Raw genomic sequence first — 144,179 nt, 5'->3', positions numbered from 1 at the left:
ATATTCCACATATGAGTGAAATCATATGGTAATTTTCTTCTATGACTGACTTGTTTCACTTAAGCATTATAACATCTAGATCCATCCATGTTGTTGCAAATGACAAGGTTTTATTCTTCTTTGTGGCTGAGTAATATTCCATCGCTCTGGCAAGCTCCCCTGAGTAAACAAAGGTATCTTTATTTTAGAGAATTTCTGCTGACAGTGAGGACTACATGATCTTTAGTGGAGTTTCCTTGTACATTTGAATATCTTTTGTGGTATTTTCATGGTAGAAGTCATTATGTTTTTGGCCAGGAGGCACATTAAAAATTAATGCTTGGCTTTCACACAAGAGATACTGTTCTTGAAATGCACATGGTACCCCTGGAAAGAAATAGTGTTTACAATTTCATCCTTCCCAATGACTTACATCAGTTTGAGGTCATAGGTTGACAGCATCGTCAGCATGGCACAGCATCATCCTAGGTGCCATTCATCTGCCTTATAAAATTGCTGGATAATGGCAATAGGATTGAGTATGGGGAAGCCATCCAGAGGTGTTGAGAGATGTTTTTCTTATTGGTTTGGAGATTACTTGGCTCTACATTCGCAGGCAAATTGCCTCTCCTAAGGGGATGGAAGTTTGTTGTCCATTGTTATGACAATAGCTCATCCTTTGTCTATTTAAAGGAGAGGAAGGAATAACCACTGAACTATCAGAGCAGCTTGTGTCAATTCTCCAGTTATCAGCCTTTGAATGTTCACTAACAGCTAGAACAATGAGGACCCTTGTCACCCCCATCACCAATAACACCAAATAACACCAAAGTGTATGCTTTGGGTGAAAGCATACACTACTGGATCTCTGGGAATCTTTTCATGTCACTGAATCTAGCATACAGGGACCTTATCCTTTCACTTCCATAACGTTGTATCTCTCAAAGAATCCCATTCTGATTGGCAAAACTGCCAATAAGCATGAATAGTCTGAGATTTTGCTCTAAGGGAGAACTTAGAAATTAACTTGCCACAATTTCATGACTGCTGATAGAGCACATAATTTCTAAGTCTAACAGAAAGGTCTTAATTTTTTTTTTCCACAGTACAGTAAATAGCATAAGCATCAGCTTATTTGTGTCTGTTCAACTTGTCCCAAGACCAATTGGTCTTGGTCCCAAGACCAATGGAGTAGTGCAAAGGTGCTTAAGTAGATACTTATACATGTGACTGGTTACATTACAAAAGAATCCTAAGCTTAGGAAACTAGGATCCATTATAATGGGAGTAAGCATGTCTATATTTTGCTCCACATTGGAACATTGGTTTATTATACTGGGCAATAAGAATTACTGCTCTTAGTTCCAATTGAAAACACTATCTTCATCTTTTGGGGTTATTTCCTATACAGATATGCTTGAAATTAGAGTACAAAATAAAGGAAGTTAGTGTCTCACTTTGTAAGACATGCAGAAATGAGAGAGATCGATGGAGAATTTTCTCAACAACAGTCAGGAATAAGACAATCATGCCTGTTATCATCATAAATATTTTAACAATCGTGGTAAATTTAATTAAAAAATTTCCTATGCAGTGTTTAGATGAGAAGAGAGAATTATCATTATTTGCAAATGAAATTATTGCTTAATTAGAGAATCCAATATAATCAATCAAAGCTATAGTATGAGAGTTCAGCTACAATACCGGATCTAAAGTCAACTTATGTTTTCCTCAATTCTGTGCATCTGAGATTAAAAGAAGAATACAACCAAACAAAAACAAAGTGCTAAGTGAAGCAGTCCAGCAGGGACCCTGAAAATTCCTGTACATTTCTTTCTTTTTTTAAAATGTTTATTTATTTATTTTGAGAGAGAGAAAGAGAGAGAGAGAATCCCAAGCATGCTACATGCTGTTAGTGCAGGGCCTGATGAGGGGCTCAATTTCACAAACCATGGGATCATGACCTGAGCCAAAATCAAGAGTTGGATGCTTAAATGACTGAATCCCCCAGTCACCCCCATTCCTCCACCTTTCTGATGTATGTGCCAGACTGCAAGTTTTGTCTATACCCTGATACTGACCAGTTCCTGTAACTGTTTATATAGTTAAATAACTAAGTCAAGGTGAATACAGCATGGATATCGTGTGACAGCTTGTTTCTAGTAAAGGTTGATTGGCTTGTTTGGTGGCTTGCGATAAAAAATGCTAAGATTTTGGGATTGTTTTCTTTCTTTCTTTTTCATATAGTTATTGTTAGTGTCTAAAATTGCAACCAATTTTTATATGTTGATTTTGTACCCTGCAACTTCACCAAATTTATTAGGTCTAACAGTTTTTTGTCAGTCTTTAAGGTTTTCTTTATACATCATGTCATATGCAGATGGAAACAATTTTACTTCTTCCTTTCTGATTTGTATGCTTTCTTTTTCTTGCCTAATTTCTCTGGCTAAAACTTCCAGTACTACACTGAATAGGAGTGGCATGAGTAGTTACCCTTGTCTTGTTCCAGATCTTAGAAAAAAAACATTCAATCTTTCACTGTTGATTATGATGTTAGCTGTGGGCTCTCATTTATAACTTTTATTATGTCAAGGTACATAATGTCTATACGTAATTTGTTGATGTTTTTATCATGAAAGGATTGGATTTTGTCATATGCCTTTTTCTGCATCTATTCAGATCATCACATGATTTTTATTCTTCATTCTATTAAGGTAGTGTATCACATTTATTGACTTATTTGCAAATGTTGAATCATCCTTGCATCCCAAGATAAACCCCTCATGATCATAGTGTAGGATCTTTTCAATGTGTTGTTGAGGGTTTTTTGCTAGAATTTTGAGAATTTTTACATCATATTCATCAGGGATATAAGCCTGTAATTTTCTTTTCTTGTAGGGTCCTTATCTGGTTTTGGTATAGGCATTATAAAATACGTATGGAAGTGTTCTCTTTAATTTTTTGGATGAATTCAAGAAGGATTGGCATGAGTTCTTTTTTTAAATGTTTGGTAGAATTCACTGGTGAAACCATCTGGTCCTGGGTTTCTCCGTGTTGGGAGATTTTTGATTAGTCATGTAATCTTGCAGGCTACTGGTGTGGTCACATGTCTATTTCTTCATGACTCAGTCTAAGTAGGTTGTATACTTTAAGGAGCCCATCCATTTCTTCTAAGTTGTAGGGTGTTGCAATTATACAGGGCTTTAGGCCCTGCTGTGATCAAGAGGGCCACTAGGCTGTGCCCCAAAAGTGGGGCATGGCTATAGGCTATGTTTTGTTATTGGCAGCCTGCTAGTGGTACTCTCCTACTGAGCAAGGCTGCTGACCTTGCACCCTGCTTGGGTGGGGCCACCAGCTGTACCCCACATTTGGGCAGGGTCAGAAGCTGTGCTCCAAGGTCATGTGGCCTCACAAGATTTCTGCCTGGCAAAGCTGTAGGCTGTGCTCAGCAGTTGGGTAGGGCTATAGGCTGGGCTTCACTACCAGTTTGGGCTGAAGGCTGGGCTTTGTTGCCCTGTGGTACCACAGATTGGGATCCAAGTTTGCCCAGAGTCATTATCTAGGCTTCCAGGTTAGGTGGGGCCAGATGGTATGCTTAGCAATTGGATGGGACAGCTGCCTTGGCTCTCTGTCCAGAAAAGGACAAAAAATCAGTTGATAAGTTAGGATGGCCCAGTGGCTGGGCAGAACTGCCAACAGAGCTCCCAGGCCAGATGGGGCCCCAGTTTTGTTCTGTAGATGGGTAGAACAGGTTGGGATCTTTGCCCAGGTTTCAACACCGAAAGGAATGCAGTCTGCAAAGATCCACATCCTCTTTGCTGTGAGCCCTCTATCCTTCTCAGTCTCAGCTGATTCCCCAGGTGAATTCCATGAGGCAATACCTAACTGGGCCTCTCACAAAGCATCCCAGAATCATGGGATATTTGAATTTCTACTTTGGGTTTTCATGTTCCCACTGGAGAAACTGTAGGCCCAGGAACCCTGTCTGTCTAGTGCTTCACCAGCGTGGGGGAGGGATAATGACTGATAAAGTGAAACAACTCTTCTTACCCTTTTAATATGGGTTTCCTCAGTTTTTGTGGTCCAACGGTGTTCATCAGCTTCACCCCTAGGTTCTAAGATATTCACAAAGTGCTCTTGTCTCTGGATAGTTGCAAGTTGCTTTTTCTGTGATTGGAACTAAAGTCATGAGCCATCTAATTTGCCATCTTGCTGATGTCCCTCCAACATTCTCTTACTCTTATTCATTGTTTCCCTTCATCTAATCTTAGCTATTCAGGTTTGTGTTCCTTCCTTACACAATAAGAAAGGAGGATAGAGAATGAGAGAGATTGAGAGAGAGATTAAGAGTAAGAAGAAACGGAAAAAAAAAAACAAACCAGAAAAATTGTAGCAACTAAATAGTTCTTATGCATAAAATACAACTCTGTGTGATGAAGCACACATTATAATGGAGATTAAAAAGCTTTCATTTTGACATTCAAAGACAGGTATGTTTTAATATTGCTTTACTAATTGGCAAAACAAAAATAAAGAATGGAGATCTAGCATATTGGAAGAACCTCAGACAACAGAGAAACCTTCTGAGTTACATGTTGTGTTTTATAATATTGAGGAGAATCTCAAGCTGACATGGAAGGCGACAATTCCTCTTTTTGGGTTTTACTGAAATATTTCCTTATTTGACCTTGCATTGAAAAGCATAAATACTTCCCCTGATAATAAAAATGGAGCAGACATGTAAACGAGTCCCACAGAGGACAAGGTTGGAAGTTGGACATAAATGAGCCCTCTAAAATATAAAACCTTACAGAAATACAATCTGCTGTCAAATTTTTGAAGGAAACATTCTTAGCAAAGGACATCAAATATAATTGGCTAAAAGCTTTATTGATCATAGTAGGTATTCATGGGAAAAACACTTGACTTGGTGGCAATGGTGTCAGATTTTGGAAGGTTCCATAGTTGGGGCTTATCAAAACTCTCCTACTCTTCAAAGACATCACTTGAACACCAGGATAAGTATGGCATTTCATGGTTACAAGGACTGTTTTTGCAGGTATGTAATGATGATAAACAATATGTAGCATGCAGAGTTAGTGTTCTAAGAGATATGCTAAAATATTCCACCCTAGTGATTTGAAGGGCTGGTATCAATAATTCAAATAACCCTGAAGCTAGACAACAACACTAAAAATATTAGATATGATATGAGGAGTTTTCAAGAATTCATTATGCTTTTCTGTAACTCAATTAACATAGGAAATTGAAAATAATTACATTTTTCTTCATCAAGGATTTTAGGAGTTTAGTTTCATTATCTAATAAGAAGAGAATAGAATATCTTTGTCTTCTCTTATTATAAAATCCAAGTATATGTGTGACTCAAATGGCTCAATGTTATTATTATGAACTTTTTTATTGTCTGACAGTACAAGTATACCTTTAGAGGTACCTGAGATATATAAAACAATTTTACCAATTTTTAGCTAGCATTTGCTGAGTTCTTATCATGCAATCTTTCCTAGCTAGGCACATTCTATTTATTACTATAGTGAATACTCATGAGAATATTCCCATTCTCCTTTCGTAGATTAGGGACTAAAGCGGAGAGATATTAAAAAATGTTGCTATTGCACTGACAATATGTGGTGGATCTGACCCATTGTTGATTCCAAAACCATTGCATCTTAACTAATGTACACGCAGTTCTCATGCTAAATGGGCTGTGTTGTCCTTTTAGAGTAATTTACCTATTTTTATAATTTTCCACTTGTTCTAACCTGTTATACTACAGGTGAATACATATATATATATATATATATATATATATATATATATATATATGTATATACATGCATATATTTATGTATAAATATATATACAGAAAATCACATACATATGCATGCCTGAAAGTTTGTGTCTGAGTATATATATGAGTGTATACATATATGCATTCCCCTGGGACACATATATATATATGTGAGTTCCTATAACCGAGTCCCTTTGGCATGAAACTGTGTGTACACTAATATGAATATATATGTACAATAGTTAATAAAGCGAATATATATGTACAATAGTTAATATATATGTATATATACACACACGTGCACACCACACATACATACACACATATACACAGTTGTATATAAATTCATTTATTCTGTTTAGTGTTGGAAATATAAATAACAAGCCTTCTTGATGAGACTCTTGGACTAAAGCATTTTATTTTTAGGTTCTAAAATATATAATTATAGGATGCATCTGAGCAAGCAGAACAAGGGGCAACTGAGGAGTCTTTTTCACTTAAACCTTCACAACTATGACTCCAGTGTGTTTAGGTTTTAGAAATATACCCTTCAAATAAGTATGATGTTATTAACCAAAGAATCTATGGGTAATTTTCTAAAATGAACTTTAGAAAAATGTCTTGTCATTGTAAAAGGAAAGGATGTTCACCCTCAATAGTTATTATAGGTTAGATTATAGTAGGATAAATGGGATTACAGACATTGTCATTAGTAATTTACTAAATATAGGTATTAGTCATTGCTTAAATATAGAGTTTTTAAAATTATGATGAGGTTTCTTTGGATATATTTCAAAATGGTATATAAATAAATGAGTGAATTTGAAAACATAGATCGATTGGCAATGCTGAAAGAGCATCTCCTACTTTATAGAAGTTTCTTTAAAGAGACAAATTTCACTTTCTCAACTAGTTAGAAAGGGCATTCATCACTACTTGACACGCAGATGCTGTGGAATAAATGTACTTCCAAGGAACTCAATATCTAGTTCAATTTCCTCTTGACAGTAGCTTTCAAGTTATTTTCCTGGTAGCTTTTGTGGGTCGACAGATAGTGTTGTAGAAGTGCTAATTGACAGACACATTCCTCCAGTGACAGATGGTAACACAGACCCAATTGTCAGAGTGCAATAATGTTAACTGTTGAAATGAGAAACAAACACATCAGGGATCCCTGTTTTACACACACACACACACACACACAACTACATATTAAAAGTTCATATCATAGAAGCCAAATACCATCCTTAAGACTTAAAGCTAAAGTCAAGACTTAAAGCTAAAGGACTTTGGAATATAAACAATATTCTAGAAAGTTCCCTAAAAGATATGTCAACATCTTATAATAGTATTCAAGATGATTTTATAGTAATAGAAATGGTTCTGATGGATGCCTGGGTGGCTCAGTTAAGTGTCCAATTTGATTTTGGCTCAGGTCAGGTCATGATCTCAAGGTTCATGAGATCCAGCCCCACATCAGCCTGTGCTGTCATCATAGAACCTACTTGTGATTCTCTGTCTCTCTCCTTCTCACTTTGCCCCTCCCCAACACACTCACTCTCTCCCTCTCCCTCTCTCTCTCAAAAATAAATAAATAAGCATTTTTAAAAAAGAAATAGTTCTGACAACAATTTCACAAACTGAAGGATACTGTTAATGTAAACTTAACTTTCCTCAACTATCATAATTCACTAAAGATATCCCAGGATGGAAAATAAAAACTTCTGGGCATTATGCCACTTCTAAATAAACACTTTATGCCTGAATTCAAACTGTATTTGAAGAGAAGAGAATGAGTGTTAGTGGTTAGAAATCAAGGGATTAAGGTTTGATATAAAATCAGGTTACTTTAATTATTCTTAGAATTCAGAGATGGAATCCTAACTGGTATGTTGTATATTATGTTATTTTTTAAGAATTTATTTAAAAATGCAGATACTTTAATAGTCAGCAAAAAGTTGGATCTTGTGAAGGAGACTATAGGAAGTAGAAGACAGAGGAAAAATGGTCTTTCAGATCTTATCCAGTTCTAGAAAACTTTCAAATCTGTCTCCTATAAGTCATTTTATGGGCTGGATTATGGATTAAATGTGGCATGAATTTTATATAATGAATCTGAGAATAATGTCCTTCTTATGCCCAAACTCACATAGCATTCCGCTAAAACTGTCAATCAGATCAATGAATTAATAATAACTCCTGAGAAGATTTGTATTTTTGTCTTTCCTATTTTATGAGGATACCTGGTTTTATTTTATGAGTCTATTTCTTTTTTTTTTTTTAATTTTTTTTTAACGTTTATTTTTTTGAGACAGAGAGAGACAGAGTGAGACAGAGCATGAACAGGGGAGGGTCAGAGAGAGGGAGACACAGAATCTGAAACAGGCTCCAGGCTCTGAGCGGTCAGCACAGAGCCCGACGCGGGGCTCGAACTCACGGACCACGAGATCATGACCTGAGCCGAAGTCGGCCGCTTAACCGACTGAGCCACCCAGGCGCCCCATGAGTCTATTTCTTTAAGTGACAGTAATAAATATAAGTAGCATATCACAGCTTCCATGTCCAAAAATTCACATTCATAGCTCATAAAATGTTGTTTCTGTTGAACTTAGTGGCATTGCAATCCTACGGATGACATCAGTTTAAAGGCAAATTCATGTATGTATCAGGTGGGTAATGTATTTCTAAACATGGTTAAATCAAGAGGATTCAAGGTTGTCTTTTGGTAACTAAGAAGGAATCCTGAGAATTGCAGTGAAAACAACTGCTTTTGATTAAGTAATGGACAGAACAAAAGAAGCTCGGCTTCCTCTTTAAGCCACACTAAAATGACTGTAAAGGGATTTTTAAGGTGTAAATACATAAATACAAAGAGAACAGGAGTATAATGATTGTGGTAAATTTGGGAAGTTGTAAAATAAATGGTAAGTAGTAGTTGATTAAGTAAACCCAAGGAGATCATATTTTAAATAGAATTGCAATATTTAGCAAATGCAAATACAAGGTAATCAGTTAAATTTGAATCTCAGTAAAACAATGAACACTTCTTTTAGAATAAAAGTATGTTCACAATTAACAGAGAGTCCTGTATCTTATCTGGCAACCCTAAGTTTTCATTAATAGAGCTAGAAAGTACTATGACTTAACATAAAAAAAAATCAAAAAACTTAGGAATATTTGGCAATAGGTGCCTCTGGAAATTGGGCTTGGGGGGGATCATAAATATGAAACATAGCTGAATGTTTTTATGAAACAATTACACATTTAACACAGCCAGAAGAAGACTGGAGAATTATTCTCTGGAGAGAATAAAACAAAAAAGTGTGTGATAGTTAGAAAACTCAGACCTAGCTGAGATTAAATATTCTAGTGAAAACTGGAAATACGTGAAAAAGGTTCCAAACTTTACTCTCAGAATATGGGCAGCAAGTTTTATTGCCTTGGAGCTGGAGATTGAAAGAAGCTTCTTTATGAAATCTGAACACTCAAGAGAAACAAACTGTAGATACTGATAGGGAATTCTCAAATGAAATAGCCCATCCATATCATCCTACATTCAAGCCAGCGGTTATGGCCATGCACACATACACAGAGATTCCCATCAGTGTCTAGCTGCCTTCATTTCTGAGTATACAGCCAAGAATAACCAGGTATCTGAAGAAAGTGTCTAAGAAGAAATACTAAATAAAAAAATAGATAAAAAGAACCTGGAGCAATCAGAAACTGTGCAAAGTGAAGACAATTCCAAAATCTCAGTTCAAAGAGAATATATTGCATCTATAAAAAAAGTAGAGTGTTTTAGGAGAAGCACAATAGATAAAAAAAAAAGAAACTGGGGTGTTAAAAATAAAATTATGGAATGGGGAATCGTATTCCAGATTTGAAGCTATATTTTAGAGTGAAGAAAACCTCAGTTATATATGGTAGACTCTTCATGGTGGGGGATAAAGTTGTTTTTTTTTAATATGTAAATAAAATAATGGTCAGGAAAAAGGCAAGGAAAATATTCTGAAGTTAAGGGATATTTAGTATGACTTTCTTGAACAAAACTGAACAGCATTTTTTAAAATTTTGGTATTTTATTTTTTAATATAACTTGTGATACATATATTTGGTAGTTTGTGAAATGACATCTCCTAACATTCTCCATATGAAATGCTAAATACCAAAAAGAAAATAAATAAATAAACTTATTGAATAATTGAACAGGCATTTATTAGGTATATTTAAGGAAATGTCAAAAATTAAAGGAAAAATAAAATAGACAAAAATTTAGAGAGAAGCAAAAGATAGCTGTGTCTTCAAAGACAGGATTACTTCAAGAGGAACAGTTTCTAAATAGGAAGAGTTCTGAAAGTAAAAATATGGGAGATAAAAACATTAATATATAATGTCAACTCTACAATTTAAATTATTTGAGTTTCCATGAAAAGAGACTATCCATTATGGTGACTGTAAATAGTTGGACATCATGGTCATAACAAATCATAAAATACAAGGACAAAGAGAACACCCTGAATGCCCCATACATAAAAAACAATTTCCTTACAAATGATCACCTACAGAATGAGATGGGACTTTTTAAGAGCAACACTGTTAATTAAAAGCAATTAATTGTTAACTAAAAACAATGAAACAGTACCTTAAAAGTCTGCAGAAAATAGAGGATTTTCCATGTAGAATTCTAAATCAAACCTAATTATTTTGTAAATATGAAAGATTAGGATTTTGCAGACAAGTCAAGATTTCGATGGATTTAGTCCTTCACCCCCTGTCCCCTTTTCAAGGAAACTACTAGAGTTGATGCTTCCATAAGATGAGGGAATAAAATAAGAAAGAAGACTTGGGATCCAAGAAGCAGGCAATCTAACCAATAAAAGGAGTGAAGGAAATCCTTAGGGTGAAGGTTAAATACAGTATCTGAATGAGGACTGTGCAGCAGACCTCTAGAGCAATATGTCCGTATTGAAGCAGGTCAAAGGTATGGTAGACATAATTTCAAGAGGATAAAATCACTACACACATGCACTCACTGGTTTAAAAAATACCAGAAAGGAGATCATCCTTTGCACATTATGTCTTTCCATGCCATGAAAAGTATTTTCAAAGACCATTTTTTTTCTTTTTCTTTTTTTCCCAGCTTTAGTGAGGTATAATTGGTATAGAAGAAACTGAATATAATTAGTATATACAACTTGGTGAATTTTGACATGTATATATATATGTCAGAGACTATATATATATATATATATATATATATATATATATATATGACTATCACTACAATCAAGGTAATAAACATACCCATTACAGCTAAAAAATTTATAGAATACATGTAACATTTTACTATGTTGAGAAGAAATATATAATTAGGGCATGGTTTAAGATGAATTAGCTACAAGAATGGAGAAAACAAACTAACAACAAAACAGCAATAAAGACTTTATTAATCTCAGGGTAAATAAAAGATCCAAAAGGAACAAAGAGTAATCATAGTATAATGTACTGATTAAGTATGGATTACATTTATCTAGGTATAACAATGAAATTACTTAATATCTATCTATCTATCTATCTATCTATACATGATATAATGTATAAATAAGGCATATGGGGAATAGGAAACTTATGTGGAGGATGATGGATGACCACAGAAAGTGACAGTTAGCTAAATACTCATTTCTCAAGATAGTCAAAAGCTAGTAGCAAAGGCTAAAACTTTAAGAAATGCAATATAGGCATAATTTTTTAAATATATGAACATAAATACTGAAATAAGCCACTTAAAGAATTTAATTTGACTGGGTTTCTAGGAATAAAGAAATGGTACCTGATGTTGAAGAAGAAGATGCAGCTGCAGAATACACTGAACTGTAGAATACAGTTCATTCTGACATTCTGAGTAATTTTCCAACTAAGATGCTTCTTTCACCTAGAACATTCCAAACTAAGTTAAGGTAGAGCTTTTAGAAATGTGCTTCCTATAAATACATCCAAAAATGGTCAATTGATCTTTGCCAGGATGCCAAAAAACACAATAAGGAAAGGATAATCTCTTCCCAATGCAAATGATATTGGGAGAACTGGATATCCACATAGAAACGAGTGAAATTTGAACCCATCTTACACAATATACAAAAATCAACCCAATATTTATTAAAGACTTCAAACATAAAACTGAAACTGTAAAATCTCTAGAATAAAGGAGGAGAAAAACTTCATGACATTGGCATTGGCAATTAATTCATGGAAATGACACCAAAAGCACAGACAACAAAAGCAAAAATAAACAAGTGGGGCTTTATCAAACTAAAAAGTTTCTTCACAGCAAAGAAAGCAATCAACAGAGTGAAGGGTAATGTATGGAATGAGAGAAAATGTTTACAAACCTTATATTTGAAAAAGGGTTAATTTCCAAAATATGTAAGGAACTCCTACGACTCAGTAGCAAATGAAAACTAATAATCCAATTTAAAAAATGGGCTAAAGACTTGAATAGACATTTCTCCAAAGAAGATACACAAATGGCTTAACATCATTGGCATCAGGGAAATACAAATCAAAACCACAATGAGATACCACTTAACACCTTTTAGGATGGTTATTATCAAAAGAGACAAACAAATGTCAGGAACAGTTGGTAAAAATGTAAAGAAACTGGAATCCTTGTGCACTATTGGTGGGAATCCAAAATCGTGAAGACACTATAGAAAGCAGTACAGAGGTTCCTCAAAAAATTAAAAATAGAACTACCACAGGATCCAGCAATTCCACTTCTGGGTATTTATCCAAAAGAAGTGAAGTCAGAATTTCAGAGATACTAGAAGTCTAAATTCATTGAAGTGTTATTCACAATAGGCAAGATAGAGAAACAGCTTAAATGTCCATCAACATGAATGGATAAAGAAAATGGGATTTAGGGGCACCTGGGTGGCCTAGTCAGTTAAGCATCTGAGTCTTGATTTCAGCTCAGGTCACAATCTTATGGTCATGATCTCAAGGTCATGAGATAGAGCTCTGCATCAAGCTCCACTCTGACAGCACAAAGCCTGTTGAGATTCTCTCTCTCTGTCTCTCCCCTGCTTGTGTGAATGCTCTCTCTCTCTCTCAAAATAAATAAACTTCAAAAAAAATAAAATGGGATCTACATATACAATGGAATATTATTTAAGCATAAAAATGAAGGAATTCCTATAATTTGTAACAGCATGAATGAACTTTGACATTATGCTAAGCAAAATAAGCTGGTCACAAAGGAACAGATATTGCATGATTCTATTTATATGAGGTATATAAAATAATGAAACTCATAGAAACCTAAAATACATTGGTGGTTTCTAGGAGCTGAGGTGGGGGGAAAACAGAATTACTAATTAACATGTATAAAGTTTCATTTATACAAGATAAATAAGTTCTATAGATTTGACATACAATGTTGTGCCTGATATCAGCACTGTATTTTACACTTAACAACCTGTTAAAAGGTTCTATATTGTGCTCTATTCTTACTACAATTTTTAACAAATGGTGTGATTCTGGAATCATTTTCTCAGCACCTGACTCATAAACGCTTATTATACCCATGAGAAACCTGAGCTATTCCTCTTCTGTGGAACATTATTTTCTGAGGAATCACCCTATTTTTTAACACACGGTGTCACAGGGTACACATTCCTAGAAATACTTGGACAGAAGGTGGGAACAAGGTTGGATTGGGGTTATAATTGCATCCTGAAGTTAAAAACCTCTTGAGTAGCAGAAGATGATGACAGAATCAAGACATCTTTATTCTGTGTCAGAGGACCAGGAATTTGGACCAGGAATAATGTTACCTCAAGACAGAAGAATTGCATTTATCACTGGGAATTGGATAGAATCTTCCATATATACCTGATTGTAGGATGTAACTGTAGCTCTGAGAGGAGGATAGATTAATAACCAAGTAAAGACAGGGGTACCTGGGTGGCTCAGTTGGTTAAGCATCCGACTACGGCTCAGGTCATGATCTCACGGTTCGGGGATTCAAACCCACTGAAGCAGGGTTCACAGCCTGCTTCAGATTCTGTGTCTCCCTCTCTCTCTGCCCTTCCCCTGCTCGTGCTCTGTCTCTCTTTCTCTCAAAAATAAAAAAACGTTAACAACAACAAAAAATAACCAAGTAAAGACAGAATGACAACAAATTCCATTTCCTCTTAGACTATTACAAAACATCGGTTCAAGCTATTTTCTTAGTTGAAAGGTAATCTGAGAAATTCATTTTAAAAAATTCAACATATTCAAGATAAAATCAATGAAACAAGATGCCAAATGTAATATGTAATTGTCTTTTAACATTATAAATTAAGGTTGCATGCATCCAATTGGGGGAAAATATTACCCATTATGCAATGACATTCAGACTTGCCTTGGATTTCTGTTTTCTCTTCAGCAATAAATGCCAGAAGTCAATCTGGTGTCAAGTAATGGAGTTAGCAATGGTAACGATTTATTGTGGGTTCACTACATGTCTGACACAGTTTATCCACAGCAAAGTCCCTATCGGTAAGATCTAGTGTTATCTCTCTTTAAAAAGTGAAGGAATTGAGGCACCGGGGAATTAAAATTATTATCTAGGGCGAGATCATAGGCAGTGATTGACAAAGGAATTATGGCTGGGACCTCAGGCTTTATAGCACAACTTCTGTGCTGTGTTCTTTCTTCTAAAATGAAGGATGAAATAAGTTTAATATTTACATAAGGAAAAGCAAAAAACAAGATGTTTTTAAATTTTTTTTAACGTTTATTTATTTTTGAGAGAGAGAGAGACAGAGCATGAACATGGGAGGGTCAGAGAGAGAGGGAGACACAGAATCTGAAACAGGCTCCAGGCTCTGAGCAGTCAGCACAGAGCCCGTCGTGGGGCTCGAACCCACAAACCGCGAGATCATGACCTGAGCCGAAGTTGGACACAACCGACTGAGCCACCCAGGTGCCCCCCAAAACAAGATGTTTTAAAGCATGCATAGATTCAGAAAAAAATATCATCTACTTACCTAGATAAAAAAACAAACAAAGATTAGAATATAAGAATGAGAAAGATGGAATATAAAACAATTGATTGGGATCATTTAAAGTAATGATGCAAAAAGGACATATTATATAAAATATATGAATTGAACATAATATTCTGCATCTAAAACTCTAGCTTATTTTAACACAAATCAGAAAGTGTGAGAGGTGTGGTTCCACATTAAATACAGTAGGCTGAAATCTTTGTCTTACAAAGAGGAACTTTTATAAAATTATATTAAACTTGAAATTTGATAGAGAATTACATTCAAGTAAAGAGATGTATTTCCACAGAAAGAAGAATTTTACATGGGGCGCCTGGGTGGCTGGCTCAGTTGGTTGGTCTGAGTCTTGATTTCAGCTCAGGTCATGATCTCGTGGTTCTTGAGATTGAGCCCCGTGTACGGCTCTGTGCTAACAGTGCTGAGCCTGCTTGGGATTCTCTCTCTCCCTTTCTCTCTCTCTTCCACTCATGTGCACTAACTCAAAATAAACAAGTAAACTTAAAAAAAAAGTACCGAAAATCTCACAACTTATTTAAATATAACAGATTTTAAGATATAAATGTGCTATTAATTAGAACAATATATTAATAAATGGCATTAATTTTAGCATCTATTGATATCTCAAGTAATCTATTACAGATAGGAATTTTATATCAATGGTCAAAAGATGTAAATTTCAATCTGATTTGTCGCATTACTATTAGAATGTTTGCCAGTAATGGTTTGAGGTATATTTATTGCATAGAAAGGAACCAGAAACATAGAAATGATAAATCACATTACCAGGAACAGAAAACAACAAATGAAAATAATGTATAAAAACCTGCATACTCTGATATGTGTCATTAGTGGCTAGAGAATATGATCATATTTTTGTTAGTAAGTATCAACATTTTCTTTATTAGAATGTTGTGTGTTATGTGATAATAACCATTGTCTAAGGTAAAGTCTGAATCGTTTGGTCAGTTGTGATTAAAGCTGAAAAATGAATAAATCATTGATTTCATTATTAAATGAGAATCAGACAGACTTTGTAAGTAGTTTGTCAGTGTATTTTGCCTGAGAACAAAGAAAGAGAAGAGATTTAGATTGTATTTCTACACATTTCTGTTGTTCTGCTTTGGAGTTAACGAAGGCGATTTTATTATTACTATTCCAAGGGTGTTTCTTGCTGTCACTTACATATGCGATCCAGGAAACAGCATAACATTTATTACTTTTTTCATGACAGACATGGAAGATATTCATTAGCTCTGGTTAAACAGTCCAATCCTTTCTGTCAAAGTGCCAAGACAAGGTCTCTTAGATTCATGGTGACAAATCCTATAACAAAGGAAATCTGAAAGGTAATTAAGAAGGCCTAAGGAGCAATTGGATCTTATCTAAGAGCCTCAAAAAGTGACATGGCACATAATACTAAGGAAAAGCAGAACCAATCAATTTGTCAGTCTTTCCCTTCTGTCTTGTGCCGCCTTCCGTGTTATAAGTGAAAGAACAGCTGTGGGGAGTGCACGGTGCACCCATCATGTGCCACTTTACATTACAATCCCTCGAGACTGATTTACTTCTGCCTGGGATATTAATTTTCTGTCTCGGACACCCCTACTTATGTAAGCAGCTAAGTATGTACAACATATCTATTTAAACTTTTAGTAATATGAGTGTTTACCTTGGTCCTTTGAAATCTGCCCTCTGCAGAATGTAGCTTCTGTTCCCACTTTAAGAAGCTGGAGTCTACATTTCAACTTTGTTGCATGAATGTTGAATATTATTTTCAGTTACAGAAAGATAATTTAAACAATCAAATGCTTTGCCAAAAACATGTCATTTGTTTTTAATAGTCTCTTATTTGCATACCATTAAAACCATTTCATATTATAAAGCACCAGCTTAATGTCCTGAAACCCCACATGGTAAAATAAAAGGCCTTAAAGAAAAGAATAAAATATTGAGCAGTTTATAATTTGTTTCTTGATTTACTTTTGTGAATACACCTGCCAAGAGACAGGTGTGAAATGATCCTAGAACAGTAATATAGAGCAATAAAAACTAGTAAATGACTTTAATATATGGCAAAAGTATAAGCTTAAATATGATTTCCATTTGACTCATAAGGTGTTACTATGAACTATGACTTCTATAAAAATGTAATTATTCTGGAAAATTATGTATGTTCCAATGTGGAAGATTTTTCCATTACTAAGGCGTTAAGTATTTCTATTCTTCTTTAAGCTCCCTTTCCTCAACTGTTGAGTTAATGAAACAAAATTTTATCCAGAGCCTGTCTTACAAAATATACTCAGGAGGCAAGTGGTAGGAGAGACAATACTAGGTAGGAGCCTCACTTTCTACATTCAAAAGGGTTCAAAGTAGGATCTGCCCTTAGTCTTGGCAGTCAGTGACTTCAAATAAAGAATGAAATGTGTTATATCTCTATGTTCTGAAGTCAGCAGTCTTTAACAGATTAAACTACCACACATCCTGTCTTCTTTTCCCACCATAGGTCGTCCTGGAGCAGAGCCCTGCTTATTCACCCTCCTTCTTGTTCCTTTTTCTCTACTTAAGTAAACTCTCCAGGACATTGCTAGTTTTTCTGAATCCAAATGAGTGACTTAGAATAAATGATAAAGGCTTAAATAAGTTTGCTCGCAAGATCTAATTATTTTTCTATAGTAATTTTACTAAAATACAGTTTTTACTGAATGCTTTCTGTGTATGAGGATCTAATTCAGGTGCTCGTAGCTCAATGAAGCATAAGACATGTTGTCAGTGAGTTGATGCCACCTCTGGGTTACCTCAGAGAGAAAGTAATCTTCAAGAAAACAGTGTGTCTAGAATTCAACAGAATGGAGTCATGTAATAGAGTCACATTTTGTCTTAATAAAATCATGTGCACTTCCTTATTTCCAAATAAATTATGGTTTATAAACTTTATAGTATGCATAATTAAAAGTCAAATTTATTTTTCATACCTGATATTTATTTGCTGACTTGGCTATGGTAACATATCATGATGTTTTATTTTTATTCATTCCTGACAGAACTCATGGGGTTCTTTTTAAAAGTTCACTTTGGGAATGATTCAAATGCAAAACTTGATGAAGCAGCATATTCTTTGCTGTGTTTGTATTCTTAATTATGGAGGGAACTGTTCCATATAAAAATTCTGAATAGTTAGTATTAATGTGAGTACGGGTTTCCAAAGCAGTGTCTCCTGACAGGTTATCACTCATGTGGCTTGATTTGCATTATCAACAACTCAGAGGCATTGGAAGGCAAGCAAAGTATGGCCAATATATCATAAGCTTGATTTATAAAATTTCCACAGGCAAGTCTGTTTGCTGGACATCAAATTAGGAACAGGGGTAAGATGTAATTTACAACTGCTTTCAGGCAGTGTAGAGATAAAATGCTTAATTATTTATTAATGAAGCCCTAATTAATCTTCTGAAATGTTTTTGTGTGGGTGAGAAAAAAGGCTTTTTTTTTAAAAGGCAAACTATGAAGTAATTAGCAATATAAAAATTGTACTGTCTTGAAAATCCACACGTGCTTTTTATGTCCTCAATCTCTGTGTAATGATGCTGACACCTAATGCATGAATTATAATCTCCTTCCGCGACAGAATTGATTTAGAATTTAGTAATAAGGATATAGGTTATATAACCTAATTATTTAAAAATAATTGCTAGGCCTCCATATATTTGCTTATATATATATATATATATATATATATATATATATATATATATATATATAAATTTTCTTTATATATATATATATATATATATAAATTTTCTTTATATATATATATATATATATAGAGTTATATCTGTATCTATATAAACATGTATATAAATTATATATAAATTTTAATTAAGGTTGGTCACATGTTTTAATTAGACATCATAACAATGGATAAATTTCTGCTATCATTTCTATCTTAAATAATGGTATTCATTATGGAAAAATATCAGCATAAATAGATTGATATGTGATTATGAAGAAAAATATCATAAATAAGATATCATATAACTTCCTTGATTTTTTTCAACTTCCTTGAATAAATAGAATGCCAAATACTAAATTAGCAAACACTTTTTCAGGATGCATCTTTCCAGCTGCATTTCTATACACAAATAATGAAGTGGTAGAAAGAGAAATTAAGGAAACAGTCTCATTTACAATTGTACCAAAAAGAATAAAATATCTAGGCATAAACTTAACCAACAAGTTGGAAGATCTATATTCTGAAAATTATAAAGCACTGTGAAAGAAACTGAACATGACACAAACAAATGAAAAGATATTCCATGCTTACAGATTGGAAGAACTAATGTTGTTAAAAATGGTCATACTATCCAAAGCAATCTACAGATCTATTGCAATCTCTATCAAAATACCAGCAACATTTTTCACAGAACTGGAACAAACAATCCTAAAATTTGTATTGAACCACCAAAGATCCTAAATAGCCATAGCAATCTTGAAAAAGAAAAACCAAACTGGAGGTAGTATAATCCCAGACTTCAAGTTATACTACAAAGCTGTAGTAATCAAAACAGGATGACAATGGCAGAGAAAACAGGCACATAGATCAATGCGACAGAATATAGAGTCAAGAAATAAACCCATATGACTATGGTCAATTAATCCAAAACAAAGGAGGCAAGAATATACAGTGGGAAAAAGACAGTCTCTTCAACAAATGGTGGTGGAAAATCTAAACAGAAGCATGCAGAAGAATGAAACTGGACCATTTTCTTACACCAAACACAAAAATAAACTCAAAATGGATTAAAGACCTAAATGTGAGACCTGACACCATACAACTCCTAGAAGAAAATACGGTCAGTAATTTCTTTGACATAGAAACATCTTTCTAGATATGTCTCTCTCACAATGGAAAAAAAAAAAATTAAACTGTTGGGACTACACCAAAATAAAAAGCTTTTGCACAGTGAAGGAAACCATCCACAAAACAAAAAGGCAACCTACTGAATGGAGAAAGATGTTTGCAAATGATATATCTGATGAGGGATTAATATCTAAAATATATAAAGAACTTATACAAACCAACACTAAAACAACCAAATAATCCAATTAAAAATGGGCAGAGGGGCACCTGGGTGGCTCAGTCGGTTAAGCGGCCGACTTCGGCTCAGGTCATGATCTCACAGTCCGTGGGTTTGAGCCCCGCGTCGGGCTCTGTGCTGACAGCTCAGAGCCTGGAGCCTGTTTTGGATTCTGTGTCTCCCTCTCTCTGACCCTTCCTGGTTCATGCTCTGTCTCAAAAATAAATAAATGTTTAAAAAAATTTAAAAAAATAAAATAAAATAAAATAAAAATGGGCAGAGAACTTGAACAGACATTATTCCAAAGAAGACACACAGATGGCCAACAGCCACATGAAAAGATACTAAACAGCACTAATCATCATGGAAAATGCAAAACAAAACCACGGTGAGATACTACTTTATGCCAGTCATAACAGCTAAAACAAAAACATGAGAAATAATAGGTACTGGAGAGGACATGGAGAAAAAGAACCCTCATATACTATTGATGGGAATGCAAATTAGTGCAACCACTATGGAAAATAGTATGGGGATTACTCAAAAAATTAAAAATAAAATTACCACATGATCCAGTAATTTCACAATTTGGTATTCACCTAAAGAAAATGAAAACATTAATTCAAAAAGGCATATGGACCCTCTGTTTACTGCAGCATTATTTACAATAGCCAAGATATGAAGCAACACAAGTGTCCATTGATAGGTGAATGGATAAGTTTGTGATATAATGGAATATCACTTGCCATAAAAAAGAATGAAATCTTGTCATTTGCAACAACACAGACAGACCTCGAGGGCATTATGCTAAGTGAAATAAGTCATTCAGAGAAAGACAAATACCATATGATTTCATTCATATTTAGAATTTAAGAAACCAAGCAAATGAACAAAGGAAAAAAAAAGACAAACAAACAAACAAACAAAAACAAAACAGATCAAATAGAACAAACTGGTGGATTGCCAGAGGGGAGGTGGGTGGGGGATGGGTGAGTGAGACTAAAGTACACTTCATGATGAGCACTGAGAAATGTATAGAATTGTTGAATCATTGTATTGTGAACCTGAAACTAATATAATACTGTATGTTCATTTTATTTGGGAAGAAAGCATCTTTCCAAAATATTCCTTTTATGAGATCAAAGTTTATCAGACAAAAACATGACAAAATTTTACAGAAGGGGAAGCAACTTGAATAAAATTGCCCAAGATGATAAGCTAAAAATGTGGCAGATTAAGATTTGCAACCATAAGGTCAAGTTCTCTTCATTCAAGCAGTTAATGTTCTGTTTATCTAAGAACCTTGTACAGGTTTTCCAAGACCTTACCTTCTTTGTCTAAAAAGCCAAGAAAGAAGAGCTGTTCATTACAAAGTGGCATAAGTTTGGCTCATGTGCTCAGCAATTACTTTATCTCTTTGTTTACTGTCCTCATTTCTGTCCATGAGTGACAGCCTCTTCTCAAAATAAGGAAGTAAAAATCAAAATCAGTTGTCTGATCAACTGCCTTTTCCCTCTTCAGGCCAATGAAGTAAGAGGTTTGGTGGACGAAAACCAAGAGGACTATTTCAGGGCAGCACCAGTTTTGTAGGGACAGAATATGCATATACATAAGTACATAAAACAAAAATTAGACACTGATCACAATCTACTAAGTGCTTTAAACACATTGTTGCTTTTAATTCTCACAACATTGCATTACTGGTACCCTACATATTCCTACTTTACAATACAGGGAAATAAGTCTTAGGGAAGGTCAGCAATTTTCTTAATATTTCACAGTGAAAAGGATGGAACCAACAATCAAAATTGAACAATCTGTCTCCTAAAACTGCATTTCATTATTGTCTGCTCCTTGAAAGGAATAAAAATGCAAAGCCTGGTTTCTCCCACAATTATTGTTAGTACAGTAAAACTTTGGTTTGTGAGCATAATTTGTTCCAGAAACATGCTTGTAATCCAAAGCACTTGTATATCAAAATGAATTTCAAGAGCCATTGGCTCAGTTGTGATCATGGGACGTTCGGCATCATGAACTACTTGTTTTGAAAGATATCACTGGTTTATAAAGTTAAAATTTATTAGAAATTCGGGTGGTCTGGGTGGCTCAGTTAGTTGAGCGCCTAAGTTTGGCTCAGGTCATGATCTCACAGTTCATGAGTTTGAGCCCCATGTCGGGCTCTGTGCTGACAGCTCAGAGCCTGGAGCCTGCTTCAGATTCTGTCTCCCTCTCTCTCTGCCCCTACCGTCTCGCACTCTGTCTTTCTCTATCTCTCAAAAATAAACTTAAAAACAATTTTTTAAAGAAATGTTTGCTCATCTTGCAGAAAGAATGCTCCAGAACAAGTTACTCGCAATCTAAGGTTTTATTGTATTTTTAAGGAAAAATCACAAATATTAAAATGTATACATATCTTAAGTGTACCACTCCATGAGTTGCAACAAATGTTTCTTTGCATCCTTGCAACCAAAATTCCCACATGGCTGGTATACATCACTTACTATTTGTATCATTGCAGGTTAGTTGTGTCCATTCTTAAACCTCATGCAAATGGAATCACCAATATGTACACTTTCATGGCTGGATTTTTTAGTTGACAAAACGTTTTTAATATTTATCCATGGTGCCACATATAATAGTGGTTCATTGCCTCCCCTTGTTTTTCTTTTTTTTCAGAGTGGTGTGGTATTCCATGTTGGAATTCACCACAATTTGATGCAATTTCTTGATAATGTATATTTGCATTGCTTTAGTTTTGGCTATTCATAATAAAGATGCTATCCTTGTATGAATTTTTCAGTTAATATATATTTTTTACTTCTCTTAGGTAAATTCACAGATACAAGAAGTGACATTGTAGGGTCACAGGGGAGGTGTATGTTGATCAAACAGGTCAGAAGTGTTATCTCCTTGCTTTTTTTTTTTTTTCTTTCATTTCCAAATTGACTAATGATGTTGGTCACCTTTCTGAGCAGAAAATGGTCATTATGTTTCTTCTCATGTAAAATTCAAGTCAAGATTTTTGCTTGTCTTAAAAATTGTTTTGTTTTATGCATTATTATCGATTTAGAGTAGTTCTTTGTATATTGTGGATATGGGTACTCTCAGATTTATTTGTAAATATTTTCTCTCAATCTGTAGCTTGACCTGTTATTTTCTTAAGGTTGTGGAGCAAAGGAAAGAACTTAACTGGTTCAGCCAGTAAAGAAATGAGCTTTTGTTAAGATCAGACAGTATATTCCTTCCATAGAGCACATAATCAAGGAAATCAAAAGCGCCACCTCCCCAGGTCTCTTCTTTCACAGGACAACACCAAAACAAAGAGGCCTGGATGACTGCAGCAAGAGTGGTGGGACAGCCTCCTGCTGAGGAGGCATTTTCTTTGTAATCAAATGTCAAATATACACTTAACTTCCTTCTTTCAAAATATTTTATTTCATTGTTTTGCATTTTCATTCCTGACTAGGACCACCAGAAAAGGTTTATAAATGGAGAAAGCATTTATATAGCTTTGAAGGCTATCACTCTGTTCTTAGTTTGCTAATGGTTTTAATCAAAAATTGGTATTGATTTTTTTTTCAAGTGTTTCCTGCATCATGTCTTTCGTGTGATGTTACATCGTTTATGTAAACCTTCTTGTGATAAACTTCACTTAGTGATGATTTACTATCTTTTTCAAAGTATCTGCAATTTATTTCCCAATGTTTTGTTAAGGATTATTCTATTTAAATTAGTAAATTATATTTGTCTGCATTTTTTTTTTCTGAAATATGTTGGTAAGTTTTAGTTTTTTCTGGAGCTGTTAGTAGAACCCAATAAAGCTGGCAAGTTTTTGCCTCAGGGAAATTGATGTGGTAAACACATTCTAAGAACCATAGTGGGTGTGGTGAAAGTCAGAAGGAGGTAATCCAAAGATATCAAGCTCTAATCACTGGGATTTGTAATGCCACATGATTTAAAATAAAAGTATATTGCCTCATAAATTAACAGATGCAGTTACACTAAGAATCTTAACATGTAATTGGTTGCTGGTACACATACAGAATTTTGAAATATATAACTTAATGGTGATGATTAATATTATTTTTTAAAGTTTATTTATTTATTTTGAGTGAGAGTGCGAGAGCCCATGAGAGTGAGTGGGGGAGGTTCAGAGACAGAGAGAAAGAGAGAGAGAATCCCAAGCAGGCTCTGCACTGTCAGCATAGACCCCCAACATGGCGCTCCATCTCACCAACCGTAAAATCATGACCTGAGCCAGAGATCAAGAGTCAGAGGCTTCACTGACAGACAGAGCCACTCAGGTGCCCCTAATGGCTATGACTATTAACACTGGTAATTTATTATTTTTAATGGCTATGACTATTAACACTGGTAATTTATTATTTTGTGCTTCCTTCAAATAAAAGATATACAACATATGCAATATTTAAATATAAAAAAACAAATATATAAAACAAATTATCAGGTATTTCTTTCCATTGTTAGGAGCTGATCACATTTTCTAATCTCATTGTATTTCAGGTTTCTCACTTGTAAAATGAGCACAGTAGCACTCGTATGTGTGGGGTTTGAGGGTGAATGAAATGATAAAACACATAAGAGGTTAGGATAGAGCCTGTCATATAGCATGAGCTGCACAGATTTTAGCTATGCCAACTATGGTAGCTCTTGATTCTGCAAAACTTAATGCATAGCACTGTTTTCAGTGATGAATTATGTTTCCATGCTCATTGGGATGGATGAAATGTTGAAAATATACTCTTATAACCATGTGTCAGAATTATATTTGAAACTTGAAGAGAGAAGTAAAACAACAAAAACAAAAAAAACAAAACAAAAACAAAAACCAAAAAAACGCCCTGGTGGTATGGTTTGGGGAGGGCAGGGAAGAAGTTCATATAATGAGGGAATACAATGTACTACTAACTGCCTAAAGATTATTGAACTAGGTGATCAGTTGACCAGGCAATCCTAACTGCCCAGGAGTTTTTAACCTCCTTAAATTTTATCAGAATCACAGTTGTGTCCACAAAGGGCTGAATTATGTGATGCAAAACTGTTCTGTAGCAAGGAGATTTAGGACATTTTTTTTTTCTCCATTCTAATGCTGAAATATATGTTTAATTGTGTTTTTGTGAGAAAATTATTAGTTGGATTTGTTGCTTATTTGATTGCTTTTAAAATTCCATATAGATGTTGAAAATCAACTACAGGCTAATTTATACAATAAACAATTACCAATAATATCTTACATATTGATATGATTTCTTTAAATAAATTTCCTATTTTAGGGAAACATTTTCAAAGAAAATCCCATTGTGGTTCAATTTCTATGGTGGATATTTCATTTAGTCTTTGGATCTGGAATTCTGTATTTTGTATGCTTGCATGTATTTGCCTTTTTTTCCCTTCCCTTTGTAAATATAGTAAAAAGCATTGTTTCACACACGTAAACCTCCTGGTTTGATACAAACTAAGGTAAGAGAATTAACTCCTGTCAGGAAAATTCTTAAAATAAGAATCAGAGCTATATTTTTGATTACTTCTATTTCCCCAGATACAATAAAGTTTTTCTGCCCTATTAACTTCTATGCTTAGAGAGGACAGAGATTTAAAAAGCCAGTGCTTCCTCTCAGTGTTTTCCCACGTATCTATTAATGTGAGGTCACATTACTGGAACTGGGAGTGAATTAAAACCGCAGAGTAAATACTGGACACAAATTTTGTTTCTGGTAGGACATTGTTTCTGGTAGGCACACATATGACCACATGTGAAGGGTTGATCCTGTTCCATAGTAGTAGCTTGTCATATTCAGTAAAATGGAATTTATCTATAATTGTGACATTCCCCACAAACTTTTAAAAAACTGTATCCAGGTACAAAGGAAGATTAATTCTTTTTGAAGCTATAAACACAGCAATATTTCAATGAAGAGTAAATGAACCAGTCAAGGTACTTCAAATAATATCTATTTTATTTATGTGGGGAACAGAGCTGTATTTTTACACAATAATTTTAGGCCCTGACAGAGACACTACCTGGGAATATGTTTAATTGTTTTCAAATGTGATGTAGTTAAAAATAGTGACATTTAACATAATGTCTTTTTATCAAGATGGTTATGATTTTTCTAAGCTTGATCAAAGGAGTAAGACACTCCTCTGAATGCCAATTATTATTGGCATCATGCTTCAGTTCTCCTGAGAGACATTTGCTTGTGTTAGCAATTTTTCACTTTAAAGCTTTAAAGCTTATTTAAAGGATTTCTTTTCCTATGATCCCACCCTGGGAAATCTGTGTATTTCCTAGCTTCTGATGGGCTACAACAATGTTGGGATTATTCTGAGGAATTTAATCCTTGACTTCCTAAAGGTGGATCACTTGAGGTCCGGGTATTATATTTTAGTGGATTCATAAGTGCCTATTTCAACAATATACTAATTTTAAAAAGACAATAGCTAAAGTACTTTAAGTTAGTGACTCCTTAGCCATGGGTTTTTTTAGAAAGAATGTTCATTCTAGGCTGCTTACGTATACCTCAAGAAAAGGGGGGTTAAAGATAAAGTAAATAGGGTACAAAGGGGAGTGGGCTTTATTAAGCATTAGAAAACAGAACATTGGAAATGGTGGCAAAAATATTCATATATTTGTAAATAAACATAAACCAAATTTCCCTTGGGTTTTCACCCAGCCCATGTAATAGGTTTTGCTTTGTCGTCTTAGGGTGAACGGAGTAATCCATTTCTCAAAGTCACTGGTTTCTAATCAAAATATTTTTAGACATCATGGGTCTTTCAGTTGTGTGTGTCACTGTGATGTCAGCTTACTCTGGAAGCATTTACTCTAAATCCATCATCTGCAATATCAACAACTGAGTGTCCCTCATACAGTTCTTTCAGGGGGCCAATGTCTGACCCATGGCTCATAGAAGGGGATTTATGTAGATGCTGAGACTGAATATCTCGGATTAATATATGCCAGCATTTAAAAATAAAAATCGACAGGAAAGGAATCCCTTGGGAGCATATTATATAAGTGTATCTGCTTATATTTGAGTTTATAAGTTAGGTAATGACTACAGTGAGGAATAGAATGTGCCAGCCAAAAATAGTTACAGAGATTTTTCTGTAATTTTCAGCAAAAGATACCTCAGATATTCTAGGACATGATCTGATATTTTGAAATGCGAAATCAATTTGACTTCACAAACTGATGTTATTCATAATGCTGCCACGCATTTGTGTTGCATAAATATAGGTAATCTGATAAGTTCTCTTTTTGCATCATACCTAATAAAAATATACATGTATTACATGTACATGGAAATGGTGGAAATTCTGTTTTTGCATCATACCTATTAAAATACACATGTGTTATATGTACATTTGTGAAGATATTTCTTTCAGCAGTGGAGAAATCCTCAAATTTCACATGTGTGATAATTAAAAGAATTTTCCAAATACTGAATTCTGGCTTTGTACCCACATACTTTTTTTTTCCCCAAGCACAATAGAACACACATTATGATACAATCACTGGCCTTGTTATAATTTCATGAGCTGAGATCGATTCGCCATACCTTGCTCTACATATTAGCTATGGTTGTTAGAATTCTTGAAGTAACGTAAAGAAAACAAACCTGTATATTACATATAACAACTCCAGCTGGAAGTCATGGTAGCTAAGTCAATGGTCATCTCATGCCAAAATTGGTCATAAGACCAATCTCAAGATCAGAAAAACAAAAATATATTCTTCCATGAGAATATGCAAGGTAATCTTGTAATTTCATTCTCCTCCAACATTATATAACCAGCATCAATTTATACTGAGCACTCTGCCTTGGCGAAGATACTTGCTTTGGAAAGACCCTTTTAGCTTCTCTCTGTGAGCTCTTGAATTTATATCATGTCATAAATTATTATTCAGTGTTCCAGGCTTTACTAGTTATTTGAAGACCAAATGTAACATTTGGGTCCCTAGCATATGTCTGGAATTATACATAAGCTATGTAATACAATATCTTATGACCCAGAGTGGCTCTGTTTGAATCTACTTGGAATTGAAAAGTCCTAGAGACTTAAGTAGGATGGCTTTGGCCCTTGATCTCTACAATGTAAGCAGAGAGTCTGAGACTATTATACCAATTTTCAGTCACAGCCATTCTAAAAAGAATATACAGGGGCGCCTGGGTGGCGCAGTCGGTTAAGCGTCCGACTTCAGCCAGGTCACTATCTCGCGGTCCGTGAGTTCGAGCCCCGCGTCAGGCTCTGGGCTGATGGCTCGGAGCCTGGAGCCTGTTTCCGATTCTGTGTCTCCCTCTCTCTCTGCCCCTCCCCCGTTCATGCTCTGTCTCTCTCTGTCCCAAAAATAAAAAAAAAAAAAAAAAAAAAAAAGGTTAAAAAAAAAAAAAAAAAAGAATATACATTGCTCACCACACCATGCCTATAGCAAGGTCTGTGTTTAATGAATTGTTGCAATTTTACAGTCAATTACTACTAATATTAACATGTGCCATTTACTTAGTTTTTACTATGTACCAGACACTGTTCAAGCCTTTACAACTACATAATTTCTAATTAACTATACTGTGATGGTTAATTTTATGTATCAACTTGACTGGTCCACGAGGCGTCCTGATATTTAATCAAACATTATTCTGAGTATGACTGTAAAAAGTCTAGACAAAATTAACATTTACATTGATTGACTGATTAAAGAGGATTGCCATCCATAAAGAGTGGGCCTCATGCAATCAGATGAAGGCCTGAATAAAGCAAAAAGGCTGACCATCCCTGGAATTAAGAGGGAATTCCTCCTGCCTGATGCCTTCTAGCTAGGGCATCGTTTTTTGTTTTTGTTTTTTGTTTGTTTTTTGTTTTTTATTGGCTTCAGACTCAAACTGAAATACCAGCTCTTTCTGGGTCTCAAGACTGCCAGGCTTCAGATTGGAACTGCACCATCAGCTTTCTTGGGTCTCCAGAGCGCCAACTAGAGATCTTTACCCTTGACAGCCTCCATAATCACGTACGTCAATTCCTTATAATAAATCTCTTTATATGTGTGTGTCTGTATACATATCTTATTGGTTCTGCTTCTTTGGACAACCCTAAATACACCCACAGATCTGTAAATGCTTTTGGTATCGTTGTCGTTGTTGTTATGCTGATTCTTTCTTAAAACAAAATATTTGTATTGTTTGTTTTCTACAAATATACTGTGAATGTGAAGTTACATTACTTGCCCAAGTGACAAAACACCCTTATAGAGCCAACTTTTTTGAACTCCACAAGCATAGCCTATCCATAGAATTGTATCACAATACACTTGTAATCTCAAGGAGAATATTTGTGGGACATTTCATTTGCATTAAATTCCTTATATATTCACGTTATTAGAGATTTTTAAAAATTACTTGTGGACTGTATTTAAATAAGGCTCAAATTTAGCTAACATTTTTTTCAGAAACCCATCATTAAAAAATGTTGTCATATTTCTTACTGACAATAAAATTTTTTGGATTGCACATATGTCATATAAAACATATTAATGAATAATATAAAATTAAATAAATATGTTTTAATTCAATTTGATATATACATAGGTATATATTATGTAGATTGAGAGTAGCAAAAAGATGGAAATTAAATTCATGAATTCATCGGTATACTCATAGTTTAATTAAAATGCAAAGTCAAGTAGGAAAAGGACTTCTTGTCATGTACAAGAACATTTGTCAGACTAGAGAATAATGCCATGAGGGAATATCAACTTGGTGCCTGAAGGAAAGAAAAATGTTATGCTCGTTTCCTAGTCATATAAATGTTAAGTCAATACTGTGAATTTATTCTTCTCTATACTATTCACATTCAGTATGAAAAAAATTTCTGAAATACAAATGCCGTGTTTAAACATTTCCATGTTTTCACAGACATTGTCAAAGTGACACAGATAAATCCCACAGAGTTGTTATCATTTTGTTCACTTAGTAACCAATGACAGAAAAGTTGCATTTGGGGTTAAGCTAAAAATAATAATAAAACAGGGTTCATTTTCTATGTGGTGAAATATTCATCTTAAATTAAAATTCACCAAATCTCAATATAGCTAATGAATATAATTATTTCATTAATATGTGATTCTATTGTTACCAACATATTTCTGGATAATAAACATATCCATCACCTCCAAGAGTCTCCTTGCTTTTCTTTTCCTTGTGTGTGTGTGTTTGTGTATGTGTGTGGTAAGAAAATTTAGTGTGAGACTTATCGTCTTAAGTTTTTAAGTGCACAAATGACATATATGATAATGGGTTATTATCCAAAATCTATAAAGAACTTATCAAACTCAACACTCAAAAAACAAATAATCCAGAAGACATGAATAGACATTTTCCCAAAGAAGACATTCATATGGCCAACAGACACGTGAAAAGATGCTCAACATCACTCATCATCAGGGAAATACAAATCAAAACCATGATGAGATGCCACCTCACACCTGTCAGAATGGCTAAAATTAACAACACAGGAAACAACAGATGTTGGTGAGAATGCAGAGAAAGGGGAACCCTCTTGCATTGTTGGTGGGAATGCAAATTTGTGCAGCCTCTCTGGAAAACAGAATAGAGCTTCCTCAAAAAGTTAAAACTAGACCTACACTACAACCCAGCAATTGTACTACTAGGTATTTACCCAAATAATAAAAAATACTGGTTTTATGGGACACATGCACCCTAATGTTTATAGCAGCATTATCAACAATAGCCAAATTATGGAAACAGCCCACATCAAACAACTGAGTGAGTACTGGATAAAGAAATGGTATACATACCATTCAAAGAGAATGAAATCTTGCCATTTGCAATGACATAGATGGGGCTAGAATGTATTATGCTAAGTAAAGTAAGTTGGTCAGAGAAAGACAAATATTCTTTCACTCACATGTAGAATGTAAGAAACAAAAGAGATGAACGCAGGAGAAGTAGAGAGAGAGAGAGAGAGAGAGAGAGAGAGAGGAGCAAACCATAAAACAGACACTTAAAGATAGAGAGCAAACTGAGGTTAAAGGGGGGGGGGTGAATGTGAAGCAAACTGAGGTTAAAGGGGGGGGGTGAGTGGGGAGATGGACTACATGGGTGATGGCTATTAAGGAGGACACCTGTTATGATGAGCACTAAGTGTTATATGTAAGTGATGAATCACTAAATTCTACTCTTGAAACCAACATTACACTCTACATTAACTAACTACAATTTAAATAAAGATTTGAAAATAAATAAATAAATAAATAAATAAATAAAACGTTTTTAAGTGCACAATACCATATTGTTAACAATAGGAACTCCTGCAACTCAGTAGAAAAAAAACAACAAAGAACCCAATTAAAACGTGGGCAACAGATGTGAATAGACGTTTGTTTAAAGAAGACGTACATACAGGCAACAGGTACATGGAAAGGTGTTCAACATCTCTAATCAGAGAAATGCAAATCAAAACCATAGTGAGGTAGTTGTATTTATTTTTATACAGTAGGAATTTGGAGCTCAATTAGGTTCATGGCTTTTCAACATTATGCACATAGAAAGCAATGACAGAGATCTAAGACTCAAGAGAACAAAGGGAAACAGTGAGGAAATGGTTTCTGAGCTTATTAAAACTACAGCGGCAGCTGCAATGGGGGTGTGGTGGTTGGTACTCACCTTACACCCAAGTGGAAGGACCAAATAATTTCTAGAATAAAAGTGCAACATGAAATTAATTTAACTCTGTTTCAGCTATATCAAATCTATCAAAGTAAATCAAGCTTGAATATTTATTAATCATCATAAATTGCTTTTGAGACTATTTTATTTAGAATGCCATTCTATGGTAATACTAAATCTGGTTTGAAATTAAATATATATATATATATATATATATATATATATATATATACACATACATATATATATATATGTATGTGTATATATATATGTGTGTGTGTGTGTGTGTGTGTGTATACAAAATAAATCATTGAGACTTGATATCCAGGGCTTCCTTTGAGTAATAACTTTTAATTTCAATTCTACTAAGTAAATTTTTTATAATCTTCAAGTAGTGTTCTTTACCTCATCTGACAAAATGCAAAATTGTTCATCAGTTTGCGGAGAATAACTCACATAAATGATATAGGCTAAAGAAAAAAAGGGAAGTTTCAATTAAAAATGTAACAAAATGTATCTTCATTTCTCATTACTCAGATTAAACTATGATCAGTGACGTATTATTTGTTATTGAAGAATCATAGATTGTTGTTTTCTTATCTGATTTCTAGGTCTTACAAATGCATTTATATGGCAATTTTATTTATAAAAAGTGGAAACAGCAAAGCAATGAAGTCACTGAAAACATGTCAAGATCACACCTATAATAAATAACTAATATTTTTATTTTGGCATATAAGAAAACATTGTAAAATTCATACTTGAAAGACTTTTTTTAATGAATAGTCCTTAAATAGTAAATAAGGAGAGAAAATATGCCTGAATTAATTTTCAGAAAATCTGTAGTAGGGTCCTTTGTCAAGTCAATGAGCTATCATACTAGGGTACAGACATATGAGATTGTCTTTCAACAGAAAGAATTGAGGGCTACTAGCAAAATCTATTGACAGATATTAACAGAAGAGTTTATATAAGTATTATTTATCACTCTCTTAATAATAGTTTTATCAAACTATTAGTAGAAAAAAGTTTGTCTTACTTTCCTCTTCTTTTCTGAAAAGTATACTATTATGTGACATCTGGAATTATTCTACTCCAAGTTTAGCTTTTGTTCTTTCTCTTGATTATATTGTTGGTTAATATTCAATCACCTTAATGAGTGATTAAATAAGGAGAAAAACGTGAATACTTTCTAATATATTCCCAAGACCAAAGCAAATATTACTCTAAAGTTGTTAATTACCCACATAGGGCAAGGATTGTTAAACATAAATGAAAAAACAAATCTTCATCCTATTGAGTATATTGATATACCAAAATGAGACAAACTCCAACAGATATTCTGAGATTGAGAGAAAACATCTAAATAGATTTCTTAATTCAAATATCTGTTTGATATATCTAACAATGCAACTATATATATTGAACTATTATTTGAGATTTACTACTTAAATTACCACTGTTAATACAACATGCAGTTCATGGAACTCCATGGAGTTCATGGACTCTGTCCTGAAATTATAATAGTACAGTAAAAGATGTGTAAGCATAAATGAATAATTAGGAACATAGGGTATGCCTGCAGCATTTCTGCATCCTAGTTACTGCTTATTTTTGTTTAACTAAAATACGAGTTGCTCAATCTAAATCTCAGTATACTTGTTAGTAATATCAGACTAATAGTAACTACCACTCAGAGATTTTTATAACAAATAAATAATTTTATATAAAGCTTTTGTTTTAATTATTATGGATGTAAATAAAATTCCAAAATCTGTTGTCTTAGCACATTGTGGTAAGGGCTTGCATACTCAGTCTTATTTTGAAACATTTTCACCTGTTTCAAAATATTAACTTGCCATGCATATTGAGAAAACTCCTTCGGTCTTTAAATAGGTCAGGAAAAAAAAACAAATACATTATGTAAATGTGTAGATCAGTTATAAATTATAAAATAAAGTCAAGATCTGTGAAATCGTAGGTTTCTATGTTGTCAGGAAGAATGAAGAGACATGGAAACTAATTAATTTCTACTCAATTCTTTTTCTCAGCCTTGTTCTTTGTATATTTTTAGCCTTTGTTTTCTAACTTTTGTTTTACAGTAGCTTTGAAAATAATCACTAAGATTTTATGTGACATTTTCGCCTGCTCTCCTTTTAAAGAGAAAACCAGGAGGTCACAATGAAAATTTTAAAAAACACAAAGTAATTATCTGTTTTCATATGGAGAGAGACTGATTATCATTAACCTCAGGGATTCATCTGCTAGAGGAAAGAAAACTGATAATACTGTATTTTTCACATGGGGAAACAGAAAGTATGGTGGTGAATTCTAGAGTTGGAAAGACGTGCCTTAAAATCTGTGTGTCATGAGAGGATAAATGTCTGAGCTTAGAAGAGTTGGTTAATTTCTCTGTGCCTTAGTGTCTTTTCCCATGAAACAAACAGGTATAAACATTTTACTTATCTCATAGTGCCTTTTTAATGATTAAGTTAAGTGAACATTCACTAAACTTTGAGTACACTTAAGCAATTGTGACATGTTAGCTAGATCCAGTTAATCACTTTGCCTCTTTTTCAGCTCTTAATCATCCCAGATTCTGTTTAGGTTACTTAAACCCAATTATAACTACCAGGAGACTGAATTCTTCAGCTATCTGTAGTACATTCAATTGGTTCAGGCAGCAAATAAAGGATGTACTTTCCATAAATCAAATATTTTCTTTTTTTTTTTCAAATAGGGCAATTTTCAGAGATATCTCTGAGGAAGGTATCACCTGTACTGTGAACAAGCATGGGAAAGTGGTATCTGGAACATACTATCAATACTTATGACATCAAAAGAAAAGGTAATAATGACAAAGGACCTTGGTGATTAGCACCTAGAACAACTTCACTCTTAGTGCAAAGGAAACAGCAAGATCAAGTTGAGATGCCAGTAGTAAGGCAATTAAAACATTAAAGAAATCTGTAAATAGAAAAAGATATTAAACATGAAGGTACAAAATAAGAGTTTAAGTACAGAAACCCTTCTTCACTCACAAGAGTAGGATACGTTATCACATAGTAAAAGTGAAAACAAAATAACTTTTCTTTTTCATGAATATCTTTATGTCTTTCCTCAAAAGAAGAAATATACATATAAGACAAGGAAAAGATATTAACTGCCTCAATATAAAGTGGTTAGGAAAGGAAGATATAAGGGAGAAAATTCTTTTGAGTGTAATGAATGTTATAAGTGATGTACCTCACATATCTGAGGCATTTAATAAAGGATAATAGCTATCAACAATATTATCAAAACCTGTACATAATCTCAGAATTGTCATATTGTCTACTTTTCTCTAATTTTCATTCATTTCATTATAATTGGCTTTGGAGAGGAGGAATCATTATCTTCTGAGTCTCCTTTATACTTAGTACAGCATTACCACAAGAAATATATAGTATAAAGAAATTAACTAATGTTTTTCTTTTTTTTTTTTTTTAATTTTTTTTTTCAACTTTTTTTTTTTTTTTTTTTTTATTTTTGGGACAGAGAGAGACAGAGCATGAACGGGGGAGGGGCAGAGAGAGAGGGAGACACAGAATCGGAAACAGGCTCCAGGCTCCGAGCCATCAGCCCAGAGCCTGACGCGGGGCTCGAACTCACGGACCGCGAGATCGTGACCTGGCTGAAGTCGGACGCTTAACCGACTGCGCCACCCAGGCGCCCCTAACTAATGTTTTTCAATACAGTATCTACTTTCTGAATCTCATCATATTTCTTAGTTCTTTACATTTGCTTTTACTATTTGTGTATCTGTCTCATTTTTGCAATAGATTTTCATTTTTCTCTTCTTTTTCTTATTCTTTCTTCCTCTCTCTTTTTTCACTCTTTCTTTTTTTTCCTTCCTTTCCCCCCGTTTTTCCTCTTTCTTACCTCCTGTCCTCTCTCTTTTTTTCTTTCTTTCTTTCTTTCTTTCTTTCTTTCTTTCTTTCTTTCCTTGTTTATTTGTTTCTTTGTTTCTTTCTTTCTTGGTTATGTCATCTCTTAGTATTGGAAAAGCCTGCATATAATTAACAAGCTAAAATACTTGCTACTTTAAAAACAATTATCAAAGAAAGATAAGTGCACTGCTCAACTCAATCATATTAACAACTATCTTGAATTTTTTTTGTCATTTATTTAATCCCCACCATTGCTACAGTAGTCATCTGATGCAGTTCAGTCTAGTTAAATAATGCCCCTTACTAAGTTTGTTAATAAAAGCCAACATAGTGGTGCCTGAGTGGTTCAGTTGCTTAAACGCCCAACTCTTGACTTTGGCTCAGGTCATGATCTGGGTTCAAGCCCCACATAGGACTCTGCACTGACAGTGCGGAGCCTGCTTGGGATTCTTTCTCTTTCCCTCTTTCTTTCTGTCCCTCCCCCACTCATGCTCGTTCCCTCTCTCTCTCACTCTCTCTCTCGCTCTCAAAATAAATAAATATGCTTTAAAAAAAAAGAAAACCAACACAACTGGGTGAATAGAACTCCTTTCTTGTCAGGGATTTAATTATGATTCTACCATTAACTGCCTTGGCTACTTTTGACAAGTTAGCTTTACCTTTCTGAATCAGTCATCCTTATTAGGGATAATAAATATTTAACAGTTTAGTGAATACTTGAAGACAATGGTGCATATGATGTGTATTATACATACTAGTCATTCAGTAGAAGATCATAGCTATTATCAGTATCATTAAAACCTGAACATAATTTTATAATCTTTGTTTTCTAACATATAGCTGTTCACATGACATGTGCTAAAAGTAATACTTTTATCCTCTTCCCTCATTTAGTGCCTTCTCAGGTCTCAATTACTTCCAATAATTTTTACAATTACATTTGTAATTCAAATTTTGCCAACTGTTGGGGCGCCTGGGTGACTGAGTCGGTCGAGTGTCCGACTTCGGCTTGGGTCATGATCTCACCGTTTGTGGGTTCGAGACCCATGTCAGGCTCTGTGCTGACGGCTCAGAGCTTGGAGCCTGATTCGGATTCTGTGTCTGCCTCTCTCTCTGCCCCTCCTCTGCTCACACTCTGACTCAGTCTATCAAAAATAAATAAATGTATAAAAAAGTTTTTGCCAAATGTTACATAACAAGATAATAAAACAATTCTGATGTTGTTGTTGATGGTGGTGGTAGAGTGTGTGTGTGTGTGTGTGTGTGTGTGTGTGTGTGTGTGTTTATTAGTATATGATAGGTTTCAAAATTTGAGTAGCAGTACACATAATGGCGAAGAGTCAGACGACCCAGGCTCAGATTATATCTGTGTGGCTTTGGTCAAATTAGATGACCACATCTGCAAGAGGGAAATAGAATGATGTCAGATGGTTAAATAAAAGTAAATGAAATAATATTTGTAAATATTGTGTACTTTCTTTAATGAAGTAAAGGCTTAACAACTGTTTGTCATAGCTATTCACCCTTGCAAGTTTCAAGATAGCACTCTTCAAGTTATATAGCACTCTAATTACAATGATTGATTTTTGTTAGTGGTTCTCACAAATTCTTCTGTCAATAACAATTATAATGATAATAGCTAACCTATGTAGCCAACAACAAGCACCACAAATCTAAATTAAAAATTTTTAAGGAATAAGTAATGTAGTTTCTCTAAACCCTAAATTTTTTGAGACATATTATGTATAGAGATGACAGTAACTTTTGTTCTAGCAAGATGCTGAAAAGTTCAAATTTTATATTATTAAGGAAATAGTTGCAAGAAGTTAACATAATTATCCTGGGCCCTGAGGTTGAGATCAATTATATTTCAAGGCAAGTTTCTCACTATCTTTGATCCCACTTTGGTTAGAGCATTTAAGAAATGTGTACAATTTTAGAGGATAAGTTTCTTGTCATCAACATATTTCTGTTAGGGGGTTCTGTAATTCAAGCGGAATCCAAATTGAGAGAATAACAACTTATACTGAAATAATGAATACTTTTACAGTTTCAAAGGCAGAACATGTTATCAGATTATTTGTATGTAGAATTCATGATAAATTACTCAGCTTTCAAATATAAATACTAGCTTTGAAATGCTGGCTGAGTGCTTTTGCCCAAAGAGCAGTGGAACCCAGGAAGTGGACACTCCATAAAGTATGGAGAGCTTGCAGGGCACCTGAGTGGCTCAGTTGGTTAAACATCTGAATCTTGGTTTCGGCTCAGGTCATGATCTCACGGTTCATAAGATGGAGCCCCATGTAGGGCTGTGCACTGACAGCATGGAACTTTCTTAGGTTGTCTCTCTCTCCCCATCTGCCCTGTTCCCACTTGCATTCTCTCTCTCTCTTTCTTCCTCTCAAAATAAATAAATTAATTAAAAAATTAAAAAAAAAAAAGCATGGAGTACTCGCTACATGACATCTCATGTAAATCAGTGACACTATAACTAAATTTTGTAAAAGGCAATCAGGTGTGTCCGTTGTTCAAAATCAATTAAAAGTAAGATCAGAGGCTGAGACCTGATAAGCATATGGCATAAGATTAAATATACCTAAGATGTACTGTTTTACATTCAAAGGAACATGGAAAATCTATATGAGGGTATATTCACAATCATATATTTACACATTATTGGCTGGAAATGAAGATGTAAGCCTATGGTAGCTATTATTCAAACAGAAACTCCACAGTTTTACTTCAAAATGGACACTGAGATTGTAATTAATAGTACCATCCATACTTCAGAGGCACATGACTCCACATCTGATGTTGGTAGAAACTTTATGGAAATGGACTATGACTTGGTCAAATATTGGCTTATATTAATCATGTATATCTAAGAACCTCATAAAAAAAACGATTCACACAACTAGAATCAAATCAAGAAATTCATGAAGTTAGAACTACCTATGAAGCAATATTAATAGGGTTCCAAAGTTACTCTTTGAGGAACTGATAAATTATGAACGAAGCCAATGTTATTCGATTTGGATGCAGTTATTGAAAAATTTCATTTAAGAACACACAATGTTCTTTTGCTAAAAGGAAAAAAGCTCTTGAACATTAAAAAGGTAGGTTCATATCTCAGTATTATATAACAAAAAATGATACAAAACTAAAACCAAGAGACAGTTCTGCAAAAAAAGGTATGGTCTCACCTTTCCTCTCTCATATCCCTAGACCACAATTTTCACAACATATAATTAACAGATTATGTTTAGTCATACCTTAAGTTCCCTTCCTACTCTAGTATTTTGTATTGCTAAAAAAAATATACATGTGAAAACTTATATACATGTTATTATAAATCACAAGTCTAATGATGATAATATAGCTAACAGAATTTAGTAGGATGTATATTGTAAAGTATGGCACACAATTTGACCAAACTTTAGTAAGGCTCCTCTAAGCTATTTTCTCAACTAGGCTTCCACCCTTGAACTTCTAAGGTTAAGAGAAAAAAGCACCTGCAAAATATTCCACACATTGGTTTACTGATATCAATTTAAACACAGTTTTTATTTTTATTTTTTGATAAAATTACCAGGTTAGTTGGATACTTTACTAATGATCTTGGATTCTGATTTTTAAGATTTGTAAATCATACTGTTTTATCCATATACACATAGTCACAATCTTCTTTTTGCTACACAAATTTAACTACCATCATCATGTTTGTTATCTTGTCAGAATAACTTGTCCTACACAAAGAGAGGTGGCTTTAAATGTAATTCAATTTCAAATATTGTTGTTATATCAATGTTAACAGGGCTCAGTATTTTCCCCCTCTGTGCAGAGAGGTTCTATATTGGACCAATACTTCCTACAGCTGTATATTTTGCAGCATTTCTTCAAGAAAGAAGAAGAAAATCTCCAGATTCTAGTATTGTTTTATCTTAAGTTTGTACAAGTGCAAAATGTGTGCCAAGGTCTTATAAAGATTTAGTTTATTTAGAGATGCAAGAGCAGAGGAAAAAGCAAAATTTCAAAGAATTTGAGGGCAAATTCAGATTACTACTCTGGGCAACCAGTATTCACTTCTGCTAGGAACTCCTAATACACATCCAAATACTTGCCCTTATTCTCTACCTAAAGGATGGCAAGTGGAAGCATTTTATCCATATTTTCAGTCTGCCACTGCCCCCAAAACTTGAAGGTTTTCTCTGAAGTATTCAATCCTCACACTTCTGAGTTGTTCTATGTGATGCCTGAATAACTGTGAGCAAGAAATTTACCAACAGAAAGTACCAAGGGAAAAAGCAAGAATAATTGAAGTGATTGTTGTCAACTCGAACTCAGTCAAATTTCATATAGAATGATTCACCATAGCCTCAGCTGAAATCAGAAGTGAGCTCAAGAGATGAATGAGATCAATGGATGTACCAGATTCAAATGAGGAGTGCAGGAGCAGTAAGCATGTGAACATAGTACAGTAGACCTGAAGAAAGGTGTAGATGAAAAAGTTGGAATCTGGACTAAAAGCATAATGTCAAATGTAACCAGACAAAATTTGCAAAAATATTTTTACATTTTTCTACATTTGTCCATTTTATGTAAAATGTCAGGTTGGCTGTGGTAAAGTTGCTTCATATATCTTCATATTACTTTTCATATCTGATGACTCTATAGTGATGTCATTATTTTAATAACTAATATCATCTGCATTAAAATACCTATTGTATTTGTGCCTTTTGGCTTTATATTGGTCAGTCTCTGTAGAACAAATATTGACTTTGCTGATCTACTCAATTACATACTGGCTTTTGTTTCCTTATATCTACTTCTTTGTACATATTGTTATTTTTCTATCTTCTGAAAATGAATGCTTACCTCATTAATTTTCATAATTTCTTTTATAATAAATGTATTCATCGTTATACATTGCCTTTGGAGGTAATCTTAGCTATATCCCCTAAGGTTTGTGATGTACTAGTTACTACCTTTAAGTTAGGTAAGTCTTAATGTCCATTGTGATTTCTTCTTTACACTAAGAAGAATTTATTTATATAAATAAATTAATTTTAATTTAACATTTGTTAATTATCTTTGTGTTGTTAATGCACATCTTAATTTTGGTAAGCCATATGGTAGTCAGCTGACAAATTTTATGATTACAACCTTTTATTTTATTTTATTTTATTTTATTTTTTTAATAAAATAATTAAACTTTATTTTTCTTACATCTTTCTTTTCCATATACTTCACTTAGACATGTCTTGTTGGGCCAAACTACGAGTCTCAGACCACAGAATAAATACAAGAGACTCGAGATCCATAGCACATCTAACATTGTCAATAACAATAAACTGCCATATGGAGTGCTGTGACATTGTTTGACATGCCAAAGGGGTCCTCCTACTGAAATGAAGGAACTTCCATTGTCTAAATGGAGGGTTTCTAAAGATAGTTGATCTCCTCCATTATATACTACATTTTTTTTAGCTTCATTTTATTGTGTGAACTTTTCTTGACCTGTCATCTCATTTTAAGATACTATTTTCAAAGAAGCCACCTGTGCCACTGACCATATTTCGTAGTTTAAATTTTTTTCAGCAAGGTCTCTTTGTGCTCCTCTTATGTGACTTCCTTATTCATATTAATTTACCAATGGGCACTGAATGTATATATTTGTATGACTACATTGTGCAGCTTGAATAGTAAGCTTTTGTTTAATAAATTTTTTCACAGATTTTTTTAATCCCTCTAGTGGGTGACATTCTTTTCCTAGTAAGCTATTATATAAGCACATTCCCTCCCTATGATTCACTCTCTAGGGGCCGTGATTACAACCTTTTAAAAAGGTGCTGAAGTTTGCTTTATGGCCTAGCATGCATTCTGCAGTTTGGGGAACTAAGTCAATTTAGTCAGTTTCTGGTTCTCTTTCAATTTTTCCATTTTTTTTACTTAACACTTTTCAGAATTTTCTATCATTTTCTAAAAGTTTTCATCAAATCTCCCACCACATTTTTTTACTTGCCTATATCTTCTTATAAATATGATTTTTGTGCATTATATGTTATTATATTATGTGCCTTCATATTTGTAAATTTTTCACCATCTTGAGTAACTAAACATTTTATCCTTATAAGATGATTCAATATATTACTAGTATTGGTTTTGGCTTTAAAGATTACCTTGCCTGGTATTAGTATAGCTGTACCAGCTTTTATTTGGTTACAGTTGGCATGACATCTTTGGCCAACTTTCTCTTTCAGACTTGCTGAATAATTTGGTTTATATGAACAACATGGAGGCTTCCACATCCCCTCCATTTATATCTGACCTGACCATATTTTTCTATTACATGCCAGCTTTAGTAAATTTATATTTAAAGAAATTTCTGATATATTTTTGTTTAAACCCATCATCTTATAATAACTTCTATTTTCTCCACTCTGTTCCTTTTCCCTCTTATTCTTACTTTAATTAATTTTTAAAAAATAGTTGGTTTTTTGTCATTGTTTGCTTAGTTTTTAAACATTAGCTTACTGTATTTTTTTTAGTGATTAACACAGAGATTTTGACATATACCCTTGATTTACCACAATCCCAAATTACCTTGTATTTCTGTTTACTTCTTGGACAATATAAGGTCCTTAGGACATGTTACTCTTGACTCATTCTATGACTATCATAGACATTTGACAAATATGTATTACCAAAGTGCCACAAACTGAGTAGTCTAAACATCAGTAATTTATCATTTCAGAGTCTGAGATCAAGGTGTTGGCAAGGTTTGCTCCTTCTGAGAGGCTGTGAGGGAGGATATGTTCTATGCCTTTCTCCTATGCCTCCCTCCTAGCTTCTGGTGATTTTCTGGCCATGTGTCCTATTTCTTGGCTTCTGCTATATCAGTTCAATCTTTGCCTTAATCTTCACCTGGCATTCCATTTATAAGGACACCATTCATACTGGATTAGGGGCCCACCCTAATTCAGGATAACCTCATCTTAACTAATTTGCATCTGTAATAAATCTAATCCTAAATACAGTTACATTTTGAGGCACTAGCGTTTAGAAGTTTAATGCAAGGATTTGGGAGGAACACAATTCAACTAGATGTGTGTCTGTATGTATATGAAAATAATGATTATATCATTATAAATATTACTTTATTGTTCTATAAAATTTTATGTTACACATTTAAATTGATGTCAAGATTTACTTACATATTTAAAAGTGTCCTAGCTTTAAAAATTTTTTTAATGTTTATTTATTTTTGAGAGAGAGAGAGAGAGAGAGAGAGAGAGAGAGACTGAGTGCCAGCAGCAGAGGGGCAGAGAGAGAGTGAAACACAGAATTCAAAGCAGGCTCCAGGCTTTGATCTGTCAGCACTGAGCCCAGTGCAGGGCTCAAACTCATGAACCAGGAGATCATGATCTGAGCCAAAGTTGGACGCTTAACCGACTCAGCCACCCAGGTGCCCCAAATTGTCCTAGCTTTTAAACACTTCCTGTATCTCTGATCCTCCAGTTTATATTATCTTTCTTGTGCATGGCAAATACACACTAGAATTTTTGTTGTTGCTGGTGTGCTGGTAACAATTCTCTCATTTTCTTGTGTCTGAAAATGATTATTTTAATTTCATTCTTAATATGGTTACTTAATATTGATAGTTTTTTAAATTAGTTATTTGAATTCTATTGTTTCAGTTGAGAAGCAAATTTATTGGTCTAATCGATACCCTTTAAATGTAAACTTTCTTTTTCCTATAGTTGTTGTTGAGATGTTCTCTTTGTCTTTTTTCTACGATATTCTATAATGCTGATTACATATTGTTCCATCTTTCAATTTAGAGAGTTTTTAATTTGTCGCTTGATATATTTTATCAGATTTAGAAATTTCTTATTCATCATCATTTCCAATATTACTTGTGCCTCATTTTTTCCTTACTTCTTCCTCTAGGGTTCCAACCAAATTTACGTGAGGATTTCTCCTTCTATCTTCTTTACTTCCTGTTCACACCTCTGTATTTCCTGTCTTGTTATTTTTCTGTGTTTCACATTGGCTATTTTACTCAGGCTTTTACTAATAGTCTCCTTATTTCTGTCTGTTATGTTGTTACATTCCTGAACTTGTTAATATTACGTATTGACTTTTTCAGTTCCATAATTTCTAATTTATTATTTTTATAGTTTTCATTTCTCTACTGAAATTCTAAATCTTAGACTTTTATCTCATTGAATAGAGTAAGCAAAATTATTATTTTTTATCATACTTTTTATTTAATTGTAGATTTACATAAAATTGTAAGAAGTAATACAGACACAGCCCACATACTCCTTACCTAATATTTCAGTGGGAAATATATTGCAGAACTACAGTATAATATCACAGGCAGGACTTTAGCATTGATGCAGTCAAGAAATAAAACAAATCTTTTATAACCAGAATTTTTCATGTTGCCTCTTTATGACTATATCCATTTCCTGCCACATCTGTACTTTTGTCCTTATCCCCTGAGAACCAATAATTTTTTCTCCATCTGTATGATTTTATCATTGTGATTATGTTACATAAAAGGAATTGTAAAGCATGTAACATTTGGGGATTAAGTCTTTTTCACATGATACTCTGGAGTTTGAGCCCCATGTTGGGCTCTGCACTGACAGTATGGAGCCTACCCGGGATTCTTTCTCTCTCTCTCTTTCTCTCTGCTCGCCCCTCGCCCCTCAAAATAAATAAATAAACTTAAAAAAAAAATAAATGCCATTTGGGTTGTTTCCCGGTTTGGGCTATTACAAATAAAGCTGCAATGAACAACATCCATTTCCAGGCTTTAGTATAAACATAAATTTGTATTTCTCTAGGACAAATACCCAGGAGTGCAGTTGCTGGTTCATATGGTAATTGCTTGTTTAGGTTTTTAAGAAATTGCCAATCTGTTTTACAAAGTGATTCTATTATTTTATATTCCCTCCAGCAATGTATGAGTAATCCGGTTTCTCCTTACCAACCTTTGATGTTGTCACTACTTTTGATTATAGAAATTCCAGTACATGTGTATTTATAACTCATTATGATTTAATTTGCATTTCCCTAATGACTTAAGATATTGAGTGGGTTTTTATATGCTTATTTTCTAGCTGTCCTGGTCAGTGAAATGCCTACTCATGTCTCCTATCTGTTTTCTTATAGGATTGAAAGTTCTTTATGTAGTTTAGGTATGTTAACTTTAAACTGAGTAAACAGCAATTGTATTTATGTGAAAAGCTGAGTGTATCCAAGAATAGTAGAGGAATTGCAAGTATGGACAAGCAAGTGATGATGAATCACAGGCAAGTCCAAAGAGACAAACAGAAGGTCAGCTTTTATTAGATTTTGAAGGAAACTGGGTAGGGCTGTTTTGAACGAAAGTTTATTGAAGAACAAGTTTGAGGTAGTTGTGGTTTTTCATTGGCTGCAAATGGTGGTTAGGGCATTGCTGCTGGGCAGAGTGGGACCTTCCTTCCATTTCTTAAAGGCAGAAAATAAAATTCCTATCTGAATAGTATCTTCCCTTGTTGAAATAATTTTTATCCTTTTTCTTCCTGCTGGTTAAGTAACCTACAAGGAGTGGTAGGTGTGTGAGAACCTCCTGCAGGCCTTCCTAATTCCATTTTAAATGAGGTTTCCTTTACTTTCACGGGTACTACTTTGTCAGATATATGGCTTAAAAATGTTTTTTTCCTAGTCCTTTATCTTGTCTTTTTATTCTCGTAAGTGAACATTTCAGAGAGCAAAGATTTTTCATTTTAAGTCTGATGTATATATATATATGATATATATATGATATATATGATATATATATCATATATATGATATATATATCATATATATGATATATATATGATATATATATGATATATATATGATATATATATCATATATCATATATATCATATATATCATATATATATCATATATATATGATATATATATATATATATATATTTTTTTTTTTTTTTTCTTCTTCTATGGATCATGTTTTGGAGTTGAATTTAAGTATGCTTATCTTACCCTGCTTAGGTACTGAACATTTTCCTCCTATTTTTCCCCTAACAGTTTTATAGCAATTTTTTTTATGTATAGTATATAATTTATAGTATTGAGTGTTGGAGGCCTCTGGGTGGTTCAGTCAGTTAAGTGTCTGACTCTTGATTTTGGCTGCGGTCACCATCCCAGGATGGTGGGAGCAAGCCCGGTGACTGTCTCCGCGCTGAGCATGAAGCCTACTTAAGGTTCTCTCTCCCTCTGACCCTCTCCCTTGCTTGTGCTCTCTCAAATAAAAAGTAAAATAAAATAAAATAAAGTAAAAAAATAAAATAAAATAAAATAAAATAAAATAAAATAAAATAAATATAGTATTCTACTTTGTATAGTATTGTGTTATGTGCTAATTTTTGTATAAAGTGTGACATTTAGGTCAAGGTTTTTGAGAGAGGGGCAGGAGCCTATGGGAGTCTTACTACTCTAACACAACTTGTTGCTGTCCATCCTTCCACCATTGAATTGATTTTGCTCCTTTTTAAGTTCATTTGGAGATTTGCGCAGGTTTATTTCTGGATTCTCTTATCTGTTCCATTGATTGAGGTGTTTATTTTGCTAATGGTAACTGATAACTGTGGTTATGTAGTAAAACTTAATTCCAGTTACAATGATCCATCCACTTTCTTCCTCTTTTTATAAATTATTTTAGCTACTGTACATTCTTTGCTTTTCCACATGAATCTTGGATTAATCATGCCCATCTCCATAATGAGTCTATCAAGGATTTTGATAGAAATTTTTTTAGCAATTTAGATAGAATTAAATTTTTACTTTGTTGAGTCTTCCAACCTATGAACACTGCATGTTTCATTTATTTATTTGTTTATTTATTTTTCAGTTTATTTATTTTGAGAGAAAGAGTACGTATGCACACTGGGTCAGGAGAAGGGGAGAGAGAGAGAGAGAGAGAGAGAGAGAGAGAGAGAGAGAGGCAGAAACAGAGAATCCCAAGCAGGCTCCTTACTATCAGACAGCTCAGAGTCCCATGCAGGGCTCAAACCCTCAAACCATGAAACTGACCTAGGCAGAAATCGAGAGTTGATGTTAACTGACTGAACCATCCAGGCACCCCACGTGTTTTATTTAGACAGGGTATGATTTACTTAAAATTTTTATTTCTTTAATTGGGATTTTGCAATTTTAAGCATGCATGTTTTGTTATATTTACATCTTAGCATTTTGTTTTTAGAGCAATTATAAATGATTTTGTAACATTTTAATTTCGATGATCACATGTTCACTACTCATATGTAGAAATACAATAGATTTTTTGTAGGTGTTTATTTTGCATCCTGTGACCATGTTACACGCACTTGGTTCTAGAAGTTGTGATTGTTTTTTGTTCTTTCTTTATTAGATTCCTTGCGATTTTCTCCATATAAATTCATGTTTTCCATAAATGAGAAACTTTTTTTTCCTTTCTAATCTGGTTATCTGTTATTTCTTTAGTTCGTTCATTCATTTTTGCCTTAGTCCATTAGCTAGAACTTGCAATCCTATGCTGAAAAAAAGCATTGAGATAAGAAATTCTTGTTGTGCCTAATCTCAAGGGAGAAAACATTTTTAAGTATCCCTTGATGCTGAGTTTTAGTATGTGCTCTTTATCAAAATCAGATTTCCTCCCCTCCGTTTAGTGGGAGTTTGTATCATAAATGGGTGTTGAATTTTGTCCAATGATTTTTCTGAAGAAAAGTACACGATTAGGTAATTTTTCTTCTTTAGCCTGTTAATATGACAGATTATACTGATTGATTTTTGAATAATTAAATAGCCTACTATCCCTAGAATACACTCCATTTGGTCATGGTATATAATTATTTTTATATATTGCTGACTTTTATTTGCTAGTATTTTGTAAATAATTTTACATCTATATTCATGAGGAATATTGGTCTATAGTTTCCTTTTTGTGTAAACTCTTATTTTGGTATCAGAGTAATGATGGCCTCAAAAAATTGGGTTGAAAAGTTTCCCTCCTTTTCTACATTCTGGAAGACATTGTCTAGATTCAGCATTTATTCTTTGTAAGTTTGACATAATTCTTAAAGAGAATGGGCCTGGAACTTTCTTTTGGGATTTTTTAAATAAATGAATGAATTCAATTTCTTTAATGGTTATATGGCCATTAAAATTGTTATTTCATCTTAGGTGAGTTGTGGCAGAATATGATTTTCAAGGTACTGGTCCATTTTATCAAAAGCTTAACTTTATGTGTATAAAGTTGTTCCTAGGAGACCCCTATTACCTTTTTGATGTCTACAGGGTCTTTAATGATATCCCCTATTTCATTCCTGATACTGGTAATTTGTGTCTTATCTTCTTGTCTTTGTCAGTCTTTGAGGTTTGTCAATTTTATTGATCTTTTCAAGAAAACCAGCTTTTGGTTTCATTGATTCTCTTTGTTGTTTTTTGCTAGTCTGTTTCATTGATTTCTCCACTTTATTATTACCATCTTACTGCTTGCTTTGGGCTTATTTTGCTCTATAATTATCTTAAATATTCCCTTTGTGTATATTTAGTACTATCTTGGTGTTCCAGTACTCATTTCAACTTTAAACAAAAAAGAAGAGAAGAAAATTAGATTGTATTTTCCACATGTTTGCTTGTTTGCTTGCTTGCTTTCTTTTCTTTTCTTTTCTTTTCTTTTCTTTTCTTTTCTTTTCTTTCTCCCTCCCTCTCTTCCTTCCTTCCTTCTTTTCTTTCTTTCTTTCTTTCTTTCTTTCTTTCTTTCTTTCTTTCTTTCTTTCTTTCCTTCCTTCCTTCCTTCAATAATTTATTGTCAAGTCATAGTCCTGGCTTCAGGAGTAGATTCTCATGATTCATCACTTAAATACAACACCCAATGCTCATCCCAACAAGTGCCCTCCTCAATGCCCACCACCCATTTTCCCCACCCCCCTCCTAATTCCCATCAATCCTCAGTTTTTTCTCTGTATTTAAGGGTCTCTTGAAGTTTGCCTCCCTCTCTGTTCATAACTTATTTTTCCTTCCCTTCTCCTATGGTCTTCTGTTAAGTTTCTCAAATTCCTCATATGAGTGAAAACATATGATAATCTTTTTTTGACTTACTTCACTTAGCATAATACCCTCCAGTTCCACCCACATTGTTGCAAATGGCAAAATTTCATTCTTTTTCAATGCTGGGTAGTATTCCATTGTGTGTGTGTGTGTGTGTGTGTGTGTGTGTGTGTGTGTGTGTATTTACATATATATATATATATATATTTATATATTTATATTTATATTTATATTTATATTTATATTTATATTTATATTTATATTTATATTTATATTTACCATATCTTCTTTATCCAATCATCAGTTGATGGACATTTGGGCTCTTTCCATAATTTGGCTATTGATGATAGCATTGCTATAAACATTGGGGTTTTGTGCCCCTATGAATCAGCACTCCTGTGTCCTTTGGATAAATTCCTAATAGTGCTTGTGCTGCATCATGGGGTAATTCTATTTATAATTTTTTGAGGAACCTCCACACTGTTTTCTAGAGTAGCTACATGAGTTTGCATTCTCACCAACAGTGCAAGAGTGTTCCTCTTTCTCCACATCCTTGCCAACATCTTTCATTTCCTGAGTTGTTAATTTTAGCCGTTCTGACCAGTGTGAGGAGGTATCTCATTGTGGTTTTGATTTGTATTTCCCTGATGATGAGCGATGTTGAGCATATTTTATGTGTCTGTTTGCCATCTGGATGTCTTCTTTAGAAAAGTGTCTATTAATGTCTTCTGCCCATTTCTTCTGGATTATTTGCTTTTGGGGTGTTGAGTTTGGTAAGTTCTTTATTGATTTTTGATACTAACCTTTTATCTAATATGTTATTTGCAAATATCTTCTCCACTCTGTCAGTTGCCTTTCAGTATTATTATTTCTTTTGATGTGCAGAAACTTTTTATCTAGGTGAGGTCCCAGTAGTTCATTTTTTGCTTTTATTTCCTTGCCTTCAGAGACATGTCAAGTAAGAAGTTGCTGTGGCCAAAGTCAAAGAATTGTTGCCTGTTTTCTCCTCTAGCGTTTTGATGGTTTCCTGTCTCACATTTAGGTCCTTCATCCATTTTGAATTTATTTTTGTGTATGGTGTAAGAAAGCAGTCCAGTTTCATTCTTCTGCATGTTGCTATCCAGTCCTCCCAGCATCATTTGCTAAAGAGACTGTCTTTTTCTTTTTTTTCCCAAAGGATACTCTTTTCTTGCTTTGTTGAGGATTAGTTGGCCCTATATTTGTGGATCCATTTCTGGGTTCTCTCTTCTATTCCATTGGTCTATATGTCTGTTTTTGTGCCAATACCGTATTGTCTATGATGATTACAGCTAAAGTCTTGGATTGTGATGTCTCCGGCTTTTGTTTTCTTTTTCAACGTTACTTTGGCTATTTGGGGTCTTTTGTGGTTCCATACAAATTTTAGGATTGTTTGTTCTAGATCTGTGAAGAATGCTGGTATTATTTTAATTGGATTTCATTGAATGTGTAGATTTCTTTGGGTAGTATAACATTTTAACAATATTTGTTCTTACAATCCATGAGCATGGCATATTTTTCCATTTCCTTGTGTCTTCTTCAATTTCTTTCATAAGCTTTCTATAGTTTTCAGTGAAAAGATCTTTTACCTCTTTGCTTTGGTTTATTCCTAGGTATTTTATGGTTCTTGGTACAATTGTAAATGGGATCGATTCCTTTATATCTCTTTCTGTTGCTTCATTATTGGTGTATAGAAATGCAGCAGATTTCTGTACATTGATTTTATATCCTTCGGTTTTGTTGAATTCATGTATGAGTTCTAGTAGTTTTTTTGGTGGAGTCTTTCGGGCTTTCCATGTAGAGTATAATGTCATCTGCAGAAAGTAAAAGTTTGACTTCTTCTTTGCCAATTCAGATGCCTTTTATTTCATCTTGTTGTCTGATTGCTGATGCTAGGACTTCTAACACTATGTTAAACAACAGTGGTGAGAGTAGACATCCCTGTCATGTTCCTGATCTCAGGGGAAAGGCTCTCAGCTTATCCTCATTAAGGATGATACTAGCTATGGGCCTTTCACATATGGCTTTTGAATGGTTAGGTATGTTCCTTCTATCCAGCCTTTCTTGAGGATTTTTATTAAGAAAGATGCTGTATTTTGTCAAATGATTTTTCTGAATCTATTGACAGGATCATGTGGTTCTTATCCTTTCTCCTATTAATGTGATGTTTCACGTTGATTGATTTGCGAATATTGAATGAGCCCTACAGCCCAGCCAGGAATGAATCCCGCTTGATCATGGTGAATAATTCTTTTAATATAGTGTTGAATTTGATTTGCTAGTATTTTGTTGACATTTATATCCATGTTCATCAGGGATATTGGTCTGTAACTCTCCTTTTTAGTGGGGCCTCTGTCTGGTTTGGGAATCAAGCTAATGCTGGCATCATAGAATGAGTCCAGAAGCTTTCCTTCCGTTTCTATTTTTTGGAAGAGCTTGAGAAGAATAGGTATTAATTCTGCCTTAAATGTCTGATAGAATTCTCCGGGGAAGCCATCTGGCCCAGGGCTCTTATTTGTTGGCAGATTTTTGATAACTGATTCATTTCTTTGCTGGTTATAGGTTTGTTCAAATTTTCTATTTCTTCCCTTTTGAGTTTTGGTAGCGTGTGAGTATCTAGGAATTTGTCCATTTCTTCCAGATTGTCCAGTTTGTTGGCATATAATTTTTCACAGTATTCTCTAATAATTGTATTTCTGTGAGGTTGGTTGTGATCTCTTCTCTTTCATTGCCTCTAATTGGGCCCTCTCTCTTTTCTTTTTGAGAAGTCTGGCTAGGGGGTTATCAATTTTGTTTATTCTTTCAAAAAAAGGCTCTTAGATTCATTGATATGTTCTACTTTTTTTTTTGATTCTATATTGTTTATTTCTGCTCTAATCTTTATTATTTCTCTTCTTTTGCTGGTTTGGGCTTTCTTTGTTACTGTCTTTCTAGTTCCTTTAGGTGTGATGTTAGGTTCTGTATTTGGGAACTTTTTTTGCTTCTTAAGATAGGCCTGGATTGCAATGTATTGTTCTCTTAGGAATGCCTTTGCTGCATCCCAAAGGGTTTGCACTGCCATGTTTTCATTTTCATTTGATTCCATATATTTTTTAATTTCTTCTTTAGTTTCCTGGTTGACCCATTTATCCTTAGTGGGATGTTCTTTAATCTCCATGTATTTGGGGCTTTCCAAATTTTTTCTTAAAGTTGACTTTAAGTTTCATAGCATTGTGATCTGAAAATATACATAGTATGATCTCAATCCTTTTATATTTTTTCAGGGCCGTTTTGTGACTCAGTATATGATCTATTTTGGAGAATATTCCATGTGTACTCAAAAAGAAAGTGTATTCTGCTACGTTTGAATGAAAAGTTCTGAATATATCTTTTAAGTCCATCTGGTACAATGTGTCATTCAGAGCCATTGATTCCTTACTGATTTTCTGCCTATATGATCTGTCCTTTGTTGTGAGTGGAGTATTAAAGTCCCCTACAATAACAGTATTGTTATCTATACATTTATTTATGTTTGTGATTAATTCTTTTATATATCTGGGTGTCTCCAGGTTGGGGGCATAAACATTTACAATTGTTAGCTCATCTTAGTGGATAGACCCCTTAATTATGATATAATGCCCTTCTTCATCTCTTGTTACAGTCTTTGTTTTAAAATCTAGTTTGTCTGATATAAGTATGGCTATTCCGGCTTTCGTTTAACATCCAGTGACAAGATAGATGGCTCTCTATCCCCTCACTTTCAGGCTGCTGGTGTCCTCAGGTCTAAAATGAGTCTTGTAGGCAGCATATAGATGGATCTTGGTTTTTTTATCCATTCTGATACCCTATGTCTTTTGATTGGGGCATTTTGATTATTATTATTATTATTATTATTATTATATTATATATATTATATATTATATATATTATAATTATTATTTTGATTATTGAATTTTATGGATTTAGTGTCATTGTGTTATATGTAGGTTTCATGTGCATGGTGATGTCTCTGGTCCTTTGTAGTCTTTGCTGCTTTCCACTCACAGAGTCCCCCGTAGGATCTCCTGCAGGGCTGGTTTAGTGATCATAAACTCCTTTAGTTTGTTTTTCTGGGAAAGCTTTTATCTCTCCTTCTATTCTGAATGACAGCTTGCTGGATAAAGGATTCTTGGATGCATATTTTCCTATTCAGCACATTGAAGATTTCCTGCCGCTCCCTTCTGGCCTGCCAAGTTTCAGTGGACAGGTCTGCTACTAGCCTTATGTGTCTACCCTTGTAGGTAATTCTGATTCAAATTCTTTACTACACTATTCAGATCTGTTCTATATGTATACCAACCAATACCCAGACCTGGTGGTCTATCTGTTCAATTCAGTGTTTGGTGTACTGAATGAGATCAGATCCACAAGCATGGAGTTTTAAGAGGAGCCCAGAAATTCATAAACAATTTGTGTATCTTTTTCCTTAGCACTTTCATCTCTATAACCTCTCTTGCACTTCCTGGTTTCTTTGGGCTAATCTCTGGAATTCTACACAGAACACTGGAAATATATGTACCCTGCTTTGGTGTGCATTCCACAAACTGCTCCTGAATCCAGAGCCTAGCAAAACAAAGTTAAGAGAAAGAAAAAATAAATAATGGAATTTTACCCATTCTTTTGGAAACACATTCCATTATAGGAAGATGAAGGTTCCTCTCTCTTGTAATTTTGCCTCTTTCAGGCTTCCATTGCTGTAACCATGATGTGGTTGTTTAAAGACTAGAGTGTAGGAGAAGAGAGGAAAAAAAACAAAAGAGAAACATTATATACCCTCTTGGAGTATCAGGGGTTCCCTTTTATGCTCCTTGAGCCAGAGCTAGAGGTTTTCTCTTGGAGCTCCTTCCTTGATTCAGTGGATTCTTCTGGTACATGGGTTCAAGCCAGGAGGTATCAGAGCAAGTAAAAAAAAAAAAAAAAAAAAAGTTAAATTCACTGCAACTTTAATGATAGCTTGAATCCTGGTCTTCACCTCTATTCTGTCTGCTCTATTTACTTGTGAGAGTTCTCAGTATTCATTAGCACATACTGGTAATATGTACATACATCTTAGCCAGCACTTGAACCCAAATATTTTTAGTGTAGTTTTATTTTGTACTAAAACCAAAAAGGGAAATACATGGGTAAAATAGCATTGGCCAATTTCTCTCCTTCAAAAGTGACATATAGAACCTTAAATAAGATAGTTTCGTGAGTCCATTATTTTGTAACATTTCAAGAAGCAAATCAAAGCAATGATGTGTGTGCTCTGATATTACATATTGAAACATATGTAAGAAATGAATATCAAGAAATGAAGAGTAAAAAGCATGGAAATGATACCAATGTTAGGAATTTGGTTAACTCTGGGTAATGATAAAGAGGAAAAGAATAGTGTATGTACTTTGGTCTACGTAGGACCAAATAGTATTGTAATGTACGTTTAATTATAATTACGGATAGGTATATGTAATATTATTTTCTGCTATTTTCTCTGTTCAAAATGTGTCACAATTAAAATTAAAATATTAAAAATCTTATGGAAAAATAATTATTTTAATTAGTACTACAGTTATGTGCAGAATCATTTTGGAAACAATATTCTTATACTGTTAACTGTAGTAATAATTCTGCAGGAAGATATAGCAATATGGACAAGAGTTTAAAAGTAACTGCTGTTCTGATCATATTTGTAATATTATGTAATGGTAGAATTTGGCATAAAAGACATCATCTGTAACACAAAAGTAACAACAATGTATATCTTCTAATACAACTGATAAAGCATTTGGAGCACATATATTTGAGCTGAACTTAGTGGGCTGGTGCACTAGATAAGAAATAAGACAATGAATTAATACATTTCCAACCTAAGTGTATGTGTGCTTATTAAAGACAAATATACAATTACAATTAGCATTTCAACACATTTGAGTACTTCTTAATGGATGGCTTAGGAATTACTCTTCTTAGAAGACTCAGAAAAAGTCAAGGTGTTTTGTAATTTGCAGGGATGATCTTAATTTTGAAAAGCAGTATTGCCATTCAAAATTTCAATTAAATACATGTAAAAGGAAAAAAGTTACAAAATATATTCCAGTATATTTATTTACCAATTATTTTCATTTTTCCAATTTATCCTACTCTAAACTTACACATCCAAAACTGAAAAAGATATTTAATCATTCCCATTATCATGACATTTTCTTTTTCTTTCTTTTTTTCTTTCTTTCTTTTTTTTTTTTTTTTCATCTTGGGAAAATCGAGTGTGTTTTATTTTATTTATTTATTTATTTATTTATTTAATATGAAAGTTATTGTCAAATTGGTTTCCATACAACACCCAGTGTTCATCCCAACAGGTGTCCTCCTCAATGCCTATCACCCACTTTCCCCTCACTCCCACCCCCCATCAACCTTCAGTTTACTCTCAGTTTTTAAGAGTCTCTTATGGTTTGCCTCCTTCCCTCTCTGTAACTTTTTATTTAATTATTTTTTTATGTTTGCTTATTTTTGAGAAAGACAGAGCATGAACGGCAGGAGGGAGGGGCAGAGAGAGAGGGAGACCCAGAATCTGAAGCAGGCTCTTGGCTCTGAGCTGTCAGCACAGAGCCCAACACGGGGCTCAAACTAACAAACTGTGAGATCATGACCTGAGCCAAAGTCAGATTCTTAACCAACTGAGCCACCCAGGCTCCTCTCAATTATTCCTTTTAAAGAAGGAGAAAAGTAAGAAAGAACAAAAACACAACTATTACCATTTGGTCGTTTATTTATCTAAACTAGGTTATTTATTGTAATTTTGCTATTATTCTCATAATTCATAGCATTTATCTAATGGAGTCATTGGGCAAAATTAATATGCAATAAAAATATGGAATAAATCAATAAGAAATTATAAATACTCAAAAACTGTATTATTATTTTTAAACTAATTTCTATAAATTGGTAATCACATAAATTTTTTTTAATTTTAAAATAATTGAGGCTATTTCAATGCACATTCTATGACATACAGTCCTCTTTTTCCTAAAAGGACACTTGGAAAATGAGTTTATGACCTAGATTTATTTTTTTTCCTTTTTTAGCTCTCAACAATCTAGCTGAGATTAGAGGTTATCTAATATACTGAAAACCATGTAATTGAAGTAATATCTCTTGCCTTTAAGAGAAAAACATAGCTACTAGAATAAAAGTTACAGAGCCTTGACATGGTCTTATAAACCAACCTTTGAAATTCATTATGGACAGGGATTATGTGTTTTATTTCCCTCTAGTGGTTAAGCAAATGACTAAATACAAGGAAACAAGTCAATTGTGTTTTGATGCACTTGCTTAAAAGCCATACATAATATTGAGATATCTCATGTAGAGTACATACAGAATTGTACTATAAAATTTGCAAACAGGAAATGAATATGCACTCATTATTAAATAAGCACACTGAACCCCTAAATGGATCACTAGAAAATCAGCAGTCGGTACCAAATTATTTTTTTATATTCTGAAAGCCAGTGTTCATGAGGCAGAAACTAGGAGATAAAGTGATGCTTTTCCTTTTTTGAGCTAATACAGGCAAGTTACAGAAAAAACATTAAGAAAAGGAAAAATCAAATTGCATTTTATTTCCTTTTGAGAAAATTGGTTTGTTGCAGAAAATTCATATTTACTTTGCTAACAATTATTTTTGATAAGGCAACTCTGAAATTTATATCACCTGAACAGATGATCTGGAGCAGAAAAATCATTTAAAAAATAAAAGCTATATACTTTTTAAAGAACAGAGCATATGCTAAACATTTAGATGAAATATTTAATTTAATGCCCATCATAATAAGTGATATACGTTCACCATTTTATAGATGGTAACTGGAGGAGACTGGTAAAATATTTCTAAGGTGACAGAAATGGTAGGGCAAGGATTTAAACCCAGGTAGTCTGGTTCCAGAACTTACATTCTATTAAGAAGGGATCAAGGCATGGTATCTGGCAGAAGAATCTGGGACAGTTTTAAATATTTACCATGCACAACGGATACTTGAATAATCTGGAGTTATTTTTAGGGTATAGTTCTGACAGTGTTATTGAATTCAGGTTTCATAGCACATTATTTTTTATCAACTGTATAATAAAATGAGATACAAAACCAACACAAGGAAAACAATTAGTGATTTTTATTTTAAGGAAATCATTTAACATATATATTCTTGGCAATTTTGTGATATTACAGACACAATTTATTAAAAATTTCATTTTATATTTTAGGCTACATTGTACACTTACTGTTTGAAACATTATTCTGGAGAAAGATGACACAAAATATTGAAATAAAGGAGAAAACTCAGAGTTATTCTGGTGATAAAATTACTTTAAAATTCTGAATTAAGTACAGAAAATAAAAAACGCATATTGAATGTTTTTAGGATACTTTTATATTGATGGGTAAAATATGAATCAATTTAAACAGTTTATCTCAAGGGTAAGATTTGGCATCATTTAAAGAGATATTTAATTTTTTAGAAACATTGAAACTAATGATAATAGATATAAAAATACAGTAATTTTCTGTGGTCTATTTGTATCTTTAGAGACAGTTTTGGAACAGAGATTTCCAAAAATATTTAAAAAAATTGAAACTTCATTGGATAAGGGTATATCATATGTGAAAAACAACAAATAATGGTCAATTAATTGACTTCATATAATTTGCAATTTCAGGAAAACATTTTAATAGCTTAAACATTTCTATTATTTTATAAATGTCTCTGCACACTGGAAACCATTTATGATCCTAGAGATTCCATAAAACAAAATTCAACAGAAGATAGATTTGTTTGCCAACCACAAATGTTTAGTAGCTGAAATGAAAGTATTAAAAGGCAAAACTACAGCAAACCAAGTAAAAGGGCTTCACCTAATCATGTTTCATCGCATTCATTTAGAAAAATAATTGCATCATTCCTATTGACATGCTCTGTCATCATACATTATCTTATTGCAATTGGAAGATGAGAGAAATGTTGAAGAAAATAATCTAATGCTTTCTTTCTAATTATTGCTTAGATTCACAACTTGCTTCATTACTAATATTGAGGTAAACAGAAATGATAAGCTACAATTAGGAAGATAGGATTTGTGAGGAAAAATAGACTGTATACATAATAGGAATTGCTTTTATTATTAATAGAATTCTTAATAGTTTTATTTATTGATATGACCATACCTTTGAAACCCATCTATATTGAGGACCACAGTAGACTAGAATTCAGTTTCCTCATTTAGTTGGCTCAGCCAAAACTACCTTAAACCAACAGTTTAGCAGTCCATTGATGATAGTGGTCAATTTTTGTACTAAGATCTATAATGTTGGTATATATTGGAAGATTTGTATATGTTTCATTTCACAATATTCATAGTATTAACTGCAATCTTTCTGACTATGGTAGGAATAACTATCAAAATGTATTTATCTGGTAACCAACTAGAAACTGCCAATGATATAATATAAATCAATAAAGAAAAGCATAATTCCATATTTTCCTCACTTGTTTTCAAAGAAAACTCCAAGTAATTCCTAAGAAAGAGATGACATTGTGTCATGCCCAATTGATATTCCGTATCTCTTTAAAATAAAGCAAAAAAACCCCCCAAAAACATAAAAATATTCTAATTTAAATATGGTTTAGGATAGGACAATTTGAAATGAAAAGGTATAGAGGTAAAAAATAAAGTAAAAAGGAAGAGAAGTAAAAAACCAGTGTTAATTATGCCGTAGTGTGATAAAGAATTTTATAATTTTAAAAGTAAAATATTAAGCATAATAAAATATTGACATATTTGCATGAAGCCATGTCCCAGATTATGTAAAGTGCTAAATGTAAACCAGCGATCATAAATATTTGTGAGTAAATTAAACAGTTGAACAAGTGAAACATTGAAACTTACTTATCTTAGCAAAGTTGAACTTAAGTGTGTGAAATGATATAAACTCAAATGATGTAAGCGTGGAAACATGAGTTTTTGATATTTTTCACTGAGGGCTAAAGTGTTTATTTTGTCTAAAATATTGTGTGTAGGCCACAGAAGAATTGAGTATGAAACTTTGGATTTTCCAAAAATGGCCACTACTACACTTCTAGAATTTTACCACTCCAACATCAACAGGGGTTGATTATATCTGCTTAAAACTAGGTGTTTTTTTTCAACAGAGTGGAGCAGAAATATGCCATGTGACTTCCGAAGCAATGTCGAAAACGATACCACTTTCTTGTGATAGTCACTCTTGTAACCAGCCACCCTACTGTGAGGAAAACCAAGTAGCCTGTGGAGAGACCTTAGTTAACAGTGTAAGTGCTGTACTGAGTACTCTGGCTATAGCAGGCAGCACCTGGCAGCCCTGGCCATGTTTATGTGGAAAGTGGTTTCGTAGCACCCACGTGAGGCACTTCAGCTGATATTTGTGAAATGGAGATGAGCAATTTCCACTAGGCCTATGTTAAATTAGTAAATAAGTTTTAAGGACTAACTTACTAAGTCATTCCTTTTAAAAGGAATATATTCAAGTCTTGTTTAGTGAAATCTCCTCAGTGGCCTCGTTAATATTTCTTAAAAAAATATTTTTTAAACATTTATTCATTTTTGAGAGACAGGGTACAATAAGGGGAGGGGCAGAGACAAAGGGAGACACAGAATCTATAGCAGACTCTAGGCTCTGCACTGTCAGCACAGAGCCCGATGCATGGCTCAAACTCAACAACTGTGAGATCATGACCTGAGCTGAAGTTGGATGCTTACTGACTGAGCCACCCAGGGACCCCAATATTTCTTTACTAAATAAGTGGTTGTGTCTTATTTTTCAGTGTAAGAATTTTCCATTTGGGTTTCTTAAGAATTAGGCCATGTGTGATAGATGTTTCCTGTTTTGTTCCACCTCACTTAACCCCACTAAGGTTTTGGTTAGCTCCAATGAGATGGTTGAGCTCCTTTGATTTCTTAATTTATTAAAATTTATCTTACATAAAAATGAAAACTATTGATTTCAGGGAATAGATTAACATACGATTGGGTGGAGGAAAGATCCATTTCTTTTGGGTCCTCCTCATTCTCTCTCTATTCTAATTTTTCCAGATACCCAGAAGCCTTAGCCATTGGCTTGGCTGAAAACCCTGTCATAGTTTCATATTATGTTGCCTCACAGTGTCATATTTGATCTGTTGAAAAGTAGAAATAAATATTGGAAACTAATTTCACTCAAATTCTTTGCCTATTTTTGTTTATCTGTCTCCTTCTCTGTTCAATCAACATCCTTAGCAAACCCAGAGGTAATCTTGTGACTTGTCTAAATAAACAGATAAAGCTAGTTTGAAAAGAACGTGATGTATTAACTTCATCTATTACTACCCATTTAATATGTTAAAGAGAAATAATGTGACAGATATCTTGCAAAGTACTTTATATGATTTTTTTTTACATTTATTTATTTTTGAGAGACAGAGACAGCATGAGCAGGGGAGGGGCAGAGAGAGAGAGAGGGAGACACAGAATCCGAAGCAGACTCCAGGCTCAGAGCTGTCAGCACAGAGCCCAATGCAGGGCTCGAACCCACGAACCGTGAGATCATGACCTGAGCCGAAGTCGGACGCTTAACTGACTGAGCCACCCAGGCGCCCCTCAAGTAATCTTTTTACCCAACTTTCCAAGATACTTCTGTATGGGTTGCTTCTGGGGCTACATATTAGAATATCAAAATGTTATAACAAGAGGACTATGTGGCCCAACTGAACAAACTTAATAAGTACATACAGCATTTTTATCATCATAAAGCATCTGGAAGAAAACCTTGATAATCTGAGTCTAACCAGATTCCACTGAGGATCACTTATCTCTACTCATGCTTTCCTTGATAGGATTTAAAATGGTAACTTGAGCTGCCAACGAACCAGAAATTATACTATGATTCAACAACTAAGAATATGTTGATTCTAGGAAGAGTAAGCTTTAGAAAACGTGGAATTGAATTTAGCACTCAGGTGAAGAATATAAATGATTTTCATGTATTCTCTCATATGGGTCTATTTGGCTCACATTAGATTAGTTCTACCTTAATAGATAAAAATTAAATTAAGTCTGAAATGTATTAATTTATGCAACCAATAGTTTTTAAGCATTTAATATGTTTCAGGTACTTAGAGAATATGAAATTGAAATTAATTTAAAAATGTGTAAATAAGTACATGGAAACAAATGATCTCTGTTTTCACAAAATTACGTTCCAGTGAAGGTAAGAATACTTGTAAAATATAAAGTAAAATCTGTACAGTGTATGTTCGATGGTGGGAAATGTCACTTTTTGTTTCTGTATTCTCCTGTTTCCATTTTTCTGTTCTTTTTTTTTTTTTTTTTTTGCATTATTTGAGTTTTTATTTTTTTTAATTAAAAAAAAAATTTACATTTGTTTATTTTTTGAGAGACATAGAGAGACAGAGCACAAGTTGGGGAGGGACAGAGAAGGAGACACAGAACCGAAACAGGCTCCAGGCTCCGAGCTGTCAGCACAGAGCCTGAAGCAGGGCTCAAACTCACAAACCGTGAGATCATGGCCTGAGCCGAAGTCAGACGCTTAACCAACTGAGCCACCCAGGCGCCTCACATTATTTGAGTTTTTAAAGAATTATTTTGAAATTTATAGGTCCCTTTGCAGTTATTTTTTTGGTGATCACCCTAGTGGTTGTTCAGCACTAGTAATGTATGTAAAAGTTAGATATTTTGCAACACTGTACCTCTTTTTACCCCTCTTAATCTTTTACCTTTTAGTCACCATACTGGGCTCATCACACTTTTACTCTTTAGATGTAAAGAGTTCTAGCTTTTTAAATAGCTTGGAGGTCACTTCAGCAAGAGTGGGAGAGGCAAAAATGTGGTCAGGTACAATAGCAATGGCCACCTGCCTCCTCGTACCACCAAAAGCAAAAGCAACAATCAGTGATCAGAGCACAGATCCCTGATATTTGTTGGACAGCAAATGTCCCACCCTGGTTTCCACAAACTGCATGCAAGATGCTCCCCCCAAAATATGTTCATGACTACTTGCCATGGGACTGGGGGTATGTACTGGGGAGAGGACACTGTGCTAAGAGCTGAAATTGACAAAAGTTCACTGCAATTAATTCTCCAAGTCTTCTGTTAAGTTGCAAGCTTTCAATAGACTCCTAAATTCCAAAAGAGTTACATCAGATTAATTCTGGCAGTGGTGAGACAGGTTCCTGGGGCTTCCTACTCTGCCACCTTTGGAATCCTCTCAATGTTTTATTTTTGCCTGGCAGCATTCAATACTCTTCCTCTACTTTTCCCTTTCAGCAGTTTGGATGTGATATGTTTAAACATATTTTCTTTTGTGTTTATCGCACATATTATTAAAATGTAAATATTGTATTTCACCAAATTTGTAAATTTTTCAGCCATTAATTTTCAGACACACTTTCTGCTTCATCTTTTTTTTCTTCTCTTCTTCCATGAATTAAATTATATGTGTATTAGCCCTTTTAATTTTCTTCCTAACTTCCCAGAGTCTTTGTTTACTTTGTTCAAAAATATTTTCTCTGTCCTCTTCAAAGGGTTATTTGTTTTCTATTATCTTCATTTCCCCAGCCAGTTATTTTTTTAAATTTAAATACTAAAATTTTCACTTTTAAAACTTACATTTAGTTTTCTTTTGTATTTTGTATTTCTCTGCTAAAATATCTTATCTCTTTATCCTTCATGTTTATTTTTTCCTTTACCTCATTAAGTCTAATTATGGTAGCTTCTTTAATGTCCTTATCTGATAATTTCAACATCAAGTTATCTTGCAGCTGGCCTCTGTTGATATTATTTTCCCTTCAGAATCGATTGTATTTTCCTGATTCTTTTTGTATGCCTATTGACTTTAGATTATAACAGACATTGTAAATATTGTCATGAAGATGCTGCATTCTGATATACACCTATCAAGAGTGTTCACATTTTTATTTAAGCAAGGCATTGACATGGTTATGTTCAAACTGCAAAATCTATTTTACCTTGATGGTAATGGTAGAAGGGCAATTCATTAATCTTTTCCACACATTGCTTCAAATTTTCCTTGCACACAACTGGCTTGGAGTCAGCCAGAGAATTGGATAAAACTAATATAGAGTTCAGGACTACTATAATTCAGTTTTGTTTGTTTGGGTTTTTTTTTTCCTCTCTCTCTCAGTACCCACTCTCATTCTTCATAGGCCATAGTTGTCCAAAACTTTGCTCTCACTTTTCTCAGGCCAGAAAGATGATGAACTTGCTCTTTTGAATCTTTACTCACCATAGGTCACACTTTTAGGCCCTCCTGCAACATCAGCCCACCCCATGCCAGCCTTTTCCTACAACACTTAACTGCCCTCCAAAATTTGTCTACTTTGTTTTCTTCTCCAAATCCTTCCTATAGTGTTTGTAAACAAATGTGTTTACATTTGTTATTTATAGAATAAAATCTTACAAAGCTATACTAGAAACAGACACAATACTTAACTTTTAAGAGCCTTTTTTTTCTGTTAAGAGGAAGTAAAATAGGAAAGCCCTGGATTAATCATGGACATTTTCATGTTACCTTAGTGCTACTGAACCACTAACTGTACTTTAAAAACTATTTTGTTCACATGGAGAAAAAACATCTATCAACAAGACATAATTCCACAACTTGTTCTTTTGAATTCTTTAATGAGGAAATTATCTAGTGTTTTTAAGAGAAGGTGGCTTTTGATCTTGCTGACTCTAATTTAGACATACACAAAGAACCATTTTTAGGCCTTTAGTTAATTCTGGAAAGTAAATCAACCTGTGTACACAGTCTTGGTGTCACTATATGAAAAAAATTCAGAACACTGATTTCTCTTTGCCTACTTTGAAAATCATAGCCATTTCAGTGATTACTAATGATACTAACTTTTAAAAGTGCCATATTATAAAATCATTCCTCAATTTCCAAAGAGTGAGGAAACTATATATCCCATTATCTAAGACAAATTATTCCATATGTCAACAAAACCTAGTGAACAATATTACAACAGTGTCTTCAACTTTGAATTCTTAATCTTGCTTCCCTGGTAGTGATTACATCTGTTCACTAAAGAGTCTGTTATAAAATATACCTGCTATGTATTGTGTAAGATGAAAATGTGCAGAGTGAATGAAATTTATTGCCCTGCTTAATGTATTTTTAATACTCTGTTACTAATTCCAGTGCCCTAATTAGAAAAAAAACACACATTTTGTAACGAATTTCCTAGAACCACAGCCTGGGGATGGAGGTGGTGGAGAGAAAAGCTGACTAATGAAAGTCTAATGAAAGAAAATGATCAAATTATACCTCAAACCACTGGAGAGTTTCCAGAATTGAGCTGCCAATATGATTCACAGAAATTCTGCCATATTTATGGCACAAAATTCTGTTTGTTAACACTTAACCATGTATTGAGGCCTCCATTCTCTAGAAGGGATGGTTGTAAGACAAAATATTACAGAGATTTTTCTTTAGTAAAAAAAGGATAGCAGTGAACAATAAGCTTTTGTGAGGCACAAGGTTGAGTGGAATTCTTGAAGGATCACATCAACCTCATCACTAGAATTAATAAATTGTTTTAAATAACTCATAGCATTTACACATAAATGTTGAACACTTTTTATACATGCATGTTAATTTTCATAGTATCATGGTTGTTTCATCATGCATCATAGAGTGGAACATATCAGTAAGGAAATTACCACTCTCTTGCTTTAAATGTGCAAACAGCGCTGATTTTTGATATAACTATCATAATTCTACTACGGTAGAAGCTAATATCTTCATATCAAACCGATATCTTTGTTGAACAGATGTAAATGATTGCAAAATATCCATAACATGAATTGATTACTTAGGTAATGGACTGAAGTCATATGAAACAAAAGACACACAGAGTATTAAGTGGGCAGTATCTTATAATGCATGACTCATCTAAAGCTAAAGAACATTGTAATTTTCATATTTTGACTCAATTGATATTCAATATTTTTCAAAAGATTGGTGTTCAACAAGAAAATACTCCATGCTTAATTGAAAATCATTCGCATTTTCTAAAACATGTAATTTATTATTCATGTACTCATAATTTTCTATCAAAGATCCCATAATTTAAAAAGTAATTTATTTTACCATAACTCCTTCTAAAAATGGATTTCCATTTCTGACAGGGGATCCAAGTCATTTTATAGCTGATCAAATAAACAAACTCAGATCCTGTTAAAAATAATTTCAGGGGCGCCTGGGTGGCTCAGTCGGTTAAGCATCCGACTTCAGCTCAGGTCACGATCTCGCGGTCCATGAGTTTGAGCCCCGCGTCGGGCTCTGGGCTTATGGCTCAGAGCCTGGAGCCTGCTTCCGATTCTGTGCCTCCCTCTCTCTCTGCCCCTCCCCTGTTCATGCTCTGTCTCTCTCTGTCCCAAAAATAAATAAACGTTAAAAAAAAAATTAAAAAAAAAAAATTCAAATTTTTGTTGATTCTGATTCTAAAATACTAATTCCATCAATTCTTTTCTGACTTTTGGGAGGAAATTTCTTATCAAACTCACTGTGTTGGCTGAAAAAAAATCTTCATATTGTCCACATTATTATCTCCAAAAGAGTTTACACAACAGACAATTGTTGGACTCTGTCACAATAGTTTGCTATGATCTTTTCATGAAACATGTGACATACTATTTTCCAGTATTTATTTTACTTCAATGTTCTGGTCTTAACACTGGCTTCTGCATTTCTTCTCAGTTCAACTTCGGTAGTATGCTTTCATTATGAATTTACAAATATGTTTATACTTGTTTAACCACAAAAATAATTTAATTATATTACCGTGGAAATAATAATTATATCAATTTAATTACCATTCATGATTTCATAGGTAAAACTGTAATTCATGTTGTGTGAATAAAATATTCAAATCATGACATGACAATTTTACAGACAATTTATCAGATTATAGGAAATGTCATTCACACTAAATCAATCCATTGACACAAAAGAGATAAGAGGCATGTTTCTGTGTATTATTGGAAACAAGGTATGCATCTAAGAGGCACACTATAATACAGCAGTAATAACTTGTTCAGTGCAATAGTTATGGTGAAATATGGTCCTACCAGAACAATATTGAGTTTCATACAAAAATTGTTTTCTACTGCTTCACTTTTTAAATTTAAACTTACACTTATTAAAATAAAATTTAAAAATCAGTTACTTAGTTGGGGTGCCTGGGTCACTCAGATCATGATCTCACAGTTCATGAGTTCAAGCCCCAAGTCAGGTTCTGTGCTGAAAGCTCCGGGCCTGGAGCCTGCTTCAGCTTCTGTGTCTCATTCTCTCTCTGCCCCTCCCCTGCTCATGCTCTGTCTCTCAAAAATAAATGTTAAAAAAAAAAAAAAAAAAGTGAGTTGCTTAGCTGCACCAGCCACACATTAAGTGTTTAACATTCACATATGGCTACTGGCAGAAGTGTCTTGGACAGTGCAGCTCTAAGGTCTTTAGATAGCCCTAGAAGTATTATGAGTTGTTTCTTATTGAACTTGGGAAAATGTGTTTTCTCTCAAGGCATATGAATTAACTTGTTTTTATGGGGCAAATACATACAGCATTCATCATGAAAAGGTGAATGGTAAAATTTACCATTTTAAGCATTTTAAAATTGACCATTCAGTGGCATTGAGCACATTCTAATTTTTTATGTTAGAATGTAACCAAAATCTTTCATTATAGAGCATTATGAGAATAAAGTATTATACATATGTTCTGTTTCCCTTATTTATTTATTTATTTATTTATTTATTTATTTATGTACTAATTTTCTAATGTATTTATTTTTGAGAGAGAGACAGACAGAGCACAAGCAGGGGAGGGATACAGAGAGAGAGGGAGACATAGAATCTGAAACAGGCTCCAGGCTCCGAGCTGTCACCACTGAGTCCAATTGAGGACTTGAACCCACAAACCACGAGATCATAACCTGAGCTGAAGTCAGAAGCTTAACTGACTGAGCCACCCATGCACCCGTTTCCCTTTTTCAAATGCTGAATATTTAGTAATCATTTGCACACCTAACTTTTAACTTAAAAGCTAATGAAGAATATATCAGCCAAAATTAATCCCACAAATAATCTCTTTAAACATACTCTGGTCTATTAGTAGATTGCTTAGGTCAGGAAAAAAAAAAAAAATATATATATATATATTACTTCAGAGGGTCAAATACAATGTAAATATATATATATATATTTTTATATTTACATTGCTTGATATTTAAGGGTTTGTTGATGTTTTCTTCAATAGGTGTTAATGAATGACATTCTTACAACCTGTTGCTGGTTATGTTCTTTGAATTGGTATCACTGGGAGTTGTCTGTGTGTTTCCTGTGGATGAGAAATGTGTTCATGCTTTACAAAAAAAATCAATTACCTCTGTTTTATTTGTTAGTATTTTCTCATTTATGGTGGCAGCTAGAATTTTATTTAAAAGTCTACAATAAAATAGCTTAGAACTATCTTAATAAACAATCATTAAAAGCTTCTAAAATTATATTTTATAGCTTTGGGAATGTAGTCTTTTTGCTCTGACCTGACACTGGACTCAGAATATTTTAAAGTTCATACAGCACTATTTGTTTTATCTATAACCCATTGTCTTGGCATAATAGACTTTCTACCAATTGGAGTGAAGCCTGAAGATACAGTAAACCATAAAAGATTTTCCAGAATAGAAGTGTCAACCGTACTGATCAACAAGATATATAAGCAAGCCTACAGGGGATGATTAAATTAAACTGTATTGAAATCCACTTGGGAAGAGAGACTGTAGTTATGTACTATCTCCTCAGTTCTTGTCAGCTGTGGGAAAGCCAAATTTTGAGAGCATTTTCCAGAAATTGCATTTTAGAAAAAACAATGTTTTACTTATTGGACAATAAAACATTCCATAGACCAGTGAATGATTGATGGAATATGTAATCAATAAATGCTACTGAGAAGCAAAGGAGACAAATCTATTTCAAAGGGATTGTCTCCGTCTATTTTCTTCTGCAAAAAAGAACGCTGGGATTAATACTTCAGCCATATTGCCTCAAACCAATCAACTTAAAACCATACCTAATCATTCCAATATGTACTCACTATTTATTATTACTCTGTAAATCAGAGGTTTGGGTTCACTGAGGTGGGTTCTGTGCTCAGGGTCTCACAAAGCCAAATTCAAGGCTGCAGTCCAGGCTAACATCCCATCCAGGGAGGAATCTGAATCCAAACTCATTCAATTTATTGAGAGAATCCAGTTCCTTGCAGCTAGGTCTTATTGTCAGCAAAGGGCTGTTCTCTACTCCTGCAGGCCCATCACATTTCTTCCTGTGTTTCCCTTCAACTTCAAATTAGCAAGAGTGTCTTTCTCCCACTTCAAATTTCTGTAGTTTCTTCTTCTGTTACCAGAAAAAGAAGATTTGTTTTTAAAAGTACTCATGTGATTAGCTATAACTTACCCAGATAATGTCCCTCATCTTAAGGCCAGCCATGATATGTAACATAACATAACCATGGAAGTGATATCATATAATTTCTGGCAATTATTGTGAGATATCTCATGGGGGCCATTTTAGGAATTCTGCCTACTACCATAGGCAATTTATAGATATTGTTCAATACAATCTAATTAGCTGGAAGTTTGAAATGCAAGATGGCCTCATATTTTAGTCCACTATAGCAAAGTAAAAGTCAACTAGGGATATTTCCATGAGAGAGGAAGTTAAGCACAGACACACAGGCAATACAAACTTAGCATTCTGTTGAATTTAATGGAGTTACATTCTGTATTTCAGATGTAAATTTGGTTTCATTTGATTCTATATGTGAACAGTACTGGCTATATAATTTGTCAGACCCATTGAAAAATTAAATAAGGTGCTTCATGTTCAAAAAGTAGAACATAGTATAATTAAATGTACCAAAGCATAAAGCTTTTTCCCTTCTCTTGTGTTTCCTTCCTCAACTTTCCATGGTGGTTTTTATTTGTTATTTGATGTTGTTTTAAGTTTAAAAAATTAATTTTAAATTTTAACATGAATTTTACTCTTCCATTTCGCATTGCCAATTTTTGATACATATATAAGAGCATTTATATCATGCACTAAATCAAAAAATAACATTAAAATAAATTCTTATTCTATAGCTCACACAGGCCTATGTATTTTTCTTACCAGAATAACAGAAATCATGTACAAAAAATAAGTGGACTTTATTTTACTTCTTGATACATACATATGCTACTTATACTCTCTGCCTTTGACTTATTGATGAGTAAAGAAGAACTGAAAGGAAAAGGAACTATGGGTTCCCTTATCTTTACCTTTCACTTTATAATTTTTAGCATAAATGGTTGTCTAATAAGGAGAAGTAACATGAGTAAGACAGCATATGATTGAGTTTCTTTGTTATTTGTGTTCTGAGAAGCCCAGTCTTCTTTCTGAGTTTGAAGTAAGCTCTGGTTAAAATAGAAACCATGGTCTGTCAGTAGTGACAGCAGACATCCTTGCCTTGTTCCTGATATTAGGATTAAAGGATTCATACTTTATCATTTAGTACACTGTTAGTTGTGGATGACTTGTTTGTGTTTTAAAAGTTGAAGAAATTATCTTGAAAGCCACATCTGTGAAAACTCACACAAGAATAGATATAAATAGGCCTAAATAGATCTATTAAAGAAATGGAATTGATAATTCATAATCTTCCAAAACTGTTAGCACCAGGCCCATACGAGTTTTGTGAAATACCAATTCTCTATAATATCTTTCAAAGGGTGGACACAGAGGGAATAAATACTTTCTAACTCATTCTATGAAGCCAGCGTTACTCAATATCAAACCAGACAAAGTCACTACAAGAAAACTACAGATCTATATAAATATCTCATGAACATATATGTAAAAATCCTCAATAAAATAGTAGCAAATCCGTTAGTAGGTGGAGGAAGGATAGTAAAGTATCTACCAGACTGAGAAGCAACTTTGAGACCAAAAAAATGAAGGAAACCACTCCATATTATTTACACAGTTTTATTCAGGGTATCTTACTGATAAACAATCCCAGCTCTAGGCAGCTATTTTCCACCCCTACTCTCTGCTAAGTCCAAACATTAATCCCCAGCTTTTATAGAGTGAGGAGCCTGGCAGGGAGGTCAAAGGGTAGTTACCTAAAGTGACATCATCTGTACACCAGAGTATCTCTACTAGTTATCTAAAGAGGGCCTTCTTGTGTTCCACTTTAGGGAAGATCAGAACAAGCCTTCTCACGTTCCTGTCAGGGCACACATTAACCTCTGTGGGGCCTGGAACACACAGCCCTGAGGGAGATCATCATGCAGACATGAACAAGATGGAGAGCCAAAGATGGAGTCAGTGTTGTCAGCACTCCCACACAAATCTAATCCAAAAAAAGCATGAATAGAATTATACACCAGGACCATGTGGGATTTCTCCCAGGTATGCAGGCTGGTTCAACATTCAAAATCAATTTATGTAATCAATCTCATCAACACACCTAAAAAGGAAATCGTGTGATCATATCAATAGATGCAGAAAAAACATCTCACAGAATCCCAACAGCCATTCATGATAAAAATTCTCAGTAAAAGGGAATAGAGGAGATTTCCCTCCACTTGATAAAGATTATCTACCAAACCTTCAGCTAACATCATACTTAATGGTGAGAAATTTGAGGCTTTCCTGCTAAGATCAGGTACAGGCAAGAATGTCACATCTCCCCACTCCTTTTCAACATTGTACTGGAAGTCTTTGCTAATGCAATAAAGCAAGAAAAGGAAATAAAATGTATACAGAATGGAAAAGAAGACATAAAACTGTCTTTTCTTTGCAGATGACAAGATCATATCTATAGAAAGCCTGAAAGAAGAGAGAGGAAAAACAAAAAAAAAACAAAAAACCTCTTGGAACTATTAAGTGATTACAACATGGTTTGCAGAATAAAAGGTTAATACACAAAAGCCAATTGTTCTTCTATCACCACCACCACCAAGTAGAATTTGAAATAAAAAACACAATACCATTTACATTAGCCTCCCCAAATTAAATACTTATGTACAAATCTAACAAAATATGTAAAATATCTACATTAAGAAAACTACAAAACTGATGAACAAAATCAAAGAACTAAATAAATAGGTGTTCCATGTTCATGGATAGAACTCAATACTGTCAAAATGTCAGTACTTCCCAGCTTAACCTATAAATTCAATGAAATCCCAAACAAAATTCCAGCAAGTTATTCTATGGATATTAACAAACTGATCCTAATGTTTATACTGAGGGGCAAAAGATATAAGAGCCAGCACAGTAATGAAAGAGTAGAACAAAGTTAGGACTGATAGTACCCAATATCTAGACTTACTGAGCTATATTAATAAACACAGTGTATTGGCCAAATTCTGGATAAATAGATCAGTGCAATAGAATAGAGCCAGAAATAGACCCCTAGAAATATAGTCAACTAATCTTTGGCAAAGGAGCAAAGGTAATAAAATAGAGCAAAGATAGTCTTTTCAACAAATGGTGCTGGAAAAAAAAAAACTTGACATCCACTGTTTTTCTCCTTCTACATCTTTCTTACTTTCATAGATTTACATTTCAATCCTTTATATTCTTGCTTTGAGTCATTGTTAGATGAATATTGCCTCTTACAAAATCTGTGGTATACACTCTAAATTCTTGCATATTCAGAAATATCTTCCACAGTAACAGTGAAAAGATGTCTTGGATGGGTGTAGGACTGCTGTGTTCCACTCATCGAATTTCTCTTAATGAGTCTAGATAAAATTCTAGCTTCAAGTGTTTCAGAATATCTGCTAGTGATATTCTAATATCTTCTTAATTCTTATTAACTTATTCTTTCAATTTGGGGAACATGATGTTTTTTGGCATTGATTTTTTCCAAAAACTCCATGAAGCTTTCAAACTTTCTTCAGATAAAATTTTTTTTTTCTACTAACTAATCATTTTTCTCATATATTACATTTTCATTTTTTAAACTCATTTTTTGCATGTTAGGTCTCTTGTGTTTTCCAAATAAGCTTCTAAGATTTTCCCTCATATATTTCTTCTCTATTTTTTCTCTTATTTCAGCAAAAATCTCCCATTTGATATTCTAGTCTACTACTTCAGATCATTAACTGCAATATAGTATTTAACGTCAGATCCTTAAAGACAACAATGTATTCATTAAGTTGTTTTCCTGAGAAATCATATCATCATCTGCCACCCTACAACAGCTCTATTTTATGAATTTTATGGTTCTTTTCCTCTGTCTGATATTCCTCAGAGGGCCCAGTGAGAAGGCAGTTTTTTGTTTGTTTAATTTTTCATATATTCATTTTTACATTGAGACTCAGGTCTTTATGCTAGATCATTCTCAGTGTCTTCAGTCCTGCAAATGGAGAAAGGAAAATCACTCTCTCCCCATGGTGAGCCTACTGCATAGCATAAAAAGTCCTCATCTTTCCCTAAGGTCTCTCATAGTAAACTTCATTCTTCTCTAATCACTTTGCTCTCCAATTCTCAGGAACAACAAGAGTGACTCAGCACATCCAATCAGCAATTCTCATCACATATATTTCAAGGCAGGTGATTATTAAAGCAAAAAAAAAACTATTACAATAGAGAAGAGAAATCAGAAGAAAACAGTCTGAACTCAACTCCACTGTAAAAAGGGTGGGAGAGGTTTTTTTTCTTTTTTTATGTGTATTTATTATTTTTGAAGGAGATAGAGAGCAGGAGAGGGGAGGGGCAGAGAGAGAGGGAGACACAGAATCCAAAGCAGGCTCTAGGCTCTGAGCTCTCAGCACAGAGCCCGAGGCAGGGCTCGAACTCACGAACTGTGAGATCACACCCCGAGCCGAAGTAGGACACTTAACCAACTGACCCACCCAGGCACCCCAGGGTGGGAGAGTTTTTAAGAGTTGAGGTGGGGGATAGTAGACCTTGTGTTTGCTAATTGGCTTCACTCAGAGGAAAAGTAAACTTAGTTATATCTTCATGACAAAAAGTAGTTTTAGAACTTGGAGCTAGGTGCCCACCTAAGTTAGGGTTTTATCTTTCCACAGAGACTGGGAGTTATGGACATTATTTCTTTGATGATTACATTTCAAAGAAATCACCCCTAGGTCCTTCAGAAAGAGGGTTTTAATGTTGTTGTTGTTGTTGTTGTTGTTGTTGTTGTTGTTTTTGAGAGAGAGAGAGAGAGAGAGAGAGAGCGAGCATGCCCAAGCATGCACGCGTTTGCTCATGCATACAAGTGGGGGACAGGCAAAGAGAGAGAGGGAGAGAGAGAATCCCAAGCAGGTTTCACTGTCAGCACAGAGACTAATGTGGGGAGCTATCCCACCAACTGTGAGATCATGACCTGAGCCAAAACCAAGAGTTGGCTGCTTAACCCACTGAGCCACCAGGTGCCCCAACAAGAAGCTTTTAAAAAGATTTACATAATAAAATGACAGAGAAAGGATTTACTAGTTTTCTAAAGTAAATACTCTAAGAGAGAGAAAGGGAGGGAACTCTGTGCTTAAGCCCCCTAGATTCTATAAGACCCTGGGTAAGATGGTTAGGAGCTTAGAGGCAGAGAGCAGTCTGTCTAAAATTTGGTCAAGCTGAGGGAAATGTTAAGGCTGCCTGTGTCAGGACTAAATTCCCATCTAATCTCAAATAAGCAATGAGATGAGGCTAATGTTTGGAGTTAGTACTGGAAGAGGTGGAAGACAGACTTGGAGTGCCATATGATAAAAATCCTGAGTATTAATTCTGCCACCAGCTTTATTATTTTGTTTTTATTTTGTTTTTGTTTTTTTAAGAAACCAAAGGAAACCTTTAGATATACTAACTTTGAAATAAGAGAAACATTTATATTTCCAGTGGCCATAGATCTAAGTTTAATAGCAAAATAATCTTACATGGTAATCTGTTATGCTAATCCAGAATAATTGCTTATAAAACATTATTATAGACAATTTAATGTATTTTTAACAATGTATGGTATTCACCTGTATGTTTAGATGATAGAATTCTTATTTCTTATGACTGATTTAATATTTTGATTATAAACAGTGGCTTAGTTAAGGACATACTTCCCTCCTGCTAATTCCCTAATATAACAGATAGATTATATATGCTTGCTAATATTCTGTTCTTATTCTCTTATAAGTGACTATTAAGTACATAATTTCAATACATAGCCCAAGAAATGACATTCTTAGATCTATACTATGCTCTGTAATGATTAAATTATGAAAATGTAACAAGACAGAAATCTTGTTACATGAAAAATGCTGACTCACTAAAAAATGCTAATGTCCAATTGTTAAGAATTTCCTCTGAGAATAACTTTCATGTAAAATTAACTGTTCTAACAAGATCTGACATAATGAAATCTGCAAATGAATGAATAATTTATAGGTACACTATTGAGTGCCAGGAATTCCTGGATAGAATTGCTTATTCTGAATTGACAAGCTATATTCCTAAAGGAAAATTAAACTTCAGTCCCCAACAAAGTGCCTGTTATCTCATCTGTTTAATTGGAATATTTGGTTAAAACAGAAAAACTCATGAATAAGCAGGCTTGCTGAAAGTAAAATGTTTAACAATGTTTAAAAGGGTTAAGTTTTATGATGAAATCTTCAGCAGTTCCATTAAGGAAGAAAATATGTAGCCATCTGACACTTTTCTCTTTTGAAATCTATGTAGAGGGAATAGACAATACATGCCAGTAAATAAAACATTACTGTGTGTGTGTGTGTGTGTGTGTGTGTGTGTGTGTGTGTGTGTGATAAAGGCTTTCCTTTTCTTTCTTTAAAGTAACTTAAAAAAATGTTTATTTATTTTTGAGAGAGTGCAAGCAGGGGAGGGGCAGACAGAGAAGGGGAGACAGAGAATCCCAAGTAGGCTCCAGGTTCTGACCTGTCAGCTTAGAGCCTGACACAGGGCTCAAACCCATGAACCACGAGATTGTGACCTGACCTGAATTGTACACTTAACCCACTGAGCCACCCAGGTACCCCAAGGCTAACATTTTCTTTTCTTTTTTTTTTAAGTTTATTTATTTGAGAGAGAGAGAGAACATGAGCAGGGGTGGGGAAGAGAGAGAAAGAGAGAAGCCCAAGCAGTCTCTGGGCTGTCAACGCAGAGCCTGATGCAGGGCTCCATCTTGTGAACTGTGAGATCATGACCTGAGATGAAATCAAGAGTCAGATGCTTAACTAAGCCACCTAGGTGCCCTAAAACACTCTATTTTTAATTCTTCTTAAGTTAAAAGTTAATTTGTTCATTAAATAACTTTAGAAAATATAGAAAGGAAAAGGTAAATGAAGACAATGTAACATTTTAGCAGTGTACTTGATGAAAATCAAAATAAAGGAGAGAGGATGAAGGTGAATTGTAGGTTTATAGTCATGTGAGGTCTTTTTTTTAATGTTTACTTTTATTTATTTTTTGAGAGATTTAAAGAGCACACATAAGTAGGGGAGGGGCAGAGAGAGGCAGGGGGAGAGAGAATCCCAAGCAAGTTCCACACTCAACTCAGAGCCTGATGTGGGGCTCAATCTCATAACCATGAGATCATGCCCTGAGCTGAAATTAAGAGTTGGACACTTAACCAACTGAACCACGCAGGTGTCCCATGTGAGTTCTTATTTTATGTAGTCTTTTACCTCTAAGATTAAAAATGTGTATTATGTGTTTCTAAATAAGGACCAATGAACTCTCTTTGTGAAAAGATATTTTTTACATTGTTGTAAAGACATGAAGTTGATAGTTGAGTACCATTTGCCATATCACTATTTCTAATGGGAAAACATTGTAGCCATTATTCAGGAACAGAAGTTCTGGCAGCATCTTATGATAAAACATGGTGGTAAAGGAGACAGTCCTATTAAGAGTGATTTGTCAAATTCACTGGCAATTTTTATCCACATTATAACACATAATTTCTAGTATTTTCCTAGTATTTACATTTGAGGAAAGTTCTATCAAACTTTGAATTTTTTTTTCAAAGTATATTCTTGGGAGATAAAATATTTTATGTATAAGATAGTCATTGGAGACAGTAATACTTACTTCAAAATTGCTAGGGACTGCACATTAATTAATAGCATTATATATTTATGAACCAATTACAGTATTTGCACAGGCCAAGCAGATCCCTGTTCATTTAATTATAATTTGGTAACTCTTTTGAATAAACTTAGCAACAGTGGCAAAGCCCAATAGACTATATTAGCATTTTACAAATGAATTACAAGTTATGAGATAGAAAATTAATTTTTGTGACTTTAGGGTCATAATCAAAATTCCATGTACCCGAAGACAGGATTAAGGGGAATGTCTTACGAATTCTCATGAACATGGGTAAAATAGATTATTTTATAAGTTATGCTTTATATTATTATGCTATGACACAATTATGTTGCCATCACATTGTTTATTGGGATGCATTTTTAAATATGTAGTGAATAGAAAAGTATTAATTCATTTGAGACTCGATATATTTGAATATTTATTTATACCATGATTTTCAAATATTTACCTTTTCTGAAAATTTATAAGGAATTAATAATCCAATAAGGTCAAGTAGTTATGGGATAAGCAAATACAGGATATGATCACATGATAGTTTAAATATATAATTTTATATTCTGCAGATTCAAATAAAGTAATTTATTAAGGGGACGAATGGGTGGCTCAGTCAAGTTGACCATCTGACTCTTGATTTCGGCTCAGGTCATGATCCCAGGATGGTGGGATCGAGCCCCATGTTGGGCTCTGTGTTGAGTATGGAGCCTGCTTAAGATTCTCTCTCTCTCTCTCTCTCTCTCTCTCTCTCTCTCTCTCTTGCTCCTCTCCCCTTCTTGTGTTCTCTCTCTCTAAAAAAAATAATAATAATAATTAATTAATTAAAAAATTTAAGGTCTTATAAGAAAGTTCCGATTGGAGAAAAGCTTGGGATATAGTTATTTTATCCTGTTTGATTTTTGTCTAATTTATTCCTGTAATTATTATTATTTTTTTGCTTTACAATTTAGTGCCTTCCTTTTAATATTAGCATGATGCATCTTTCTCTATGCCTCTACCTGTAACCTATTTGTGTCTTTATATTTAAAGTGCAGTTTTCATACACAATAGATCACGAACTTGAAAATGGTTACTTTTCCTCTACTCCCTGCCAGAAACATAGGATTATTTGGGGGCCTTCACTATGACAATCTGTTGGATTTCCTGTGGGTGAACCCGTGAAATGTTATGGGGACTCCTAAGTCTGCATTCCCCCAGGAGATTCTCACTGTCAAGATAGCCCACAGTCAGCATCCATCTATTTGTCATTATCATGTGAGTGTTCCTACCAGATTATGGCTCTAGTAGCTTTTGCTCCGGGTAGATGGATCTCGTCTGTGACTCTCTGTATGGGCCTGTCTCTCCATTTTTCAAAGTGACAGTTTGCTCTATGTTCTCAATTTTTTGATGGGTCCAAGCAAAGTCATTACTTAAAAGTTTGTTCTGGTTTTCTTATTGTAAGGAAGGAAAACGTTACTGATAGGAATGAGTGCTTCAAGCTCTTAACATATCAGAGCCGAAACCAGGACTATTAAGTATATTTAAGAGTAATTAAAAGTACATTTTTAAGAACACTGCTTGATATCAGAAAGGCAAATTATCTATTCAAGACTTGAAATAGATGTGAATTTTGCTTTCTGAACAAAGAAAACATAACATCAATCAATAGAGTAATTAAACCTGTCAAATGTAGTGATTAAATATTTTGACTCAAAATGTGAACAGTGCATTATACATAATAAAGAATAGAAACATACATGTATACCAGAGTATATTTAAAATCAAAGTAACTTTGTTATTTTCCTGTTATAAACATAATGCAGGACCTTGCAAAGAGAATTTCCAGGTAAAACCCAAGAGTATATGTGATACTGTGATTTATAATAGGAATATATTCCTCCCGCTTCAGGCACAAAGCTCCTAAAAGCCTTGAAATTTCCTGTGTTGAGAGCAACAAAGCTGTCTTTTGTTATGTTAATTAGGTGACTTGGAAAGCCCTAAGTCACCTAAGGATGGGGACTAGTCATCAGAGGAACCAACTGTGTGTTTAGTGGGTAGGTACTTTCAATCCTACCCCATGACCTCCTGGGAGGGGAGAGGGGGTGGAGATTTGAGTTCAATCACCAATGGCCAATGATTCAACCAATCAAGACTAAGTAATAAAGCTTCCATAAAAACTCACAAAGAGAAGGTTCAGAGAGCCTCTGGACTAGTGAACCTGCAGGGATGAGGGAAGGGTGGTGTGCGAGGAGAAAGCTAGGAAGCTCTGAGATCCTGAACCACATCCCTTATCCTATGTTTCTTTATATCTAGCTGTTACTTAGTTATACTCTATTATAGTTACTCAGTAATCTAGTAAGTAAAATGTTTCTCTACTTTTGTGAGCTGCTCTGGCAAATTAATTGAACCCAAGGAGACCACTGGAAGCTCCTCCCATCTACAACCAGTCAGTCAGAAGCACAGGATAACCAGGCCTTGCAATTGGCATCTGAAGGGGGAGGAGGTAGTCCCGTAGGACTAAGCCTTTAACCTGTGGGATCTGATGGTATCTCCAGGTAAGTAATGTCAGAATTGAGTTGAATTGTAAGATATCCAGCTGGTAACAGAGAATTGCTTGTTGTGGGAATTCCTCTCCTAATGATATTAGGTGTACAAAGACAATGCACAGAGTGTACACAGACAAATGATAAAATTATCCATAATCTCAGGAACTGGAAATGATGGTTGTTAAGAATTTACATAATTTCAAACTATTGTCTTTTTAAAAATTTTTTTACTTCTTATTTTTTAATGTTTATTTATTTTTGAGAGACAATGAGAGAGACAGAGCATGAGCCAGGGAAGGACAGAGAGAGACAGAGACACAGAATCCAAAACAGGCTCCAGGCTCTGAGTTATCAGCACAGACCCTGATGCAGGGCTTGAACCATGAACCATGAGATCATGACCTGAGCTGAAGTCAAGCACTTTACCGACTAAGCCACCCAGGTGTCCACTACTGACTTTTTTCTAAAATTAAAAAAATACACTTATCTGCACAACTATTTCCTATACATATTTTCTATTAAAAAACATCCTCTATTACAAGTAATGCAACATCCCCTTCCCAAATACATGGCTCATTCTATAATCTTCTGAGAATTCAAATATTAACATTATGGTCTGTATGCTCCCAATCTATTCCTATACGTTTGTATACATATGCATATACATATACATGTTTACAATTATTGCATTGTGTAATTTTTGTATAAATTGTTTGATATTGTACTTAGTGCATCATAATATACTGTTTAAGTTTAACAATGGTTCCTCAGGTTATTGCCACATCAGTTCAAATGAATCCTTTCTTTATGTGTGTCCTTAGAGTAGTATTTCATACAACACATCTTCTTAACTGTTTAACCATGTCTCTATTCATGAATGTTAAGATTATTTTCCTAACATTTTTCCAACAGGGGAATTTTCTATTCTTCTACCTCCTAATTAACCTGCTATTCAACTTATTAAAAAAATCATTTTGTTAATAGTGAGGCTAGTACTAGAAACACCCAGTGCAGGATTTTCAAGTATGTGTTGAAATGAAGCACACAGCTAATGTTAACTTGAAGGGTCTTTATACTACTCACTCCCAGTCTATCAAAACAGTTGGCATCAGAATACCCCAGCATCCTGGAAGGAGGAAGCGCAAGTCCAGGTCTGCCGAGGAGTCACTTGATTCAGTTAGGATTCCAATCATGATGAAAGGGTGTGGTAGGATTCTGTTATATGACCAGTTGGCAGATGAAGGCAGAATTCATTCTGAAAAAAAACTATTTAAGTGGCTTTTTCTGTGAACTTAATAGTTTTCAAAGTATGGGTTATTAATTTCCACAGATCAAGAGTTGTATTTTGGAACACAATGAGACTGAAGAAAGAGACTCAAAATCAGACAGAATCGGGGTTAGCAGTATCAACACTTAATCAAATCTGAATACAAAAAATGACAAATAATCCTTCGGTTTAAACAGGTCAATATGGGCTTTTATTTTTTTCTGGTATTGAGTTATTTACTAAATGTTTATTTTGATAAACTTGACCAAAAGTCTAGCTCAGTTATTCTACAAAATCCTAGCATACAGTGATATCATATTGGAAGTGCAGTTTCAATAAAGAAAAACTTCACATATTCAAAAGTGATTCAATACTAATGTATTCTAAAAATGAAAGCCATAGGGGCACCTGGATGGCTCAGTTGGTTTAGCACTGGACTTCGGCTCAGGTCATGATCTGGTGGTGCATGGGTTCGAGCCCCATGGCAGGCTCTGTGCTGACAGACTCAGATTCTGTGTCTCCCTCTCTCTGCCCCTCCCCCGCTCATGCTCTGTCTCTCTCTCTCTCAAAAATAAAAAAAAAAATGTTTAAAAAAATTAAAAAAATAAAAATAAAAGCCATACATTTGTCATTTAATGACAACAACAAAATGATGATGATGATGATGATAATAATAATAATAATAAGAAGAAGAAGAAGAAGAAGAAGAAGAAGAAGAATTGGGGATGTATTGAGGATATATGAAGGGAAATATAAGTATTATATATAATATAAAAGTACATTATATATAATAATTATATATATTTAATTATATATATAATAACAGCTATTATATATAAATATACATGTTGTTAGTGTCAATTATTATTTTACAGCTAAAGTCTCTAGCAAAAAAAAAAAAGACATGTACAAATGTTTGCAATTTAGAGTTTTATTTCTAAGCACAATAATACCTCTATTTCCTTTTATTATTATGAATTTTTACGTTGATTACAGTGAGTAACACCTAGTTATCCAAAAGTAAATTTAGACTTCTTTCACATAGTAGCAAACATACTATATGGCTAACACATAATCTAGGTGTGTCATCTTAAAGTTTTAAAATAAAGAAACACATTGTAATTCTTCCTATTTCTTACTGAGACATTTACTGCAGCTAAACTTGAAGGTGTTTTCTTAGATGTTTCTAGGTCCTGTAGTATGTTATTTATTTGTTCGTTTAAAGCAAGTGTAGTTGACATACTAGTGTGATTTTCTATTACAAAATATTAGGCAACTCTAGCATAAACTTTTTGACCTAAAACTGGGGAAAACAAAAAAACAAAAAAACCTCTGCGGTTTTTAATTTAATTCACTATATACTGTTTAGGAAGTATTTTAATTGTTAAAAAAATTTTGTAATGATACCTCCAGACCTTTCCTAATAGTATCAACACATAGTATGCTTAGTAGCAAGCCATAATGGTGCAGTAATTAAATCTATCCTGGGATAGGTATAGGATAGCATCATTAATGCACAGTTGTCAAATATATCCTATAGACTTTAAATTCATTGTCATATAAATATTCCTTACAGGATCACTATTCAAGGAGGTTTTTCATACCATGATAGCCCCTTTACTACTTATGGCACTGTTAAGGTTTATCAACCAATCCCCCCTACCAATGTCTTACCTTCTTTTAATTTAATTGTGGCTGTTTATTTATTTTATCTTAATTTTACAGTTAGTGTGTAACTCTTAACAGTTTTCCCTTTCCCTAAAGAAACTAAGAAAATAAATGACCAAGTTTAAAGTATATTTTTCTACTGAATCTTTTTTATTATGAAAAGATCTTAAATTATCCTAATATCCTATTTCAAGCTGATACATCTCTTCTTTCCATACCCTTTGTATTTTCTTCATACAACATTAATATACCTTAAATAAGAGAACTTTATTATAATCAAACATAGCAGAGTAATAATACATTTATATAACTGAAATGTAACTTAAATTAAAAACTGAGGTAGATCACTTATAAATAATAATATTATAATTTTTAAACAATGATTAGTCTTATCACTATACCCTTTGTGACATGTCAAAAGTCCAAAGTATAAAATGCCATTATTCTTTTATAAGAAAATGGAAGCCTCTCAGATGAAATTTGTCTCTCTGTGTTTGTGGGATTAGGAGTTAATAAATGAACTACCTTCATAGGATGATTCCTCCCATAGGCTTTTACATTTTCAAACCTGTATGTATTGATTTCTTATCTGTATTTTGATAGTGTACCTATTTTGTAATTATTCCTCAGAACTAGTAAGTAGAGATAGTAAAAAAACAACATGGGAGACAAAAGTCACCGTTCAGAATTATCCTTATTCTCAATTGAACCAGGAGTGCCCTCCCTCTCTTTCTCCAGTTATATCAGATATAGTCCTTTAAAGTTAATACATAAATTGAGTAGTTTAGAATAAAGGGTTTAGATCTATTAACTATGTAAATTGAATCAATTGCTTAATATCCAGGAATTTAATTTTTTAAAACTCTATTGCAAGGATATGATATTAATTCCCTACCTATTTGACAGAATGTTGTGAGTCTCCAAAGGAAAAAAAAAGTTATAATTCATGTTTGCATGTTTTGCAAACTATGAATTTATACAAATATCTTTAATGCGTCCACCTCTGACATCAGAAGTTATTTACATGCTCTCTCTTTTGCCATTGAAGTTATCCTATTTGATTCCTATTAGAATTATTTCAAGCATATACTTTGGATATTTTTATTTTTGTCCCCTTCTGCTCATCACTGTTCATCTTTGAGGAGACCATGCTTACCTTTCAGCTATCTTTATGCTACCACTATATTTCCAGAACCACCCATACCAACAACCTGAACAGAAAGACCCTTAGATTACTTTCAGCTTCTCTTGTCAAATTTTCATTCTTTTGGATCTCTTCCCTCAGCTAGTTAGCCTGGGGCTCTTCCTCGTATCTTACGATGTCAATATGAGATCTAAATTTAATGTGTTTCTATATCAGAAAATATTTATAGTTTTCAAATATCACTGCTAAAGACAAAAATAAATTAATATAAGGGGCTAATATCTAATGATAGATCTCTGTTAATTAATGTAGGGTCAAATATTTAGATAAGGTAGTCAGCTCAGATACCATTAAAATTATAACACATGAATGAATATCTACTCTGAGTTACTAAGACATGTCATTTTGGTCTCTCCCATGAGGTAAGTTCAAGAGATCCTTGGGGGTCAGTAAGCTTATAGGTGGATGTCCTAAATCGTCTATTATTTTGACAAAATGGGCCCTAGTTTTGAGGGTCTAACTTTATCCATAAATAAATTTATAAGGTGATGTTATATACAATTAATCATTACCTCTCAATGGTACTCACTGTTAGCATCTGAAAAACCCCATTTCTGATAATATCATAAAGTTCAGAAAATAGATCCAAAAGCATACAATGACTCATTAAAATGACACATAGTGGAACCTTTCTTTCAATGTTCCAATTTCATTTCTAAACTTCTCTTTCATATCTCAATGACCATTTTCTTTTGCCTTTCTGCATAATTTGACTCACTTTTTAGCATCATTTATATATCTGGAACCATTAAGGTTGCTGATAATGCAAGGGAAACAAGACAGAGAAGATCCATGCTCTAATGAAGATTGCAATTCACTGGAAAAGAAACATATACTAAAATAATCAAACAACTGATGAAGATAATTTCAGGTAGGAATAAGTTTTAAGAAGAAAATAAAAGATGGTAATTAAATGTCTGAGGGGGCATATTGCTTTGTAGGAAATCTTCTCTGTATGAATTCATCACTGAGGAAAAAATGTTTGAACTGAGACAGACACCACAGAAAGATCTGTGAAGCAGAGTGTACCAAAAGCAAAGTCCTTAGTGAGAAATATAGAATGTTGAAGAAACATAAAGGCTGGTGAGCAAGATTGATAGTCATAAGACCCGAGGATGGACAGTTAGGTAGGTGTTAGGATTTGTAGTGCTTTGAGAGCTAGCAGAGTTTAGACTGTAATACACATTCAACATCAAGCCATGGAGGATTTTAGTAAACACATAAAAAGGTATGATAGTCATTTTTTATTTATTTAAAAAAATTTTAATGTTTGTTTATTTTTGAGACAATGCAAGAGACAGAGTGCAAGCAGCTGAGGGGCAGACAGAGGGAAACACAGAATCTGAAGTAGGCTCCAGGCTCTGAGTTGTCAGCACAGAGCCCGATGCGGGGCTCGAACTCACGAACCTTGAGATCATAACCTGAGCTGAAGTCAGACGCTTAACCGACTGAGCCACTCAGGTGCCCCTGGTAGTAATTTTTTAAAGATCGCTTTGGCTGTTCTGTGTGGAATAAATTTAAGAGGACAAAAATGGAAACATGGGTGCAGTGGTTCACACAGGAGAGAACTTTAGTTGTACTATAATGGTGCTCGTCCTATAATGTTAGTAGAAATGGAAAGAGGATGTGTGTACTCAATACAAGGTTAGGTGTGGGTGCTGAGGGGAATTGAGGAATCAAAAGTCATTCTGTTTTGGGCTTGAACCTGTGGGAGGACAGTGGTATCTTTCCTGAGAGGGAGAAGATATGAGGAAGAATATGAGTTTTGTTTTATCTACTTTTGACCTCTCACTACTCAAATCTTGCCTTCAGTGGATCTACACATTCCATTTTTTTCTAATTCAATTTGATTCAATTCAACTAACTGTACACTTACTGAGACATCTGTATACACCAGGTACTAGCTTGAGAAGGAATTGTCCCTTTCTGGCCTCCAGAATTACCTAGAGGTACGCCTAGAACATGCATACAGAAAGGTTTACAGTTGTCAACAGTTTAACATGTTTATAAAGTACCACATGAAATATTATTTGCTAACTCTTCTAGCATTTACCAGGAATTTCTAACAGTAAAGAAGTGCCAAATGATTCTTCTTTTCGTATCTTCTTCCTCAGCTTCATCCACACATCTATTCTTGCATCTACTACCAATGACACCTCACATGTCTTTTTGATCATAGGTAAACTTTAACTTGAAACTCTATGGACACATAATGTGAGCCACAAATAAAAGCTAGATATGTTATATTATATTTTCTAGTAACCACATTAAAAAAGTAAAATCTATAGATAATATTAATGACAAATTTCATTTAGCTCAACATATATTATCATATCAAGATGTAATCAATGCAATGAGATATTTTTACTTCTTTTATCTGTACTAGATCTTTGAATTCCAACTGGTATATCACACTTGTAGTACATCTCAATTTGATTAATCCCATTTAAAGAACTCAATAGCCCTGTGTGGGAGGGCTATTATTGCATTGGGTGGTACAGCTCTAGAATTTTGTAGCCATGAAAGGTTAATAAAGAATATTAGTAGTTCATATAGAACATACTCTTCAAGCATCACTGTCATTTGACTATCTCAGGATAGTAATTCCCAGGATAGTAGAAATCAAATGAAAATCTCAAGGAAATAGCATGTAGGATGTCAATGACTGTTGAGGTAATACATTAATCAGTTTGAAGGATGAATTATAAGCATAGACTTGTATGTAACAGAGAAAGGAGACACAGCAGTGAGTCTAAGAGTGACTGAACAATAGCCAATAGATAATACTAGAAAGGGGTTGAAATTAAACATTGCAATGTGCTTTCAGGACAGAGAGCCACTATGAGAATGAATAGATAAAGCTTAGTATAAAGGCCAGGGCTACCAAAATGACAAAAAACTGAATGAGATGTTCTAAGCTTTAAGGTCATTGTGACCTTGGTGTGAAAGCAGAACAATGTTGGGGGCTGATAAGGATATTGTAAAAGTAAATAGGCAGCATGGTACTGGAGATAACATAGATTTTTGAATCAAATCACCTGTCATTCCTTATCATCAGTTTTCACATCTGAAAGCAAAAAGAGAGATTACTCCTTCCCTGAAAATTCCTCGTTGGAATTAAGGAATATGATATTAAGTGCTTATCATAGTTCCTAGGACATCCCAGGTGCTGCATAATTACATTCTTCATCCCCCACCCCAACTGGTGGGTGAGCTGTGCACAAAAGGGCAATACCCAGTTGGTATGGTTACAAATCATTGAATGAGCTCCATTTTGTGAGCTGATAATTTTTATACAATAATGTCATCTAAACTGCACAATGAATAGGTTGTGTCATTTTAGGACCCAAGGAAAGAAAACGCATTTTGCTCAGGGGTCAAAAGACTGCTAAGGATGTGAGTTATAAGCAATATTATCAACTCAAAGCAACCCACCCCCCATGTTCTTATACAGCATCTGATGCCATATGTTGATAATGTAAACACACATTTTCACTGACCATTTATTTGTATGTATAGTAGCAGTTGCTACTAAAAATCTGAGTTTCCATTCATTAGCCCTTTTTCCAACAGGAACAAAGTTGTTCATTATGGAAGAGATCTGGGGATTATTGGAGGCTGTTTGCCTTTGGCTTTGATTTTAGAAAAGTGCAGCCATCTGGGAAATAAGCACTTACTATCCAATAGGGAAAGTGGAGAAGTAAACTATATCCATCAATTATACAATATATTCTATGTGAACTATCCTTGTTCTGGAAAATGAAAGAAGTGATTCAGGGGACAGAGCACCTCAGCTCTTTCCCTTACCTCCAAATGCCCCATATTTACCCAACTCTCAGCCTATTTACAGATAAGCAAAGAAAAATCACCCTCCTAATTTTGTTCTTCTTGTAGATGCCACGTTTCCATAGATCCTGACATTATTTTGTTGCCATTTCCTTAGTGAAAATGGCAATTTATTAAACAGTGGCCTAGGTTAATGCACCTTGCCAAAGTGAGTCAGTTGTTTCTGTTTGCTAGAAGAATCAGATGGATTTTTAAAAACTGCACTGAAGTTAACTTTCATTCTTATTCAGTTGAGTTGTTTTCTATATGAAGACCTTGAGTTATTTGTTCAAAATAAAGATCCAATTGTCAGAACATGTTGAGAACATTGAATCCGGGGGAAAAATGAAACATGATATTTTCATCATTTCTCATTGATTTCTTCCCTCTGGTTAGATGATCACTTTAATGTAAGTTTCCACATTATTTTTTAAAAAGCCTTTTGAGATAGCATATTAGGATTCCATACAAAAATAACAAAAGACTAAGTTGTGATTATGCTTAATCTTGCTATTCTATAAGATGCATGACCTCATGACATATAAAAATTGCTGGCCTTAGAACAGTGCAGTTGTAGGAAATAATATACTTAGAGGAAGCAAAGAATGGGTATCAGTCCAACATGCTGTGTAGGAAAACAATATTGTTTCAGTTTTGGAGAAGATCCATTTTGTATGAAGAAAAGTGAAAATAAGAGAAGTTCTCTATGAGGTTTACTTGTAGTATGACATTCAGCATAATTAGTTCAATAAAATCTGCACAAAATAAAAAAAAAAAGACTCTCTGCTTTGTATATATTGAACTTTTCATCAAAGTCTCATTTTTGTGTTATATATGTAGGTGGTCATTTTCAATAGCTTTTCTGTTTATATTTACAGAAAATATAAACTTGTATGTGATCAAAATAAGGTGAGTTTATTTTATCTAGGAAGCCTAAAACACTTTACAGATACTAAAAAATTTTAATTTGTTTCATTTTCACAAGCTATGTAGAGATTATCCTCCACTCTCAGTTATCCACATTTTTGTGCGCTACTTTCTAATATCATTGTCTTAGTTACATCTGATTATACTTAATACAAATTTATAATAATTGGGCACCCCCTGTTTTTGTCTTTTACTGAGATTTCTCTTCCCTTCTATCTTCTAAAACTTTCATGATGTTTTTTAATGAAATACTTATAAACAGAGACATATAGTACTGGATGATTCCCTTGAATAGTTCTCTCATTATTCATTAAAAATATCTTCAAGCTCATCTTGGTAAGAAATAAACCTTGAGTTTAGACTTCATTCATGTAGTCACATAATATAATTCAATTACTGTTTTAATCTAATTTAGAATCAAATACTGGATCAATTACCTCCTTCTATATAACAAATTACTTAAAAGTGAGTAGCTTTAAACCAACCATTTTACTCTTTATAATTCTGTGGGTCAAGAACGAAGCAGGCCTCCTCAGAGTTGGTTTGTCTCTTCCTGTGGTGTTATCTAACGCAGTTTTGCTGGGACTGTAGGCTCCAATGTGCCTTTAGTCACAAGTGTTGTTATTGCTAAGGCATGACTACAAAGTATGGGGACTGGCTAGTCCTCTTTGTAACCTCACATCTTTCAAGGCATGTCCATGTCTTCTCACTATAGTGGGTTGGGGAGTCAAAGTTTTATACATGATGACTCAGGTTCCAAGGGTTCTAAGACATTCTATTACTTCTTTTTTTTTTTTTAAGTTTATTTATTTATTTAGAGAGTGTGCGTGGGGAGGGGCAGAGAGAGAGGGAGAGAGAATGTTAAGCAGGCTCCACAATGTCTGCTCAGAGCCTGCTCAGAGCAGGGCTCAAACTCACTAACCATAAGATCAGGACCTGGTCAAGAGTTGGACAGTTAACTGCCTGAGCCACCCCGGTGCCTCTAAGAGATTCTATTTGAAAGCAATTCGTGGAGAAGGGTAATAGATGCATCTCTCAATTGGAGGTGCAGCATGTGCATATAGAGAAAGAAGGAATTATTGGTGGCTGTCTTTGTAGACAACTGTCACAACCACCATCTCCTATACTCTATTCCACACAAACTGTTCATCCCCTGTCCCTTTGTTTATGCCTCCAAGTTAACCTGATCTGCTAAAATCTAATTTACCTCCCAAGGCCCGTTTCAAATATTCTCTTACACATCAAACCTTACATACGGGTCTGACACATATCTTAGAAGACTTTATCTGCACCTTGAAAAGAGTAAAATTAAATGTCTCTCCTCTTGATGTTTTTGTTTACATTTTACATAATTCTTTTGACAACACTGAAAACAAGACTAAGCACTAAGTCCAGAGGTCACTAAGTCATAATCTCTCTTGAGTTAGGAGCATCATTTGACATAGTATACTACCTGCTGTCTCTTGAAACTTTTCTTCCCTTGGCTTCAGAGTTAACACACTGATTTTCTTGCTATCTCACTGGTCTTCTGCTCTTCATTATCCTCTGCTGGATTTATTTCTTCCTTTGGATTGCAAAGTTTTGTAATGTTCCAGAGCTGGGTGCTATAACCTCCTCTCTTCTTTATAATTACCTTGCTTTTATCTATACTTATGGTTTCAATGCCATCTGTAATCCTGAATCAAAGACCATACTTCTCTAACTATAGAAATATATGTCCACCTGATTAGTTAACATCTCTATTTGAATGTCTAATGAATACTCAACATTTCCAAATTCAATGTCTTTATTTTTAATTAATTAATTTACTTATTTTGAGAGAGAGAGAGAGAGAGAGAGAGAGAGAGAGAGAGAGAGAGAATTCCAAGCTGTGTCCTTGCTGTCAGTGCTGTCAGTGGGTGCCTGATGTGGGGCTCAGTCCCATGCACCCTGAGATTATGACCTGGACTGAAATCAAGAGTCAGATGCTTAACCAACTGAGACACCCAGGTGCCCCTTTTTATTTTTAAACTCCACTTCCATCTGCTGCCCTGCCAGCTTCCCCATTTCAGTAAATGGTCAAAGTTGCTCCACCTTTAAACTTACAATCATCTTTATATCCTTTCTTTTTAACCCATCCCACATCTCAACCATCAAGAAATATCTTTTAGCTTTACATCCAAAATATATCCTGGATAACGTATCACTACATTCATTGTCTGAAACACCATCATATCCCAATTAGACCACTACAGGAACATCTATACTCTCCTTCCCGTTTCCACTTTTTTTTTTCTTTTTTTAAATTTCATTTGAGTATAGTTGAAATAAACTGTTGCAATAGTATTTCTATACATTAAATAATAAAGTAGCAGAAAGACAAATTAAGAAAACAATTCCAGTTACAATTTCACTAAGAAGAATAAAATACCTAGGAATATAACCAAAAAGGTGAAAGACTTATACTCTGAAAAGTATAAAACACTGATGAAAGAGACTGAAAATGACACAAACAAATGGAAAGGTATACTATTCTCATGGATTGGAAGAATTAACATTGTTAAAATGCCCATACTACCTAAAGCAATCTAGAGATTCAATGAAATCCTCATAAAAATACCAACAGCATTTTTCACAGAATAAGAATAAATAATACCCACATTTGTATGGAACCACAAAAGACTCTGGATAGCCAAAGCAATCTTGAGAAAGAAGAAGAAAGTTAGAGTTATCATTCCAGATTTCAAGATATACTACAAGGCTGTGGTCATCAAAACAGTATGGTAATGGCACAAAAACCGACACAGAGATCAATGGAAAAGAATAGAGTCCAGAAATAAATCTTGTTTCCATTATTATTCCCCTATAACCTTTACTTCACAATCACTCGGAATAATCCTTTAAAATTTAAGTCCTTGTGTTTCTTCTCAGCTCAAAATCCTACAAAAACATTTTGTTACACTGAGAATATTATACAAATGTTCTTATCATCATACATTGTTCCCATGTGCTTTCAGTTTTCAGTCTTGTAAAGCTATGCATTTTCTGTGTCCAGAAATGATGACCAGCATGTTCTTGACTCTTGACCTTTGAGCCTGCTACTTATTCTCTCTGGAATGCTCTTTTAGATACTTAATAGAGCTTGCTGCATCACTACCCTCAGGTGTTGCATCATAGGATGGTCTTTCAGGAACATCCTATCTCAAACAGCAAACTATTCCTATTACTCGTTTTCACATAAACTAGTTTTATTTTCTGTGCAACTTTTATGACAAATCAATGTAATATTTTATATGTGCTAAATTTTCAGAGAAACAACCTCAAAATCCAGAAGTCAGGGAAGAGTTCTGGGTTGAGAGATACATTTTAATTAAGTGATTAGTTAATTTCTAATTTTTCAGCATTAAAATTTCATTTTAAAACTAAACCATCCTATTGAAAGTATATATAACAAAAGCCTTATTAATAACCCTAGCTCTTCTCTCCTCTGTATTTTTAATTTAGAGGCTATGAGGCAAAAATCTCTGAAATAAGTGTCTGAATACTAATGAAACATCATTCATTGACAGTGCAACATGGGGCAAAATTTCTAAACTTCTCCAGATGTCAGTTTATTGACATTTAAAATGGGGACAAAAAGGCAACTGTTCTGCATTGTTTTTTGTTTTCTGTTTTAATGGGACTGTTGTGAAGAATGGGTAATGTTTTGAGCACAGTGCAAAAGTTATTATTAGCACCTACTGACTCCAAATCTATTTTAGTCACTACATTTGGATATTGCCTTTACAGTTCCAGGGTACCTTTCTAGGGGTTAAATAATTAATGACAGGTGTTTGTGAGGATACTTGGGGTAAAAGAGTGACGCTCTTTGTTTCTCAGTTTAGTTTACTTTTCAAAAATATTTTTTATTTCTGTCTTCTTTTGGGGGGATAATAAAACTCAATGTCAAAGAAAGCAAATGAAAATCTGTTTAAAATAATATAAATGTCATTTTCACAAATCAGCATTCATTAAATCAATTAATATCTGAACCACTACAACTGCACCACATGAAAATGTTTAAGAACAGATTAACAGATGTGTTGAATATCAGCAAACAAACTGGTAATATAATGAATTTAAACTCCTGCTTTCCAACATCAGTCCCCTCTGGAAGTAGAGGAGACTTTTTTTTTTTCTTTTTAGGTTAAAATACAATCATAGCAGGCCATAATCCTCACTTAGCATCTAACTCATTCATGTAGCTTGTGGTTTAAACCTGAAATACATTTGACATAGCATTGACATAGCAACAATAGAACTATCAATGGATGAAAACCATTTTGAATGTTCAAAAACTCTTCTGAGATTTGGGGCTTTCACTTTCCATAAAAGGGAAATGAGTTGGTTGGCAATGAGCATCATTTTAAAAAACAATTATGCATTTCAAAGACTTCCTTGGAGATTGAACAATGAAATGTTATTGAAAGTAAAGAGAATTATTTTTTTGAATTTTCAAAAATGTTTATTCTCTTAATAGAAAATAGAAAATATACTGCGTGTTGGCATCTAATAGCTCAGATTGATGGAAATTACATTAGTTTTGTAAAGAACTTCAATTTAAAATTCACTTTTTTCATTATCTTATCACTTTAACCAGACATATGCAATTTTTCAAACATTTCAATTCAAATAGTAAGGTGTTTTTTTTTTTTTTCAAAGAAGTCATCTATCACCAAAAACAAAACAAAAAACCCAAGAGCTTTGGAAGGTGACCCAAGGTAACTTAATAAGTGTGCCAACTGCATTCTTTCTGATAAACTTCAATCAAGTGCATAGACTGCAAAGTTTTCAGTGTTTATCAGTTTACTTTTAAAGGAACCCACCTCCAAAGCTTTTCATGTAAATAAAAGTGGGTCCAATTACTTCTTGTAGCTGTTCATCAGTAATAACAAGGTTCAGGTATTTTTAGGAATTCAGCTTTTATTCCACCGAAGTAGCTAAAATTTTACTTTCACTTCCCATCCTAGCTGAGTTTAATGTATACTTGAGTTTAATGAGTATTTGGCATTGCATATGTGGTCAATTTACCTTAGTTCACTTATTTTTGAGTTTAGCTATAAAATGTGATGGTGGATGTTTTGACTATTCAGAATGAAAGGCAAAAATAATATGCTAAGAAAAAACTACGAATCGCAGGGTAATTAAATCATTTTTGACCTTGCTTAAATCTAGTTTGGCATCTTTCATTTAAAAAATTAGGGAAAAATGGGGTGCCTGGGTGGCTCAGTCGGTTGAGCGTCTCACTTTGGCTCAGGTCATGATAGCACTCTTTGTGAGTTCAAGTCCCGCGTCAGGCTCTGTGCTGACAGCTCAGAGCCTGGAACGTGCTTCAGATTCTGTGTCTCCCTTTCTCTCTGCCCCTCCCTCACTCACACTTTGTCTCTCCTTCAAAAATAAACATTAAAATTTTTTTTTAAAAAAATGGGAAAAATGGGTAAGATGCTTAAACTATGAATGCAAAATTATTTTATATTTGGCACTTTTTCAATTATCATAGAAATAATTTGATTATTTATGTCCATTATTAACTTTACATTAGCAACTCATAATATTTAGAGGAAAACAAGAGCTGCTTTAGACCTAAGGTAAATTCTAGGTACAAAATAATACTACATTTTGTTTTCTCAGTGTAAAAAAATATATATTGTATTGTTTATAATCATTTGTAATAGTAATCGTAACATTCTCAAATTGATGATTGTAATACAGAACACTAAGATTTCCTAAAAAGTATCAAGTATGTCTAGTGAAATTTTAACTTATAAACTAATATATACTTACTTGTGTAGGATTGAACTGATTTGTACCTAAACTGAAAAAGCTTTATTTTCACCACTGGGGAGGGCTGGATGTCTGGTTTTGATCGCTCTTGGCAAGGATAAAGACAATGGTGTGCTTTCTGAAATCTTCAATTCTGTTGGCAATCCCCAGATTCACTTTTTGCTTGTTAATCGTTTATATTTGCATAACAATTTACATAGCTTGGCTTGACTGTGTGACTAGAAAGACATAAAACCCCTGCTGGGTAATTCTGCTTTGAGTTCTCAAGACACATTCCTAGCACAGATCTTGGTGGTTCAATTCAGAAACAAAGTGAGGTCTCTGTGTAACTAAGGTCCCTAGGGAGTTTGCCCATGGATGGAACACATTTTACAAATTCAAAGACACAATTCACCAAACGTATACAAGGAGTCAGTGGAGAAGCTTGGATTTATAGGGATGATTATTTAACTACAAAGAAATCTACACAACAGTGTCCATAAAGTACTAAACTTAAATGACACTTTGATACTCACACTGCAGGGAATGGCCAGCAAACCCTGCATAGACCTAGGAAAGATTACTCCACAGTAATCACAAGCCAACCACAAATCTCTGTTGGCTTGTGTACAGAGGGCATATAACATTTCAGGCAGGCAGAAACAAAGGGTGCTTGACTTAAAGGTGAACAATCACAACAGACTAATCAAATCAGAGATATATAGCAAGGGTCTCTGTGTCTTACTGTTTTGCTAAACTTCCTATACAATGTATCGATAACAGAGTTCCCCCAAGGACTTCAGAAACACCTGGGAGGGCCTGCCTAGGCATTCAGCAGTCAGGGCTGTTATGCAGGCCTCCTGCATTTTAAGAGACCCACACCCCTCACAAGGTCAGCTGCAGCCCACCAGCAATCTCCGTGTTCATTTTACCTAGCCAAGCATTGTATAATGTCTTCATCCTCAGTAATAACCCCAACAGAACACCTGGAGTAAGAAACATTAAGGAACACCTGAGCTTAGATGCCTCTTTGTTACTTAAGTGATGTGTGGTTGTTGCTTGTGATGTCAAAACAGGTAAACTTGTTTCATTATCAGGAAGCACACAGTATGCTCCTGAAAGTTCTTCCTCACTGACAGGTTAAACAGTGAATATAAAAGGATTGTCACCCTATAAGAACAGAGCTTTTCTTGAACTTGTGTAACTACCCTAGGACAGGTTAACTTGCAGATTGGGTGCCACATCACCAACCTAGGACTCAAGGAAAACTTTGCTAGAATAGACTGCATGCAATCTGCTCTCGGTTAAGTATTTATGTCTTTGGATAAATCAAAACATGCATGAAATGTGTAAGAGAGGCCTCTTCTCACCCATTTGTATCACACATGAAAAGCTGCAGTAACATTTGAAGTGTTATGCCGTATATCATATTGTAAAACCTTGAATTGAGAGTAACTTGCTCTGCGAGTGTTCCACAAGACATTTCTAATAAATCTTAACTGGATAAACGAGCCAATGTCTTATATTATGAGTGGTACCTGATGCTGAATGTCACATGATCACAACTGAGCCAATGGTTCTTGAAATTCACTTTGATATACAAGTGCTTTGTATTGCAAGCATGCTTCTGGAACAAATTATGCTCACAAACCAAGGTTTTACTATACCTTAAACTTGGCCTGTGATATAATAAAAGAACTGTGCAAGGAAATGGGCAGCATGAGGAAAGAGGATGGGTGGAATGATTTTTCTCCATATGTTTCATTTTGTCCCTTTAAGTTTACCTGGGTGCAACATTTTTCCTAGAGAGCATGCTTCAGAAATGAAGTTTGGATAGAATTAGGTCACATGAACACAAGCAAGAATTTACTCAAAGGTAACTGATGTTTAGCTATAAACTTCCAAAGAGATATTGAGGACTGTCATGAGACTCATTCTTTACCCATCTTGACATCCACTGGAGATGTTATATGTTCCAGAAACTCTTTCTTGCCCCCCTCACCAAACTCAGTAATTCTCTATCCCCCACTTCCACACCTCTATTCACTGTTGGAATATAACTTAAAAACTAAAAGATTATATTCTCTTTAGTTATTAGGAGGCAACAAAGTGTGGCTGAAAAATTATTACCATCAAGTCTCATGTATTATAATTGTAATATAAACAGTCTTATGATGCAACTGAAGAAAAAGAATAGTGGAAATAATTTCTTCAATAAAAGCACGATTATTATAAAATATACCAAGTAATTTTTAGTAAGTGTATCCAAAGCTACATTATTGAGAAAAATTCTAGGAGAAAAACATAGTTCAATATGACAGTTCTTATTAGCAAAAAAGAAATATTTTTAAACAGGGAATAAAATTAGAAGACTTTATTTAATATATCCACATTGAGCAAAATGGGAAAATGCCATGTGTACCATGTAACGAATTTCATAAGCAGATTATTAAATCTAGTTTAAAACATGCTTCTGCTCCATCATGTCTGCCAAAAGCAATATTTCCATGCTGAATATTTTGTGTTGAAACATTCTTTTAGCCTTAGGGAACTCATTTATTGTGATTTATACTGTACTTTTTTTTTTTAATCAAGTGCATTATACAGTTTCTTGTATTTTATAAATAGCAAACAAGCAAGTGGAGTATTTAAATGAAAACATATGTTTAGTATAAATTATTACTCATTTTCAAAATTTGTCTAATACATTAATATACCAAATTAAAGACTGAAATAATTTCTTATATTTGGCATTGTAGTCTATATTTCCAGTTGTTTCCTTAGGAATTTGTTTTGAAGGTTGGACTAAAATTGACTAGCTTCATTCACTGTATGCTGATTTCTATCCAGGCAGAGGAAACAGTTGCCATCCTAACCACTGAGTGGGATACAGGAAGGGTCACCTCTGGGATAGTACTCCCGATTGAGCCTGTGGGACATTTAGGGTATTAGTCTATCTTTGTTCCACTCATGGGGGTAGAGAATTAAAAGCCTGTTTTCCTCATTCCTTTTTTTTTGTTTATAATTACATGGGTGTTTCTTAGTTCAATGCTTTGATTATGAAAATTATTTAAACATCCTTTTAGGTATATGATGATGGTAGATCTCTCTTCTCTACCACTTCTAACCAAGTCAATACCATCAGGGTATGGAGTTGCAGGAATGAATGGGTTTCCAGAATCCAGGATCTGTAAGAAGTTCATGTTTCATTCAGCTTTGTTATTTTGCGTATTTGATTTTTGCTTAATGTCTATAACCAAAAGTTAGTGGTCTGTCATGTTCCTAGGATCGCTTTACCTTTTCTTTGTCTTGACTTCCTTCGGCAGGTTTTTTGTTCATTTATATTTGGCTTAGTTGTTTGTTTGTTTAGTGTTTTTTCATTTAGCCATGGAATCCATGTTCCTTTTCTCTTCCCTATAAGTTATTTTGCTTCAGTTCTCTTTTACCCTTTTTGAAAGTCTCTTTCTGAAATGAGCCATGTTATTACCTAAGGCATATATCTTTATTTTTAATTGGATGACATGCACACATACTGCCCCAATCTATTTGTAATTTCAAACGCCACAAGAAAAAGGTTAGGAAAACTAAGTAATTGTCTCCTAATGCCAATGTTTGCTTTCTACAATTGTATTTGTCTACTTGCTTTGAATTGGGTTCATGTATAGCTTCTTCTGATACAGTTTCTGCTTCAAGGATCTTTGACTTCATCTGTGAAGGAAATAAAGGAAATAATGGCAGTTTTCCTCAAAGACATATTTTGGTCTGTCAGTAAATAGATTATCAGAAGATCACTCCTGCCTCTAGCTATCACACAGAGCTGCACAGCTTGTTACAATAGATAAATTTGTGTTCTCACAGATCATTAGGCACATTTTGAAAAGCAGCTTTGGAACCTGCCATTTCACATACTGTAAACAAAGTACTAGATAGCGAATTAAAATGTAAGCAATCATTTGACAAGCACTGTTCATTGTTTTTCAAAACTTTTTTTTTTTTAATGTGCCCATGTACAAAGCAGCAGCAGGATTCAATATTCTCAATAGGATATTCTTTTTACTATTTATTCTCTGAAGTGATTTTTTTTGTAGCAAATTACTTCAGAATTTGATTTTATTAACAGTTTTCTTGGCTAAATAAAGATCAGTTAATAGCAGGAACTGATATACTCATTACTTTAAGTTTCCTACATGTCTTACTCAAAAGAATTTAGATTTGCCCAGTGGTCATATTTCAATCAATATCTTACATATTTTATATCTCTGTATTATTTCTCTCACATTCAGAGAATCAGTGTTTTCTGTGCATGCCAGCCCTTGTCCATGGATAATTACTTGTGCCCTACTGTTTTAATATTGTTTTTCCATGGTATCATTAAATAAATGTTCATTATTCTTACTGTTTCTAAATCAATGACATATTTTGAATGCTAAAGAAAGTCACATTTCAATAGATCAAAGCACATATTTTCAGGGAATATAAAATTATTTTTAATTATATAGCTACTTTTAATAATAGACTGGTTTAAAGAGAAATGAAAATTGAAAAGATAGTTTAAAAGTGCCACAAATTACTATTAGAATGACATATGACTTCTTATTCCTGATGAGGCATTTTTCACAGTATTGTAATTTCCTGTTTATTCTTGTATGTCAGCTATTACTTTCTGAACTCCTTAAGTTAAAAAAAAAAACACTTTATTTTTATACTAAACACTTGCTAGCAATAGCACAGTGCCCAGACTATGTTAGAAGCATAAATATTAAAAAAAAAAAATGAAATGAAAGACAATTAACTCTACCATCAATACCAGTGTAACAAAAGTGAATTTTTTAAATGGTTTTTGGTGATACACGATGTTAGATATTAAATGGCTTAACTCCTTATAGATGATAGGAATTAGAAGATGTTTTCAGTCATAAACCATTTGTTTACTGCAAAGAGTTCATCTAAGATGGCTAAGGAAATAATCATGTAAGGTTTTATGTAATATTTACATTGATATATTACCAACTGAGTACTCTGGGACTAGACATTTATATTTCTTACCCATTAATGTGGACAAAGGTGGTAATCCGAGGATTCCAGATATATTTGCCTGTGACTCTAAGTATTTGAACTGACATCTATCTCTGGAGAAATATTTTATTTTTGGAAGTATATGGTCACCATTATTCTTTTCCTATATCATAATATGCTTTATGCTGCTTTTAGGATTATTTTCCCAAAACAAAAAATCTGCTCCCAGATAAACACATGAAGATTCCCATACACTTCAACGCAAGCTAAGTTTTATCCTTTATAATAATATGTAAGTCTCTGGAACATGTGATTTAACTTTCTCTCTCCTGTTCCTATAGCTTGAACTTGGTGAGCCTCTTATCACTTCCCAACTAAATCATACAGTTTAGTGCCTCAAAGCTACTGCTCTTACCATGGCCTAGAGGCTCTACCCTATACTTTGGCATTTTTTTTTCTCATCCTTGAAGACCCAGATCAAAATATACCTTCCTCAGCAAATCCTCAACTAACTGCATGATGTAAATGATGAGACTCCCTCATTTTGCTTCTATAGTATTTTCCTTCCTTTCCCCTATACTCTAGGACCTACAATGATGTTATGACAGTGCTTACACTGAATTCTGACACTCACAGGATGAGGACTTTATGTTTATAAGCTCCAAGGTACTGAGATAGACTAACAAGACATTTAAATAAAGACATTAAATAAATAAATGAAAGAATAATAGATATCAATAAAGGTTGTAAATATTTTAAATTTTATTTTCTATTAGAATTTATAAACTAATAAAATAACTGATTATAAAAATCCATTTACTCTGCTAATACTATTTAAATGAGGACTAGAAACCAGTCTTTCATTAAAAACAATAAATGACTGTATGATCTACATTTGTCCTAGTTATAATCTACATGAGTAAGAACACAGAAATATGTATACATTAATTAAAATGTTAAAGCTATTTGGGTGCCTAGGTGGCTGGGTCGGTTAAGCGTCTGACTCGATTTTGGTTCCGGTCATGATCTCGTGGTTCATGGGATTGAGCCCCACATCTTGGGGCTTGGGATTCTCTCTCCTCTCTCTCTCTGCCCCTTCCCTGCTCATGCTTTCTCTCTCTCAAAAATAGATAAATAAACTTAAAAAAATATTACAGTTATTTATTCATTTTTGAAAGAAAAATTGTTTCCTTTGTATATCTCTCTTATGGAATCTATCAAATCTATGCCTATTGTCCTCCAGCTCAACCTTCAACATCATATAAATTAGTTGGAATTTGCATAATTTTTAAAATTTATATTATCAAAGGCCATATTCTGTGCAATGGAAGCTTGGTAAGTGTAATAACCTCAGCCAAAGTCTGTAGCTTACAGACAATGTTCAAGAGTTATAAAATTTAGTTATTATATTTTGTTATATGTTTTTCACTAGTGTCTCCATTCTATCATTCCAGTCTTTCTCTATTATTTATCAACAAATACATTCAAACTATTTTTTCTTTAGTCCTTATTAGTGTAAGCAATCCGAAACTGACCACAGAACCACAAGCAATTTTTGTCAGGTGTAAAACACACACACACAGACACACACACACACACACACACGCACATGGACACACACCTACAAAATAGGAATATCATCTCCTTTGCTTTAAGTACTATACTATTATTAAGGTACATTTATTTCATTCTGGCAAAGCAAACCCCACCATGGCAATAAGTACATGAATGTATTATCTATGTGTTTGTTTTTGTCATATTCAGCATTGTAAGCCATAACATATGGGTCCTATATCATTTTTCTTTTTTTACAGATCCATTTATTTATCTATTTTCAAGGACTTATACTTTAGTAAAGACAGAAGAAAATAAAAATTTCTAGATAAATGATTTTAACTGAAGAAATGTCTATGTGTAGCATAAAAAGGGGTTCTCTGGCTAATATCCCAGAGAAAACAGAAAGAAGTTGAGAAAGGTGAGAGGGGTATTTGAGGTTGCTCTGTTTCAGGGGATGTCTGAGGATTTGGAAGAGATATCTATGAATCGAAGTAGCATTTCTGATCTCTGCAATGGAAAGGGGGAGTGGCATGAATATATAGATTTGGTTCAGAGCTATAGTAGGGAGTCACAGGAGCACTAGGAAGGCCAGAGCATCAAAACCCAGGATCACAGTATCTGCTTTAGAGTGAGGTTTGCTGAGGAAAAAAAAAAAAGAATCCCACTTAGCCTCTATCCCCTACCTCTCCCTCCACCACTGCCCAGACTGTCACAGCATTCTAAGGAGAGCTGAGTAACATATAGCAATGCAATACTACTCAATTTCAACAAAAATTATGAGACATACAAAAAGATAAGAAAAATAATGTAAAGGACAAAGCAGTAATCAGAATCACAGATGTAGGAACTATCAGACAGAATTAAAATTTATCAGTAAGGGGTGCCTGGGTGGCCAGTTGGTTGAGTGTCCAGCTTCAGCTCAGGTCATGATCTCAGGGTTCATGAGTTCAAGCCCCACATCGGACTCTGTTCTGACAGCTCAGAGCCTGGAGCCTGCTTCAGATTCTGTGTTTCCCTCTCTCTCAGCTCCTCCCCCACTCACACTCTGTCTCTCTTTCAAAAATAAGTAATAAAATAAACATAACAAAATTTTTTAAAAAATTTATTGTCAGCAATATGCTAAAGGTTCTAATGTAAAAAAAAAGGTATAAAAATGTAGAATATTAAGTTTTTACATAATATCATATCTTCATTAGAATCACTATTTTTCCAATCAATATTATATGGTAATATAAGTCATAGTTGATGAACACACACCTTAGAGGAAAAAAGAATAATAAACTTAGATTTATATGAATTTATGACAGCCCCAAATAATTTTGGATTTTCATAAGAAGAAAACATCAAAGCCATATACTAATCATAAAGCACATATTTAAAACATTTAAAATAGTATTTTGTAAATATTTCGTATGTAACATTGCTTCTTTCCTTGAAATACTTTTATGCATTGTTTTGATGTACTTTTTAAATTTTATTTTGAAATATTTTAGATTTACAGATGACTTGTATATATAATACTGAGAATTCCCATATAGCCTTCCATCAGCTTCCCCTACTCTTAACCAGGGTGCCTGGGTGGCTCAGTTGGTTAAGCGTCCAACTTTGGCTCGGGTCATGATCTCACAGTTCATGAGTTTGAGCCCTGTGCCAAGCTCTGTGCTCACAGCTTGGAGCCTGGAACCTTCTTTGGATTCTGTGTCCCCCTCTCTCTCTGCCCCTCCCTCTCTCATGCTCTGTTTCTCTCTCTCTCTCAAAAATAAATAAATATTTTTTAAAAATGTTACATAACTATGGCATATTTATCAAAACAAAAATGCTAACTTTGATACAGCACTAACCAAACTACAGACTTTGATTTTCCAATGGGCATTCTTTTTCTGTTCTAGGACACAATTCATGATAACATGTTGCGTGTAATCATATCTCTTAGATCTTTTCTAATCTTTGACAGTTCTACCTTCCTCATTCACCATGACTGACATTTTTTAAAAAGATAGTATCTTTTGTAGACCATCCCTCCATTTTGGCTTGTCTAGTGTTTTCTTATAATTAGTAAATGTATTTTTAAAGATAAGCTTGACAATATATTTTTCTTTCTCACTAATTTATCCACTGATTTTTTTCCTTTTACATATATGTTCTATATTCAGAGCCACTGCTTTTGTGAAGCCCACTGAACGGTAGTGGGTGTTCCACACTGCAGAGCTGTATTTATTTATTCACATGGTCCCCAGAGTACAAAAATAGTTTAGTGTGGAAGTGTGATTTACTGTCATTACTAATCAACCTGAGGAAAATTCTCACTTGCTGATATATATGTTTTAATAAACTGCTTATTTCTATCAATAACATTTTAAGTACTAAATTTTTGTTGCAATACCTCAGAATATGACTATATCATATAGTCTGCCTCTTTTCTAAACATCAATACTCAAATCAAAAGAGATAGGAATGCAACTCAAAAACCCCAATTCTTTCTCCCTAATTTCCTTTACCTTTCCAGGGCTTCACTGCAGAAATTTCTAGTCCTACCCAGTTTTCCATTTTCTATCTCCTTTCTCTAGCTAGTTGCAATCTCCTCCTTTACAAATATTTTTTTCATGGTCTCCCTTGCTGGAATTGGAATCAAAGCTGTGATAAGAATATATAAAAAGTAATTTTCATATAAAATAGTGCATAAAAAAAAACCTCAGACTTTGGGAGGATTAAAAGAATTCACAAGTTCCCCCAGAAACCTGTCAGACAAGAATTCCATGGTAAAATGCATTAAGGAAAAATAATTATGCAACTTTCCATCTTTGGGACAATACACATTAAAATATTAAATATATTATAAAATAAGCTTTATTGAAATCTCCTGATCTTTCTTCTTTTATCAATGGGAATTTGCTTTAATAAATTTTATATGCCAGTCTTAGCATTAAAATTCTGTAAGAATATAGCATTATGAAAGCTATCTAGTACTTTCAATTCTAATATTCTATTATTAGATGAAAATTTGTCAGTTGTTAATTGACAACTTGATCTAGAAAGTGGTAAAAAATAATAATTTGCATTCATTATTGTATCTATGGTAAGTGAAACATTATACACATATTAAAGGACTCTGCAAAATTTTAAATATCATGTATATTGGCTTTCCTAAGCAAAGAGTTACAAATTTCTTTCCATTTCTTTTCCTAAGGCTTGGAGACTCAAATAAATAATTAATAAATTAGATTCTTCCTGAATTCCATAATACATGCGAAATAGGATACTACAACAGAAATAACCTGACTTTGTCTTTAGTAAAATAGCAGTCACCTCTACTCATTACCTATTTGAACATTTTCTTTTCAATACTTCAGATATTATTGATACCTTCTCTACATACAAATCTTCTGAAATTTTTTGTAGTCAGTCATTTATACATGCTCTCCTCATTATAAAACTTAAATACTTAATCCTTATATAATCAATGATACAATAACTGAATTTGTAAAGTGCTTTTTAAAATAATATGGCATTATAATTTTGACAATTTAAAACTATTTTTAGATTCAGAGTCATGATCAAATTAGAAAGTTCCAAAAATAGACATTCCTGATCAGTGTATTTAACAAACCAACAAACAAAAAGTTATCTTACAAGAAGTTAATATTCTTGCATGCTTGGGCAAAATTGTGAAGTAGAAGCGATTTTTTTTTTTTAATTAAAAAAAATTGTTTTTACATTTATTCATTTTTGAGAGACAGAGACAGAGTGTGAGCGGGGGAAGGTGCAGAGAGAGAGGGAGACACAGAATCAGAAGCAGGCTCCACGCTCTGAGCTGTCAGCACAGAGCACTATGCGGGGCACAAACTCAGAGACTATGAGATCATGACCTGAGCCCAAGTCAGACGCTTAACTGACTGAGCCACCCGGGCGGGCGCCCCTAGAGCGATTTATTTTTAACTTGATATTTCTTCTCTTTCTGTATTCTTCTTAATTACCACTCTGTTCTGGGTCTGGTGTCCATATGTTTCTACCTCAGAAACTGTATCTGTCCAATTTCAATAATGATCATCTAAAATTGCTCCTTCTTAGCCACATGTTAAACCCTAGAAACCATGACCCACCCTGGATGCTTTTCCTAGCTGCTTGAATTATTACTCAGATTATATTCAATGTATTCAACAATTCTGTGTGTTACCCACACAAACTTTGTAAAAATCAGATTTAACCCAAAAAAGAAATCACAGATCCTCCGAGTGAGGAAGATATTTGGACTCAAACATATTTCCAGATGCTTCTTAAATTAAATACTATGCTGAAATGTCTGCAATCAGATATGATATTAAGACAATAGGTCTTATAGTCTATATTTGTAGCAGAAGTGCTTTAAAAATATTTATTACTTACATAATCTTATGTTCAATTTGTACACTAAACTACTAAAAAGGAAATTTTCCCTGCACTCAATCTAGCACCTAGTTTTCCTCCACACTGACTTGAATTCTATTGCCTTTTCCTATTTATATTATATGCTTGTTTTAAGTTTATTCACCTCATTCCATGCAGCAGTTTCTATATTATAAATCTTAAAAAATACATCTATTAACAAGACAAATTCTGATATTTCAATGCTTTACTTTATAATTTCTTCTGTTCATACTATGGATTCAGTTGCTAATATGTTAGAATTGTTACAGTGCAATTACCTAATTAAGGATGAAATTTAATCTACTTAACTTTTTTTTCTCAATGAGAGATGCAAAGATCTTTTTGATATTTTAGAAGCTACTTATTTACCTGGAAAGAACACTAAACCAATGAAAATAAACCTACTCTAGTAGTCTGGAAATGAAGTTCTTAATATAGTGAATTAAAATAAACCTTTTACAAATAAAAGCACACAAAAGTCAAGTAGAAAGATAGAAACTGAAAAGTAGCTTAAAACTGCGTGAAAGATTTCATGTCCAAAGGAAGAAAAAAATTGAAGTTGTTTAGGTTTCAATTAAAAGATGGCTTTTAGAAAAGTTATTGTATATGTGTTCTTTTAAAACCTGCAAACCAGATGGACCTAGAAGGTATTATGCTAAGTGAAATAAGTCAGAGAAAGACAAATACCATATGATTTCACTTATATGAGGAATCCGGAAAAATAAAACAAACGTCTAAACAAATGAACAGCAGAATCAGATTTATAAACACAGGCAGCAACCCGATGCTTGCCAGAGGATAGGGATGTGGGGGGATGGGCAAAATGGGCAAAGGGGAGTGGGAGACACGGACTTCCAGTTATGGAGTAAGTAAGTCATAGAATAAAAAGGTACAGCATTGGGGATTTAGTCGATAGCAGTGTAATAGCGATGTGTGGTGAAAGATGGTAGCTCCACTTGCGGTGAGCATTGCATTATGCATGGTTGATGAATCACTATATTGTACACCTGAAACTAATGTGGCATCATGTATCAGCCATATTAAACAAAATATCGCAAATCAAAAAAGAAGATTTATTTGTGTGTGTATTTTTACTTTTTTTTTTTTTTTTAGAGAGAGAGAGAACATGTGAGTGGGGGAGAGGGGTGGAGGGAGAGAGAACATTTTAAGCAGGCTACAAGCTCAGTGTGGAGACTGACACTGGGCTGTATCCCACAACCCGGGGATCATGACCTGAGTTGAAATCAAGAGTCAGACGCTCAACCAACTGAGCCACCCAGGCATCCCTACTTAGTTTTTATTAAAGTACACTATGTATAGAAATAATACTTATATTTTCAAATGCATAAACCAGTAGATTGGTGAAATAACTTTATTTATGAGCAGTTAGTACTTTTGCAAAGGATATTGCTGATTCTGAAATGGGAAATTCTTCAAACAGTTAAAGATAAAGCTCTGTGAAACCAGTATAACAATTCTCAAATGTTAAATTTACTATTCGATCGTTATTCCTGTATGTATTTCCAAATGCAAAGAATATTGAAGCAAGTAATACTTTTCTATTTTTCAATTTCTAATTTATCATATTAGTCAAGTAAAATTAATACTGCAATTAAAATATCTTAAACTCAGTCACCCCATTTTTTTGTTTTTAAATATTGACTCAGACATTTTTGGGTAGAGAAAAAATGGCCCTTAAATGAAAGACTTAAGTAAATATGGTAGAAATATAAACAAATAATGTTTACATGAGTGAAGCATACATATTTGTCCATCATCTGAATTATATAGATTAGATTATTCTAATACTATTAAATTATATACACAATGATAATATTTTAATAATAATATAATAGGAATGTTCTAACCCTAAATACCACCTTTCTTTATAGCCACAAATATGATTATCAAAAGAATCATATTATCTTTTTGTTTTTTTAAATGTTTATTCTTGAGAGAGACAGAGCACGAGCAGAGGAGGGGCAGAGAAAGAGAGGGAGACACAGAATCTGAAGCAGACTCCAGGCTCTCAGCTGTAAGCAACGGAGCCCGATGCGGGGCTTGCCCTCACAAACTGTTAGATCATTACCTGAGTCGAAGTCAGACACTTAACCGACTGAGACACCCATGTGCCCCTGTTATTTATCTTTTAATTTATTGCACCTTTTTTATAACCGTAAGAAGTACTCTGATTCTAAGTGCAACTACTTTGCAGAAGGCAATAGGTAGAAAGAAGTTTCTTACATTCTTTACTTTTTTGTCCCTCTATGATCTTGCCTTTCTTTTGCATTACAGTAAATAAATAAATATTTTCTTCAAAAAAGTTGTTTTTACTTGCTTTTTTTTTTTTTAAGGGAGTGAGAGAGAGAGCGAGCACACACAAGCAGGGAAGAAACAGAATGAGAAAAAGAATACCAAGCAGGCAATATGTCCAACATTGAGCCTGACCCGGGGCTCAATCTATCAATGGTGAGATCATGAATTGAGCGGAAATCAAGAGTCAGACATTTAACTGACTGAGCCACCCAGGAGCCCCATTACTCGCTGTTTTCAATTTTCTACTCCCACTTTCTCTTGAACTAACTTCAGTCAAGTTTGACATCCAATAAAACTATTTTTTCTTCATTCTTCCTAAGATATTTATTTACCTTCATTCACAGACCTTAGAATTATTTATAATCATACCTATTTCCATTCCTTCTCATGCACTGAATACAACCCCTTGATATAAATGGAGCCTTAAACCCTTCCGATCCTATGACATATTATTTACTGGACTCCACCTACCTCACATTCTCATTTTCTTTCAATCCATCTTAGAAAACATGATTGAACATGACAATTACTCCCCTTAACGTATTTTCAACTTCCTGTCATTTCTCCATGACTTACCTCTAGCTGGTTGAAAAAATTAGAAGCCTTGTTAAGTTAAATCCCTCTAAATTTTATACTGCATCTGTCTAGCTGCAATAAGGCTGAAGAAAAACCCAAAACATGGTGATGAATCTCACTTTAACTGTTCTGACTGGGAACAGAAAGTATACTTGTAATATCACCCAGCTATCATATTATGATTCTTCTAGTCCATATATTCTTCCATTGTCCGTGATGACTGTATCAGAGTTACCCAGCCTTTCTATGTTCATAATGCCCTTAATGTCTTGTTAATATTTACATGCCTCCACAGATCCAAAGAAACACTGAACAGTTCTGTTAAGTAATTGAGTTAAGCAATATAGCAAGGATTTGTGTCAAAATGACAGGCAACATTTAACAAACATATATATAAATATATATATATGTGTGTGTATATATATATATATATATATATATACACACACACACACACACACACACATATATATATATATAAATTGACAGAACATATTTTTATTCCAATTTTAAATGACCACAATTACTCACTAAGGAGATTTGTGCACCTCGTTTATTATGGCATAATTTCTTAAACCTTTTAATGATATTGGATATCACCACATTTATTTTTTGTTTCACATTGATTTTCATGCACCTTTGCTTTTTATCAGAGCAACAAGCAAAAACCTAGTTTTGCAAAAGAATGACATCATCTAAACAAATGCATTGTAATCTAATATTTGAATTGTGAACTACTTCAAACCATAGTTTTCACAGCACCCATTAGATATCAAGTGTCACTGCAATATTCTCACAAGTTAAAAAAATGCAATTGCCTTGTGAATTCATTGTAGTGCCTGGGTGTTCTTCCATATAGTGTTAGGACTGCAGCAATTAAGGCTGTATCCTTCTCCCTTCTCTTACTTGTAAACATTCTTCTGCTATCCCCATTTAGTTAGTATCTTTGGTGCTTATTTCATTGACAAGAGAAAATTTAGAGGAAAACTTTAACAAGCTCCTACAGATCTATGACTCCATATCCTGAATTTGTGCTAATATGCTCGACTTTATTGTCCTATTATGATGGTAGAAACCCCTTTAGGAAGAAAGTTTTTAATAAAGGTCAAACTGTCATTTCATTTGTATCTACATCCTATTTGAGTATTTCTGCTTGGTCATATCAAATACTTTCCCCAATTCACTGAATAGTTCATATTAGCAGACAAATATGCTATTATTTTTCTCACTGATTAAAAAATTAAACCTTTTAAAATTACTATTCATGTCATTCTTTCCTTTAGAACAAAATTCCTCCTCAAAACAGTTGTACCTATTTATTTTCTTATCTTCCCACTCTTTCTTTCCTTTTTTTTAAAATTACATTTATTTATTTTTGAGAGACAGAGTGAGACAGGGTGTGAGCAGGGAGGGGCAGAGAGAGAAGGACACACAGAATCCGAAGCAGGCTCCAGGCTCTGAGCAAGAGTTCGGTACAGAGCCCAATGAGGGGCTCGAACCCACGAACTGTGAGATCATGACCTGAGCCGAAGTCTCGAACCCACGAACTCTGAGATCATGACCTGAGCCGAAGTCTCGAACCCACGAACTCTGAGATTATGACCTGAGCCGAAGTCGGACACTTAACTGACTGAGCCACCCGGGCTCCCCTTCCCACTCTTTCTTGAACTTACTCCAAGAAAAGTTCATTCTTATCACTCCACTGGAATCTTTCTTGTCAATGTCATCGGTGACTGCCTGCTGACTGAATCCAATACCCAGTTCTCTGACTTCATCACACTGGACCTACTATTAGTACTCAACCCAGTTTATTATTTCCTCTTTGATGCATCTTTTCCTCTTGATATCCTGGACACCTTCTTTACTCCCAACGCTGTCTCCTTAGTTTACTTCACTCATTCATCAACATTTACCTGATCTTCAAACTCTGGAGTGACCTATGCATTGTTCCCCATACTGCTTTATTTATTTTTTTTCTATTTACAGTCATTTACTTATGTTGTCATCCAATTCCATGGCTTTAAATACTATCTATGCACTAATATCTTTCACTTGTATATTGCTGGTCCACCTTTGTCCTAACCTCTGGATTTATATTTCCAAGTTCTTATTTAATTGGGTAGCAAATGTCGCTCGCTTCTTCTTTGCTTTCCCTCTAGTCTGGTTATATCAGACTGTCCCTCTATCTGTTACTATCAGCCTCATTTCCCCAACTTTTCAGAGCCAAGTTTTTACTCTCCAATATCACGTCCATTTCAGAAACAAATCTTGCAATTCCCACTTTCAAAATACATTCTGAAGCCAATCAGTTCCCACCATCTGCACTGCTATCTTCTTGCTTTGAACGACTACTATCTTTCATTAAAGCAAGTGCTCACATCTGACTTCCATGCATCTTCCTTTACTGAACACAGCACTCACAGTGTTCCAGGTAGAACTAAATCAGAATATGTCACAGTTTGTTTGCTCAATACCTTCAAATGGCTTCCCTTCTAATTGTAAGTTCAATGTAACTCATGTAATTCAGTTTTCATGTTTGCTGATGTTTCAACTTCCACCCTCCTTACCTACTTGCTCCACATCTGGGAAACCTACTTGTTCCACGTCTGCGAAAACCTGTAAGAAAGCTGGCATGCTATCTTGCTATCTCCCTGGCACAAGGAGGACTTTCAAACCTCTCAAGTCCCACATTTATGCATAGGAACCCTTGCCTCAGACCTGTCCCTTAACCACTCTAACACCCAAGCCAGTTGCCCATGTTGAAACCCCTGGGGAACATGTCCTGCACTTCCCAAAAAGTTACACTATGTGAGTAATGAATTCATACTTAGTTGGCATGTGTGTGTGTCAACATCAGTTCAACATCTGAAACAAATTTTGGGTAGGGTGTCTATCCCACTTACACAGTGTAAACCACAGCACCTGGTCACAAATTACTTTTCTGATCTCACTCCCTAAAGGCCTACACTTCATTCACTTCACTTCAATTCACTGGAATCTTTGCTCTCTATATGTTATCCTAAGTAAAATTGTTTCTAACAGTTTTTACACATGCTCTCCACTCTGTCTAGAAACTTCTTTCCCTACATATCCACACAGCTCACTCCTTTGTACTTAAAATCATAGGTTTTCCATAAGAAACCTTAATATTCTATAGCACTTATTAACATCTAATGTAACTAGCACTCTGCTTATTTAGTTTATTTATTATTGGCAAGTCTTATGTACACAGACATTTTCTTAGATTTTGTTCTCTGCTTTATTTATAGCTCCTAGAATTGTGCCTCATATATATGCAATAGGTGGTTAATCAATATTAATTGAATAAATAGACTCATATACACTACAAAAGCTTTATGAATATATTTAAAGAAAACTGAAAAGTCATGAATAAAAAACTAAGATTTTAAAATTTATGTATCAGAAAAAATAGAAAAAATTAGAAAAATACTTTCACTTGTAATAATGTTGACCAAACTCATGTTATTTTAAATGGATTGGTACTTTTTAATTCATTTATTTCAGAAAATAAAGTAAAATATTTTAAACCTAAGCACTAGGAGATAATTTAAAAATTATTTTTATAACATAAAATCCTGTCACTGAGGCCAAAATATTAGAAAAAAAAATAAATCTGTAACATTTAAGTGTCTAAAAAATAAAAACATACACTTACATTGGATAGGTAAGGCAAGAATCTTTTTAGAACAAATATTTGACTGAGCTTTTTAAAAATCTATCCACTCGTGTGATTCAGCCCTGATTTCTGTTTTCCTTCAAGTTTAGAAATGCTTCTGACCCAGTGGTAAGATTTTTCTATAATAAAGCATGTAATTTCCTTTTATTGATATTTGTATTAATATTTTTTGCTCTTGAAATCAAGAACACACTAATGATTTTGCCATAAAAATACACATATCTACATGTGATCTTTTCCAAAGACACTAGTAGAAAGATATAAAATATTTGTCTCTCAGTAAATATTGCTAAAATAATGTTACGTCAATTCCTCCTGTATTTAGCTTTCACATTTCAATGAGATTTATTAGAGAAAATAGAGAGTTTACAATAAAGCCCCCAAATACCAAGGTTTGCCAGAAGTCATTTATGTTGTTGTATTACTGCCAAATTTTAAGTTGTATGAGCGATATTTTACTAATAATAGTCCTGACAACCAATAGTTTATTTTATTACTCAGAGTTGCCATCCACTCCAATTCTCTGTGGCAAACATTTATCACTGAAATCATTAAAGATATTTCAATATTGAGAGGAAATATACTGCAGACACAAAATTATTTCCAAAAATAGACTTCTTGAGTATAATAAAAAAAATCATTGTGAAAATATGCTGTCTGTAAAAGCAAATAAAAGTGTTTTTTTTAAATTTTTTAAATTTTTTTAAATTTTTTTTTTTTTTTTCAACATTTTTTATTTATTTTTGGGACAGAGAGAGGCAGAGCATGAACGGGGGAGGGGCAGAGAGAGAGGGAGACACAGAATCGGAAGCAGGCTCCAGGCTCCGAGCCATCAGCCCAGAGCCTGACGCGGGGCTCGAACTCACGGACCGCGAGATCGTGACCTGGCTGAAGTCGGACGCTCAACCGACTGCGCCACCCAGGCGCCCCAAAAGTGTTTTTTTTAAAGTGTAATAATAATTTGCCTCTTTTTTATAAACAACAACAAAAACAATTATATGTCATTCTTATTGGTTGAAGGACAAAATGACATGTACTTGTATATAGTGTATTTGAATGATGGCATAAAGTATACAGAGACATACCCATCATTCCTATCAAGTGTTGAAAATCACAACACAACATTCAGGACTTTAATTCACTATCTACAAAATGACAACTACTATAGATATCAACATTGAATTATATACACCTTTCCTAAAGGCATTACAAAAAATGTCGGGTGTCAGACTTGTTCATATACACCGCCCTGTAAGTTTCAGAATAGAGGTATAGAAAAGGAAATAACATTAAATTAAGTCTTGAACGTGAGTCAAAGTGATGCTGAAAAATCAGTTTTATTTTAAATTTTGTAGAGCTTTTATTTACTCAGTTTTTGTTGTTGTTGTTGTTTTTTAAATAAGCTCTATGACCAACATGGGCTCAAACTCCCTGCCTGAGAACAACAGTCACATGCTTTACTGGCTGAGCCATCCAGGTGACTCCAATTTTTAAATGAAATAACAAATTCTCATGTTGCATTTTTAACTTAACATTTTAATGTGAGCATAGATAATAGTAAATAAAATTACAATGTATTATAATTTGTTATGCACATATGTAGAGTTTTATAAAAATAGAATTATTTCATAATAACATTCTATCATTGTCTTTTTTTAAATATTTACTTATGTTACTTGGGTTTTCTGGAAGTTCCACCCACAGAGTGAGACTTGCCAACACCATTTCTACCATGTAATTTCACTTTAACAATCTAGAAATTTTATCTTTCTATTTATTTCCATGCTGAAATGATCCTATAAATTATATTTATAAATGTGTTGTTTGTTCATTGCTTGATTCAAATCAGATTGATTTTTCTATTATTTATATAAGGAAGATAACAAAAACAATTTAAAGAAAAAAAAAAGAAAGGAAACCATGCTTTCCCTTTCATGACATGGAGTGTCCATGAGTCAGCTGACAATTCAAGGGCAGCAATTTCCAATCCTCTTGCTTCTAGATGTAGCTACGGTTCTTGACAATAGAATGTAAGTGGAAGTGATATGTGTCACACTTAGGCCAAGTTTTTATGAAATAAAACTTCATAAAAATAGAGAACTCATTGGCTCTGTAATGCCAGACTTATAAGACTAAAAAGCCTGAATCCTTGAGGGGCATGCAAAGGAAAATTTCTCATTAATCAGAAAGGCATGTATTATATTGTTGCATGATTATTAAGTAAAAATATATTTTGTTAAACCACTGAAATTTGCATTTTATTTATTATAAAAACTAGAATTCTCTGAATAGAGGTGGAAAGACATATACACACATGCACACATATATGTACACATGCACACACAATTGTAATCTCAGATGGGAGAAAGAAAGAGTATGGGGAGGAGGCAGTATTGAAGGACAACTGGACAACACTTGCTGAAAACTGAAGGAAAGATATCTTTAAAAATACAGCAGAAAAGGGAAACACAAAGAAGTGAGCTATGCTGTATGTAATTAACTCTCAAGGTATTTGATGACTCCTAAACTCCATATCTATGAGGAAAAATTCTTACAAACACAAAGCAGAGAACAGATGTTAAAAGGCTAAAGATGCTAAAAATAAATGTTGGCAATCTCACAGTATATAGATACAAAAAATTGGAGTCAGGACTACAAAGATAAAAGAACATAACAGGTACTCCAGACCCTTTTTTGAGACTTTTGAAAGATTTTATCTAGGAAAAAAAACAAAATGGAAATAAATCACTTTTAAGATGATCTGCCCTACTCCATTATGCACTAGCAGAAAATTTAACATCTCTGGAGAAAGGAAACATCATTTGAGAGACCCAATTGTGGTAAACACAATATCTGACAGGTAATACAAGTTACAAGACATAATAAATACAAATCCCAGTGACTGAAATTCAGAGGTAAAAGGGACAATTTTGAAATTATCAAACAACAACATTAAGTAACTATAATATAACTATAGTTAATATTTAAAGGAAATATATAAAAATATGAAAAATTGCACAAAAAATCAGAAAATCTATTAAAAGGAATATTATGTTCTTTCATTATATATTCTTAACACCTGAAACTAAATATTCAATAAATGCTTTTGAAAGCAAATTAATAGTAGAAATAAGATTACTGAATTTGAATATATGCTGACATAAAATAACCACAGTGAAACAAAGAGGTTTACAAAAAGAGAGGAATGAAAATAGTGCTATTATTGTATAGACCATGGTGAAATGATTTAACATAATGCAATTGTAATCCCAAAAGGGAAGGAGAAAGAATATAAATCGAAGAAGAAAGAATTGAAGAAAATCTGACCAAGAATATTTTAAAATTTGAAATAATAGATAAAACTATGGATTTTAGATTTCGTCACTATGGGATGAATAAAAATACAAGGAAAAAATACACTTAAAAATAAAATTGCTGAAAATTAAAGACAAAGAAACTATCTTAAAACAAGCCATAGATTAAAAAAAAAGACACTTTCCTTTCAAGAAAAACTAAAACTTTACTTCTAAGCATATAATTCAGAACACTATGGACGTGTATATTTAAAATGTGGAAGAAGAATAAGTATCAATTTAAAATTATATGTTCAGAGAAATTATCTTTCAAAAGTAAAGGAGAGATAAAGGACAATTGCAAAATATAAATACTGAGAAAATCCAGTGTAAACTGGCTCAGTCAGTTGGGCAACAGACTTCAGGTCAGGTCATGATCACACGGGGCTGGTGATTTCTAGCCCGGCGTTGGGCTCTGTGCTGACAGCTCAGAGCCTGGAGCCTGCTTCAGATTCTGTGTCTCTGTCTCTTTCTGCCCCTCTTTCTCTCTCAAAAATAAACAAACAGTAAAATATAAATTAAAAAAAAAAAAAACGAAATGAGATTTTTTTTTCAGACTAAATGGAAATGATACCGAATGGAAATAGAGTAATTCTAGAATAAATGAAGAGAACAGCGAAAGTGGGCATGTAGTTAAATCTAAAACAATTTTGATTGTAACATAATTCTTGTGATGTTTAAATCTATGAATAATACCATGGCTGATTTAAAATATATTTAAATAAATTTGAGGACAACTGCACAAAAAGCAGAAGGGGGTAAATATATCTACAAGGTCCTTACACACATCAGGGAGTACAAAAGTTGTAGGCAGATGTTATTGATTCAAGCATTCATCTTATAATTAATGCATAATTTAAAAAGATCTGTATTGTACTTACTGTAGAAAGTAATAAACACATGAATTACAAATATACCTAAGAGAGGAAACAATGAAGATTACCAAGTACCATTTAATTATAAAAAAGATGATAGGGGCGCCTGGGTGGCTCAGCCAGTTATGCGTCTGACTTCAGCTCAGGTCATGATCTCGCAGTTTGAGTTTGAGCCCAGCATCAGGCTTTGTGCTGACAGCTCAGAGCATGGAGCCTGCTTCGGATTCTGTGTCTCCCTTTCTCTCTGCCCTCCCCCCACTCCTTGTACTCTGTCTCTCTCTCAAAAATAAATAAACATTAAAAAATTATATAAAAAAAGATTATAATGGAAATTAGGGAAAACTGGAGAGATAATACAAATATAAAATAAATCAAAAAGGGACAATTTAAAGTAAAATATACCTATAATTACCCTAAATGTAAAGAGGACTAACCTAGTAAAATACAAATATTGATACACTAAATTAAATGCAACACTCATAATTATTTATAAGGTATCTCAAATATGAGAATACATAAATGTTGATTATTAAAGGATGAAAAAATTATATCATGCAATACCAAAACAAAGCTAATGTAGTTTTATTGGTATCAGATGAAATAGGCTTTAAAGCTAGAATTATTACTAATGTAAAGAAGGCTAGTTATTCCATACTCTATGATGGAAAATGTTAATCCAACAGGAAAGCATAATATTGTCTCATAATATATAAAGTTAAATCTGACATAATGAAAAATAAAATATAGGAATCCATATCATAGTAAAATATTTTAATATAATTTTCAGAGTAACTGGAAAAAAATTTAAAAACTAAATTAAAAAAAATTAAAAACATTATATATAATGGTATTATGTATTATGTGTACTTGAAGTTATGTGTCACATGTATACTTAAAAAGAATGTGTATTTTTACAGTTGACGGGGTTATATGTTTCTGTGTACGTATCTCCATATATATAAACTGTGGATAATTTAAAATATATATAATATTCTATAACTTTTAAAAATGTCTATATTTATTTACTTTGAGAGAGAGAGCAAGCAGGGAGTAGAGGCAGAGAGAGAGAGGGAGAGAGACAATCCCAAGCAAGCTCTACACTGTCAGCACAGAGCCTGACATGGGGCTCGATCTCACGAACCATGAGCGCAAACCTGAGCTGAAATCAATAATCGAATGCTTAACTGACTGAGTCACCTAGATGCCCCTTCCTTAATTTATATATATATAAAATATGTACACAGTGACACAAACAGACACACATATGCACATATGGATGCATACGCATAATCATATAATTCCAATTATAAATCAAAATGGCCATTAGAAAATTTTAAATATTAAACTGATTAATAATAAAACCATCATATAAAAATGCATAGGTTATTACCAGGTAGTCTACTCCTTTGCCTATATTCAGTGAAATTCCATATAATGTAGCATTTTAGCAAAGTTATTCATAATCTCAATCTGGAAACAAGCAAAATGGCTATAGCCATAATAGAGTTGTACAATAAATAAGTTGTAGCATATTGGTAAAATGGAATAGTACAAAGCAATAAAAGTAGTGAAGTTTACACTACATATAAAACATGGATGAATCTTAAAATATATAGATTTTTGCTGAACAAAAGAAGCCAGACACAAAATAATGCATATTGTATGATTCCATTTATACAAATATGAAGATCAAGAAAAACTAATCCAAGTGTTTAAGGACATAAAAACATTTTTTAAAAAAGTCCTGGAAAGGGAAGGAGGGAGCTTTCTGAGGTACTAAACATACGCTACACCTTGATCTCAGTTTTACTTATATGGGTATGTTTACATTGTAAAATGTCATCAGATTTTATACTTGGTACACTTTTCACTTCAACAAATTATATATGTTATACATCTATTAAAATGTAAAATGAATATGTAGTGATTGTAATTTACTCCTCCACCTGTAAAAACTGTAGAATACTTTCTAAAAATCTTGAATCTTTTCAATACATAAATAATCTAAATTGACAGCTTCTCTCAGCTCTTTAATGTAATAATTCGATTGTCTTCTGTCTTCTATCATTTCTGTTGAGAACTGAGATGTAATCCAAATTGTTATTTCCCTAATTTCAAATTGAATTTACTTAAAATTTTTCTCAATACTATTAAAAAGTAGTAAGGACAATGAAAACCCTTCTCTTCTCTTAAAATAAATTATTAATACATTGTCACTCTATGATATATTCAATTCTGACAACTTATAAACTTCTAGGGGAATAATTTCATATGCTGCTATAAAATATCAATTCTAACTAGAATACAACAGATGTCTAATAGCTACAATAATATTTAGCTCTTGAACAAACATCTCATCTTCAAAACACCATGCAAGCATTAAATAATTAAACTTTATAGTTTCCTAGTGCTGTAGATAACATTCATGATAATGTCTGTTTAATATAAAACAGACATATCATTACATTGCTGAGTGGACTCGTAGAGAGAAAAGGCTATCCATTTTCAGAAACTACTTGGTGTATGTAAGCAAATGAGTAAGATTTTTTTTGAAATCAGCGTTTTATTTAAAAATACAAATATTTAAAAGGAAATTAAAAATGCTCTTTTTATTTGCACAAATTTAGAGGTTTCCTCAAAATACTGTTAGAGTGGGATATCTGTATCATATTTACTATGTGTATTTGGTAAAAATAAAGACACCTTAGACAAATTAAATATATTCCTATAAAATCAGAATCCTTAGAAGTACTTTGAGGGAAATTAAATTTATAACATTACCTTGTAAATTTTGCATAAAGTAAAATTTAAAGCAACTGTTTTAGTGTTTATTTGTAAATAATATTTATTAAAATCCACTTAAAATGATTCAAGAGGAATGCTTTTAAATATATGTCATGCACACATAGGTTGAACTGGATATTATAAGCAAATATTTTCCTGGACGGTGTTAAGAAATGTATTGAATAGGGTGGCATCTGTTTCTACCAATTATATGTAGTGCTGTTCAAACTTCCCTTTTCTATTTTTCCAGCTAATAAGAGAATGATGTTTTTCCAAAGACATCTCCTTGTTTTGATCTCATTTCTTCTTTTACCCAAGAATCTTGACACTTACAAATAAGTTGTTTGAAAATCCCTATAGTTTTTGTTTTTGTTGTTGTTGTTGCCTGAACTTATCTATGAAGGCCTTATAATGGTTCAAAACATTTTAAATAAGTGGATTTATTTTGACATAGACTTCTCTAAGCACCTGCAAAATCATAGCTTTAATTGGGATACAGCTGTTGCTGATTGCTATGAAGAGAGGGTGTCTGTGTTGACTGATTGGCTATTTTTATTTAATAGTACACATTGAGTTTTCTCTCTCTTTTTTTTTCAAGTTTCAGTTTTCTTAGGAAATGGTTTAAATGATTAAAGACCTAAAATGGAGTGTCACTTTGCCAACTATCAACAGTAGGAGATGAACTGCTTTCAGTGAATAAACACTGCCAGACACCTGTGTAGAGCTTCTTTTTTGAAGCAAGAGTATTGATCTGAAGAACCAATTTGCTCAATGGTTCAGCAGTCACAGAAGTAAATGTTTTAAACTGATGAGGCATATAAAGTAGTAAAAATGTCAAGGCAGCAGGAATAATTAGGTTTGCTCTAAAAAAGTACGGAAGAAATGGGAATGGTTCTAATGAGTGTTAAATAAATGTGTATTCTGATTCCTTTTCTAGTAAGGTCAGTGAGATGCTTCCAATTCTCTGTGACTTCAGTTTATTAATTGACATTTAAAGCAAACATTTAAAAATTTTTATGTGATATTTACATTTCTACCCATACAAAAAATTTAATGATTTAATGATGATTAGTACTTTTACCATTGCTCCTTAAATAATTTTTTAATGGCTCTAATGATCTGCCCCTTAAACAACAGATAAACATTCAAATTATTCTTCCTTAAGGGCTTAACCAAGTAAAAATATTTTTACAGACACTCTAAGCTCTAAAAAGCAAGTGTCAGGACTAAATTTCTCTAACATCTGCAATTATTTTATCACATGATTTTTAATCCTTTCATCATCAAGTCCATGCTCCTAGACACTCAACAGTTAATAATTTCCTCTTAGAGCATATTACTAAGAAATTAATATAATCCTCTAGAAAATATTGTTTTGGAGTCTATACTTCAAATGATATAGTCTAAGAAATTGAACTATTTTTAAGCATTGGGTGAGTTAAGACCTTCTTACTCAAACTAAATTATCAAAAGCTCTACTTTGTAGTATGACATTTTTAACTGTAATCTACTCTAGTTATCTAAATAACATTAACTTCGATAACATGAAAACCTTTCATTCTATTCAGACCTCATTTGCATATTACTTTTCTCCTTAAAAACTAGCTGAGACAAATTTCTGTAGGACATGGGGGATTTAATTGGATGCCAGAAAATTGAGGAGTGTGGCACATGTTGATGTATAGACAGTCCCCAACTTATGATAGTTCAACTTATGATTTTTCAAATTTATGATGGTACAAAAGCTATACGCATTTGGCAGAAACTGTCCTTTGAATTTTGATCCTTTTCCTGGCTAGCAATATGCAGTGCAATGTGCTCTCTTGATGCTGGGCAGGGGCAACAAGCTGTGATTCCTAGTCAGCCCCATTCAGGAGGGTAAACAACTGACACCATGTATCCATTCTGTGTTTTACTTTCAGTATGGTATTCAACAAATTACACGTGATATGCAAAACTTTATTATATAATTGGACTAATGCATCTGCCAGTTCATTTTGCCTAACTGTAGGTTAATGGATGTTCTGAGCGTGTTTAAAGTGGGTTAGACTAAGCTATGGTGTTCCATAGGTTAGGTATATTAAATGCACTTTCCACTTAGGATATTTACAACTTAAGACAGGTTCATTGGAATGTGACCCCATTGTGCATTGAGGAAGATGTGTATTAAGGAAGAAGTAAATAAAATTTTCAGTGGCAGGCCTAAGGAAAAGAATGAAAAAAAATGCGGAAATATGTCTTCACAGATAATTTTATCAAGTTTTCCACCCTTCCATATGACTAACAAGGAATCTACTCCTCAGGGAGGGCGTAAATAACATGGGCGCGCGCGCGCGTGCGCACACACACACACACACACACACACACACACACACAGGCTATAGAAGTAATGCAAATGGTTTTCTGAGCTACAGATATATCCTTGTTGCTGAAGGGTCTCTGGTCCCAGGAAATTATAAAGAACTCTACTTCTCTCCTTGCCTCCTCTTCTAACATCCTTCCATGATCCTCTGTTTTTGAGCCCCATATTTTGGATTAGCTCTATTATAAAATTGTAGTTTAGCTCTCTAATTTGTTTATCAAGTTATTCATTTGTATATATAAACACAAATATATGAAATAGGGTGAAATTAACAATCATCTACTTACAGTTTGCTACTAATATAATTAGGTTTAACTAAATAAGTAAATGAATAATATGGAATTTTGAATTTTGTCCTTAGAGTAATATAAAATGAAAGCTTAAGTTGGCATGGGGGACTTACATAATGTAATATTTTTATAGACATAAGTACATATTGTATAGAGAATGCACTGGCAGAAGGCATTAATGGAAGTGGAAGACTAGAAAATAAAGTAATAATTTTCAGAGATAATGGTGGCTTGAATCAGAATGGCAAAAGTAAAGATGAAAACAGATGAATTGGTTAGTAACACATGTAAAAGTCAAACTCTGCAAGAATTCTTATGAGAGAAGGGTAGTTAATTTGAGGATGACTCCCAGAATTCTGACTTGGGAAACCATATTGCAATGTCAAACACATAGTTGGATATATGATATTGTGCCCAGAGGAGAGCTCTAGAATTGAAGACATTCAGAGATGTGAAACAAAGCCATATGAATAGGAGCTTCTAATGTAAAGGTGTATAAACAGAAGAGACCCCAAAATAGAGCTCTCTAAGATTTAGATGTCTAAGAGAGGAAACTGGGCTAGGAAACAAGAAGAACAACAAGCAGGAGACTGTTGCATCATGATAATCAACAAGAGTTTGTTTAAAAAAGCAAGACCTGATGATGAACAAACAATATTCCAAGAGATTAAATAAAATGTTTGTAGAGCAATAAAAATTATTTTCCTCATACAATTAAATACAATTTTGTGCACATAACACTACGATATATTGAAAACTATCTCCATATAGTCTTGAAAACTACAAAAATATTGATTTCTTTACTTTCCTCCCTATTTGTTTCCATATTGTTGATAAGGTAAAAGGGAAAAAAGATCAACATGCGTGAAACAACTGACCATATATAAGATCTGAGAAGATCACATAGAATATTAGATGGTCTTTGATCACTACAATGTTCAAAATCTGGATAGTGCTTGACATTTTAATATTGAAATTTAATATTGAAATATTAACTATTTATGGAGATTAAATAATGTAAGTGCCATTGTTTTAAACAGTAGACATTTCAGAATTAACTTAAAATTTTTTGTTTATTATTTATTATTATTTCTTTTTGAGAGAGACAGAGAGAGAGAGAGAGAGTGAGCGAGCAGGGGAGGGGCAGAGAGAGAGAGAGAGAGAGAGAGAGGGAGACACAGAATCCAAGGCAAGCTCCGTGCTCTGAGATGTACACATAGAATCTGATGTGGGCTCGAACTCACAAATTGCGAGATTATGACCTGAGCAGAAATCAGAGACTTAACTGACTGAGCCATCCAGGCTAAAAAATACTGCTATCTGACTTATGTTATCTTTAATAAATCTGTTATTTCAGTGTTTGCCTCAGTAAATGACTTAGTATGATCTCAGCATCTGAGGATAAAGAAGATGTGGTGTGTATATATATATATATATATATATATATATATATATATATATATGTGTGTGTGTGTGTGTGTGTGTGTAAAATGCAGTATTACTCAGCTATAAAAATGAAGAAAATCCTTCCATTTGCAACAACATAGATCATCAACAGAGTATGATGCTAAGTAAAATAAGTCAGACAAAGACAAATACCATGTAATTTCACATATATGTGAAATCTGAAACACCAAGCAAATGAACAAAGAAACAACAACAATAAAACCGAAACAGATTCATGGGCAAAACAGGTTTCTGATTCTAAAGGAGATTAAGCAGCACAAACTTCCAGTTATAGAATGGACAAGTCACATGGATAAAAATTACAGTATGCAGAATATAGTTGATAATATTGTAATAATTTTGTATGGTGACAGATGGCAACTATACTTATGGTAAGCATTTTGTAACATTTATAGTTGTCAAATCACTGTGCTGTACATCTGCAACTAATATTGTGTGTCGACTGTACTTCAATTAAAAAAAAAAGATGCTTACCTAAGCCTGTATTTCTTTTTACTAGGGAGTTCTAAGCCCTAGTTAAAATTTATCTGTAAACAGGAGTACCTGGGTGGCTCAGTTGGTTGTGTGTCCGGCTTCAGCTCAAGTCATGATCTCATGGTTTTGAGTTCAAGCCCTGCATTGGGCTCTGTGCTGATAGCTCAGAGGCCTGGAACCTGTTTCAGATTCTGTGTCTCCCTCTTTCTCTGCTCCACCCCACTCACCCTCTCTCTCTCAAAATAAATAAACATTAAAAAAATTAAAATTTATATGTATATATGAATCACATTATTATTGTTTAAAATCCTCTATGGGGCACCTGGGTGGCTCAGTCGGTTAAGCGGCCGAGTTTGGCGCAGGTCATGATCTCGCGGTCCGTGAGTTCGAGCCCCGCGTCAGGCTCTGTGCTGACCGCTCAGAGCCTGGAGCCCATTTCAGATTCTGTGTCTCCCTCTCTCTGACCCTCCCCCGTTCATGCTCTGTCTCTCTCTGTCTCAAAAATAAAATAAACAAACAAAAAAAAAAAATTAAAATCCTCTATGAAGGCATGTAGCTGGGGGTAAAGACACTAGTAATGTATGACATGAAATAACAAAAGTGTTTTAAATTAACAATGATAATAAAAAGTCTATAGAAACCAAAATTTTATGATAAAGCTAATGCCATAGAAGACTTTCACTGTAATTACGAACGTAGGGAGATGGTTGGTGGTTTCAAATTTTGCTTAAGAATTTGAGCTCAGGTTAAATTCTCAGCCTGTTTGAGGTGAGTTTAACAACGTGCAACTTTTTAGTCTTTAACTGATATAAGCAGAAATTAAAGGATGAAACCAAATGCTTGGATATTCCCATCCCCATATTATTTGGTAAGAAAGGTGAATGATTTTTTTAATTGAAATCTCACTCCAATATTTAAAAATTATATTACTATAGAAAATACTGGATTTTAGTTTTGGAAATAGATGGTATACCTCTTTGGAATCTCTGGATATAATAAAATGCTTTCTCATTCACTTTTAGTTTAAGAGAACTGAGTGTTCATTTATGGATTAAGTTTTTAAATATATTTTCCAATAGCTTAAAGAAATTGCTAAGGACAACTAATACATAACTATTAAATTGAAGGAGAGAAAATGCTTCCTATTTTTAATCTAAAGTTACTAACATAGTACCTTATCAAATTCATCAGTGAATAGAAAAAGATCATAATAGTGACAGACCTTGATGGAATCCAATTGTACTAAGTGATGTATAAATTGCCATTTCCTAGCTGTTAGGCTAATACACCAATTTGAGTCTTATAATAACATCTGTATTACAAAGGCAAAAATAATTCAGTTTCAAAAACTCAGTCTTTTCATGCATGTTTTATGAATCTGTCATTGCATAACTTCTTTCAGCTTTTAAAGTGTTCTTCTTTACCTTTAAGAAAAAAATTCTGACATGTTGATATGCTTTAAAGTCAGTAAGGGAAAACAAGCTAATAGTTATTTAAAAACTGCTCTATGCTAATTTAAAATTTCCTAATTTGTGCTTTGGGAAACTATATGCAAATTAAGGTCATTTTACATTTTGATTCAGCAGGAACATTTACTGTATCAATCTAGATTCAGGATATCTAACATATATAGTTCTATTCAAAGTGTTTTATCAGGATTAACAGTAAAGATTACTGCTGAATCAAAATGTAAAATGATCCTAATTTGCTTGAGCAGTTTAACACATGCCCTTGTATGTGGTACGCAGCTATTGATCTGGGAAATATTTTTTTTTTCTGGAATCACATTAGCAAAAATCACCAGAAGCAGTTTGCTTTCAGCTAGTAAGACCAGCAATATACCTTCCCTTACTATTTCAGGCATATAAAACTCTGTAGTCTATTGAATAATGTAGTCTGCAGGGGTCTTAATCACTTTTCTATTCCATATGACATGTTGCTGGTCATTATATTGATGATATTATGCTAATAGAAACTAATGAGCAAGAAGTAGTAATAATGCAACATATTCATAAGACATTTGCATGTCAGAGAGTGGGAAAGAAATCTGACAAAACTTCAGAAGTCTTTAATGTCAGTGAAACTTACAGGATCCACTGGTATAACACACAGTGATCCCTTTTAAAGTGAAAGATAAGTGATTGCATCTGGCCCCTTCCATAGCCAAAAATGAGGCACATCACAGAGTAGCATTATTTAGACTTTGGAGGCAATATATTCATTTGAGTGTGTTACTCCATTCTGTTTACCAAGTTACCCAAAGAGTTGCTAGTTTTGAAAGATTTAGAAAAAGCTCTGCAACAGATCTAGACTGCCACATAAACTGCTCTTCCACTTGGACCATATAATCTAGCAGATCTGATGTTGCTTGAGTGTGACTGGCAGAATGAGAGGCTGGAGCCTGTGGTAGGTCCTTATAGGCCTCAGTCTCTTAGGATTTTAGATCAAAGCTTTCCTTTAGGTCCAAAGTTATCCTTTAAGGATAACTATTCTGTTGAGAAACATCTTTTGGCTAGCTATTGAATCTTGGTAGAGACTAAATGCTCAACCATGAGCCACCAATATATAATGTCACCTGAGTTGCCCATCATGTACTGAATATCACCTGACCTATCAAGCTATAAAGTTGGGTGTGAACAGCAGAACTCTACTATGAAATAATAAGGGGCTGCAGAAGCCCTGAAGGCACAAGTAAGTCACCTGAGGAATTAGCCCAGCTGCCCACGATCCCTACTCTTGCTTCATTACCTTCTTTCTCCCAGTGACACCTGTTGCCTCATGGAGAGTTCCCTATGAAAATTTGACTAATGAAAAGAAAAGTTGGCCTGGTTTACAGATGGTTCTACATGATATGCTGGTATTCCCTAAAAGTAGATAGCTATAGCACTACAGCCTGTTTCCGGAACATGCCTGAAGGAAAGTAGTGAAGGGAAATCCTTCCAGTGGGCAGGAAAGTTTGAATACTGTACCTGATGTTCATTTCGCATTGGAAGGAGAAATGGTCAGAGTTATGAGCCTATACTGATTTATGTACTGTGGTCAATGGTTTACTGAACATGGTCATTGATCCTGATTTCCAAGGGGAAATTAAACTGTTACTACACAGTGGAGGCAGTCACTGTATGCCTGACACACAGGAGATCTCTTAAGGCATCTCTTAGTATTACCATGTCCCATGATAAAGGTCAATGGAAAAATACAACCCAATTTAGACATGACTGATAATGATCAAGACCCTTTAGGAATGAAAGTTTAGGTCACCCTACCAGGCAATAAATCACAACTGACTGAGGTGCCTGCCAAAGGCAAAGGGAATATGGGATAGGTATTAGTAGAATACCAATTATGACCATGTGACCAGTTGCAGAAACAAGGACTGTACTTTTCATGAGTATTTATTCTTTATCGTTATTATATGTGTGAGTGTGTAACTGTACTTTTCATGAGATATTTCTTCTTTATTTTCGTTACAAATGTTTGAGTGTGTGGAAATATATGTAAATATGTATATTCATATCTTTCCCTCCTTATTCCTTTATAGTCTAACATAAGATATATTAATGATAGTATATATTTTTACATCATAGAATTTAAATTATGTGATATCAAATAAAAGGAATATTTCTATATTTAGGAGTCTACTTTTTTGCTTATCTCTTTTTCTGTGTTCACTTGTCTTACTTCTTAAATTACACATATGCGTTAAATTATATGGTATTTGTCTTTCTCTGACTTATTTCACCTAGCATTATACTCTGTAGATCCATCCATGTTGTTGCAAATGGAAAGATTTCATTTTTTTATGGCTGAAAAATATTCCATTGTATATATACACCATAATTCTTCTTTATCAATTCATTTATGGTTGAACACTTGGTTGGGTCCACATCTTGGGTACTGCACATAATGATGCAATAAATAGAAGGGTGCATACATCTTTTTCAATCAGTGTTTTCATTTTCTTTGGTTAAATATCCGATAGTGGAATTAATGGATCATATGGTAATTCTATTTTTAATATTTTGAAAAACTTAAATATAGAGAACAAACTGATGGTTGCCAGAGGGGAGGTAGGTGGGAGGATTGGCAAAACGGGTGAAAGGGATTAAGAGTATACTTATCATGATAAGCCCTGAGTAATGTGTAGAATTGTTGAATTATATTCTACAACTGAAACTAATATAGCACTGTATGTTAATTATACTTGAATAAGAAACATTAAAAAGAGTGAATATAACCCAAGGACTTTGAATTATTTTCTGGGGAAAAATTTAGCATATTTTTGGTTATATATGAGACATTGTATCATGTTCAATGCAAAATATGAGTTTGTTATTATCTTTCTGTGTGGATTGAGTGTGGATTAAGGAGATCTGCATAGGTGACAAATTAGCAACAGGTGAACTGTCATCATCAATGTTATGTGTCAACTTAAAATCAGCTCCTGCTTGAGAGATTTCAGCCTACAAATTTACATATATATTCATACATTAATATATATGTATATAATCATATATATATAATCAAATATATACACACACACATACACACACATACACACACACACACATATATATATTTAATCAAATATAAATAATACATATATATGTATTATGATTATTAATCATATATACATATATATATATTTATTTATTTATTTAATCAAAGGGGGTGGGAATCATTCTGGTTCTGTTTCTCTGTTGGAGCTCTGACCAACACAGAGATATAGCCAATCTGAAAAATTTGTAACACTGTGTTCAGAGTTCTTTTCGTTGAATACTATGGTATTGAAATAAAATTGTATTAAAACATTAAAGAGCATAGATTTGTATTCATTCTTCTTCGGCCTAATTCTTAATATTACTGAGGAATTCACTATTCACAGGATTCTCCCTACCCCCATCATCATGTCCAAGAACTAAAATATCAGACAGTTGATCATCTGCCTTTGCTTATATTTAGAATTCTAGAAAGAGTGTAGGTGATTTTCCTCTTTCCAATTTTTAAGTTTTTTTTTTTTTAAGAGAAACAGACTGTGAGCGAGGTAGAAGGGAAGAGGGAGAGAGACAGAGAGAGAGAGAGAATGTTAAGCAATGTTCCTACTCAGTGCAGAGTTTGATCTCATATACGTGAGATCATGATGTGAGCCGAAATCAAGAGTTGGTAGTTCAATTGACTGAGCCACCCAAGCTAAGATGGCGGAGAAGTAGGGGGACCCTGGGCTTTCCTCATCCCTCAAACCAAGCACCTCCAATTTTTTAGGTTTTTACATAGTTTCGGTGTTTAATGTATTTATAGATGCTGGCTTAGGTACACATTTATCTAACGAAAATTAGTGGGTCCAAATTTCTGGAGTAACTAAATATTTTTCTTCAGCACTTGGTGATATTATATTCTTATGCTGACTTTACTTGTATTCATTGAAGATACAGTGTGCTAGTGTGTAATGGATATAAAGTATTGGATATAATTTAATATAATATGTCAAATAGGTACAAGGACAAATTAGAATTGTCAGACAACTGTCAAGGAAAAATGTCTCTAAATTATATTTGAGGCTTTCTATAGTTGTGATAATGCTTCCATGCCATTCGCATTGAATGTGGATTTCTATGATCACTGGCAAGGGATAAGCTGAGGGGAATACTGTTCAATATGTTGCAACTTCCATAAATCTTTGTAGGAGTTTATTGATTTGAGTTGTGCTAGAGATACAGTATTTCCTGTCTCATAATACCAGTAGACACAAAAGGTAAACCAAATAATCCATCAAATCCTTTAATTTTTTTTCTGTTATCCAGTAAAAGGTGGATGGGTGGGAGGTAAGGTAGAGTTTTACTATCAGTAATACTTTGTATATGATTTCTTCTATGATTATCAACCCTGGTAATATAGCATATTTGAAAATATAGAATATTTGAAATAACATTGATTTTGGTTTTTCATGTAAGAAGATATGAATAGTCATCCATTTGAACTCTTTTCCAAATTAATTACACAGTTGACACTTGAACAACATAGGTATGAACTGTGCAGATGCGCCTGGCTATTTTTTCGATAAATGATATACAGTACTGCAAATGTATTCTTTCTTCCTTATGACTTTCTTAATAATATTTTGTTTTCTCTAGTTTATTTTATTGTAAGAAAACAGTATGCGCTACATATAATATTCAAAATAAGTGTTAATCAACTGTTTATGCTGTCAGTAAGGATTATGGTCAACGGACTATTAAGTTAAGATTCAGGAAGTCAAAAGTTATGCGTGAATTTTTGACTGCACTGGTGCTGGTGCCCTAATCTGCACATTGTTTAAGGGTTAACTGTATGCCCTGAGCATTGTTTTTTTTTAATGAAGAAAAGAAATAATGCTACCTTTTCAGAAATACTGCATGTAAAGTGACTAACAGAGTTTTGGTACATTCTCCATAACTAGTAGTTTGTTTGTTTTTTAATTGACCATTCTCTATTTTCTTTGTTTTTGAAAGGAAAATCTTTCCTCAAATGTCTTGTCAGTGGAAATGTAACTGACAGAACATAAAAAATAGGTAAACCAAAGGAGGAAATTTAGCACAATTTGAACAGCTTCATTGGCCAACCTAGAAACTCTCTGTCCAATTTTAGGCAGAGATTTATTTAATAAGAGTATTATTTCCTAAGTACTCAAAAAGCCATCACCACTCAATGATCAGTATGTTCGTGTTTATGCATGACCCTGTACAGTAGTAATAAAAAGTTGAATTCTCCATCTATGAGTTTATTTTGGAGGATGTTTCAAAGGTAAAAGATGTTACAGCACAATAAAAAGCAATGTCTTATTTGGCAATCTTTAAGGTCAGGTTATTTATCATAAGCTATTAGAATTTGGGGGAAGACATAATAGCAGGCTCTGTGATTAAATGGTGATAGCTCTTTGAAACAATGAAGGCAGATAGCCAATAAAACTGAACAAGTGTCCCAACATGGTAGTTAGGGAAAAATTGGAGGTGAGGAGAAAGTCACCACATAAAGTATGAGTCTCTAAAATCATTTAAAAGCAAAGACAATGATATCTTTCTCTTAATTTTACTGTAAGAATTAAAATTCCACAAAACATGTGAGAAGTCAATTGTAGTATTACTCATACACACTCCTCATGAAAGTAATTATAAATGATTATGATTATTTTTTAATTAAAAATTTTTTTAACATTTATTTATTTTTGAGAGACAGAGCGTGAGCATGAGAGGAACAGAGAGAGGAAGAGACACAGAATCTGCAGCAGGCTCCAGGCTCTGAGCTGTCAGCACAGAGCCCAATGTGGGGCTTGAACTCATAAACCACGAGATCATGACCTGAGCTGAAGTCAAGACGCTTAACTGGCTGAGCCACCCAGATGCCCCTAAATGATTATGATTATTAGGTAAGCAAAAGGTTGCTGGGAAACAGAGGGAGTTCACAACAGTTTAATAATAGTAATTCATTCAAAACTATAACGCATATACTCCATACCAGGCATTGTTTTAGGGTCTAGAAAGTAGTGACTAGGAAAAGCATAGTTAACAAAGCAGACAAAAATCCTTTCTCAAGGAACTTAAATTTTAATGGAGGGGCAGACAAAGGAAATTAATTAATTAGGTAATTATTAAGGAACGAAATACAGTACCTCTGATGATAATAAATGATACCAGGTAAAACATGCCAGGGAAAAAAGTTGGAAAGGGGCATGGCTTATACATATAAATAAAGAGATTGAAGTTTTCTAACAGAAATGGCAACTGAGCAATGACCTGGAAGAGGTGAAATATAAAGCCAACAATAACACTAATAATAATACTGTATTTAGCTGTATTTTAGCATTTTCTTTCACGTTTTTTTTGAAACTGGCATTAATATACAGGTTACATTTAGTCCCTTAGCTAATCTTTACAGCAGTCCCATTTTCACAAATTAGGAAACTAAAATTTAGAAAAGTAAATTAACTTACTCAAGGTCACAAAGCTAGCCTGTTGTGAAGTTGGAATTTGAACCTAAGATTATTAGACCGAAGTCTATGCTGCTAACAAATGCAGCACACTTCGATAAGAGAATCAGACTTAAAAAACATAAAACTTCCTCAGCCTTTTCATATATGGATATCTGTGTTGAAAACTCAGAAAAAAAGGCAATCTTCATATGTTTCCTATGGATGTGACATTTCCTATTTGAGAAATTTGCTTAGCTCTACCTTGCAATTTCTTTGGCTTTATTCTTTTTACAAAGCATCATACTACCTCATAAAAACAAACAAATGAACAACACAAACCAAAAACTTCTGAAAGACTGAATATCTTCCTTCCTTCCAGTTCTTCCCATCATGTTCTTTGTTTCTTTACCTGTGACTATTAGGAGAAAAAGCTGATTATATAAGGAGACTATTCTTTCCTAAAACTCCACAGAACTGAATGGCTCAATTGGAAAGTTGTAGAATATATATATTTTTTTCTTCTCTGGACTGTGAGGACCCAATTAATTATTGATTGAGGAATTTTAATTTAACTCAGAAATGCTGAAATGTTGGTATCTACCCCTAGGCTTATTTCAAAGGTAATCATTTTAAAATGCAAATTTTCCATCAATATGTTAGGAACATGACTAAATATCTGTTAATGAATGGACAAAATGTAATATGTTCCAATGTGAGGCAGGTTACAAAATTACATTATGATTTAATGTTGATAGCGAATTACATCTAATAATAATGACAATTGGGAACCAGAAAATAACATTACTTGATGAAAATTAGATGACCCCTTATAAATAAATCATATTTAAACATTTATATTAAAGGCATGAAATATTTGTTCATGACATTGTTGCTGTAAATATTTTTCTATTAATCTTGTAATGATCGTGACATTGGATTATAAATTATACTGAAGTTTGGCATTACTAATTTTTGTTTGCAAAATAATACTATTTCCAAATGAGGGAAATAAATTCTTAGTGAGTTCAAATTTGATAGTTTGGCATCTCTGTTTTGCAGCAGGCTGGAGCTGAGCAGCACTGTGTCCCCCAGAAGTTCCCACCTGTGGCTTGGGAGTCTATCCATACGAGACCCAGACATGAGGACCCATCCCAGAAAGCCTGAATGTCCAGACATGAGGCATGTGCATGCACATTTGTCATGCATCTAGGCCCTACAGGACTGTGTGGATAAGAGCCACCCCCACCCACCAGTCCATCTCTCTGTCACCAGCATAACCCACACTGCACTTCTGATGCAGTGCCTGGAAAGGTTCTTATAGGCAGCATTAAGCAGAATTTAGAAGGTTTTGCATTTTGTAGTATATATCAAATATGGCAGATCTCAGAATAAAACTTCTTAAAATACGCCATAATGAGGATGCAACATTGCCTGTGTTGTTTGTTATTGTTGTTTTTTTTTTAAATGTCCTCACTGAAATGATGTTATCAGTATGCGATGAATTTACGTTTCATAGTACTATATGATACTTTCACCCAGGAAGGTTTCACACTTGCCAGGTATGGTGCCTTGAATGGTAGCCCCCAAGGTAGGTCCATGCCAAATCCCTGGAATATATAAATGTTCCCTTATTTGGAAAAAGATTATTCACAGATGGAAATAAATTAAGAATGCTGAGATGATGAGATCATTGTGGATTATGCAAGTCAGTCCTGAATCCAATGGCAGCTGTCCTTCTGGAAGACACACAAAGGAGAGACACACAGAAGAGGAAGTGGCAATGGAAATATTTGATTGATATGGCCACAAGCCAAGGAAGCAAAGGGATGCCAACAGCTGCCAGAAGCCAGAAGAGGCAAGGAAGGATTCTACCCTACATTAGCCTTCAGAATAATGAGAAAATAAACTTACATTGTTTTAAGCTGCCAAATTTGTGGTAACTTATTATAGCAACCACAGGACCTTAACACAAGTTCTCAAACTTCAGGTACACATCTTTCATCCCTTGGAGTTAAGGAAGCCTCTTTCCTTAGCTTCCCACTATTGCCAAAATGGGCTAACAATAGGACTACATGTAAAACTGAAACTATGGACTAGAAATCTTCCTGAGTTATGATGGGGTTACATTGCACTAAACCCTTTACAAGTTGAAAATATCCTAATTCAAAAATGCATTGAGGGGCGCCTGGGTGGCTTGGTCGGTTAAGCGTCCGACTTTGGCTCAGGTCGTGATCTCACGGCCCGTGAGTTCGAGCCCCGCGTCGGGCTCTGTGCTGACAGCTCAGAGCCTGGAGCCTGTTTCAGGTTCTGTGTCTCCCTCTGTCTCTGCCCCTCCCCTGTTCATGCTCTGTCTCTCTCTGTCTCAAAAATAAATAAACGTTGAAAAAAAATTTTTTAAAAAATGCATTGAATACGCCTGGCCTACTGAATGTCATAGCTTAGTCTAGCCTAACTTAAACATGCTCAGAACACTTAGATTAGTTTACAGTTTGGCAAATTCATCTAACACCAAGCCTATTTTATAATAAAGTGTTGAATATCTCATGTAAGTTATTGAATACTCTACTGAAAGTGAAAAAACAGAATGGCTGGATGGGTACAGAATGGTTGTAGGTATATGGTTGTTTGTTCTTGTGATCATGTGGCTGACTGAGAGCTGTAGCTCACTGCCACTGCCCATAAGACACTATCTGCATACTACTAGTTCAGGAAATCATCAAATTTCAAAATTTGAAATGCAGTTTCTACTAAGTGAGTGTTGTTTTCACACCATCATAAAAAAAAAAAACAACTGCAAACTGAACCATCCTAAGTTGGGGACTGTCTGTAGTTATCTTCAATAATTGTCTAATTACTGCCACTATGAGTGTCCAATCTGCTGGTAGCAGAGAGCATGTGTGGCGGCCTTTTATATGGAAACATTGCTCAAGGAGGCTAGTTAGCCATTAAGTGTCATGGAGATTAAAATGGGGCCTTTTTAGGAACATTGTGATCCATCCTTACAAGAATAGAGACCTACTCTGGATTTGTGTTTACCTTCCTTGCCCAGAGGCCCCCTACAGCATTATTGTCTCATTACTTACAAAATGAATAATATCATCATGGAATTCCACACGATATTGACTCATATAAAAGAAGAGTTAGGACAATGGGTTCTTGACAATGCTATCATATAATCTTACCATATGCCATGTGCATATTCTCATATACAATACCCAAAGGCAGTTGATCATAATACAATGGCCTGATAAAGGTCCAGCAAAGATGTTGCTTCAGGGATAACTCCCTTCAGTGTTGGTTTATGGTCTTTTAAGATGTGGTATATTTGCCAAATAATTGCTAATATATGGCTCTGGAATAAACAGGTGAAGGAGCCGGGAGAGGGAGGTAGTCCTGATGCCACACCATTACTCCCACTGACACACTTCTTGAATTTGTTTTGCATTCCCACACCTTAGAGTCAACATGACTGAGTTGATTATTTCCACAAAATACATTGTTCTTTCAAAGGTCAACTGAATATTCCACTAAACTTAAAGTTGAGACTATCTAATGGATACATTGGGTACTCTAACCCAGCTGACTGAGAGATTACTGTACCAACAAACAAAAAGGCCTATTCTTGAACTCAGGGATTAATGGATGTGGCTCTTGGCATTTCCATACACAGTGATGATGGCAAATGGGCAATTTTAAAGAACTGTTGCTTAATAAACGTAAGGAACCTAAAGCTTAAGGTAATTCAGAGATAAAACTGTGTCTCAGTACCAGACAAGCCAATCAAACTTCAGATCAAGAATGAGAAAAACTAGAGGGGCACCTGGGTGGCTCAGTCAGTTAAGCATCCGACTTCGGCTCAGGTCATGATCTCGTGGTCTGTGAGTTCAAGCCCCGCGTCGGGTTCTGTGCTGACAGCTCAGAGCCTGGAGCCTGTTTCAGATTCTGTGTCTCCCTCTCTCTCTGACCCTCCCCCGTTCATGCTCTGTCTCTCTCTGTCTCAAAAATAAATAAATGTTAAAAAAAAAATTTAAAAAAAAAGAACGAGAAAAACTAGAGAACAGTAAAGGAATAATGTGACAAATATCAGTTATGGCTTTGGGATGAGCTGCAGAGACATGAGCTACAGCTACCAAATATGTGTAGTTTTCATAAATTGAGGCTGAGGACCACTTTGTACATAATTACTTGTACTTTTATCCTTGCCCTGGGTAGGAAGAGAGCATCTTGTTTCCATGAATTATAGGCATCCTATTGTAATACGGGAGCTAAATGTAATGGAAGAGCAAATAGGAATTCGTGTGATGAAAGAAATGAACTATGTCAGAAACTTCTTTCTGCATAGGGCAAATGAATAAACATATTATATTCAGGACACAAAGTTTTCATTGTGGGAGAAGGATGATGTAAATGTGAAATGGGGAAAGAAGAGAAAAAATCATGCGGTGCTGGATTCAGTGTACAGTATCAGTAGGAACTTGCAATTTTTTACAAAAACATTTTCCTAGTTCTATTTTCTGAATTATTCTATATAATGTCACTCATGAATTAGCATACCTAGTGTCTAGAATTGGTATCTAAATATTATTCCCTACTTAATAAATGGCTGATCCCAGGCCTTGGGCAGGGAAAGTATGAGGGAGTCTGGCACAACATATTTTGCTAGAAAGTAAGATAGTATTCAAAGAATAGGAACATGACAAAATGAAATGATACTCTTGTTGCCCAAATTTGTAACAACCATTAAGATAATGTTCTTTACCCAAATGTCCAAACATAATGTTAGTAATGAATTAAAATTAAAAAAAAAATGAACAAGTGGAATCCATGAATCCACAACAATATAAATATATAGGAAAAGTTATTTCCTAAAATAAAATACAAACTAAATAAATGTAGAAGTAATGGTGGAATTAAGTTATCATCAATTGTCACAGGCACCTGAGAGGCTCAGCTGGTTAAGCGTCTGACTCTTGATTTTGGCTCAGGTCATGATATCACATTTCATGAGTTTGAGCCCCACATCAGGCTCTGTGCTGACAGCATGGAGCCTACTTAGGATTCTCTCTTTCCTTCTTTCTCTGCCCCTCCCCTGCTCATGCTCTCTCTATCTAAAATAAATAAAATTTAAAAAAAGCAGGAAGATAATCACCAATTGTCAACTAACAAAAATAATTCAGACAATACTCATTCTATCAATAATTGATGACGTTTGTTTGGGTGATAGTGGGGATCATGGAGTCCGGACCCAATGCCCAAGAAAGAATTCTTGGAGGTGTCTTTAGTGCAAAAGGTGATTTTATTGAAGCATGGGGAGGGGACCAGTGGGCAGGAAGAGCTGCCCCAGGACCAGGAGGAGAGACAGGTTTTACACTATGAGGTTGGAAGTGAAGTAAAGTCCAGGGGAAGTTTCCAGTGAGATTTTCATATGCTGAAGAAGACTCAGGATAGTAGAGGCCTAGCTATTGTCAAGCTAGGGTTGTTTTTCCCTCTAGCAAAACATTAGCATTAAGACAGTAAGGAGTTCCTGGAGAAATGTTTTACTCTTCTTCCAGCCTTAAGTATTTGTCAATGGGCTGCAGGTTATAAGGAAATTTAGTTCTATCTGCCATTTTCTTCTGCCTTTGTTTCCCACATCACTACGAAGGGATAACATAGGTCCTGCAGGACTATGATCTCTATCAGTTAACCACTTGTTTTTCTCCTTTTCTTTGTCCTTGGGCAGCCAGGAGTGCCAGAGGAATATCACACATATCCCACCTGGAGGGCCTGTCAGCTTGCCTTATGCTGCCTCATCAATAATCATCAATTGAAGCTATAATAAGTAAATGAACATTTGTAGAGGAATATTATATATCCATGTTTATAATATTTATTAATTAAAAGGGAAAACTTTTAACTTTTACAAAGTAGTTTTGTTTAGATCCTTAATATAAGCTTGTTAATATATTTATGGAGGTGTCCAATTCTGCCATGAGTCATCCTATATAGATTGTTATTGCCATTATGACAATAAAGATAATAAACTTTGGACATAAGGGCAATTTTCTTGATAATGAAAATGATGTTGATGTTGTTATAGCTAGTTTCATCATCTAAACATTTTTTGTTTCAAACTCTTAAGTCAACAAATCCACAAGTTTTTTAGCATTATATAAAGACATTTTAGGTATTTTTGGCAATTTAATGCTATTGATATGTCAAACTATGGAACTCAGGAAAATGTGAATTTAAGATAAAACAGTGTCTACTGATAGATTACATTTAATTTGTGACTGTGAAAGAATTATTTTACTACCTTTACTACCTGCTAAAAATTATAACATGGAAATACTTATTTTTTAAATGTCACATAAAAAGCAAACGCATAAAGTCACAATCTTCACCCATATGAAAAGCAGGCATGATGTTCACATCATTTTTATTCTGCTCAACTCAAGGATGCTGATGGAAATATCTTGTCAGAGTAAGTAAGCTTTCTTACAGGCACCATTAAACACATAGAATGAAGCAGAGTCATTGGTAGGGATCACACAGAACCTCTCACTTCTTTGTGATGCTATTTCTCATTTAGAGAAAGCATCTCTATTATAAAGAGACAGGACTATAATAGCATTACCTAGCTGAAAGGGAGATCCAAGATAGATCACTTTACTTCAATTCCTCCTTTACAAAATATTCTCATAACATCTATAGTGCCACACTTGACATTTTTTTTTTACCTAGGTTGTGACTGCTCCATTGAGTAAATTGGACCAAAAATATTAAAAGATCCATCATTTACAATACAATTCAATCATAGCTAAAACAAAATTCAAGACATATTTTGATGTCAAAGTGGTTTTGTGCTTCAGTGACTCCACTTGTTGGGTGTAAATTAGTGTGCCCTTTAAAATAGAAAGATCTTTTCTTCTAAAACAAATACCTAAAATATTTGTTATCATTACTCCTCTTAACTAGCATCTTATTTCATGTATGCATGCGCTACTGACTATAATCCTCTATAGTTATATAATAGGAATTATGTGAGTATTATCAATTTAAAATTCAGAATAATGCCCAATTGGCACCCACTGACATAAGTGTATTATGGTTTATGAAGCCTGATGCTTACTCGATCTGCGGCGCTCTCTAAAAGAAAAAAGAATGCAAAACTGCAATATAAAACACATGTTTAGCACATGTTAAATTTTAAAAGTTAGATATTATTTTCTGGAAGAAAGAACAATATGGAGAAGGGCATGGGAATACAATTTATGTACACAACAGATTAGTCTGGTACTTATGAAAGGAGGAAGCAGGGTGTGGAAAGATCATTTGGGGCCAGCATAGCATAGTGCAATTTACCTAGACTTTGCAGCAAGATTTGTATTCTGGCCGTATCAAATGTTAGTGGCCTGACCCAAGGCAAATTACTTAATCTTTCTGAGACTTGGCTTTCTCATTTTAAAAGATAAAATAATAACTATCTCACCAGATGAGGATGATTAATATATCAAATGCATTGGCATTTATTTTCCTAAAAATACAACCTTACAGATTAGAGGTTTAGGATATAGAAAGTCACAAGAGAATGTACTCCTACAATGAGAAAATGCTATGCAATTTCCAAAATCATAAATATCTGAGTTTATCAGAGAGCTGAACTTTCAAGACAACCAGGTGAAACTGAATTCCAAAGGGTTAACTAAGTCTTTCCTAGGACAAACTCTTTCACCTTCAGCAAAGCATGGGAGAAAGAGGTGGCAGCCATAAACATGGGTATGAAACAAGTCAAATTTTAATGGGCTTTAAGGGGCTAACGTGGCCTGGAGTAACAGTTAAGAGTCCCCTGAAGTCCCAGACATGAAAGGAGTCTCACTGACTCACCAACTCTCTGTGAGTCTCCACCTGGTACTCATAGGAAAGGGAGGCAGGACAGAAGACTTGAAAGAACAACTCCCTTGGTGGTATGCAGACACAAAATTACCTGCTTTCTGAATCTTTTCAAACTCACTTTAGGAAAGCAGAAACTTTCTGCTCCTGAAGCCATGACATAAAGCCCACTAAGAGACAACTATGAAGACAACTAAATATCCTCCATTTTCAGGTGGCATGGGTGACTACATTTGTCAATGAAAACTCTAACCCTGATGTACTCACCTGTTAGATTAAAGACCACCACTTTCAATTGCTCCTTTGTGTAATCAGCACCCACTCTCAAACCAGCTCTAATTTCCCTGACCCTCCTCAGAATCACTCGGCACAGGCCCAAAACCTTTAATGAGTATTTTTCAACATTCCACCTTCCCTTTTTCTGAGATGTCAATAATCCTTCAACTCTGTTTCACTGCAACAAATTAAAATTTAAATCAAACCATTACTGTTTACTCCAGACGTGTTTCTGCGGCTTTGGACAGTGGACATTTGTAGCATGAATACTAATGCAAATGTCTAGGAAAAATATCATGGCCCCTGAAAGAACCATATATATTTGCACACTTTCATGGCTTCATGGTAGGCAGAGTGTATTTCTCCACCCCTTAATTTCAGGTTTGGCTCTGACTTGCTTTGGCTGATGTGATGTTAGTGGATATAATATAAGAGGAGACTTGGAAGATGCTTTGGTCTTTTGTAGGCTTCTGGCAGTATCATGAGAAAAACACACCCTGAGTAATTGCTGGCCAATCAGGCTGGACACAGATTGAGGCACATGGAGGAGATCCAGAAATTACAGCCAAGCCTAGCCAAACGACATCCTGAAGCAGAGTTACAACAGCTCAATTTCAGACCCACAGCCCCAAACTGAGCTTTAACAGCTGATTTGCAAAACCAAAATGGGAAAAATATAATATCACCACTAAGTTTGAGGGTAGTTTGTTATGTGGCAGTATTATGATGTGGCTGATTAATACAAAAATTGGTACTAGAAAAGGGACACTGCTCAAGTAGGGGTGGTACCCTGAAATATGTGGCATTACTGTGGAGCCAGGTAAAGGGCAGTGAGGAAACTTATAAAGTTGGAAAAAATGGTGCCCATATTATGCAGTGACAAAAATAAATGTGGGTAAAATATCATTTGTAGTAACTAAGAGGACAAAAAAAATGTCTCTAACAAATATTCAGCATGTCAAAGCAAACACTGCACCAGACAAAGTTAAACAAAGGTTTTATTTAAGATTGTTTCCATGGGACAGACAGACTGAACTCAACTCTGCTGAAACAAAATGGGGAGGGTTTTAAGCTCTGGGTTGAGTTTGTGGAAAAATACTGGAGGGCTTCTGGGGGAAGCTGATCTGTGGATGTGTCCAACACACACAGCCTTATTCCTGAGTTTGCAAATATTTTTCTCTGTGATTAGTCTGGCAGGGTTTCCTGATTTGCCCCCATTCAGGGCAAATCTCAGGTCTCCCACAGAGACCAGAGACTGGAGTGCCAGCTCCTTCAATGTTTACATTGCAAAAAGATGACTTCCAGGTCCTTGAGAAAGACAATTCCTGTGGGAAAACTGACAAGAGGCTGCAAGAATATTTATATATAGCTTAAGGGGCCAGAAATAATTTACATTGCAAATCTTCTAAAGAAAATGCTAAGTAAATTCTATGAAAAGGGAGGTCAAGGGCCTACAGTTAGAAGAAACTTGAGGTTTAAGAAAGCTGAGGGGAACCTTAATGCCATCTTGGTCAAGCACAAGGTTAGAAATCCTTCCAACACCCCTTTCAGCCCAACAACCCTCTCATTTCAACTCAACTACTCTCTCACTAGAGAGTGGATGGACGCATATGAGAAAAGTCAGATCACCTACAGTAAATAAAAAGCTACATTTTCTTTGCTGAAGATGTATTTCACTATATTTGACATAGTGGTGAAAACACAGCTGAGTTTTATACTACCTAAATTTAAATTATTTACCCTGAAACTTCTTAGCTGAGCAATTTTTGGGTAATCACTTAATTTCCTCATTGTAAAATAAAAAAGAATAATAATAGTTACATCATATAGTTTTTGTGATAATTAAGTTACAAAACACTCGTAAGGGACTTACGTCACTCTACAGTAGGCAAATTCTGTAATTTAGAGAAAGCATGTAATAAAACTAAATTGCAGACACAGTCTCAAAGAATAGTCACTGGTAGAAATGTCTTAAATTATACAAGCTTATATAAATTCTCCCTGGAATACCTACATGTCTCAATAAAATGCAGCATTCTTTAACGACAAAGCAACAAAACTGAAGGATTCTATACATTCAAAGTCCTTCAGTGAAAGTTACCATCATCTCTCACCTGCATTATTGTAATAGTCTCCTTGTTGATTTTGTACCACTCATCTGGTTTCAAATTACTCTCAGTAGTACTAACCAAATGAACTTTTCAAAATGCATATATAATTAAATCACTCTGGCTTAAGACCCTCTAATAGATTCCTAATACCATTTAGGATTTAAAAAAACTTCAAAAATGTTTATAAAATCTTTCTAGTCTTGCCCATGGTTACTTCTCTAGTTTCATCCTATACTACTATCACCATTGATTTGGGATATCTAGATTCCTACTCAGTAATCCTTCTTTGGGGGATTTGTACTGGCTGCTCCCTCTGCTTTGAGCTCTATCTAAACCCACCTCCTTCCTGCAGTCAGCATCTATATGTTCTTCCAAAGTCACTACAAAAATAATGTCCTTAGAAATAAACACTGAACCCCCAGATTGATATGGTCCCTATTATACATTTTTATAAAACTAAGAAACTGCATTCATAGCAATTCTTTCTGTTTTAATTTTACATTCATTTGTATGGTCTTCTTTTATTATTTATCTCGCCTCCTCCTGTAAGTTTTATGAAGATTGGGACAATGCCTGATTTGGAAACACTATATCCTCAGGACTCACCACATTGACAGGAATGTACAGGCACACCATGTTTTAAATTTATAACTGAACCACAGAAGCCTCAACGGCTGACTGGGACTCAGGCCCCTTATCTTACTCTTTGTCCAGCTCCTGTCTATCAAAGGAGAATGAACTTGGCAGAGATCTTACTACCACAAAGCTGTAAATATTACAAGTGAGGAATTACTTCCCAGAAACATCTTTCTTCTTTAGAATTTAATTACTACTGCTTCATTTATTTAAATCAAAATTAAGCTTGATTAATTTTAGTAAAAATAAAAATGTTTCTCCTTGACAAAATTGGGTTAACAACACATAATTGTCACTGATGTATTTGAAAGTAAAACATTTATATTATCTGCATATTAAGCAAGTCATTATGACCTCTTTTTTTTAAAGGCATACAAAAATGTAAGTGTTGAGTATGAGAAAATCCTAACACCCAAAGTAACAAAAATTTTGCCCCTTCTTCATTCCTATCAAGAATAATAAAATTTGTTTTTATAAATATCAACAAGGCAACAGCAATGATTATCCTAAATAAGAATGGAAAATTCTGCTCCCACCTGAATAGTCTCCTCATGCATCTCCACAGCATGCTGCATGATTGGTTGACAGCAACCCTGTGCCGAATCGACCAGAATCAGTAAACGCTGCTCTAGTAGACCTCCAATAGAAGTCAATGTCCTTCATCTTTGTCAATTTGAACACTGATACATTTAAATTTAAACTAAACTCTTTGCTTTTCAAAACTCTAGAGCAGCATTGCCTTTGCTTTGTATTGTAGGGACAGTTTTCTTCTTTTTATTCAATGAACATGGGTTCTTTTGGAATAATTTAGAAAAAAAAAAAGTTTTGCAATAGGCAGAGGATCTGAATAGACATTTTTCCAAAGAAGACATATAGATGTCCAACAGACACATGAAAACATGCTCCATTTCCCTAATCATCAGGGAAATGGAAATCAAAACTACAATGAGGTATCACCTTACACCTGTCAAAATGGCTAAAATCAAAAACACAAGAAATAACAAGTGTTGGTGAAGATGTAGAGAAAAAAGTAACCCTTGAATACTATTGGTGGGAATGCAAATTGATGTAGCTACCATGGAAGACAATATGGACATTCCTCAAAACAAAAAATAAAAATGTCGGGGGGGGGGGGGGGGCCTGGGTGGCTCAGTTGGTTAAGTGTTGGAATCTTAGTTTCAGCTCAGGTCATGATCTCATGGTTTCGTGAGTTTGAGCACTGCATCAGGCTCTGTGCTGATGGTGTGGAACTTTCTTGGGATTCTCTCTCTCTTTCTCTCTCTCTCTGTTCCTCCTCAACTCATGCTGTCTCTATCTCTTTCAAAAATAAATAAATAAAATAAATAAAAATAAAAATGTCATATGATCTAATAACTTAAGTACTTACTTATTCCACTATTTATTCAAATAAAACAAAAATACTGATTTGAAAAAAAATGCACCCATGTGTTTACTGCAGCATTATTTACAATAGCCAAGACATGGAAGCATCCTAAGTGTCCATTGATAGATAAATGGATAAAGAAGATGTGAAAGATATATATGTGTGTGTGTATATATATATATATATATATATATATATATATATAAAAGATATATATATATGAGATATATGTATATATCTGTGTGTATGTGTGTATGTATGTGTGTGTGTGTATATATATATATATATATATATATATATATATATATATATATGGAGTATCAGTCATAAAAAGGATGATATCTTAAAATTTGTGACAACATGGATGGACCAAGTCAGACCAAGAGAGATAAATACCATAAGATTTAATCCATATGTGGAATCTAAAAAAACAAAACAAATGAATAAACAAACAAAAGCAGAATCGGACCTATAATTACAGAGAACAATCTGATGGTTGCCATAGGGGCATGGGGTGGGGGGATGGGCAAAATGAAGGGGGGTGGGAGATACAGGTTTCAAGTTATGGAATGAATAAGTCATTGGAATGAAAGGCACAGTATAGGAAATATAGTCAATGATACTGTAATAGTGTTGTATGATGACAGATGATAGCTACACTTGTGGGGAGCATAGCATAATGTATAGAGACGTTGAATCAATATGTTGTACACCTGAAACCAATGTAACAATGTGTGTTAACAATACTCTAATTAAAAAATATATGTATCAGAAAAGGTTTTACAGAAAATAAAAGAATATATGGGGCACCTGGGAGGTTTAGTTGGTTAAGCCTCTAACTTCAGCTTCAGGTCATGATCTCATGGTTCATGGGTTCAAGCCCTGCATTGGGCTCTTTGCTGAGAGCTCAGAGTCTACTTTGGATGCTCCTTCTCCCTCTCTGCTCCTCCCCCTTTTGCTCCTTCTGCTCCTCTCCCTTTTGCGCTCTCTCTCTCTCTCTCTCTCTCTCTCTCAAAAATAGACATTAAAAAAAGAAAGGAATTTGTAATGCTAACAAGTTTCATCATTACATGCTATATGCCCACTCTCTCTTTATCAGTAAATCTTAGGACTTGATCAAATGACAAATAATACACACTTTATCAAGTACCAATGTACTCAACTTAATTTTTTTAGAGGGCAAATTTATTTAAAACAAATTTTTAAAGTCAATTATACACCCAGCAAGGAGTTCAAACTCAAGACCCTGAGATCAAACGTAGCATGCTCTGCTGACTGAGCCAGCCAGGCTCCCCATCAACTTCAAAGATATAAAACAGGCAATACAGCTTTCAGCTAAACAGCGATTGCATTGGGAATCATCACAACATCTCGGATGCATGACCTTTCCATATGAACTTGGAGAAATTACCCCTCCATTCTTTCTGTCTCTTCTAATGCTTCTGTCACATGGCCTCTCTGGGAGTACTGCCAGTGCACCCCTCCTGCTGTCACTGCAATTATTAAAGACTAACCAATTTGGATATTCACAAATAATGGCCCACTTAACATTCCACATTTATCTTTACTCACTATTCATTGGAAGTGGGGTGAGGAGGAAGTGTTTTCAGAAGGTAAATTCTAGATCAAATTCCAGGCACTCCTAGGTCTGAGAAAAGAGTTCAGACCTGCTGATCCATATGTGACTCTGGATTAATACCTTCATGGACAAAAT

At 34.1% G+C, this 144,179-nt stretch overlaps 1 long non-coding RNA gene across 2 annotated transcripts; it reads left to right on the top strand.

The window, feature by feature from the left end:
* Positions 1-49,255: 49,255 nt before the first annotated feature.
* Positions 49,256-132,588, top strand: LOC132669584 (uncharacterized). 2 transcript variants are annotated; one of them, XR_009606194.3, is made up of 3 exons: positions 49,256-49,421; positions 129,450-129,643; positions 131,246-132,588. It is a non-coding gene; the product is annotated as an uncharacterized LOC132669584 (long non-coding RNA). The 2 variants fall into 2 exon arrangements; XR_009606193.3 differs by having other exon boundaries at positions 49,261-49,421; positions 129,454-129,643.
* The last annotated feature ends 11,591 nt before the right edge of the window (positions 132,589-144,179 follow it).

Source organism: Panthera onca, chromosome B3, assembly GCF_046562875.1.
Source record: "Panthera onca isolate mPanOnc1 chromosome B3, mPanOnc1 haplotype 2, whole genome shotgun sequence".
Taxonomy (NCBI): Eukaryota; Metazoa; Chordata; class Mammalia; order Carnivora; family Felidae; genus Panthera; species Panthera onca.
Note: the sequence above shows the minus strand (reverse complement) of the source record. Positions and strands in the feature narration are given on the sequence as shown.